Genomic DNA, 144,179 nt, shown 5'->3' on the forward strand with positions numbered 1-144,179 from the left:
AAACATGGAATGATGCAGTGAACACAGTGTAGGGTCATGTGTTAGTGGTGGGAACAGTCATATGGTTATTGTTCATGTGTCCAACAGCAGAGGGGAAGAAACTGTTCTTATGGCGAGAGGTTCTGGTGCGGATGGACCGGAGCCTCCTGCCTGAGGGGAGCAGGTCAAACAGACTGTGTCCAGGGTGAGAAGGGTCAGCTGAGATCCGAGCTGCACGCCCCAGTGTCCTGGAGGTGTGCAGGTCCTGCAGAGATGGGAGTCTGCAGCCAATCACCTTCTCAGGAGAGCGCACAACACGCTGCAGTCTCTGTTTGTCCCTGATAGTGGCTCCAGCGTACCACACGGTGATGGAGGAGGTGAGGATGGACTCGATGATTGCAGTGTAGAATTGCATCATCGTCCGTGTTGGCAGGTTGAATTTCTTCAGCTGCCTCAGGAAGTACATCCTCTGCTGGGCTTTCTTGATGACGGAGGTGATGGTGGGCTCCCACTTCAGGTCCTGGGTGATGGTGGTACCCAGGAAGCGGAATGAGTCCACAGAGGTGATGGGGGTGTCAGTCAGGATGATGGGGGGGAGTGGAGCTGTGTGCTTCCTGAAGTCCACAATAATCTCCACTGTCTTCTGGGCATTCAGCACCAGGTTGTTGTGGCTGCACCAGGACACCAGACGTTCAACCTCCCTCCTGTAGGCAGACTCGTCCCCGTCCGAGATGAGTCCGATAACGGTGGTGTCATCTGCAAACTTGATTAGCTTGACAGACTGGTGGGTGGAGGTGCAGCAGTTTGTGTACAGGGAGAAGAGTAGAGGAGAAAGAACACAGCCCTGAGGGGAGCCGGTGCTGATGGTCCGGGAGTCCGAGACATTCTTTCCCAGCCTCACATGCTGTTTCCTGTCCGTCAGGAAGTCAGTGATCCACCGGCAAAAACAAAAGAAAGAATGAAAAGAAAAACAAATGACAAGTTGGGGAAGAAGCTAACACAAAAAAGAAAAACAGAGGGAAAGAGGGACAGAGAGAAAAGACACTAAATCAGCTGCTGGGAAAAAAAGAAGAAAACGAGCAAAAAGAGAACAACAACCAAGATAAGCACAAGTTACAGTAAATAATAAATACTGAATGTTACTGAGCAGCACACAAGACCGATAATGCACAATATGCTTAGAGGCAGCAGCTAAGATAGTGTGTGTCTGTGAGTACCTGTGTGTGAGCGCGTTTGTATTCAAAAGGTCTCCATGTAATTATCTAATACAGCACCAGGGGCGATGTAACCACAGCTGACCATGCCAGAGAAGACCGAGCCCCCGTGCCCCCCACCCCCCGGAAAGGGCCCACCTGAGCCATGGGCCTAACCCTAACCATAACAATAACAAATATTCACAATGACTTAAAAAAATGAAGTAAATATGGGTTTTGTGTTTTGCGCATGTGCAGCGTATGCGCAGAAACAACGGGTAGGATGGTTTGTGAAGTAGGATGGATTCCCAGGACACCGGATGTGGATTGAATGAAAACACACAGACTAAATGCACACAGGAGGTGATCAGGGGAACTGGAAACATAAGGGGAAACAGCTGATTAGAAGGAACATAATGACACCACGGGGAAACAAACACCTTGAACATGGAACAACAGACCTCTTTAAATTAAAACAGGAAACAGGCTGTATCACAATTCAGGGTCCGTAGCCTTGAAGGCCGATTACGCCACAGCAACGCGACAAAGGCTGTCCCAACTTGAAGGCTGCTCCAAAAGCGGCCGACAAATGTGTCCCTTATTTCCCTCAATTTGAAGGATGGGTCGGTGTATGCTTCGTCCCAGGATTCATAGCGCATCGGTGGGTGTTGATATTTTTTCCGAAAAAAAAACAAACTGCCAGATGACTTAAGCTTTGAGTATTTTGGATCAGTAGCACTGATGTATTTGTTGCATCATGTTGCTGTAACTGTTTATATGCTTTATATATTCTGAGCTAAGTTGATCTATAGTGTTACATCATATTCTATAAGGATGTTATGTGTTTGTAGACTTTCTGCCCAGTTTGACCCATTTAGCAGAAGTCAGCCTGTTTAAGGCTCTGATATCTATTCTGTGTGACTTAAAGCAGTTATGACATGGTCTGATTTTCTCACCCAATAAAGGAATATTTCATATATCAGTCTACTCTTCATTCTATCAGACACAGTTTTCACAGCTCATACATTTTCTTTTTACACATATATGTAAGCATTGAGCCAAATTTAATAATGCCAACATATTAAACGAACAATATTTGTCTCTTATATATAATACATCTGTATATACACTGTCACAGATACTTGTCTTTGAGTGAAGATTTAAGGTGATAGAAAATATAAATAACTGCAACTTGAATCTTTGACACAGAGTTCAAGCTCACTGCTGTAATATATATATATATATATATATACATATATATCATAATAATCTGACAATACTATAATATTGGCCATATTATATTTACATTACCACAGTGAGATGATTTTAGTCTCATGAACAACATGAGCTAATTGTTATTTACTAGCTAATCTTAAATGACTGTTCAGCACAGACATGAAGCCCAACAATCATGTTTACAGTCCTGTGGTCTCAGCCTCAGATACTCAACTAATCAAAGTGATGTCATGACAAAAATGAATGACCAACAAAACATTTTTTTCTCCTTCATTTCTGTCAAACAAAGCTGTATGAAACATTTCTCACGGATAGTATCATGGTTGCTAGGCAACCTGAACAGCGCGACGAAGGATAGACCGTCCCATTTCACAAGCCTCTCACTTCCGCACTTCTCGTACTTATAGTACGCACCGTACGTAGTACGTGAACTGCGCGTACTCCGAAGCGTGCGGTCACTGGATTGGGACACAGCCGAGGAGGTATAAAACTAAGCACACTGACCAAGGGAAACACAGGACCTTTACATAATAAAACAGGAAACACAGACAAGACAATACCAGTTTAATAGACTTGGCACACATGATAAACTAGACAAGAACCCAAACACAGAAACCAAGAAGACAATGATAAATAATGGCTAACTTTAACCTCAACTAAAAGTTAAATAGGAATAACACATGAACTATAATCACAAATCTAACATAAGACGAATACAAAATACACTCAGAGCGCTGGGTCAGAAAACCAGCCAGTGACAGTGACTAACATGTTTTGGGCAGACGGACCAGCAAAGAAGAGATGCTGATGCTGGTCTTAAACACTGCCGCTTGTCCTGGATCACAATCAGGTGAGCATGGCAGGTGTGCTGACGAGGGCTCCGCCCAGAGGTGAAAGCACAGAGACATCATGGAAAAACACAGCCAACTCCCCCTGACCATGACACTTTTAATGCCCATTTATAGAAAGTCATTTCTTGAACTGCTGGTTCAGTGTTTTATTTATAAATACCTGCTCCAAAACCACGGAGGTCAGGCAGAGAGACACTCTGAAAATGAAGGACAAAAACATTATTATCCATCCTGAACGTGTTTTGTCATCTGAGTTCAGGAAGTTGTTCTCAGGTCACCGTTACCTTGAACCTCAGTGTAGAACAAACAGAAACTTCAGATCCTTCATTCCCTCAGCTGTTAGATTCCTGAACGCTGACAGGAGTCGTTTAGATGAATGTTTCTGTGATTCTTCATTTTCAGACATTTACCCTTCACATTCTGTTTATTTATTTCGAACATTTTTGTTCATTTTGATGTATTTATTTACTTTTTCCTTGACCTCATTGCTTGTTTATCTCTGCCTTGACGTGCAACAGTGCTCGTGATTATTGTTTAAAGACTGTAGGCTGTGTGAGTTTGACCATGTGAGCAGGTAGTGTGGGAAAGCTGCAAACAAACTTTGGAATTAATAAAATTATCTGAAGTGTGAATCTAATTTTAAAAATACAACTTATAAAAGCATGTTGCACTGTTTCTTTTTCAGTTTTTATTTTTTTAAATTATGCAAACAGTGAATTATTTTGTTGAGTTTGTTTGTTTCAGAGTCAGAGAGCCGTGTCTCTCTACAGTCAGAGGTTTTTGTACGGCGCCTCAATGAGTTTGTATCACTGTGGTACACGTTCGGTGGAGGAACCAGACTGGATGTTAACTGTAAGTACATTTCACTCATTTATGAAGCTAAATTATATATTTCTTAATGCTGATTTTATAGTCTTATAAAAATGCGTTATTTTATCTCATAATTATGCAATTTACTATCATAGTTTATCTTCTGCCTTCATTTTAAAATCTTCTTGAGCATTTTGTTTCACTGAAACTCAACATTTTAAAACTTTTTTTAGAATTTTATCTTCAAAAACAGTTCATAGACGGTACGTTTTTGTTTCAATGTTTTAACCTTTTGCTGAAGTATCTGCAAATAATTTCTGATCATTTTTGTCCAAAAACAGAAAATAAGTTTGTTTTTTCCTGTTTTATATACAAAATGGTTTAAATATAGAGGTTCAAAAAAATTTTGACAATTTATTTTCTGATTATTTTAATTCTAATTATAAAACTAAGTAATAGTTCACAGATTACAGACGAGAACATCAGAAGTCAAAGAAACACTTTAATATTTTTATCTTTGGTACTGAAACTCGTCTGTTGCCATGGTTCAGCAGTGAAGCCTGTCTGTTACCATGGTTACCAAGCTCAGAGAGGGAAGTGAAACATCTGGAGAGCAGTTTCACCCAAACTCCCAGTTTCTCTAACATCTATTCTCTCTCTCTCTGCAGTGGGTCGAGTCCCCCCCTCCCTGACCGTGCTGGCGCCCTCTAGTGAGGAGCTGCAGCAGGGGAAGGCTACAGTCATGTGTGTGGCCAACAAGGGCTTCCCCTCAGACTGGAGGCTGTCCTGGAAGGTGGATGGAAGAAGCAGCAGTGGAGAGGAGAGCAGGAGCCCCGGGGTGCTGCAGAATGACGGCCACTACAGCTGGAGCAGCACCCTGAGGCTCCCTGCAGACCAGTGGGAGAAGGTGGGCTCTGTGACCTGTGAGGCCACCCAGGGCTCCCACACTCCACTCTCAGAGACTCTGATGACAGACCAGTGTTCCTGAGCTGACTCACTGGGACTCTGATACTGGCTTTAGTCTGCAGCTTCTCTCAGTCTGCTCCCTCTGTGTCTGTATTGCTTTGATAGTTTTCATGTTTTCATGCTTGTGGCACTGTTGATGGTTTTAATACTTCAAATAAAAACTGAGGTCTTCAAATAGTGGTTTTCATGTGTTTCCATTCAGCTGCTCTTCTGTCTGATAATCATCCTTCAGGTTCAGCAGTGATGCTTCCATACACTGAAAATCTCTGCTTCAGTAACTTTGACTGAGAGAATCACATGTGCTGTATCACATCAGAGTGTAAATGTAAAAAAATGAAAACAACTAAAAAAAAAGAAAAGAAAAAGCAATAAGTTAAAAATAGAATCACAGCCAACAGCTGCTCCCTGTTATAAATAGTTTTAAAGTCTTTTGCAGCTGCATTATTTTCCATCATGTTGGATTTTGTGATGATCTTTGCTGTTGGGTGTAGAAGAAGTAGAAAACATGGTGACAGATTATTGTAACCTGCATGTGACCCGTGATGAGACCCGTCCTGGTTTTCTTCAAAGTCAGAATTGATAAAATAACCCAAAGAAAAACGAAACTTTCTTTATCAACATAGGAGACACTAAAAATGTCTCTTTCAGAACATCAGTGCAGGTTAAAAAGTGTAAATGTCAGAATAATTTATGTCACAAAGATGAAGTTAAAGACTTGATGAACTAAACTTTAAATCTTCAGATCAAATCATGTGAAATATTTCTGTGACCAAGAATGTAGCTGAGCAATCTACATACATACATATATCAGTACTGCAGTTTACTAAAATATTCTCATTTAATAACTACTTCCCAGTTTGAATATTTACAGGAGAGTTTCTTCATCACAGATCTGACTCACAGTATCAACTGTTTTGTGTTCCACATGTTCTTCTGTGCGAGCTCGTCAGGATGGACACAAGTCTGATGTTTTGAGTCAAACCCACATAAACATTACTGTGTGTGTGTGTGTGTGTGTGTGTGTGTGTGTGTGTGTGTGTGTGTGTGTGTGTGTGTGTGTGTGTGTGTGTGTGTCCTCAGTGAACTGTATCAGTCTCTGCAGTATCTTCCAGCTGCAGCAGTCACTTCAGTTCCTGTTCAGTCTGACTGAGGGAGGTTTTTGTACGACTGTTTTTCACTGTGTGAACACATACTGACTGTTGATCTCATGATAACTCTGACAGTAATAAACTGCTGCATCTTCAGCCTGGACTCCACTGATGGTCAGAGTGAAGTCAGAGTTTGATCCACTGCCTGTAAAACGAGCTGGAATCCCTGATACTCGAGTGCTAGCATAGGTAATGAGCAGTTTAGGAACTCCTCCATCTTTCTGTTGGTACCAGGCTAAAGTGTGGATGCTGAACAAAGCATAAACATCCTGACTGGTCGTACACTTGATGCTCACAGTTGCTCCCACAGCAGAGCTCACTGCTCCAGGCTGAGTCACTGTGATCTGTCCTCTGGACTCTGAGGACACAGAGACAAAAACATAAAGCAGCTTCATGGTTTTGTGGGCTTCATTTCAGAGGGACAGATGTTGATAGAGGAGAGGAGTTTGATTCTCTGGACTTTACCTGTGAAGCAGCAGCAGCAGAGGAGAGTCCAGATGAGGACGCAGATCAAAGTCATGTTTTTGATGAGGAGGATTTCTGTGGCTTCTGTTGTGATGAAGGACAGCTGTCAGTCATCCAGTGTTCAACTCTCAGGACTATAAACTCTCCCAGAGCACTGGAGCATGGTGCTGCTGATGCAAAGTGCCTCTCTATGGAAATGACTGCAACAGGGAGTGGGATCGATCTGATGATGCTGTTGATGATGTTCTCTGTAAATTATTTCAAAAAGAACATTCTTCCTCCTTCTATGAAAAATTCAATTCTTTTTATTTTGATCTGGTGGTGAATCAACTGATTTTATCATTAGTTAGAAAGATATTTCAGATTTTGTATAATTTTTTTTGAGTAAATGTATGATTGTAACCTCGTGTCTTAGGTTACAATCATACATAGTATTAGATTATTCTGTTATTATATGTTACCTTATATATGTAATCAAAGTAGTTGAATTAGAATACTGCTGTAGATCACATTATACCCTTTAATATAGAGTGTGTGAGCTGTATGTAGTGTAGTTCTCATTATACTTTTGAGTTAACAGAACATATTCACATATTAGTTCATTAGATAAATGTGCATCACTCTGTATCCTTGATCTGCTGGGAATGTGTTACACTGTTTTCTTGACATGCTTAATTGTTGAATCATGAAGAGAAGGTTGTAAGCAGGAGACTCTGTGTCTAAAGACAGGGGAGATAGATAGACCACATTCCACACCCCCACCTTACAGAAAGCAGAGAAACAACTGCCGAGGTCATAACTTAGGCGCTGTAACAGAGAAAAATGTGATGTTTTGGCTTTTACGACTAGCTGGGGGCCACTAGAGACTATAAAAAGCTGAGCAACCCGTCACCATTTTGAGACATGTGCCTGACCCTCTGGTAGCATCTCTCCCGTCCGGACGTTGTAATGCTCTGACTGTTGAATTGTATGGAAATAAATGATTGTTGATTGAGCATTTATACACCGAGTATTGTCCTTCCTTCAGCCCAAAGATTCAAAGAATTGGGAGAATTCAACAATAGGTATGTTTAATTAGGACATTTTCTGCAATCCTCTTAAAAAAACATCTCAGCTGAAGGAGAAGACAAGAAAATATTTCAAGAGCAAACCTGAGCCCTACATTGTAATATAATACTAAGTGTTGACCAGTCTGGACTGTGCAGGGTGCCAGTTCAAGCTCAGTGGGTGCGCAGACGACCACATGCCCCATGGGATTAGGGTATCGCTGTCATGGTACTGGGTCTGAGACCCAGTGTTTTGTGTATTTTAGTGCTATTTTGTTGTTTATTGTATTTTTTGGCCGTTTTCCCTGTTTTATTTTTGTTTTATTTTAATTTTGAGTCTTGTGTTCTTTGTTTGTTGTATTAGGTTCACTTCTCCTGTCCCGTCATTATGTTAATGTCAGTCAGCTGTTTCCCCATTTGTTCCCACTTCCCCATATCACCTCCTGTATACAATACAATACAATACAATTTTATTTATATAGCACATTAAAAAAAACACAGCTATGCCAAAGTGCTTCACAGAACGAGTTAGAGCAATAATAAATACAAAACACAAAATACAAAATACAAATAAAATATACTAACAGGCGGGTGACATAACTAACCAATAATACACCAGGCGTAGTAGGCACAACCCGAAAGGCTGAAGGTTAAAACATTATAAATATTAATAAAGCGAAAAAGATAACTTACAGTACACCAAAAATGCGGGTTCTAGGAGGCGGGGAAAGCAAAGCTAAACAAATTAGTTTTTAATCGAGATTTAAAAGATTGAATTGAATCAGACGCCCGAATAGCTAGAGGGAGGTTATTCCAGAGGTAGGGTGTGACAGCAGCGAATGCGCGGTCACCTCTGGTCTTGAGCCGAGATCTAGGTCGCACCAGGAGCATTTGGCCTGCTGATCTAAGCGCTCTCCCAGGGGTATAAAAGCTGAGGAGATCCGTAAGATAGCTGGGCGCGGTGTTACTTATGATTTTAAAAGTGAGCAATAAGATTTTAAAATCAATACAAAGTTTAATAGGGAGCCAGTGCAGGTCGGAAAGAACTGGAGTAATAGACTCAAAACTGCCAGTTCCAGTTAAAAGACGTGCAGCCGCATTTTGAACGAGCTGTAGTTTGTGAACAAGGGCAGAATGGAGACCAGTGTAAAGGGAATTACAGTAATCTAATCTTGATGTAACAAAGGCATGGATAAGTTTCTCCAGGTCCTTACGTGGTAAGTAGGGCTTGGCCTTAGAGATAAGACGTAGTTGATTGAAACTCGATTTAACTACAGAGGACACATGTTTGTCCAACTTGAAGGAACTGTCCAAGACAACACCCAGGTTCCTCACAGTGTCATAAAGGGAGTCAGCAAAGGGCCCAAAAATACCAATTAGTTCAGCCCGAGAGAAGGGAGTATCAAAGATTACAATTTCAGTCTTCTTATCATTTAGAATGAGGGAATTGCTCAGTTGCCAGATTTTAACTTCATTCATACAATCGGAGAAATGTTGCAACGACAACATGACATCCTCAGCTAGTTCAAAATAGATTTGAATGTCATCCGCATAAAAGTGGAAATATTGTATTTATCAAAGATTCGGCCCAAGGGTAACAAGTATAAAGAGAACAGCATGGGACCCAGCACAGACCCCTGGGGGACACCAGAGGTAACAGGAGCAATAGAGGAGGCATAGGTACCCATGGTGACAGAAAAGGACCTGTGTGTATTTTTTTCATACACTTGATTAATGAAAAAATTCTTGGCAAATGCCTTCGCTTTTGTCCGCCGTATGTATTTAAGTCGGTGTGTTTTCTGTATGTCTGTCATGGTCCTGAGTCTGACGACTCTGTGTTTTGTGTGTATTTATATTATTCTATGTTCTTTGTTTATTCTGTTATATCTTTTGTTAAGGTTTACCATTTGTTAGGGTTTTGTTCTGTGCCTGCCTGCTCCCACTTCTCCGTGTTCATTAGCGCTTCAGGTTTGTTTTCTTAGTTTTTTCCAGTTTAGGTTTTGTTTAGTTTCCTCCACTCCTCTGCCGTTTCTGTTTGTACCTCCACCTTCTCTATAAAAACTCCCCTGCATCTCAGCTGCCTGCATCTTGGGTCCTCATTAAATTCCACACGGCTCATCCCACGAGCCCTGACAATGTCATTGTCAGGTCGTCTGTTATACCCACCACAATTGTCACCATTGTCACAGTTCTCATAGTTTTTTCATAGTTTTCATTTTTGGTTCAGCCCTCAACCCAAATAAAGGCTCATTTTTTGCTGAAACCTACAACTCCTCTGTCATCATCTGCTTTTGGGTCCTGTATCAAAAAAGCACAGGCACATCCTGCCGTGACAGAACGATCTGACGCAAGATGGACCCAGTGGATGCTGTTCGTGAGGAGGGTGTCCCCGTCTCTGGAACCTGTGAGCATACATCTCTGGCACCTCGGATGTGTGGACAAAGCTTGTGGGAGTAAACACCATGGAGGTGATTCTTCACGGCAATCCCGAACTGCTGGAGATCCCGTCGGCTTCGGTGCTGATCTGCTATCTGGTCCGAGCCAAGGAGACGATCCAAGCCCGGGAGTTGCTGGATTACTCTGCCCACTGCGGCTGCAGCTGCCAGTGGACTGCACGCCTGCCGTTTCTGCTTCGTCTCCGCCAGCAGTCCCCGCGCTTGCTGGTTCGGCTTCGTCTCAGTTACGAATCCGTCGCCAGCAGCTCCACTATTCGTGACATTCAGCGTGCCTGACGCCTGCCAAGCCAATGCTATGCAGCTACGCAGAGTGTGTGTAGCCAAGCCACTGGGGGCTTTTCTGCCATGGCCTCACCGACGACACCGCTTTGTATGCAGTTCGCCACCACAGGCCTCCTGGTTGCCCCCAGAGTTACATCGGTATCAACTGTTAAGCTGTCGACCCCCACAACTATTTGATCATGGGCTATTGTGTTGCCGACCTCCGGGTCGTCCTCTGGAGTTTCATTGAAACTTCATTGATTATCATTCTTTTGATTTTTGGGCCATGTGCTTTTTGTATTGGATTGTCTTGGACTAAAGTGCTGTTAACATGTAAGCAGCACAGAATAAATAGTAAAGTCTGTTTTCCAAAAGACGCCTGCACATGTAAACAGGGCCTCAAAAGTGAAGGACATTTAAAAAATATTCAGAGGAAAGGTTCAATTTGTAAAACTTACTTTAGATTTTTAGAAAACTCACTCAGTTAAACACACTTTCAGTGATTCACAATGATGTACAATGCTGACCACAGCTCAGAATCATTCATCTCTGTTTTAACTTCACATTTGTATATGTTTTGTAGAATAACAGGACAACCTGTGACACTGGACAGACTTGAGTTTCATGCCCTGAACAGGTTTTGTGATGTAGTGTGTAATAACTGCTCCTTATCGTTTGTAACCTGTGTGTGGGAGTACACACAAAATAGATTTTTGATGCAGTTTGAAGTTTAGTGAATGTAGGTTAAAAGTACATTTTAATGTTTAGAGTAGTGCTGTTAGCGTTATTTTTGTTTAAATGACGTTGAAGCCACAACTACATTAACACTACAAATCTCTCTTAGCGAGTTAACGCAGATCGCCCCGTGCGTTGGCTGCACGGCGTCAACGCATTAGCGCAGTTAGATCGTTAACGTGTTAGTGGCGTGCAGCCCCATGCACAGAGAAGGGCTGCAGCCACTGGGGAGCGCCATATTGCGACCTCCACAGTAACAGGAAGCACGTGACCTCCATGCTAACCGGAAACACGTGATCTCTACAGTAGGCCGAAATGCGTTCCTGCATGGATCATCGTCTGTGGAAACCTTGCAAGTGGATTGTAAAGGTTGGGACAGAGTCTGTCATGTATAAATTTGCCGTTAATAATTATATAATTCTAGGAATCATCTAGTTTGCTTACACTGATTATGTTGGCACTTTGTTAGCGTTACAACAACGGTCAGACCCCCGAGGTATCTAAACTTGCAATGTGTGTACTTTTGACACCTCTGGTTAGCTTTTAGTGGTCAGTTTCAAACGTATTAGATTTTTGCTTGTTATTGAACAAATTCACTTCACTACTTTTCTCTCTCTGACATCAGTGCACATTGTTCCCTTTACTGCATATTGCACTTTATTTATGTCTCTCATTCCACCTGCATCAACATTGTAGCGTTTGTCACAAAGACAAACTTACATTCTGCTCTGTTTTTTATTGCCCAGATGTTAGTTAGCCTTTGCTAAATTGTCTGTTATATGTCAATAGATACGTATGTCACTAATAAAAGTGTCTGGTAAATTATGTTTTTGTAAAGAATTTTCTCCCAAATCTCTTACATGCTAACTGTAACGTGTTATTTCTGCTAAAACCTGAACTTAAATGTGTATATGGTGTTTATCTGTTTTTCTCTCTGTTTATTCTGCCTCCAAGCCAGAATTGCAGGGTTAGGGTTTTTTTGTCCTTGCTACATTTGGAGCGCTTAGGCCTAATAAAATATTGTTAAACCATCTGCTGTCTCTGCTCTGGGTTTCTGCGCCTGAGTTCAGTTCAGTACAGACCACTCGGTCCAGTGACAGTAACAGCATTGTTTATACTTCTTACTTCAAAATAAAAAGCTTACAGTTGCTATTAACATTAATGTATTACCCTGTAATCAATAATATTTTTATACATTTTATGCATTAACCCTCTGGGCTCTATCCTGGCCATTTGTGGCCACTTCACTTTTCTTTTGACTGCTACACTGCAGTGGACCAAAAGAATGGTGCAGGTTTGATCTTAATGTGGTTATGGCGTTAACGTCATTTTAACAAGATTAACGCTGACAGCACTATTTTAGATTTTTTCTAACTCTAAAATACACAATATATCACAGCCATAACCTTTTGGTTACTGAGGACCAAAACTGGATAAAAACTCTAAAATAAATGCAAATTACATTTTTGGAAAATTGTTTTATTGTGTTTCATTCATTTTTATTTCATAATTATAATAATAATATGTCATGAAATTATGATTTAAAGAATTCATATTGGTGAGTTTGTTTGTTTCAGAGTCAGAGAGCCGTGTCTCTCTACAGTCAGAGGTTTTTGTACGGCGCCTCAATGAGTTTGTATCACTGTGGTACACGTTCGGTGGAGGAACCAGACTGGATGTTGGAAGTAAGTCAAACTTAAACCGCTTTTACTTTAACAGATTTCTTTCTTGTAATTATCTTGACTTTTCTGTTCAGTGTGCCAGAAAAAAACTCAGTAAAATATTTTTTCCATCAATTTTCATGAAGAAACAAAGTTAGCTTCAGAATAAATGTTCAAATGAATATTAACAAATGATATAAAACATCAGAGTGGACTTGAGGATATTTTACATATACATACATCTGGTTAAGTCTAGAGAGCTTTTAGTTTTAATTCAGTCTGTTAGCGTCAGAGAGCCGTGTCTCTCTACAGTCAGAGGTTTTTGTACGGCGCCTCAATGAGTTTGTATCACTGTGGTGGATTTTTGGTGGAGGAACCAGACTGGATGTTGGAAGTAAGTTAATTAAACTGTGTTTATTATTAAATATTGTATCATTTTATTTAATAATTATTTGTTAGACTGTTTAGATGAGACAAAAGTATTTTTTTTATTTAAAATAATTGAGTTTTTGATGTTTGTCCTTTTTACTGGACTAATTCAGATGAGCTCTGCAAGTTTCTCTTGTTGAATCTACATTTCTGTCACAGTAAAATATATGTAGACAAGAGTAAACTTCATCATCTTATGATTAGTTTGTAAATTTCCACCACATCAGCTGCTGTTTGGATGAGTCAAAGTTTGCTTTCTGATGTTTTTATCGTGTCAGATGTTTCAGATTTAGTTTGAAATCATGTGAGCTGTTCAATAACATTTCAAATCTATATGAATGAGTAGCTGCTCTGTGCTTGTGTCCACTAATGTCTTCAGTCGTCCATGATTTAGACTTCTAATCATTTTAAAGCCAAACTTCTGCTGTAAATGTTTCCACATCTGCTTCTTTTATTTCCAGTGTAGTTTGAACATATTTCAGCTCAAACTGTGTGATGATTCTCTCTGTGCTGATATGCATGAGAGGTTTCTTAAAGGGAAGTGAAACAATGTGTGAGTGAATGACTGGTGGAGCAGAAAAAACACCTGACAGAAACTTCTTAACGGAGAAAATCAAATTGTGGTTCCTGTCCTCTAAGCTGATTGGTGTTTCCTAGGTGATACCCGCCCCGCCCTGAAGGTGCTGGGTCCCTCCAACAAGGAGCTGGAGCAGGGGAAGGCCACGCTCATGTGTGTGGCCAACAAGGGCTTCCCCTCAGACTGGAGTCTGTCCTGGAAGACGAGCGACAGCAGTGGCAGCAGCAGCATCAGAGGGGAGGAGAGCAGGACTCCTGGAGTGCTGCAGAATGACGGCCTCTACAGCTGGAGCAGCACCCTGACGCTCACTGCAGACCAGTGGGGGAAGGTGGGCTCTGTGACCTGTGAGGCCACCCAGGGCTCCCAGTCTCTGGTCTCAGAGATACTGAGGAGAGACCAGTGTTCCCAGTCCTGATGTCAATCACTGAGTCTTTCATGCTGTTTTTCTTCTGTCTCTTTGTTTCTTTGTGTTTGCAGATTTTTAAAAAAGCATCAAACAGTCATGTTTTCATCTCATAATGACAACAATCAGAGCAACAATCTCCTCTAGTTTCATCCTTTTGTGTCTGTTGTAAAGCTGATATTTCAAACTCTTAAAAGAATAAAAATGCAACGAGGAAACATGTTCTTTGACTCTGTGAGTTTGATCGATGCACATTTAAAAAAGAGAGATTTTGTAACATTTATTAAACCAGACCAAAATAAAAATGTCTACAGACACACCAAGTGTAATGTGCAGTCAACATGGTTAAATATATTCTTATACACACATTTAGTGTTTTCTATAAGATGTTGAGGTCCAACCATAGATTGTCTGTGTGCTCTTCATATTTTCTAGTCTCAAAGCTGTTTCTTGACCTGCATTTTATTCGGACAATATAGATAAAAAAATATCCTAATAATTGAAATTAAAGAGCAGGCTGTCATCTGTATGTTTAAACAGAGTCTATTTAAATGAAGATTTACTGAAGTTTGATTAATGAACTATATGTCAGTGAAACTCTGATGAAGCAACAGAGCAGAGAAGAGTCTAGAAGCTGGTGGTGGCAGAGATGAAGCAGGTGGAGACTTAGTTGAGGATAATTGTCCAGGATGAGGTGGAGATCAGGAGTCTGAGAGTTAAAGCACTCCTGTCCAGAAACAGGTGTGAACAAAGTACGTGTTCAGGATTATCAATTAATCTAATGATGTTTTCTAAGTGCTATGTATTGTATTTGGTCGTCTCTTAATTTGTAGCAATATACTCAATGTATATGCTTGTGTGTGTGTCCTCAGTGAACTGTATCAGTCTCTGCAGTAGCTGCATTTGAGTCCTTTCCTGCCTGCTCAGCAGTTTCATGACACCACTTGTTCTTTGACATAAATCATATAAAGTGTCCTTCAAGTCCTTAAGACTTTAAGACAGCTGAACATCTGTGCGTGAATTTGGATCAATGTGTTAGAGTTAAAAGAGTCAAAATTTGGTAAATAAAGCTTGAGAGAAACAACGACACTGTCATATTAGACTCTGTCATTATTTATTCACCAAGGGCTAATGGACTTACAACTCTTCAGTTTAATTTGAAACACGGCATGGAATAATTTACTTGATTGAAATGTGAAATTTTCGACCCATAACAGAGACACCATTAGTGAGGAGCTGCAGCAGGGGAAGGCTACAGTCATGTGTGTGGCCAACAAGGGCTTCCCCTCAGACTGGAGGCTGTCCTGGAAGGTAGATGGAAGAAGCAGCATCAGCTGGGAGGAGAGCAGGAGCCCCGGGGCGCTGCAGAATGACGGCCACTACAGCTGGAGCAGCACCCTGAGGCTCCCTGCAGACCAGTGTTGGGGAGTAACAGAATACATGTACGTATCTAAAATACAAAATATGAGTAACTGTAATCCGTTACAGTTACCGTTTAAAAGGTGACATTCAGAATACAGTTACTTTGTTGGAATAAAGGGTTTACACGTCAGTCTTTTCCTGTTTCATATGTTAGGCTGTGCCCTCTCTATTTTTGGTAATTCCAGGCGGGTAGAAACAGAAACAAAACACACATCAAGAGGCTGTAATTTCTGTGTCTCAATCTCACAGCCCATTTCACCTCTACTTGTGGCCCGCATAATGACGTGAAGAAATATTTATAAAAAAGACGATTACATGGTAATCATAAATATTTGTGTTTCTGTAGAACTTAAAGCAGGATAAATTAGTCATTGGTCTTTGGGTTTGAGAAAGTTGATTCGAGCTTTCATAATCCAAAGATAAAATATTTAATTGATTGCTTTCAATCGTTGCTCGATCCACTTCCACTGAAGCGATCAGAAACTCCAGACTGACGGCTGGTAGCAGAATAAATTAAGAGTTTGGGAGATTCTGAGTCACTGTTACTGAGTCGTTGTTGCTGTTTTTCTTGTGGTACAGCTCTTTGCTTATGTGCTGTAACATCCTTTGTTTTCTTGTTGCTTCTACTTCTCATATTAAAAAAACAAAACAATAAAAATTGTTCCATTTCATAAATACCAAAATCATAACAAATGCCTCTACATTCATCCCTTTGTGTGTATGATCTGTTCTAAAAAGAATAAAATTAGTAAACATGGTCTTTGAGTACTCGAGTTTAACAAATACACCTTAAAATAGAAACATTTAATAAGCCCAACCAAAATAAAAAAAACAAGAGTTATATAATTTGAAAAGATTGACTATATTGTTATTTCCACATTTAATATACTTTTAAAGAAATAGGAGCCAAGTTGATGGTATATATTTCCTCTTCATAATTTCTAGTCTTCATACAGTTATTTCACCTGTTTTTTATTACACACACACTCACACAGATGACATGACATCTTATATGTCATCTCCCCTTAAGTACGTCATGAGCTGTGTGCAGGCAGGATTGGTGGACCCAATGTGCAGATACAAAGAGGCAAAAACATGAACTCAAAACAGCTTTAATGCTGAACTTGAATGTAGGCAGGCAGAGAGAACACAACTCAGACCAAAGTAAACACAGGGCTCAAATACACAGAGGGAGCAATCAGGGAATGGGAGACAGGAGGGAAACACAGCTGGGACAAATCAGGGCAAACCAGACACATTAACATGAGACACAGACTTTCAAAGTAAAACAGGAAACATAACACAGAGACACAGACTTGACAAGGGGATACAGCTGACAGATGAGGCACAGCAACTAGGGAACACAGAGACAGAAACCAGAAGACTAGAAATGATAAATAATGGCAAAATCAAAGTTCATCAATAATGTAAAACTCAAAACTCTCGCAAAACAGTCTGCATTGGTCTCATTTTATCAGAAGCTTAATATTTGGTGTTATTTTCTATAAACCAGAGATATAGTAGTCATACATTTCTTTAATGGTTTATACCATAATTCATTGAACATTATTGTAGTGTCTTTACCTAAAATATAAAAATCTTAAAGTAACTGTTGTTCTGATTTGATGTGATAAAATTGAACATAAAAATATTTAAAATCAAATAACTGCAAATTGTTTAATTGAAGCTATTATTAAATGATGAAATAGTCTCTGAGCAGCTGCTGATTCAGATTTTCTTCTTCTCGGTTCCTCTTCAGCTGAGGGAGGTTTTTGTACAGTGTTGTTTCACTGTGTGAGTGGGTAGTTGTGATGCTGCTCACAGTGATAAACTCCTGTATCTTCAAACTGAACTCCACTGATGGTCAGAGTGAAGTCAGCTCCAGACTGATGGGAGGTAACATCATGAATCAGCAGTTTAGGAGCTTCCCCAGTTTTCTTTTATATACTGCGTGTTCATGTTGGTACAGTAGGGTTACTAGTAGTAGGTCACTCATGTTTTGTCTTGCTGTCTTTGGAATTTCCATTAGAAAGACTGTCTTTCATTTTGTCGAGATTCATTCATGGATATTGTAACAGAGTTTAAAATATTGAAATCATTTGGTGGTTGCTTTAAAGAACATGGAGAATATGGTAAAGTGTGTGTGTGTGTGTGTGTGTGTGTGTCCTCAGTGAACTGTATCAGTCTCTGCAGTATCTTCCAGCTGCAGCAGTCACTTCAGTTTCTGTTCAGTCTGACTGAGGGAGGTTTTTGTACGACTGTTTTTCACTGTGTCTCAGTGACTATAAACTCTCCCAGAGCACTGGAGCATGGTGCTGCTGATGCAAAGTGCCTCTCTATGGAAATGAACTGACTTTAACAGGGACTTGCTTCAATCAGCTCGCATGTTTTTTAATATATTTATCTTAAAGAATGGTTTTCACAATTAAATCCTCTGTCTGGACTCTTGGGGTAACGCTCGACTCTGCATACATTTAGGATTCTAATGCAAACCTCCAGTTTTCTGTCTTGTTATTCATTTCTATTCATTTATTTCTTCATTGTAATTCATTGCACACTTTTGTAAGCATTATGAGCAAGCACCAGCTTGTCTTGAAAGGTGCTACATAAATAAAATTTCACTTACTTTTGTCATGTTGTTGAATGATGGATCAGCTAGTTTGTCACAATACTCCACGTGTAACATGTTATATAGATAGCTTTGAAATGAGTAAGCAATATAGAAAAATTACAATAAAGGTTGTGTAATTTTACTAAAGAATGCTTCACATCAGCTGCCAGAATTACACAGGGAACACATTGAATGTTGAAAGTAAGTTTTTACCCTTTAAAATGATAAAAATAATGTGTTATATTTGCTTCAGTTGTTGGCTGTTGGGTGAGATTAAAAAGCATCCAAACTTTATTTTGTTGTTTTTCCTGATATCACAGGGAGGCTGACAGAAATTTATGTCTAAATTTGTTTTTGAACTTTTTACCTACTTGCTGTTGATAAACCAGTTCCTTCAATGATTTTTCTTTACATGATCTTCACAGTAAGTTGTGGAAAAACTAAATTTTACATGAATAAAAATTCTTCTGCATCATCTTCCTTGGTTTCAGATTAAGGTTAATTGTATAGTAAATATCTCTGTTTATGCAGAAAATTGTTTTAGTGAGTTGTGTTTGTAAACGAATTTTGGCCAACAAGGGCTTCCCCTCAGACTGGAGTCTGTCCTGGATCGTTGACGGCCGCAGATGCAGCAGCATTGATTGTGAAGTGAGCAGGAGCCCCGGGGTGCAGCAGACAGTCATGAGCTGATTCACTGGGGGCATGACGTTGTGTTGTTGTTGTTGTTGTTGTTGTTGTTTAAACTTTGCTACAGCTCTCAGTCTGCAGACTTTTTCAATCTCAGTCTGTTTATTCTTCATCTGTTTGTTGCCTGTTTTATGAACTTGTCTCAAGATTTTACAACAGTAAAGATTTTTCAACAGAACATGTCCTGTTATTTCTACTGTTTGTTATATATGTATATAAATACATTAACATGGATTTCAAAATAAAAAAAACATTTAACACATTTTATTAAACAACAGTTTTGATCTGGTTACAAACATACTGATTAATTGAAATAAATAAACCAGTTAAAAAAAAGAAAAAAAGACATAATGGATAAATCAACAGGCTAATTAGATTTACTGTGTTAACACAGTAAATCGTGTTTCTTTGTAAATAACTTGTATTCCTATGTATTATCTTGATAACAATGATAATGTTTGTAAATAAAAATATTATATTTATTAATCATTAATTTTCTCCCTTCATTTTTCACAGCTTATTAAAACTGATTATTTCAACATTTTAATGAATGAAGAAAATATTTTGTGTTTGTAACACTTCTGGAGTCGTTACAGTATACTAGGACCAGTTAGGTTCGACTACTAGAGCAGTAATGAGCGTAGCATGTAATAAAGACCACAGACCAGTAAATACGTTTAAATTGCCGGCTTATTATTTTGTGAAGACAGAGAACAGACAGTTATAGACACATTACATAAAACATTCAACATCACACATTTAAGAAAACAAGGTTTTTCTTTCCCCCCTTTTAGTTCAGTATGTTCTGTCAGTTCATCCTATTTATCTCAAAAACCTTTTATTTGGCTTTAGAAGGATGTTATTTTCAACCTAGGTTATTGTTTTATTTATTTCAAGTTCTAAGTTCAAGTTTATCCTTTGATCTATTTGCATTAACACTGTGTTATTTTAAATCAAGTTCAGTTCTTTAGGCCCAAGATTTAATTTAATCTTGGTCTAGGTTCACCTTTAAATTCTCAACCAGTTCTTATTTTGTTTTAACCCAACAAAATTATTTACATTTCCATTAACACCATTACAGCATTAAAATGTAAGGTTGACCAAAATAAATTACAAAAATAAATAAATAAATGTAAAACTGAAAACAATTCAGCAAAAGGCTGAATAAATCCCTTAAACAAACAAATAAACAAAAGAAAGTTGTCTTTGTGTCCTTTAACTATTAGTCCTGGAATTACTCCGAATGATTATCCAGTGCTTTGAAAAGTCCGCTGTTCTTTTGCAGAGGTGTATGGATTAATCCTACCAGTTTTATCAGCGAAAGAGCTCAACGTCCAGCAGGGGGCGTTTTCCTTTTTCCTGCTCGGTACAGTTCAATGGGTCCGTGGGTGGCTCGCCATCTTGTTTCTCGCTCAGCGGATCAAACTCCGATTCTAGCTCAGCATTTCCCGATCCAAACCTTAATGGCCTACCATAACAACAAAATAAAGTGCATAAACATTCGAAAATAACACACGGGTAGCCCTTAAATAACAGTAAAAGTCCGTTTTTTCCAGCTTATTTAGCCGTAAATGAGGTGATGCCAATATGGCGCGCTGAAACACCGTCAAAGGCCTTTGAACTGCAGCCTGTGTGTCGTTTAAGCACGAATCCACCGTTTTTAACATAAAACAACATAAATCTGCTACCTTGGCTCTCCATTTGCATGAAATGAGCAATATAATACAACAAAAATTTCTTGCATGAAATAAAAGACAATTTCTGAACTCACCAAGTCCCGTTCGGTTATGTTCACAACGTCACCAAGGCAAGGACAGGTCGGAAAAACAAAAATACATTCTCCAGAGTACAAAAATGGCTTTAAGTAGATTTTTGGCTTATTTTTACTATTTTTTCACTCATTTAAGCAGCAGCTCTGCAAGGACTGTCTGCATTTCTCCCTCTTGAGCATCAAAAGAAGGAACAACCCGATTGGGTGTGGCTAATCACAGGAGTCACGCTGCAGCGTGCCCTTTCACAATAAGAGTCTCAACACATATTTTAGCCATTTTACCTGAATTAACATAAAACACCATGAATTAGCAAGTTCTGTACCCTTTTAACATGTTTTTAAACACAAATGAAATCCTATACCATGAATTATATCATTGCTGATGTTTTTAATGAATTTTCTAACCATTATGATCTATTTATTGACTATTTATCACCTGTAATATATTTCTTATGACTGTTTTTACTAACAGGCTTTTATTTGTTGTTAGCTATGTTAACCAGGGTTACATGTTGTCAAAAAGGCCGTACCAGTATTGAGATACAACTAATAAACAGCATCAAAGTAAACAATGAAGTAATGTTGCAATTTGTACATTTTCAGACTGAATACAAACTATTTTCTGACTTTAATGAATATTTTTGATATCAGTATTAGCATTATTGCTATTTGATTGGGGATCAGCCATCTGAAAAGTGTTTGGAGACTCATTGTTTTTACAAGACTTTAAATATTTTTGACTTCATCAAAAAATAAAAAAAATAAAAACACTAATATTTATTTATTAGAAAACAAAAAGTCCTGGTTTAAATTGATATGATTATGAGATTTGGATATCATTGCATTTTGTGAAAGTTGCCTGAAAAGCTGTGTGTGTGTGTGTGTGTGTGTGTGTGTGTCCTCAGTGAACTGTATCAGTCTCTGCAGTATCTTCCAGCTGCAGCAGTCACTTCAGTTTCTGTTCGGTCTGACTGAGGGAGGTTTTTGTACGACTGTTTTTCACTGTGTGAACGAATACTGACTGTTAGCATAGAATTCACCCATACAGTAATAAACTGCTGCATCTTCAGCCTGGACTCCACTGATGGTCAGAGTGAAGTCAGAGTTTGATCCACTGCCTGTAAAACGAGCTGGAATCCCTGATTGTCGATTGCTAGCATAGTAAATGAGCAGTTTAGGAACTCCTCCATCTTTCTGTTGGTACCAGGATAAATAGTTGCCATTAACATCCTGACTGGTCGTACACTTGATGCTCACAGTTCCTCCCACAGCAGAGCTCACTGCTCCAGGCTGAGTCACTGTGATCTGTCCTCTGGACTCTGAGGACACAGAGACAAAAACATAAAGCAGCTTCATGGTTTTGTGGGCTTCATTTCAGAGGGACATATGTTGATAGAGGAGAGGAGTTTGATTCTCTGGACTTTACCTGTGAAGCAGCAGCAGAGGAGAGTCCAGATGAGGACGCAGATCAAAGTCATGTTTTTGATGAGGAGGATTTCTGTGGCTTCTGTTGTGATGAAGGACAGCTGTCAGTCATCCAGTGTTCAACTCTCAGGACTATAAACTCTCCCAGAGCACTGGAGCATGGTGCTGCTGATGCAAAGTGCCTCTCTATGGAAATCATCTGACCAAGTTTAGAGGCACAATGTGAAAAAGTAAAGGTCTGGACTTCACTACATGTTTTTACAACATTCTGTACGCCACGCAGATCCTGATGCGTTTGAAGAACTACTAATTGATTATTTTTAAAATAAGTTCAATGTCAATTTTAAAATATTGCTGTAGGACACCGTTCAGATGGCTGTGATCCAAAATTAAATATGGTTCAAACATCATGATACAACATGATTTCCTCCAGTACCATCCACCTCCAACATATATTACAGTTTCTCTCAGTCGCTTTGCTGCAGTTCTCACATCAGTGATGCTTTTCCCCAATCAAATTAGCCTTTCTCGTTGTTTTATACACACATACACACTGCTGTTGTTTCTACACTAATAAAGGGATTTGTTACTTCATTGATCCACAACTCACAGCTCACAACTGTCGTGATCGGGCTGTGTCCAGGCAGGAATTGGACCCAAACTCAAACTCACTGGAAACAGGACTGAACTCAAAATGGCAGCTTTTATTGCTGAACAGAAAACTCCACAAAACCTAAACTGGGAAGAATCTAACAAAACACACACAGCACGAGGAAGATCACGGCACTGTAGTAAACAATCAATCAATCAATCAATCTTTACATGAGCCAGGTGAGGAAACACTATCACAGGGAGCCGTCTGCACCGGGAGCCTCCAGGCTGGGCAAAGAAGCCCCCCAGCCAGGCTGAGAATGTGTCGATGATGTGAACAGAACACACATATAGTTTAATGAGTATTATTTTGCTTTTCTCCATTTCATCAGTTTTGTAAGTTTTGCTGAATGAGCCCTCATCTGGGACTCTCCTTAGCTCTTACTGGGACAGTGGCGCGGCTGCCCCTCTGTGGGTCTTCCTTGGTCTCTTGTGTTCTGGGGGCCTCTGGATGTCTGGAGTTTTGATCTCCTCCATACCTGCTTGATACCATAAAGGACAGGGCTGTGGCTCCCCACACTCCCTAGCAGATCATTACATGGAGAAACCTTTGGAATGCAAGCATGCTGATCCACACAGGTATGCACACAGGTGTACACATGGGTATTCACAGACGCGGACTACAGCTTTCTTGGCTGCTGCCTCAAAGCACACTGTGCGCTGTCTATCTTGCGTGCTGCACAATATCGTTTATTATTTAGTAACTATTGATATCTACGGCTAGCTAGTTTATTGTGATGGTGCTTTTTTTTTTTCTTATTATGTTGCTCTCTGTTGTTTGCTGTCTCCTCTGGTTTTTTTTCTCCATACAGGTGACCCAGGAGTTTTGTTTTTTCTGTTTGTTTGTTTTTTTTTTCTCTCTTCCCCCCCTTCTCACAGTCTCTTCTCCCCTTTGGTTTTCTTTCTTTCTCTCCCTCTCTTTCTTTCATTCTTTCTCCCTGTCATGTCTGTCCCGTTTGTAACTGAAAATAAAATAAATTCATAATTATAATAAAGGTCAATCAAATGGACCTATATGGCAAGGCCATGATGATCCACTTGGTAAGAAAAAAAAAATACAAAAAATACAAAAAAACATCAGACTTGATTTTTGTTTCTGAAAACAGTTTTAAACTTCTCATTAGCTGTCACAGTCCGGGTGAGCTGCTGGTAAATTTCCACCATGTTCTCCTGTGTCTGCCCCTGGGCAGAGCCGTCATCTCCTCACATGGAGCCAATCTGGAGCAACCTACTCAGGATATTCAAGACCAGCGTTGCCGTCTCTTCACTGCTAGTTTGCCAACTTACCCTCGGTGCTAACAGGCTACCATGCTTCATGCTCCTTGCCCAAGTCTATGCACTCGGCCATACTCACTGCAGTTTCATGCTCCGTCTCCTGGGAAGGATTTCAATATCACACCTGCTGCCCTCTTCCCACTGCTTCTCACAGGATCCCTTGGAGCTCAGGTCAGCTCATCTTAAATCTATTCAGCTCAGCTGGACCTTCACCTACTCCCCTCAAAGTACCACCAACTCCACCTGCAACATAAGCCATACTCCTCTTTAAAATTCAACCACACCTGGAGAAGTCTGTGAACCCACTAACCCCCTTTTCCTCTCTCCCTCTTGATCACCACGCCACCTTAGGCCACCACGCTACGTTTTCTTGTCAGGAATCCCACGTCAAGTATAACTCTGTGTTTTTGTGCCAAATAAAGATTTGTGTGAAGCAAACTCAACCGTCTCCACATGTGGTCCAGCACTTGAGTCCAGTTGCGTACAGGCCTTTGGCCCCTTGTGACATTAGGCCTACATTTTTTGCAGTACTCTTTCCAAAGTAGGTGAGGTTTTGAGAAAAATAACAAAACAAAAAAACCTGTTTTGATGTCTTAAAACGACGGTGAAAGTGTTTTATGAAGTGTCTTTTGCATAGATGAGTCTGTGTGGTGAAAAAGGCCTTACATATTTGGAGAGCTGCATTAAGAGTGGTGAGAATGACGTTCCTGATGTAAGACTTTCACCAAAGCAACTGAGAAAAGCAGTGATGGGGAAACATTTACTGGAGTTCATTTAAGTGTTCACGAATAAATGTCAGTGAAGTCGTTTGAAAACGTGTGTGTGTGTGAAACATGTCAAAAGTGAACCAAAGCAACACATGGTGATAAAACCCGAATTGAATGGTAATGTTTACCAGTTAGAAGCCTTCACAGTGAGAACAGCACAGAGCACAGTCTTCTCTACCTGGAAGGAATTTTCAAAGCTTCCTAAAACACCATTATTTGTAGACAGAATTCCAAAATAGAAATAAAAACTCATTAAAAAAACCCTGTATGTGTAGGCAGCGTCGTAACAATGGACATGTTCCTTCGGAAATTAAAAAAAAATATTATAGAAAAAAATGCTGGTACACTTTCCAGAACTTAATATTTTTGTGAAATTCAAAACATAACTACATGAATCTGAAGTGTTTTTGAAGCGTTTTAGGCTGAGAATTAGTTTCAGTGTTTAGAGCTGTGAAAAAATAAGTGTCAGGTTTCAAGAGATGTTTTCACATGTGAAAGCTGTAAAATCTACATTTTGAAATCAGATTCTTTAAATATTGTTGTAATGGGCTTTATTTGCTTTAATTACACTATTATAATATTATTAAATGATACAAACAGTGAATGATTTTGTTGAGTTTGTTTGTTTCAGAGTCAGAGAGCCGTGTCTCTCTACAGTCAGAGGTTTTTGTACGGCGCCTCAATGAGTTTGTATCACTGTGGTACACGTTCGGTGGAGGAACCAGACTGGATGTTGGAAGTAAGATAAAAACAAAGTTACTTCTATGTCCTTTTTCTCTTTAATGTAATTTTCTTTTCTTTAATTTCATTTAATATGAAAGGCTAGGAAACTTTTTGTGTAACTGATTAATTATTTTATTCATAAATTTTGTCCTAAGAAACAAAGTCAGCTTTGGAAATGACTATTCAGACACTCAGGAGAATTTCCAAAGAAAATCTGGGATGTTTCATAGTATTAATTATTATTTCTGGTTCTGATGATAAAGTTGTATTTTGAGGGCTTGTAGGTTTAGTTCAGTCTGTTAGAGTCAGAGAGCCGTGTCTCTCTACAGTCAGAGGTTTTTGTACGGCGCCTCAATGAGTTTGTATCACTGTGGTGGACTTTTGGTGGAGGAACCAGACTGGATGTTGGAAGTAAGTTAATTAAACTGTGTTTATTATTAAATATTGTATCATTTTATTTAATAATTATTTGTTAGACTGCTTAGATGAGACAAAAGTATTTTTTTTATTGAAAATAATTTAGTTTTTGATGTTTGTCCTTTTTACTGGACTAATTCAGATGAGCTCTGCGAGTTTCTCTTGTTTAATCTACATTTCTGTCACAGTAAAATATATGTAGACAAGAGTAAACTTCATCATCTTATGATTAGTTTGTAAATTTCCACCACATCAGCTGCTGTTTGGATGAGTCAAAGTTTGCTTTCTGATGTTTTTATTGTGTCAGATGTTTCAGATTTAGTTTGAAATCATGTGAGCTGTTCAATAACATTTCAAATCTACATGAATGAGTAGCTGCTCTGTGCTTGTGTCCACTCATTTCTTCAGTCGTCCATGATTTAGACTTCTAATCATTTTAAAGCCAAACTTCTGCTGTAAATGTTTCCACATCTGCTTCTTTTATTTCCAGTGTAGTTTGAACATATTTCAGCTCAAACTGTGTGATGATTCTCTCTGTGCTGATATGCATGAGAGGTTTCTTAAAGGGAAGTGAAACAATGTGTGAGTGAATGACTGGTGGAGCAGAAAAAACACCTGACAGAAACTTCTTAACGGAGAAAATCAAATTGTGGTTCCTGTCCTCTAAGCTGATTGGTGTTTCCTAGGTGATACCCGCCCCGCCCTGAAGGTGCTGGGTCCCTCCAACAAGGAGCTGGAGCAGGGGAAGGCCACGCTCATGTGTGTGGCCAACAAGGGCTTCCCCTCAGACTGGAGTCTGTCCTGGAAGACGAGCGACAGCAGTGGCAGCAGCAGCATCAGAGGGGAGGAGAGCAGGACTCCTGGAGTGCTGCAGAATGACGGCCTCTACAGCTGGAGCAGCACCCTGACGCTCACTGCAGACCAGTGGGGGAAGGTGGGCTCTGTGACCTGTGAGACCACCCAGGGCTCCCAGTCTCTGGTCTCAGAGATACTGAGGAGAGACCAGTGTTCCCAGTCCTGATGTCAATCACTGAGTCTTTGATGTTGATTTTCTTCTGTCTCTTTGTTCCTTTGTGTTTGCAGATTTAAAAAATAAACTCATTAAACAGTCATGTTTTCATCTCATAATGACAACAATCAGAGCAACAATCTCCTCTAGTTTCATCCTTTGGTGTCTGTTGTAAAGCTGATATTTCAAACTCTTAAAAGAATAAAAACGTACCGAGGAAACATGTTCTTTGACTCTGTGAGTTTAATAAATGCACATTAAAAAATAAAGATTTTGTAACATTTATTAAACCAGACCAAAAGAAAAAACGTCAACAGAACACATCAAGTGTAATGTGCAGTGAAAATGGTTAAATATATTTTTTAATCCACATATTAAATATTTCTCTATAAGCTGTTGAGGTCATGTCAACCATAGATTATCTGTGTGCTCTTCATAATTTCTACTCTCAAAGCTGCTTTATGATCTACATTTTAATCTGATCTAAAACCTAATAAGTAAAATTAAAGAGCAGGGTGTCATCTGTATGATTAAACAGAGATCATTTAAATCAAGTTTAAGTGAAGATTTACTGAAGTTTGATTAATGAACTATTTGACAGTGAAACTGTGATGAAGCACCAAAGCAGAGGTGAGTCTAGAAGCTGGTGGTGGCAGAGGTGAAGCAGGTGGAGACTTAGCTGAGGATCTCTAATTGTCAGGATGAGGTGGAGATCAGGAGTCTGAGAGTTAAAGCACACAAAACAGAGGCTGAGTAACTCACAGAAGGCAGCGAGACAATAACTGGACTCAAATAATGACGACAGAATTGAGCTCGACAGTGGACATGATGTTAAGAACAGACTAACAGAACAAACACAGGAATGCAGGCAGATGAGAGACTACAGGTCTGCTTTAATCAACTTATATAGAAGTTAATCTCTTCTGGTGTTCACAGCAAAATGAGAGAAACTCACTTCACTAAACCTCTTAACACAAGAAAAAGACCACGGTCTGTCAGGAGGACGCTTGCTGGTTTTACATCTGACAGAGACAGTCTGTCCTGGAACAAAAGACTGAGTCGGCACTTTTTCTCCCAGTTAATAATAAAGAATATCAGAGTTATTGAAGTTACAGCTTTCATGTTTCATGCTTCATGCACGACATTCACAGTGTTGGTTTTTGCCCAGTTTAGGTATTTGTGTCTTAGTCCTGTTTTTCCTTTGCTTTGTATTTTTCATGCAGTCTCAATGAACGCCTCGCTTTCTGGTAAATTCCATCCTGTTTCCACGTGTCTGATTTTGGGTCCTCTCACTCTCCGCTCCACACAATCTGCTGCTGCAGATCGTGACATTATTTGAATTATTCATTCTTTTTGTTAAAGTCTTTATTAGTTTCACTATTTGACTTGTCCAGGGTGTACCCTGCCTCTGACCTTAAGACAGCTGGAATAGGATGGGATGCATGTATAGTTTCATTATTATCATTATTGTCAGATCATCAGCATGTGATAATGTGGATATAACACCAAAATAGTAAAATGCCTTCTTATTTTGCATTTATTTATTACAGTTTTTTCATTTTTGATTTCAGACAACCAAACTGTACGATTAAGAAGAAAGCTGTGTTTCTTTACACTCAGAGGTTTTAGCTCAATCATGATGATACAAACTCTTTTCTTTCAGGATCCAGACTGGATGTCTGGAAATAAATCAATTTTAAATGAGTATTTTAAACAATACTTTGTCCTTCTGTTTTTGTTTTAGCATGCTAAGTATGTAAAAAAAGTCCTGTTTAGAAGCGGACATGTCACAGTGCTGGATCTGTGACCCAGTGTTTTGTCTGTGTTGTTAATTTATATTCTTTGATTACTTTTATTCATGGTTTTGGTTATCTTTTTTTCTTAAGTTCTTAGTGATCCTAGTTCTCCCTCCCTCAGTGTCCATCTCAAGCCTGTGTATAAGCTCTTGTCTCCATGTTTATTGTTCCCTCTGTTGCACAGGCAGTCATGTCTCCATGTCTCAGTGTCTAGTGTCTGTCTCTGTTTTTGTTCCCCCAGTCACAGTGTCTTTTCTGCATCTACATATTCGTCATGCTTCCTGTTTTCTTCTGATAGTCCTTGTCCTGTGTTCAGTTTTCAGTTTTGCTTCCCCTTGGTCTCCTTATGTGTGATTATTTCCATCTGTGCTCTCCTCCTGTGTGTCATTCCCTTGTGTGTTTCCTCTGCCTGTTGTCGTGTTGTCCCATGTGCTGTAAGTTTCTCCATGTTTCTGTCCATCATTCCTAGTTCCATGCTCCTTATTTCCTAGTGTTTCTGTCTCTAGTCCCGCAGAGTCTAGTTCTTATTTTCCATGTTCAAGTTTTGGTTTGTTTTTCGTAAATGTTTATTTTGTGCATTATTTCCCAACAAATAAAGCTTTAAATTTGTTTCCGTGTAAGAATCCTGAATCCAGGAACCTTCATGCTGCCTGCCATACAGCAAACATGACAGGACATTGAATAACAAACATTAGTATACACAGAGCCAGCCAGATGTAGAAGTGTGATGTGTCTCATGTGATGGTGTTTTAACCTGAGTGAGCACTTCATTTAATTATTCACGATATCCATATCCATTTCATCTTTCCAGGATATCAGTGTATTTAAACTTTTAGCGTCCGAGAGCCTGAAAGCTATAAATATTTTACTTTTTACCACTTTGCTTCAGTTTAGTTAATTTTATATCTAAATGTTTACAAATTGCATTTAATTCCTGTTTGAATCATGATATTAAAATGGGAAACAGAGACATTGTCCTGGTAATTTGATGTTTTTGTGTTTCTTTTTAAATTTTTAAATGGTTTTGTCCTGCCTTACCTCTGAGCTACTTTACTCAAATACTCCTGTACAGAAACATGTTATTAATATATGTTGTTTAATCCTGTCATGTCTGGCAGTTTATGCAATCTGAATTATGATCTGAATGCACTGTGGTGCCAAAAACATGTTGCAAGATCAGCTCTATAAGTTCTCTATGGTTCCTCTTGTTTCCTCTGCCTGTTGTCGTGTTGTCCAACAATGTGTCACCAACTGCTGCACCTGTAAGAAAAAACAAAGGGAACAAAAACATACAGCACCTGGAACACAAAGATATGAAAATGCACAGATACATAAATTAACAATCTTTTTGTGGTGTGTGTCATTGTCACAAAAGGTAGACAATAATGAGGGCAGGGAGGTGCAATAATGCCCTCCTGGGTGTCAGAGGCAGTGTCACGGTCTGGCTGGCAGACCGTGGGGATGAGGAAAGTAGGACCCAAAACGCAGGACTCTGCGATGCCACAGTGCACTTTATTTACAGTGAATAGACAGGTAAGTCCAACAATTAACTCAGAGATGTAATTTGCCAATGGTGCTCATCCCTTGCTCCCAGTGCGTCCCGTGCTGTAGCTCCCTTAGTTTGTGTGCTCCCCAACTCGCTTCTTCGCCCGACTTTCCTGGAGGAAGAAGGAAAAACCACAATAAGCCACACACGCTAGCCGACTATACCGGTCAAGAGTAATAATCCCACGTCGACTGTCGCCGCGAGTCCAGGTTAAATACCTCTTCCTAGCTGGGAGGGATGATCACCACCAGCTGGTCAGGTAATCAGCTGCAACAGCAAAGAGGGACTCCCGATGACGACAGTCGCCCGGACACGCCTCTTCCACGACGCACGCTTCCGTCAACAGCCCCGAGGACGGGGGGAGAGAGAGAGAGAAGCAGACACATACATACAAACGTGGACAGAACAGTAGACGACAGACCCCAAATAATAGTCATAATAATAATAATAACAACAATAATAATAACCACTGCTCACGGACCCCTGAGTAACCTCCAGAGCCGGGTCCGTGACAGTCAGACAGCGATAGATCCAGGAGATCCAGGAGGCCACAGCAGGAGAAGGAGGAAGGCCCCAGATGGGGCACCCAGAGGGTGAGAGTCTCAGAGAACCAGAGGCAACAGGCATCAGTCGGATGTCCTAGCACGAGCCGAGAACAGTGCCCAAGGACCACCTGGCACGACTTTGAAAAGTGGAATGAGAGGCAGAGTCTTCAGCTCAGAGAAGATCAGCTTCCAAGTTGAAGTCATGAATCACAATCACACACAAATCTGTGTTTATTGATACCAAATACAGTTACAATGCATTCATTGTATACTCTGATTACATTGTATAAAGAGTGAAATGCATGTTTATTACTGCTTCTATTAATAGTGTTGTTATGAGTGGTTATGATGCTGTTTAAGGTAAATCTGGAGGAAATCCATCAGTCTCTGCAGCAGTCAGCTCAGCTCTTATTCAGTCTGAGGTAAAATAATATTAAAATGTGTAAACACATCTGTGCTGAGATAACTCTGAACTCTAAACTTATTTGTTCTCTATCATGTAGGAACGTCTGTGAGCAGTAATGTGGTTTTTCTGTAGCTCCTTATTTATTCATGTTGCTTTAAAATTTAAGACTTAAGATTCAAACTAATAAAATCATTTAAAGATTTCAAAGTTATGCTCTGATAAAGCAATTAACAAAGTGGAGTCTAAGCAATGATGGGAAAGAGGAAACGAATGCTGGATTCAAAAGTTTACTATTTAAATTTCTACAGCAGCTAATTAATAAATACTTAATTTATCTACTGATGTTTTCTGTGTGTTCAAAGTATTTGGTGGTCTTTTAATTTACAGCAATACACTCAATGTTAATGCTGTGTGTGTGTGTGTGTGTGTGTGTGTGTGTGTGTGTGTGTGTGTGTGTGTGTGTGTGTGTGTGTGTGTGTGTGTGTCCTCAGTGAACTGTATCAGTCTCTGCAGTATCTTCCAGCTGCAGCAGTCACTTCAGTTTCTGTTCAGTCTGACTGAGGGAGGTTTTTGTACGACTGTTTTTCACTGTGTGAACACATCTTGACTGTTGATGTAGTGATAACTCTGACAGTAATAAACTGCTGCATCTTCAGCCTGGACTCCACTGATGGTCAGAGTGAAGTCAGAGTTTGATCCACTGCCTGTAAAACGAGCTGGAATCCCTGATACTCGAGTGCTAGCATAGTAAATGAGCAGTTTAGGAACTCCTCCATCTTTCTGTTGGTACCAGGCTAAACAGTTGTTGCCATAAACATTCTGACTGGTCGTACACTTGATGCTCACAGTTCCTCCCACAGCAGAGCTCACTGCTCCAGGCTGAGTCACTGTGATCTGTCCTCTGGACTCTGAGGACACAGAGACAAAAACATAAAGCAGCTTCATGGTTTTGTGGGCTTCATTTCAGAGGGACAGATGTTGATAGAGGAGAGGAGTTTGATTCTCTGGACTTTACCTGTGAAGCAGCAGCAGAGGAGAGTCCAGATGAGGACGCAGATCAAAGTCATGTTTTTGATGAGGAGGATTTCTGTGGCTTCTGTTGTGATGAAGGACAGCTGTCAGTCATCCAGTGTTCAACTCTCAGGACTATAAACTCTCCCAGAGCACTGGAGCATGGTGCTGCTGATGCAAAGTGCCTCTCTATGGAAATCATCTGACCAAGTTTAGAGGCACAATGTGAAAAAGTAAAGGTCTGGACTTCACTACATGTTTTTACAACATTCTGTACGCCATGCAGATCCTGATGGGTTTGAAGAACTACTAACTGATTATATTTAAAATAAGTTCAATGTCAATTTTAAAATATTGCTGTAGGACACCATTCAGATGGCTGTGATCCAAAATTAAATATGGTTCAAACATCATGATACAACATGATTTCCTCCAGTACCATCCACCTCAAACATATATTACAGTTTCTCTCAGTCGCTTTGCTGCAGTTCTCACATCAGTGATGCTTTTCCCCAATCAAATTAGCCTTTCTCGTTGTTTTATACACACATACACACTGCTGTTGTTTCTACACTAATAAAGGGATTTGTTACTTTGTTGATCCACAACTCACAGCTCACAACTGTCGTGATCGGGCTGTGTCCAGGCAGGAATTGGACCCAAACTCAAACTCACTGGAAACAGGACTGAACTCAAAATGGCAGCTTTTATTGCTGAACAGAAAACTCCACAAAACCTAAACTGGGAAGAATCTAACAAAACAAACACAGCACGAGGAAGATCACGGCACTGTAGTAATCAATCAATCTTTACATGAGCCGGGTGAGGAAACACTATCACAGGGAGCCGTCTGCACCGGGAGCCTCCAGGCTGGGCAAAGAAGCCCCCCAGCCAGGCTGAGAATGTGTCGATGATGTGAACAGAACACACATATAGTTTAATGAGTATTATTTTGCTTTTCTCCATTTCATCAGTTTTGTAAGGTTAAAAAAATACAAAAAAACATCAGACGTGATTTTTGTTTCTGAAAACAGTTTTAAACTTCTCATTAGCTGTCACAGTCCGGGTGAGCTGCTGGTAAATTTCCACCATGTTCTCCTGTGTCTGCCCCTGGGCAGAGCCGTCATCTCCTCACATGGAGCCAATCTGGAGCAACCTACTCAGGATATTCAAGACCAGCGTTGCCGTCTCTTCACTGCTAGTTTGCCAACTTACCCTCGGTGCTAACAGGCTACCATGCTTCATGCTCCTTGCCCAAGTCTATGCACTCGGCCATACTCACTGCAGTTTCATGCTCCGTCTCCTGGGAAGGGTTTCAATATCACACCTGCTGCCCTCTTCCCACTGCTTCTCACAGGATCACTTGGAGCTCAGGTCAGCCCCATTTCAACTATGTTCAGCTCACCTGGACCTTCACCTACTCCCCTCAAAGTACCACCAACTCCACCTGCAACATAAGCCATACTCCTCTTTAAAATTCAATCACACCTGGAGAAGTCTGAGAACCCACTAACCCCCTTTTCCTCTCTCCCTCTTGATCACCACGCCACCTTAGGCCACCACGCTACGTTTTCTTGTCAGGAATCCCACGTCAAGTATAACTCTGTGTTTTTGTGCCAAATAAAGATTTGTGTGAAGCAAACTCAACCGTCTCCACATGTGGTCCAGCACTTGAGTCCAGTTGCGTACAGGCCTTTGGCCCCTTGTGACATTAGGCCTACATTTTTTGCAGTACTCTTTCCAAAGTAGGTGAGGTTTTGAGAAAAATAACAAAACAAAAAAACCTGTTTTGATGTCTTAAAACGACGGTGAAAGTGTTTTATGAAGTGTCTTTTGCATAGATGAGTCTGTGTGGTGAAAAAGGCCTTACATATTTTGAGAGCTGCATTAAGAGTGGTGAGAATGACGTTCCTGATGTAAGACTTTCACCAAAGCAACTGAGAAAAGCAGTGATGGGGAAACATTTACTGGAGTTCATTTAAGTGTTCACGAATAAATGTCAGTGAAGTCGTTTGAAAACGTGTGTGTGTGTGTGAAACATGTCAAAAGTGAACCAAAGCAACACATGGTGATAAAACCCGAATTGAATGGTAATGTTTACCAGTTAGAAGCCTTCACAGTGAGAACAGCACAGAGCACCGTCTTCTCTACCTGGAAGGGATTTTCAAAACTTCCTAAAACACCATTATTTGTAGACAGAATTCCAAAATAGAAATAAAAACTCATTAAAAAAAACCCTGTATGTGTAGGCAGCGTCTTAACAATGGACATGTTCCTTCGGAAATTAAAAAAAAATTATAGAAAAAAATGCTGGTACACTTTCCAGAACTTAATATTTTTGTGAAATTCAAAACATAACTACATGAATCTGAAGTGTTTTTGAAGCATTTTAGGCTGAGAATTAGTTTCAGTGTTTAGAGCTGTGAAAAAATAAGTGCCAGGTTTCAAGAGATGTTTTCACATGTGAAAGCTGTAAAATCTACATTTTGAAATCAGATTCTTTAAATATTGTTGTAATGGGCTTTATTTGCTTTAATTACACTATTATAATATTAATAAATGATACAAACAGTGAATGATTTTGTTGAGTTTGTTTGTTTCAGAGTCAGAGAGCCGTGTCTCTCTACAGTCAGAGGTTTTTGTACGGCGCCTCAATGAGTTTGTATCACTGTGGTACACGTTCGGTGGAGGAACCAGACTGGATGTTGGAAGTAAGTCAAAAACAAAGTTACTTCTATGTCCTTTTTCTCTTCAATTCAATTTTCTTTTCTTTAATTTCATTTAATATGAAAGGCTAGGAAACTTTTTGTGTAACTGATTAATTATTTTATTCATAAATTTTGTCCTAAGAAACAAAGTCAGCTTTGGAAATGAATATTCAGACACTCGGGACAATTTCCAATGAAAATCTGGGATGTTTCATATTATTAATTATTATTTCTGGTTCTGATGATAAAGTTGTATTTTGAGGGCTTGTAGGTTTAGTTCAGTTTGACAGAGTCAGAGAGCCGTGTCTCTCTACAGTCAGAGGTTTTTGTACGGCGCCTCAATGAGTTTGTATCACTGTGGTGGACTTTTGGTGGAGGAACCAGACTGGATGTTGGAAGTAAGTTAATTAAACTGTGTTTATTATTAAATATGGTATCATTTTATTTAATAATTATTTGTTAGACTGCTTAGATGAGAGAAAAGTATTTTTTTTATTTAAAATAATTTAGTTTTTGATGTTTGTCCTTTTTACTGGACTAATTCAGATGAGCTCTGCGAGTTTCTCTTGTTTAATCTACATTTCTGTCACAGTAAAATGTAGACAAGAGTAAACTTCATCATCTTATGATTAGTTTGTAAATTTCCACCACATCAGCTGCTGTTTGGATGAGTCAAAGTTTGCTTTCTGATGTTTTTATTGTGTCAGATGTTTCAGATTTAGTTTGAAATCATGTGAGCTGTTCAATAACATTTCAAATCTACATGAATGAGTAGCTGCTCTGTGCTTGTGTCCACTAATGTCTTCAGTCGTCCATGATTTAGACTTCTAATCATTTTAAAGCCAAACTTCTGCTGTAAATGTTTCCACATCTGCTTCTTTTATTTCCAGTGTAGTTTGAACATATTTCAGCTCAAACTGTGTGATGATTCTCTCTGTGCTGATATGCATGAGAGGTTTCTTAAAGGGAAGTGAAACAATGTGTGAGTGAATGACTGGTGGAGCAGAAAAAACACCTGACAGAAACTTCTTAACGGAGAAAATCAAATTGTGGTTCCTGTCCTCTAAGCTGATTGGTGTTTCCTAGGTGATACCCGCCCCGCCCTGAAGGTGCTGGGTCCCTCCAACAAGGAGCTGGAGCAGGGGAAGGCCACGCTCATGTGTGTGGCCAACAAGGGCTTCCCCTCAGACTGGAGTCTGTCCTGGAAGACGAGCGACAGCAGTGGCAGCAGCAGCATCAGAGGGGAGGAGAGCAGGACTCCTGGAGTGCTGCAGAATGACGGCCTCTACAGCTGGAGCAGCACCCTGACGCTCACTGCAGACCAGTGGGGGAAGGTGGGCTCTGTGACCTGTGAGGCCACCCAGGGCTCCCAGTCTCTGGTCTCAGAGATACTGAGGAGAGACCAGTGTTCCCAGTCCTGATGTCAATCACTGAGTCTTTGATGTTGATTTTCTTCTGTCTCTTTGTTCCTTTGTGTTTGCAGATTTAAAAAATAAACTCATTAAACAGTCATGTTTTCATCTCATAATGACAACAATCAGAGCAACAATCTCCTCTAGTTTCATCCTTTGGTGTCTGTTGTAAAGCTGATATTTCAAACTCTTAAAAGAATAAAAACGTACCAAGAAAACATGTTCTTTGACTCTGTGAGTTTAATAAATGCACATTAAAAAATTAAGATTTTGTAATATTTGTAAAACAGACCAAAATAAAAATGTAAACAGACACATCAAGTGTAATGTGCAGTGAAAATGGTTAAATATATTTTTTAATCCACATATTAAATATTTCTCTATAAGATGTTGAGGTCATGTCAACCATAGATTATCTGTGTGCTCTTCATAATTTCTAGTCTCAAAGCTGTTTTATGATCTACATTTTAATCTGATCTAAAACCTAATAAGTAAATTAAAGAGCAGGGTGTCATCTGTATGTTTAAACAGAGATCATTTAAATCAAGTTCAAGTGAAGATTTACTGAAGTTTGATTAATGAACTATTTGACAGTGAAACTCTGATGAAGCACCAAAGCAGAGAAGAGTCTAGAAGCTGGTGGTGGCAGAGGTGAAGCAGGTGGAGACTTAGCTGAGGATCTCTAATTGTCAGGATGAGGTGGAGATCAGGAGTCTGAGAGTTAAAGCACACAAAACAGAGGCTGAGTAACTCACAGAAGGCAGCGAGACAATAACTGGACTCAAATAATGACGACAGAATTGAGCTCGACAGTGGACATGATGTTAAGAACAGACTAACAGAACAAACACAGGAATGCAGGCAGATGAGAGACTACAGGTCTGCTTTAATCAGCTTATATAGAAGTTAATCTCTTCTAGTGTTCACAGCAAAATGAGAGAAACTCACTTCACTAAACCTCTTAACACAAGACAAAGACCACGGTCTGTCAGGAGGATGATCACATCTTATTTTCAGTGGTTTCAGATTTAGGTAGGACTTTATATTAATGTCACACTTTTAAGCATTAGTAAGATATTATTTTAAAGAGAAACATTTTAGTTCTTTGTTCTGTCTACATCAATACTTTGGAAACTGACTAAATAACTTTAGGTTTTTACAACAGTAACAGTGATTCGTTTGTGCTGGAAATATCCAAATGAGGCTAAATCTTCACTGAACACATCCCCTACAAACACTGTTATAACAGCCTGCTTCATTTCTTTTTTCATGTTACTAACAACGTATTCAATAAGTTTATGAATGTTAAACTGTGAGTGCACACAAATGAAATTCCACAGTAAATATTAAAGTAATCGTTCCTCCCAGTCTTTTAGTTTGTTCTGCAGCTGTTGCTTCAGATCAGTTCCTCTTCAGCTGAGAGGTTTTTGTACGACAGATTTTCACTGTGTAAACAGAGTGTTTGTTTTTGAGCCTCAAATTTATGTTTAGATTATTTAAATTAAACTTTATTTTTTATGTTGAGCTGTATGATATTTATTGATTTTATTTTCATATATTTTAACATAAAGGTCTTATTTTACTGATAACTTAAAATTTAACAAATCATAGATGATATTATGGTGGTTCTAGTATGGAATGGAGGTCAAAGGTCACAATGAGTTTTCTCTATAATTATTCGACTTGTTGAACATGTCGACTGATTTTTACTTAATTTTTAGGGAAAAGAGAAAAAGAAACTATTTTTAGATTGGAAGCAAGTGTGTGTGTGTGTGTGTGTGTGTGTGTGTGTGTGTGTGTGTGTGTGTGTGTGTGTGTGTGTGTGTGTGTGTGTGTGTGTGTGTCCGTGTGTGTGTGTGTGTGTGTGTGTGTGTCCTCAGTGAACTGTATCAGTCTCTGCAGTATCTTCCAGCTGCAGCAGTCACTTCAGTTTCTGTTCAGTCTGACTGAGGGAGGTTTTTGTACGACTGTTTTTCACTGTGTGAACACATACTGACTGCTGATGTAGTGTTCACTCTGACAGTAATAAACTGCTGTATCTTCAGCCTGGACTCCACTGATGGTCAGAGTGAAGTCAGTGTTTGATCCACTGCCTGTAAAACGAGCTGGAATCCCTGATTGTCGAGTGCTAGACCAGTAAATGAGCAGTTTATGAACTCCTCCATCTTTCTGTTGGTACCAGGCTAAATAGTGATAGTTGCTCCAAACATAAACATCCTGACTGGTCGTACACTTGATGCTCACAGTTCCTCCCACAGCAGAGCTCACTGCTCCAGGCTGAGTCACTGTGATCTGTCCTCTGGACTCTGAGGACACAGAGACAAAAACATAAAGCAGCTTCATGGTTTTGTGGGCTTCATTTCAGAGGGACAGATGTTGATAGAGGAGAGGAGTTTGATTCTCTGGACTTTACCTGTGAAGCAGCAGCAGAGGAGAGTCCAGATGAGGACGCAGATCAAAGTCATGTTTTTGATGAGGAGGATTTCTGTGGCTTCTGTTGTGATGAAGGACAGCTGTCAGTCATCCAGTGTTCAACTCTCAGGACTATAAACTCTCCCAGAGCACTGGAGCATGGTGCTGCTGATGCAAAGTGCCTCTATGGAAATCATCTGACTGACTCCAGCAGAGACTTGGATCAGTCTGATTTCTATCAGTGGATCAATCACTTCATGATAATATTGACCAACAGTCTCCAATTAGACGCATTTGTGTTGAAATTGTTCCTTTGTGAATGTCTGTTATTTAAACCCACTTAATTTTTCTACAACATTATGGTTTTCATACCACTTTAAAGCGCCTTAAAGTTAAACATTTTCCACTTTATAGTTTTACAAAATGACAGAGAAAACTGAAGAAAACTATTTTCTGTCACGGGGTGCCGAGGCAGGCCGTGTGGATTAATAACGGACCCAAGATGCAGACTGCTTAAGTGGAGGGTGAGCTTTATTTACAACCGGAGAAGTACAACAATAAAGGGTGGCGAGAAACAGAACGGTAAAAAACTCTAAACTGGGAAAACTAAACTAAACACAAAACCAGAAGACGAGCGAGGGTACCTTGCAGGGAGAATGACCAGGAAGCCGGAGGAATAAACACAGAATGGCGGAGGGGAAATAACGCAGACGAACCAGCAACTACCATGACAGAAGACACAACTTAAATACACTCAGAGAAAACAGGGAGATTACACACAGGTGGGGAACACAGCTGGGAGTGATTATCGTGACAAGACTAGGGAGGCAAACTGAAAACACTCACATAAGACGCAGACCTTCACAATAAAACAGGAAACACATACACGCAATGACATAACACACCAACTTAACACAGACTGGGGGACACAGAACATAGGAACATGAACCATGAAACAGAAGAGTACAAACACCCAAGGTAACCAAAACCACAGAATACTAATAGGCTAAACATAAACACGGAGTCGCAGACTCCGGACCATGACATTTTCAGCAAATTGGATAAAATCAGTACTGTCACTATTATTAAATGAGATCATTTAATTTATGATCATTAGATCATTGAGGGTCACGCGATTATTTTTAAATTCATGACTCACTGTCTTCCTTAGATTTGATTGAACACAAGTTTGACATTTTATCGATTTCAGAGTCAGAGAGCTGATCAGTGAGTTTGTATCACTGTGGTGGACTTTTGGTGGAGCAACAGGCTGGAAGTGAACTGTTAGTAGATTTGAGTCACTCAAAGAACTAAATTCTGTACTTTTATTGATTCATTTTAAAACCCTGATGCTGCTGCTACATTTTGTTGAACTTTACTAATTATATATTCTGACTCTTGGATTTGTTACATTTTGTCTTCAGACAGAGTAATATCTTCTTCACTTCTTCTTTTGTCTCCCTGAAAATGTTTCAGTAGAACTTTTGTCTCTAAAGCAAATATTGTTGGAAGTTTTTCAATTTCAGAGATAATATATTTTACATTTTGTGCTCCCTTTGTCAAAGGTTTACTTTTGCATAGCAGAAATAAAAGCACTTAATCAGCATGTTGTCCGAGTTTAACTAATTTAATGAGTTTTCCTTTTTTTTAAATTTAATTTCTGTCATTGACGAGAGGCCCTCCAAGAACATAAATCTCCACCAAGGCAGCTCATTCTACTGGAAGTATTTACTTTGAAGGAAATAGTTTTGTATTTTTTTCTTTCTATATTTTGTTTTCTTGGCTTTTAAAATAAATACATTTTAAGAAGTTTGGAGTGCTGTAGAAGTCAGATAAGGGTAGAATGATGGATTTTTACACAAACATTGTATTATTCCTTTATATAGGAGCAGATTGTCAGGGGCATGGGAGAGTCTCGCCATGTTTGGTCATGACACTGCTCCCAGGCGGGGTCCTCTCCAGTTTTCCTTACAGCTGCACCTTTTCACAGTCAGAGGCATTTCATAGAGTGACAAGTTTTCTCCTCATTTTTACATCAGGGACATGAGCTCCATGTCAGGAACCAGTCACACGCAGATGACAGGGACAGAGAAGAATTTGATGTTTCAGACATGATCACCTGCACAAAGCCTGCACAACCTGATCCTAAGGCTACGTCCACACTAGCCCGGACAGATTTGAAAACAGCCTTTTCTTCTGAAAATGCTCCGCGTCCACACTAGCGTTTTCAGTCGTTTTCACAGAGTTGTGCGTCCACATTGAAAACGTTCCAGTCCTGCGCAAAAGCGAGTGAGAATTAAAGAATTTGAAGAAAAGCTATCTGGAGCATGTACAAACTGATATTAATCTTTTTTTAGTGCTGTCAAAATTGAGAGCAATCAAAACAAGTGCTGTATAATGCCCTCTGCTATCTTTGTTTAATTGGTCACATGACTGCATCATATGACTAAAATGCGTCATCGTTTTAGAAAGTCAACGTTTTAGAGTGTCCACACTGCGACGGGACAGCTCCGTTTTGAAATGTATGCGTTTTCGAGAGCGTTCTCAAAACTCTCAAAGCCGAAGTTTATAGTAGTGCAGAAGCGAGCTGAATGTGTGTTGTCGTTTCAACAATAACGATTCACAACTTTTCCTTGGTTGCATAACAGTGTACAAGGGGGGCTTTTTTTCCACTGTGCCAAAGTTTATTCAAATCAGTCAACAAGTGTGACCCAGCCTTTGTCCGTGTAGGCTTTAGAAATTTAGGGAAAAGGCTATCTTCAGGTTCTCAGGACATGCAAAAAGTCAGTTACATATCCATGCCATTAACATCTTTGCTCAAAAAGAGAATACTGTTGTCACAAACAAGGATGCAGTGGACTCGAGAGCAGACTCAATTGCTCGAACTATGTACAATTTATTTGAAGGAAAAAGGTACTTAAACAAGGCTGGGTCTAACAGAAACTATTCGCAGGAACTGAAGGAGACCAGAGGACGGGAAAACAGACGTGGAACACAAAGAGAACACGGGCGGGAACTTCTGCAAACACAGGAAAGAGGTTTTACTGATCTGGTAAACAATTAAAGGGCTGAGGTGAGTGGTACTAGTGGAGAGTCTTGTGCTTACTTGAAAACACCGACTATTAGGCAGAGGAGGGGTTGCCGTGGGAGCATCCCAGGGATGGCTGAGAATGTGGGGAAGCTGGTCCAGGTTCCAGGGTGTCCAGGGGAGAGGGATCCACCGTTGAAGTACGGGCTGGAGGGCAGGCTGAGGAGAAGGTGAGTGTGTAGTCCTAGGGTTCTAGGCAGACTGGAGAACGGAGTGGAAACAGAGCACGACGGGTGATGTATCTGGAGAACACAGGAGACGGAGAACACATTTACCCACGGTCCAGACAAACAGAGTCCAAACACAGTGGAGGCTAGTTTACCACTAGTGGTAGCAGGACGAACTGGCGAGGAGTGGCAGGCAGCGCTGGCTTGAAAACCCTCCAGATGGAGGCCCAGAAATTGGAAGCAGGTGATGAGCTGGCCAACTCCACCCCAGGGGACGGGCAACAGGAACCTGGACCACACCCGACCAGACACTCCCACGGCATATGACAACTGTAGCTTCACAGCTTTCTTCAGCTGTTGCCAGATAAAAGGAGGAAGCAAGTTATGGATTATTGAAGACTGTAGGCTCCATCAAATACTTAGCTTGGCAAGGTTTAGCTCTACGACTCAAGACTCAAGAAGTTTATTGTCATTTCGTATGGTGTTACCCGGGCTGAAACAAAATACTGTTTCTCACCAGCCTCTACAGTGCAATAAACAATACAGTTTAAAAAGAATACGTTTAAAAAAGAGCAGCAATAAATAATAAAAAAGGCAGTAATAAACTGCAACAATATAGATAGGGATAAATAACATAAAATCTAAATTCTAAAACAAACTCATTCAGGTAGGTAGCAGCAGTCCTTTCACAGAAGGTCATGTAGGTGTAGTTGTTGGTATAGTTTATTGGTGTCAATACATTGATATAAATGATTGAATAGAAAAAACAAATAAGCAGAGTTGCCATGTGGAATTTCTTCCATCTGGCAATAATTTCCTTTGGCATTAATAAAGTATTCTGATTCTGATTCTGAATACAGCAGCGGAGAGCCGACAGGCAAACATTCCGGTGGGCCTCTGGCATTTAAAACAAATCTATTTATTTATTTAGAGAAAAAGAAGAAGAAGGTTGAACTTTTTTGATGTCAATAAAAAAAGTTAATAAAGGCCGGCACATGGATGTGGAGAGAAATGCAGATTCAATCACAGGAAGTCAGGATAAAGTTCACTCAGAAGCTTTATTATGCAACACAATAATAAACAATGGCACTGGAGACGATTTCTTAGTGTGGGGATCACAAAAGTGAAGGTTTTGGCAGGTGGAGTGGGGGTCGCTCCAGTGGGAGTGATGTTGGCTGAGTGAGCTGGATGGATGAGTGTACTGAGCTCAACATGATTAATCCAGTGATGAAGAACAGTTGAAGGCAGGAGAGCAGACAGGTGATGAAATGTGAGTCTGTGAACATGAAGCAGCGTGAGCATGACCTGCGTACAGGTCGGTATGCAAACTGCTGATAATGTGACTGGTGGATCTGAGAAGCTCCTGAGAGCACAAGGAGAACAAGGAAAGGTAAACACAGCACGAGACGTAAAGGCAGCCTGTTACTAACATGTTTTGAGCAGACGGACCAGCAAAGAAGAGATGCTGATGCTGGTCTTAAACACTGCCGCTTGTCCTGGATCACAATCAGGTGAGCATGGCAGGTGTGCTGATGAGGGCTCCGCCCAGAGGTGGAAGCACAGAGACATCATGGAAAAACACAGCCAGCTCCCCCTGACCATGACACTTTTAATGCCCATTTATAGAAAGTCATTTCTTGAACTGCTGGTTCAGTGTTTTATTTATAAATACCTGCTCCAAAACCACGGAGGTCAGGCAGAGAGACACTCTGAAAATGAAGGACAAAAACATTATTATCCATCCTGAACGTGTTTTGTCATCTGAGTTCAGGAAGTTGTTCTCAGGTCACCGTTACCTTGAACCTCAGTGTAGAACAAACAGAAACTTCAAATCCTTCATTCCCTCAGCTGTTAGATTCCTGAACGCTGACAGGAGTCGTTTAGATGAATGTTTCTGTGATTCTTCATTTTCAGACATTTATCCTTCACATTCTGTTTATTTATTTCGAACATTTTTGTTCATTTTGATGCATTTATTTACTTTTTCCTTGACCTCATTGCTTGTTTATCTCTGCCTTGACGTGCAACAGTGCTCGTGATTATTGTTTAAAGACTGTAGGCTGTGTGAGTTTGACCATGTGAGCAGGTAGTGTGGGAAAGCTGCAAACAAACTTTGGAATTAATAAAATTATCTGAACTGTGAATCTAATTTTAAAAATGCAACTTATAAAAGCATGTTGCACTGTTTCTTTTTTATTTTTATAACATTATGCAAACAGTGAATGATTTTGTTGAGTTTGTTTGTTTCAGAGTCAGAGAGCCGTGTCTCTCTACAGTCAGAGGTTTTTGCACGGCGCCTCAATGAGTTTGTATCACTGTGGTACACGTTCGGTGGAGGAACCAGACTGGATGTTAACTGTAAGTACATTTCACTCATTTATGAAGCTCAAACTTGTATCATTAAGGTTCATTTCATTTCCTTCTACATAAATACTTCATGTTTCTCATAAATATAAAATCTAATATCAGTGTAAATTTTGAATTCAGACTAAAATCGTCTTGTGTATTTATTTTTACTGGAAATTAAACTTTCAAAAGTTTTTTTTTTTTCTTGAAGAAAAGTAGAAAATGTTTATATATTTTACATTCTCATAAAAGTTTTGTCTTCAACCTTTTGCTGCAAATAATGTGACATCCATCTAAAATTAATAGTTCTTAAAGATTTAACATTATTAACGACACATTAACAGTTTGCTGTCTGAGGGTTGCTGATTTTATGAATTTTAATGTGTGAGTAAGTACAGTTATCTTTATTGTTCCCTAATAGACCAAAAAAAGGTCTATGCTTTTTTCTGTTTTACATACAATTGTTTATGACAAGTTTATGAGAAAAATCTGACATGTTAATTTCTGTTTGTTTTCTAATTATAAAACTAATAAATAATACAAACATAATGCACATGAGTACATCAGAAGTCAAAGAAACGCTTTAATATTTTTATCTTTGGTACTGAAACTCGTCTGTTGCCATGGTTCAGCAGTGAAGCCTGTCTGTTACCATGGTTACCAATCTCAGATAGAGAAGTGAAACAGCTGAAGAGCAGTTTCAACTCCCAGTTTCTCTAACATCTCTCTCTCTGCAGTGGGCCGAGTCACCCCCTCCCTGACCGTGCTGGCGCCCTCTAGTGAGGAGCTGCAGCAGGGGAAGGCTACAGTCATGTGTGTGGCCAACAAGGGCTTCCCCTCAGACTGGAGGCTGTCCTGGAAGGTGGATGGAAGAAGCAGCAGTGGAGAGGAGAGCAGGAGCCCCGGGGCGCTGCAGAATGACAGCCACTACAGCTGGAGCAGCACCCTGAGGCTCCCTGCAGACCAGTGGGAGAAGGTGGGCTCTGTGACCTGTGAGGCCACCCAGGGCTCCCACACTCCACTCTCAGAGACTCTGATGACAGACCAGTGTTCCCAGTCCTGAGCTGACTCACTGGGACTCTGATACTGGCTTTAGTCTGCAGCTTCTCTCAGTCTGCTCTGATAGTTTTCATGTTTTCATGCTTGTGGCACTGTTGATGGTTTTAATACTTCAAATAAAAACTGAGGTCTTCAAATAGTGGTTTTCATGTGTTTCCATTCAGCTGCTCTTCTGTCTGATAATCATCCTTCAGGTTCAGCAGTGATGCTTCCATACACTGAAAATCTCTGCTTCAGTAACTTTGACTGAGAGAATCACATGTGCTGTATCACATCAGAGTGTAAATGTAAAAAAATGAAAACAACTAAAAAAAAGAAAAAGCAATAAGTTAAAAATAGAATCACAGCCAACAGCTGCTCCCTGTTATAAATAGTTTTAAAGTCTTTTGCAGCTGCATTATTTTCCATCATGTTGGACTTTGTGATGATCTTTGCTGTTGGGTGTAGAAGAAGTAGAAAACATGGTGACAGATTATTGTAACCTGCATGTGACCCATGATGAGACCCGTCCTGGTTTTCTTCAAAGTCAGAATTGATAAAATAACCCAAAGAAAAACTAAACTTTCTTTATCAACATAGGAGACACTAAAAATGTCTCTTTCAGAACATCAGTGCAGGTTAAAAAGTGTAAATGTCAGAATAATTTATGTCACAAAGATGAAGTTAAAGACTTGATGAACTAAACTTTAAATCTTCAGATCAAATCATGTGAAATATTTCTGTGATCAAGAATGTAGCTGAGCAATCTACATACATACATATATCAGTACTGCAGTTTACTAAAATATTCTCATTTAATAACTACTTCCCAGTTTGAATATTTACAGGAGAGTTTCTTCATCACAGATCTGACTCACAGTATCAACTGTTTTGTGTTTCACATGTTCTTCTGTGCGAGCTCGTCAGGATGGACACAAGTCTGATGATTTGAGTCAAACCCACATTAACATTACTGTGTGTGTGTGTGTGTGTGTGTGTGTGTGTGTGTGTGTGTGTGTGTGTGTGTGTGTGTGTGTGTGTGTGTGTGTGTGTCCTCAGTGAACTGTATCAGTCTCTGCAGTATCTTCCAGCTGCAGCAGTCACTTCAGTTCCTGTTCAGTCTGACTGAGGGAGGTTTTTGTACGACTGTTTTTCACTGTGTGAACACCCACTGACTGTTAGGATAGTGAAGACTCTGACAGTAATAAACTGCTGCATCTTCAGCCTGAACTCCACTGATGGTCAGAGTGAAGTCAGAGTTTGATCCACTGCCTGTAAAACGAGCTGGAATCCCTGATTGTCGATTGCTAGCAACATAAATGAGCAGTTTAGGAACTCCTCCATCTTTCTGTTGGTACCAGTGTAAATAGCTGTTGCTATAAACATTCTGACTGGTCGTACACTTGATGCTCACAGATGCTCCCACAGCAGAGCTCACTGCTCCAGGCTGAGTCACTGTGATCTGTCCTCTGGACTCTGAGGACACAGAGACAAAAACATAAAGCAGCTTCATGGTTTTGTGGGCTTCATTTCAGAGGGACAGATGTTGATAGAGGAGAGGAGTTTGATTCTCTGGACTTTACCTGTGAAGCAGCAGCAGAGGAGAGTCCAGATGAGGACGCAGATCAAAGTCATGTTTTTGATGAGGAGGATTTCTGTGGCTTCTGTTGTGATGAAGGACAGCTGTCAGTCATCCAGTGTTCAACTCTCAGGACTATAAACTCTCCCAGAGCACTGGAGCATGGTGCTGCTGATGCAAAGTGCCTCTCTATGGAAATCATCTGACTCTAACAGGGACTTGCTTCAATCAGCATGTTAAAGAATGGTTTTTACAATTAAATCCTCTGTCTGGACTCTTGGGGTAACTCTCGACTCTGCATACATTTAGGATTCTAATGCAAACCTCTATTTCTCTGTCTTCTTATTCATTTTTATTCATTTTTTTTCTTCATTGTAATTCATTGTACACTTTTGTAAGCATCATGGGAAAGCACCAGCTTACGTCATTGAACTTTTTCAGCCATACAGCCACAGCAGGTCCCTGATTTCTTGTGATCAGGGTCTGTTTACTCTACATCATAACAGGCTGAAAACTAAATGAGACAGAGCTTTTTCCACAGTGATCCCAGCCTCTGGAACTCTCTCCCTCTGAGTCTGAGATCTGTGGACGCGGTGGTCTCTTAAGAAACAACCAAATGTCATGTTATTAGACTTGACTTTAGTAAACTCTTTTCTTTAATGCTCTGTGATTTTCATATGAAGCACTTTGTGATGCTTGAAATGTGCTACATAAATAAAATTTCACTTACTTACTTTTGTCATATTGTTGAGTGATGGATCAGCCTGCTTGTCACAATACTGCACATGTTAACATTTTATACAGATAGGATTGAAATCGGGCAGCACTGTGGCACGGTGGGTAGCACTGTTGCTGCACAGCAAGAAGGTCCTGAGTTCAATTCCACCATCAGGCCGGGGTCTTTCTGTGTGGAGTTTGACATGCAACTTGTGGGGATAGGTTAATTGGATAATCCAAATTGTCACTAGGTGTGAACGTGAGTGCGAATGGTTGTCTGTCCCTGTGTGTTGGCCCTGCGACAGACTGGCGACCTGTCCAGGGTGTACCCCGCCTCTCGCCCTATGACAGCTGGGATAGGCTCCAGCACCCCCCGCGACCCTGAAAAGGATAAGCGGAAGTGAATGGATGGATGGATGGAGGATTGAAATCAGTAAACAGTATGGAAAGATAAAATAAAGGTTGTGTAATTTTACTAAAGAATGCTTCATATCAGCTGTCAGAATTACACAGGGAGTAAATCGACAGTGCTCGCCCCCTAATCATAAGTTCGGGGATTCAAATCCACCGAATGGCTACCCTGAGTTACCCCTGAGCAAAGTACCATCTCTACTCACTACTCCCCGGGTGCTGGATTGGCAGCTGCCCACTGCTTCACAACAACAACAATCTTTATTTATAGAGCACATTTAAAAACCAACGGCATGCCAAAGTGCTTAACATAGAACAAATTAACACAAGCATAATCAGAGTCATAAAAATAAAAGTGTAGAATTATGTTCACAGGAAAAAGCCACCAATAGAAAAAATATAACTATAGCACATAGCTATAGTACAATATAACTATGTCATCAACACACAATGGGATAAGACATACACAGCGCAAATAAAAAGCATGATAAGAAAATTAGTAAAATAAATCACTGCAGACAAGGCCAGCATTTAACCGGTAGAAAACGCAAGATTAAACAAATACGTTTTAAGCCGTGATTTAAAAGATTGAATAGAATCAGACGCCCAAATGCCAATCGGAAGGTTGTTCCACAACTCTGGTGCGGCCAGGGCAAACGCTCGATCACCTCTAGACTTCAGCCGAGATCTAGGCCGCACCAACAGAGACTGTGAGGATGATCTTAAAGCCCTAGCAGGAACATATAAGTTTAAGAGTTCCTTAAGATAGCTCGGTGCTGTGTTATTAGTGATTTTAAAAGTAAACAGCAGAATTTTAAATTGGATACGATATTTCACAGGCAACCAGTGCAAATCAGCTAGGACGGGAGTAATGTGGGAGAAAAAAATTAACATTTATTTTGATGTTTTTCCTGATATCACAAGGAGGCTGACAGAATTTTATGTGTAAATTTGTGTTTGAAATCTTTACCTACTTGCTGTTGATAAAACTGTTCCTTTACAGTAAGTTGTGGAAAGATTAATTTTACTTGAATAAAAATTCTTCTGCATCATGTTCCCCCATTTCAGATCAAGGTTAACTGTATAGAAAAAATCTGTTCATGAAGAAAATTGTTTTAGTGAGTTGTGTTTTTAAACGTATTTCCCAGTAATCCTTAAAATCATGAGTGAGTCAGATTTTTGTGAGTTTAACACTCTTTTGTCAAATGTTGCACTTTTTTCCTTCTGTATGTGGTTTGGACATATTTCACTGCTGTTATTTCTGTGCTGAGAGGTTTCTTAAAGGGAAGTGAAACAACGTGTGAGTGACTGTTGGAGCAGAAAAACATCTGACAGAAACTACCTGTTACCCGTTCTCTAAGCTAATTGGTGTCTCCTAGGTGATGTCCGTCCCACCCTGACGGTGCTCGCCCCTTCCAGTAAGGAGCTGGAGCAGGGGAATGCCACGCTCACATGTCTGGCCAACAAGGGCTTTCCCTCAGACTGGAGTCTGTCCTGGATCGTTGACGGCCGCAGATGCAGCGGCATTGGTTGGGAAGTGAGCAGGAGCCCCGGGGCGCTGCAGACAGACAGGCTCTACAGCTGGAGCAGCACCCTGATGCTGCCTGCAGACCAGTGGGAGAAGGTGGGCTCTGTGACCTGTGAGGCCACGAGGGGCTCCGATACTCCACTCTCAGAGACTCTGAGGAGAGACCAGTGTTCCCAGTCCTGAGCTGATTCACTGGGGGCATGATGCTGTTTTTTGTTATTGTTGTTGTTTTTTACACTTTGCTACAGCTCTCAGTCTGCAGTCTTTTTCAGTCTCAGTCTCTTTATTCTTAATCTGTTTGTTTCCTGTTTTATGAACTTGTCAAGATTTTACAGCAATAAAGATTTTTCACCTGAACATGTCCTGTTATTTCTGCTGTTTGTTATATATGTTTATAAATATATTAACATGGATTTCAACGTTTTCAACATACTTTATTAAATAACAGTTTTAATGTGGTTACAAACACACTGATTCATTGAAATAAATAAAACCACTTAAAGAAGAAAGAAAAATATATAAATACTGGAAAAGTCAACAGGCTGAAACGCAGTAAACCATGTTTGTTTGTAAATAATTTATATTCATATGTATCATGTTGATAACAACAATCATGATATTTGTAAATAAAAATATTATATTTATTAATCATGTAATTTTCCTGCACCTGTCATAGACGAGCACATGACGTCCAACAATGACCCAGTCCAAAGTTTAAATGTTAAATGTCACACTGACGTCCAGGTTGGGTCAGGGGTGGACGTCCAAGTGTCCATAGTGGACTGTGCCTGATACTAAAAATCAATAAGGTCTTGTTTATGCTCTTGAATCATTTTTGTATTGTTCTTCAAACTGAGTTAGAAAGGAAAACTCTAATAAAATGTGTTTATGTGTCCTCAGTGAACTGTATCAGTCTCTGCAGTATCTTCCAGCTGCAGCAGTCACTTCAGTTTCTGTTCAGTCTGACTGAGGGAGGTTTTTGTACGACTGTTTTTCACTGTGTGAACGGGAAGCTGTAATCCTGCTGACAGTAATAAACTCCTGCATCTTCAGCCTGAACTCCACTGATGGTCAAAGTGAAGTCAGTTCCAGACCGACTCCCACTGAAACGCTCAGAAACTCCAGAGTACCGACTGTTAACACTGTAAATGAGGAGTTTGGGAGATTCTCCAGATTTCTGAAGATACCACTGCAAATCATTGCTAACACTTGAACTGGCTTTACATCTGACAGAGACAGTCTGTCCAAGAACAACAGACTGAGCTGTAGGAGTCTGAGTCAGGATGATTTCTGCTGATGAACCTGAAAATATTAATGAGATGAGAAGAGTTATTGAGAAAAATCCATATTGGAGAAAATTTATTTGAATTTGAAGTGTGGAGTTGGCTGCATGCTGAAGTTTTCACAGAGAGTCTCACCCTGAACAAGGAGCCCCAGGGTGGCCAGCAGTAGAGTCAGTGACATCATCATTGTGCTGCTGGTGTGTGAGTGGCTCTGAAAGGCCTGGACAGCCACTGATCAACACTGGCCTCTTAACAGCTGTGAGCAGAGAGGCAGGACACATATGCAAACACACAGAGTCAGTCATCTTTCCTCATCATGTCATCCTCTGTCACGTTCATCCTTTAGTTAGTGCAGTGCTTTTTTGTTTTACTTTGTATTTTTATTTATTCAATTTGCATTTATTAATTAAAGATATTTCAGCACACAGGAACATGTATATTTACTTAAGTATCCAAATCTCCACAATGTTTTATCATTTTACGTTTAAAAGGTTAAACTTGACCAATTTTTCTTTTCCAATTTCTTCCATCATTTACTTTCAGAGAGTGTGTGATGACTCATGCTGTGGTAGCCATGAATATAAATAATTATATATTATTATACATATACATAAATGCATTAATTGTTACCTTTCTTGAAAATGTATCAGCCCTGATACTACAACCCCACACACCACTGCCAATCCATAACTAGTAAAGACGTAGTGTCGATCTGCAGGACCAGCACCCCAATACAGCAAGTCTGGATCAGCTCTCTGTTTAAAAAGTTCTCATCTCTGATCCTATCCTGACGTTTAACAAAACTAAATAGAAAAAGGTTATTTTGTCTGTTTTGCTCTTTTAAAGAAGACTCTTTCTTTAGTTAATCGATTTTGTGAGCCAAAGATTTCCCAGCTGTTGAATATTAAAAAGCTTTCTCATGCTGTCAGTGTCATATCAATAAATATAAAAAAGCCAAGATTTTACTGAAGAATGCAGAGGAAGATGTAGATCCTTTTCATAAATGAAGACTTAAACGACATCTATTATATTTGTTCTGAGTGATCACTAGTGTCATTAAACTTTTCAATCTTGAGTTGAGTGAGCTTTTCCAGGATGACAGGAGGAACTATGTGTCACGGCTGAGCAGCCGGTGTGTTTGTGGAGTGGACCCAAGTGCACCACAGAAGAAGAGAGAAGTTTAAACAAAAGGCGAGCCCTTTATTTGGCTGGAAAAAACCCCACAGGAATAAAAAACAAGGCAAAGCATACAGGGGGAGTAAACTAAAAGTACAAGCTAAACTGGGAAAAGCTAGACTATGTCAGCTATGACAAAGTGATATGAATATGATTAGTAGGAGCATGCAAGAAACTATGATGAGAAAACATGAACATGGCCTGAACAGAATGATGAAATACGTCCTTTTAACCTGACGTGATGTGGGGGACGGAAAACAGACCTAATACCCACAGGAGGTGATCAGGGAAAGTGGAAACACTTGGGAAAACAGCTGACTGGAATACACATAATGATGCCACAGGGAAACAAAACACCATGAACATGGAAATACTAGACTCTTCAAAGTAAAACAGGAAACATGGAGAGACATAGACATGATAACATATGATAGACTAACACAGAAAACAGGAAAAGACTCACAAACAAGGAGACTTGGGTGGTAACACAATTAGGCTAAACTTCAATTAAACCCTAACTAAGCATAACACCACAAGAACTTCATATATTTTAATATAACCAAGAAACCAAAAATACTAAATAAACTCAAAACACAGGGTCACAGACTCAGCCCCTGACACTAGGGATCAGTTAATGCTTTAATGAGGATGGAAATTATGTGAAATTATGTGTTTTACAATCATTAGAGCTTAATCTAAATGTCAAGGAGATTTTGGGCCGATGTGTTACAGAGCTCTCGTCTGCATGATTTGGGAGAAAGGGCCTCATCCCTCCAGTACAGTTCAAAGTCTTTGACAATCAGTGCCAAGGAGCACTGAAGATGTTCCTTTCAGTGGCAACTAGACACTAGTTTTAAAATGTATATATATATTCAGTTTATTGGAGGCAAATATGTCTTTATGTATTTTTCAGTATTTATGGTTTTATCACAATTAACCTACACTGTATATCACGTGAAAAATGAAAAACAAAAGATATTTGAGAGAATCAAAAAGGTCTCAGTTTATACTGACACATATTAAATCAAGTTTTAAATTCCATTTTAAATTGATGATTTCATTATTGATTGATTTGATATCATCAGAGGAAGAAGTCCCATTTTCAAAACTCATATATTCAAAAATAAAAATATATCTTCTTTAAATGTTTAGCACTGCAATAATTTCATTTTTTTAGATCAGTTGGTAAAACTGAAAAGGAAGGAGTGAATGATTTTGTTGAGTTTGTTTGTTTCAGAGTCAGAGAGCCGTGTCTCTCTACAGTCAGAGGTTTTTGTACGGCGCCTCAATGAGTTTGTATCACTGTGGTACACGTTCGGTGGAGGAACCAGACTGGAATTTGGAAGTAAGTTAAACTTAGAGCTTTTTTAAATATATTTTTTCATTCCTTTCATTTCCTTTAATATTCAGCATACTAGGGAACAAGCTATATTAACGAATCATTACTTCATGATTTCATAATATTTACTGGCCTATGAACAAAGTTTGCTTTTAAAACGCATATTCAAAAACTCATAACATTTTCTAATGAAAATCTGGGATGTTTCATAGTATTAATTATTATTTCTGGTTCTGATGATAAAGTTGTATTTTGAGGGCTTGTAGGTTTAGTTCAGTCTAACAGAGTCAGAGAGCCGTGTCTCTCTACAGTCAGAGGTTTTTGTACGGCGCCTCAATGAGTTTGTATCACTGTGGTGGACTTTTGGTGGAGGAACCAGACTGGATGTTGGAAGTAAGTTAATTAAACTGTGTTTATTATTAAATGTTTTATTATTTTCTTTTATAACTACTTGTTAGGCTGCTTAGATGAGAGAAAACTTTTTTTTTATTAAAATAATTTAGTGTTTGATGTTTGTCCTTTTTACTGGACTAATTCAGATGAGCTCTGCGAGTTTCTCTTGTTTAATCTACATTTCTGTCACAGTAAAATATATGTAGACAAGAGTAAACTTCATCATCTTATGATTAGTTTGTAAATTTCCACCACATCAGCTGCTGTTTGGATGAGTCAAAGTTTGCTTTCTGATGTTTTTATCATGTCAGATGTTTCAGATTTAGTTTGAAATCATGTGAGCTGTTCAATAACATTTCAAATCTGTATGAATGAGTAGCTGCTCTGTGCTTGTGTCCACTAATGTCTTCAGTCGTCCATGATTTAGACTTCTAATCATTTTAAAGCCAAACTTCTGCTGTAAATGTTTCCACATCTGCTTCTTTTATTTCCAGTGTAGTTTGAACATATTTCAGCTCAAACTGTGTGATGATTCTCTCTGTGCTGATATGCATGAGAGGTTTCTTAAAGGGAAGTGAAACAATGTGTGAGTGAATGACTGGTGGAGCAGAAAAAACACCTGACAGAAACTTCTTAACGGAGAAATTCAAATTGTGGTTCGTGTCCTCTAAGCTGATTGGTGTTTCCTAGGTGATACCCGCCCCGCCCTGAAGGTGCTGGGTCCCTCCAACAAGGAGCTGGAGCAGGGGAAGGCCACGCTCATGTGTGTGGCCAACAAGGGCTTCCCCTCAGACTGGAGTCTGTCCTGGAAGACGAGCGACAGCAGTGGCAGCAGCAGCATCAGAGGGGAGGAGAGCAGGACTCCTGGAGTGCTGCAGAATGACGGCCTCTACAGCTGGAGCAGCACCCTGACGCTCACTGCAGACCAGTGGGGGAAGGTGGGCTCTGTGACCTGTGAGGCCACCCAGGGCTCCCAGTCTCTGGTCTCAGAGATACTGAGGAGAGACCAGTGTTCCCAGTCCTGATGTCAATCACTGAGTCTTTCATGCTGTTTTTCTTCTGTCTCTTTGTTTCTTTGTGTTTCCAGATTTAAAAAATAAACTCATCAAACAGTCATGTTTCCATCTCATAATGACAACAATCAGAGCAACAATCTCCTCTAGTTTCATCCTTTTGTGTCTGTTGTAAAGCTGATATTTCAAACTCTTAAAAGAATAAAAATGTACCGAGAAAACATGTTCTTTGACTCTGTGAGTTTAATAAATGCACATTAAAAAATTAAGATTTTGTAATATTTGTAAAACCAGACCAAAATAAAAATGTAAACAGACACATCAAGTGTAATGTGCAGTGAAAATGGTTAAATATATTTTTTAATCCACATATTAAATATTTCTCTATAAGCTGTTGAGGTCATGTCAACCATAGATTATCTGTGTGCTCTTCATAATTTCTAGTCTCAAAGCTGTTTTATGATCTACATTTTAATCTGATCTAAAACCTAATAAGTAAAATTAAACAGCAGGGTGTCATCTGTATGTTTAAACAGAGATCATTAAAAAAAAGTATAATTGAAGACTTAATAAATTTTGATTAATGAACTATTTGGCAGTGAAACTCTGATGAAGCAACAAAGCAGAGAAGAGTCTAGAAGCTGGTGGTGGCAGAGGTGAAGCAGGTGGAGACTTAGCTGAGGATCTCTAATTGTCAGGATGAGGTGGAGATCAGGAGTCTGAGAGTTAAAGCACACAAAACAGAGGCTGAGTAACTCACAGAAGGCGGCGAGACAATAACTGGACTCAAATAATGACGACAGAATTGAGCTTGAAGTGGACATGATGTTAAGAACAGACTAACAGAACAAACACAGGAATGCAGGCAGATGAGAGACTACAGGTCTGCTTTAATCAACTTATATAGAAGTTAATCTCTTCTAGTGTTCACAGCAAAATGAGAGAAACTCACTTCACTAAACTTCTTAACACAAGACAAAGACCACGGTCTGTCAGGATGATGATCACATCTTATTTTCATTGGTTTCAGATTTAGGTAGGACTTTATATTAATGTCACACTTTTAAGCATTAGTAAGATATTATTTTAAAGAGAAACATTTTAGTTCTTTGTTCTGTCTACATTAATACTTTGGAAACTGACTAAATAACTTTAGGTTTTTACAACAGTAACAGTGATTCGTTTGTGCTGGAAATATCCAAATGAGGCTAAATCTTCACTGAACACATCCCCTACAAACACTGTTATAACAGCCTGCTTGATTTGTTAATCAGCAGAATATCAGAATATTATAGACACTAGTTGTGATGTGACTACAATGATTTTCTGGATTTGTGTGATGAAGGACTGCAGCTGAGCTCCACAGAAGCATCAGTTTAATATTTAACAGCTTACAAATAGAAAAGAGCTGCTCATCAGTGCAGAAACACTGACAACAGTATTTGTATTTCTAATGACAGCTTGTTATATTTTACAACTTGGATTAATATAAAAATCTTTAATGAGCAAAAACAACATTTTTTTTCTTTGTGGACCTTCCAGCTACGTCTTTTCATCTGAACTTGTTGTTATAAATGTAGAAACTAAGAATGAGTCAGACTGATGGGCTACAGAGAACATCAGTCATCTAAAAATAATGTTAATGTGTTGAACATCTGGAGCCAGTGTTGTGTCTGTATTCTGTGACTCATTAAACATTTATCTTTTTATTCGGGGACACCACTTCATTTCTTTTTCATGTTACTAACAACGTATTCAATAAGTTTATGAATGTTAAACTGTGAGTGCACACAAATGAACTTCCACAGTAAATATTAAAGTAATCGTTCCTCCCAGTCTTTTAGTTTGTTCTGCAGCTGTTGCTTCAGATCAGTTCCTCTTCAGCTGAGAGGTTTTTGTACGACAGATTTTCACTGTGTAAACAGAGTGTTTGTTTTTGAGCCTCAAATTTATGTTTAGATTATTTAAATTAAACTTTATTTTTTATGTTGAGCTGTATGATATTTATTGATTTTATTTTCATATATTTTAACATAAAGGTCTTATTTTACTGATAACTGTTCAAATTTAACAAATCATAGATGATATTATGGTGGTTCTAGTATGGAATGGAGGTCAAAGGTCACAATGAGTTTTCTCTATAACTATTCGACTTGTTGAACATGTTGACTGATTTTTACTTAATTTTTAGGGAAAAGAGAAAAAGAAACGATTTTTAGATTGGAAGCAAATGTGTGTGTGTGTGTGTGTGTGTGTGTGTGTGTGTGTGTGTGTGTGTGTGTGTGTGTGTGTGTGTGTGTGTGTGTGTGTGTCCTCAGTGTGTGTGTGTGTGTCCGTGTCCTCAGTGAACTGTATCAGTCTCTGCAGTATCTTCCAGCTGCAGCAGTCACTTCAGTTTCTGTTCAGTCTGACTGAGGGAGGTTTTTGTACGACTGTTTTTCACTGTGTGAACACATACTGACTGTTGATGCGGTGATAACTCTGACAGTAATAAACTGCTGCATCTTCAGCCTGGACTCCACTGATGGTCAGAGTGAAGTCAGAGTTTGATCCACTGCCTGTAAAACGAGCTGGAATCCCTGATTGTCGAGTAGTAGCATACTTAATGAGCAGTTTAGGAACTCCTCCATCTTTCTGTTGGTACCAGTGTAAATAGTTGCTATAAACATTCTGACTGGTCGTACACTTGATGCTCACAGATCCTCCCACAGCAGAGCTCACTGCTCCAGGCTGAGTCACTGTGATCTGTCCTCTGGACTCTGAGGACACAGAGACAAAAACATAAAGCAGCTTCATGGTTTTGTGGGCTTCATTTCAGAGGGACAGATGTTGATAGAGGAGAGGAGTTTGATTCTCTGGACTTTACCTGTGAAGCAGCAGCAGAGGAGAGTCCAGATGAGGACGCAGATCAAAGTCATGTTTTTGATGAGGAGGATTTCTGTGGCTTCTGTTGTGATGAAGGACAGCTGTCAGTCATCCAGTGTTCAACTCTCAGGACTATAAACTCTCCCAGAGCACTGGAGCATGGTGCTGCTGATGCAAAGTGCCTCTCTATGGAAATCATCTGACTGACTCCAGCAGAGACTTGGATCAGTCTGATGATTTCTATCAGTGGATCAATCACTTCATGATAATATTGACCAACAGTCTCCAATTAGACGCATTTGTGTTGAAATTGTTCCTTTCTGAATGTCTGTTATTTAAACCCACTTCATTTTTCTACAACATTATGGTTTTCATACCACTTTAAAGCGCCTTAAAGAAGTTAAACATTTTCCACTTTATAGTTTTACAAAATGACAGAGAAAACTGAAGAAAACTATTTTCAGGAAAATGGATAAAATCAGTACTGTCACTATTATTAAATGAGATCATTTAATTTATGATCATTAGATCATTGAGGGTCACGCGATTATTTTTAAATTCATGACTCACTGTCTTCCTTAGATTTGATTGAACACAAGTTTGACATTTTATCGATTTCAGAGTCAGAGAGCTGATCAGTGAGTTTGTATCACTGTGGTGGACTTTTGGTGGAGCAACAGGCTGGAAGTGAACTGTTAGTAGATTTGAGTCACTCAAAGAACTAAATTCTGTACTTTTATTGATTCATTTTAAAACCCTGATGCTGCTGCTACATTTTGTTGAACTTTACTAATTATATATTCTGACTCTTGGATGTGTTACATTTTGTCTTCAGACAGAGTAATATCTTCTTCACTTCTTCTTTTGTCTCCCTGAAAATGTTTCAGTAGAACTTTTGTCTCTAAAGCAAATATTGTTTGAAGTTTTTCAATTTCAGAGATAATATATTTTACATTTTGTGCTCCCTTTGTCAAAGGTTTACTTTTGCATAGCAGAAATAAAAGCACTTAATCAGCATGTTGTCCGAGTTTAACTAATTTAATGAGTTTTCTTTTTTTTTAATTTAATATCTGTCATTGACGAGAGGCCCTCCAAGAACATAAATCTCCACCAAGGCAGCTCATTCTACTGGCAGTATTTACTTTGAAGGAAATAGTTTTGTATTTTTTTCTTTCTATATTTTGTTTTCTTGGTTTTTAAAATAAATACATTTTAAGAAGTTTGGAGTGCTGTAGAAGTCAGATAAGGGTAGAATGATGGATTTTTACACAAACATTGTATTATTCCTTTATATAGGAGCAGATTGTCAGGGGCATGGGAGAGTCTCGCCATGTTTGGTCATGACACTGCTCCCAGGCGGGGTCCTCTCCAGTTTTCCTTACAGCCGCACCTTTTCACAGTCAGAGGCATTTCATAGAGTGACAAGTTTTCTCCTCATTTTTACATCAGGGACATGAGCTCCATGTCAGGAACCAGTCACACGCAGATGACAGGGACAGAGAAGAATTTGATGTTTCAGACATGATCACCTGCACAAAGTCTGCACAACCTGATCCTAAGGCTACGTCCACACTAGCCCGTATAGATTTGAAAACGGCCTTTTCTTCTGAAAATGCTCCGCGTCCACACTAGCGTTTTCAGTCGTTTTCACAGAGTTGTGCGTCCACATTGAAAACGTTCCAGTCCTGCGCAAAAGCGAGTGAGAATTAAAGAATTTGAAGAAAAGCTATCTGGAGCATGTACAAACTGATATTAATCTTTTTTTAGTGCTGTCAAAATTGAGAGCAATCAAAACAAGTGCTGTATAATGCCCTCTGCTATCTTTGTTTAATTGGTCACATGACTGCATCACATGACTAAAATGCGTCATCGTTTTAGAAAGTCGACGTTTTAGAGTGTCCACACTGCGACGGGACAGCTCCGTTTTGAAATGTATGCGTTTTCGAGAGCGTTCTCAAAACTCTCAAAGCCGAAGTTTATAGTAGTGCAGAAGCGAATGTGTGTTGTCGTTTCAACAATAACGATTCACAACTTTTCCTTGGTTGCATAACAGTGTACAAGGGGGGCTTATTTTCCACTGTGCCAAAGTTTATTCAAATCAGTCAACAAGTGTGACCCAGCCTTTGTCCGTGTAGGCTTTAGAAATTTAGGGAAAAGGCTATCTTCAGGTTCTCAGGACATGCAAAAAGTCAGTTACATATCCATGCCATTAACATCTTTGCTCAAAAGGAGAATACTGTTGTCACAAACAAGGATGCAGTGGACTCGAGAGCAGACTCAATTGCTCGAACTATGTACAATTTATTTGAAGGAAAAAGGTACTTAAACAAGGCTGGGTCTAACAGAAACTATTCGCAGGAACTGAAGGAGACCAGAGGACGGGAAAACAGACGTGGAACACAAAGAGAACACGGGCGGGAACTTCTGCAAACACAGGAAAGAGGTTTTACTGATCTGGTAAACAATTAAAGGGCTGAGGTGAGTGGTACTAGTGGAGAGTCTTGTGCTTACTTGAAAACACCGACTATTAGGCAGAGGAGGGGTTGCCGTGGGAGCATCCCAGGGATGGCTGAGAATGTGGGGAAGCTGGTCCAGGTTCCAGGGTGTCCAGGGGAGAGGGATCCACCGTTGAAGTACGGGCTGGAGGGCAGGCTGAGGAGAAGGTGAGTGTGTAGTCCTAGGGTTCTAGGCAGACTGGAGAACGGAGTGGAAACAGAGCACGACGGGTGATGTATCTGGAGAACACAGGAGACGGAGAACACATTTACCCACGGTCCAGACAAACAGAGTCCAAACACAGTGGAGGCCTAGTTTACCACTAGTGGTAGCAGGACGAACTGGCGAGGAGTGGCAGGCAGCGCTGGCTTGAAAACCCTCCAGATGGAGGCCCAGAAATTGGAAGCAGGTGATGAGCTGGCCAACTCCACCCCAGGGGACGGGCAACAGGAACCTGGACCACACCCGACCAGACACTCCCACGGCATATGACAACTGTAGCTTCACAGCTTTCTTCAGCTGTTGCCAGATAACAGGAGGAAGCAAGTTATGGATTATTGAAGACTGTAGGCTCCATCAAATACTTAGCTTGGCAAGGTTTAGCTCTACGACTCAAGACTCAAGAAGTTTATTGTCATTTCGTATGGTGTTACCCGGGCTGAAACAAAATACTGTTTCTCACCAGCCTCTACAGTGCAATAAACAATACAGTTTAAAAAGAATACGTTTAAAAAAGAGCAGCAATAAATAATAAAAAAGGCAGTAATAAACTGCAACAATATAGATAGGGATAAATAACATAAAATCTAAATTCTAAAACAAACTCATTCAGGTAGGTAGCAGCAGTCCTTTCACAGAAGGTCATGTAGGTGTAGTTGTTGGTATAGTTTATTGGTGTCAATACATTGATATAAATGATTGAATAGAAAAAACAAATAAGCAGAGTTGCCATGTGGAATTTCTTCCATCTGGCAATAATTTCCTTTGGCATTAATAAAGTATTCTGATTCTGATTCTGAATACAGCAGCGGAGAGCCGACAGGCAAACATTCCGGTGGGCCTCTGGCATTTAAAACAAACCTATTTATTTATTTAGAGAAAAAGAAGAAGAAGGTTGAACTTTTTTGATGTCAATAAAAAAAGTTAATAAAGGCCGGCACATGGATGTGGAGAGAAATGCAGATTCAATCACAGGAAGTCAGGATAAAGTTCACTCAGAAGCTTTATTATGCAACACAATAATGAACAATGGCACTGGAGACAATTTCTTAGTGTGGGGATCACAAAAGTGAAGGTTTTGGCAGGTGGAGTGGGGGTCGCTCCAGTGGGAGTGATGTTGGCTGAGTGAGCTGGATGGATGAGTGTACTGAGCTCAACATGATTAATCCAGTGATGAAGAACAGTTGAAGGCAGGAGAGCAGACAGGTGATGAAATGTGAGTCTGTGAACATGAAGCAGCGTGAGCATGACCTGCGTACAGGTCGGTATGCAAACTGCTGATAATGTGACTGGTGGATCTGAGAAGCTCCTGAGAGCACAAGGAGAACAAGGAAAGGTAAACACAGCACGAGACGTAAAGGCAGCCTGTTACTAACATGTTTTGAGCAGACGGACCAGCAAAGAAGAGATGCTGATGCTGGTCTTAAACACTGCCGCTTGTCCTGGATCACAATCAGGTGACAGAGACATCATGGAAAAACACAGCCAACTCCCCCTGACCATGACACTTTTAATGCCCATTTATAGAAAGTCATTTCTTGAACTGCTGGATCAGTGTTTTATTTATAAATACCTGCTCCAAAACCACGGAGGTCAGGCAGAGAGACACTCTGAAAATGAAGGACAAAAACATTATTATCCATCCTGAACTTGTTTTGTCATCTGAGTTCAGGAAGTTGTTCTCAGGTCACCGTTACCTTGAACCTCAGTGTAGAACAAACAGAAACTTCAGATCCTTCATTCCCTCAGCTGTTAGATTCCTGAACGCTGACAGGAGTCGTTTAGATGAATGTTTCTGTGATTGTTCATTTTCAGACATTTACCCTTCATATTCTGTTTATTTATTTTGAACATTTTTGTTCATTTTGATGCATTTATTTACTTTTTCCTTGACCTCATTGCTTGTTTATCTCTGCCTTGACGTGCAACAGTGCTCGTGATTATTGTTTAAAGACTGTAGGCTGTGTGAGTTTGACCATGTGAGCAGGTAGTGTGGGAAAGCTGCAAACAAACTTTGGAATTAATAAAATTATCTGAACTGTGAATCTAATTTTAAAAATGCAATTTATAAAAGCATGTTGCACTGTTTCTTTTTTATATTTATAACATTATGCAAACAGTGAATGATTTTGTTGAGTTTGTTTGTCTCAGAGTCAGAGAGCCGTGTCTCTCTACAGTCAGAGGTTTTTGTACGGCGCCTCAATGAGTTTGTATCACTGTGGTACACGTTCGGTGGAGGAACCAGACTGGATGTTAACTGTAAGTACATTTGACTCATTTATGAAGCTCAAACTTGTATCATTAAGGTTCATTTCATTTCCTTCTACATAAATACTTCATGTTTCTCATAAATATAAAATCTAATATCAGTGTAAATTTTGAATTCAGACTAAAATCGTCTTGTGCATTTATTTTCACTGGAAATTAAACTTTCAAAAGTTTTTTTTTCTTGAAGAAAAGTAGAAAACGTTTATATATTTTACATTCTCATAAAAGTTTTGTCTTCAACCTTTTGCTGCAAATAATGTGACATCCATCTAAAATCAATAGTTCTTAAAGATTTAACATTATTAACGACACATTAACAGTTTGATGTCTGAGGGTTGCTGATTTTATGAATTTTAATGTGTGAGTAAGTACAGTTATCTTTATTGTTCCAAATAGAGCAAAAAAAGCTCTATGCTTTTTTCTGTTTTACATACAATTGTTTATGACAAGTTTATGAGAAAAATCTGACATGTTAATTTCTTTTTTTTTTTTCTAATTATAAAACTAATAAATAATACAAACATAACACACATGAGTACATCAGAAGTCAAAGAAACGCTTTAATATTTTTATCTTTGGTACTGAAACTCGTCTGTTGCCATGGTTCAGCAGTGAAGCCTGTCTGTTACCATGGTTACCAATCTCAGATAGAGAAGTGAAACAGCTGAAGAGCAGTTTCAACTCCCAGTTTCTCTAACATCTCTCTCTCTCTGCAGTGGGCCGAGTCCCCCCCTCCCTGACCGTGCTGGCGCCCTCTAGTGAGGAGCTGCAGCAGGGGAAGGCTACAGTCATGTGTGTGGCCAACAAGGGCTTCCCCTCAGACTGGAGGCTGTCCTGGAAGGTGGATGGAAGAAGCAGCAGTGGAGAGGAGATCAGGAGCCCCGGGGCGCTGCAGAATGACAGCCACTACAGCTGGAGCAGCACCCTGAGGCTCCCTGCAGACCAGTGGGAGAAGGTGGGCTCTGTGACCTGTGAGGCCACCCAGGGCTCCCACACTCCACTCTCAGAGACTCTGATGACAGACCAGTGTTCCCAGTCCTGAGCTGACTCACTGGGACTCTGATACTGGCTTTAGTCTGCAGCTTCTCTCAGTCTGCTCCCTCTGTGTCTGTATTGCTTTGATAGTTTTCATGTTTTCATGCTTGTGGCACTGTTGATGGTTTTAATACTTCAAATAAAAACTGAGGTCTTCAAATAGTGGTTTTCATGTGTTTCCATTCAGCTGCTCTTCTGTCTGATAATCATCCTTCAGGTTCAGCAGTGATGCTTCCATACACTGAAAATCTCTGCTTCAGTAACTTTGACTGAGAGAATCACATGTGCTGTATCACATCAGAGTGTAAATGTAAAAAAATGAAAACAACTAAAAAAAAGAAAACAAAAGCTATAAGTAAAATAGAATAACAGCCAACAGCTGCTCCCTGTTATAAATAGTTTTAAAGTCTTTTGCAGCTGCATTATTTTCCATCATGTTGGACTTTGTGATGATCTTTGCTGTTGGGTGTAGAAGAAGTAGAAAACATGGTGACAGATTATTGTAACCTGCATGTGACCCATGATGAGACCCGTCCTGGTTTTCTTCAAAGTCAGAATTGATAAAATAACCCAAAGAAAAACTAAACTTTCTTTATCAACATAGGAGACACTAAAAATGTCTCTTTCAGAACATCAGTGCAGGTTAAAAAGTGTAAATGTCAGAATAATTTATGTCACAAAGATGAAGTTAAAGACTTGATGAACTAAACTTTAAATCTTCAGATCAAATCATGTGAAATATTTCTGTGACCAAGAATGTAGCTGAGCAATCTACATACATACATATATCAGTACTGCAGTTTACTAAAATATTCTCATTTAATAACTACTTCCCAGTTTGAATATTTACAGGAGAGTTTCTTCATCACAGATCTGACTCACAGTATCAACTGTTTTGTGTTTCACATGTTCTTCTGTGCGAGCTCGTCAGGATGGACACAAGTCTGATGTTTTGAGTCAAACCCACATAAACATTACTGTGTGTGTGTGTGTGTGTGTGTGTGTGTGTGTCCTCAGTGAACTGTATCAGTCTCTGCAGTATCTTCCAGCTGCAGCAGTCACTTCAGTTTCTGTTCAGTCTGACTGAGGGAGGTTTTTGTACGACTGTTTTTCACTGTGTGAACACCCACTGACTGTTCAGCCAGTGAGCACTCTGACAGTAATAAACTGCTGCATCTTCAGCCTGGACTCCACTGATGGTCAGAGTGAAGTCAGAGTTTGATCCACTGCCTGTAAAACGAGCTGGAATCCCTGATTCTAGAGTGCTAACATACTTAATGAGCAGTTTAGGAACTCCTCCATCTTTCTGTTGGTACCAGGCTAAACGGTTGGAGTTATAAACATTCTGACTGGTCCGACACTTGATGCTCACAGATCCTCCCACAGCAGAGCTCACTGCTCCAGGCTGAGTCACTGTGATCTGTCCTCTGGACTCTGAGGATACAGAGACAAAAACATAAAGCAGCTTCATGGTTTTGTGGGCTTCATTTCAGAGGGACAGATGTTGATAGAGGAGAGGAGTTTGATTCTCTGGACTTTACCTGTGAAGCAGCAGCAGAGGAGAGTCCAGATGAGGACGCAGATCAAAGTCATGTTTTTGATGAGGAGGATTTCTGTGGCTTCTGTTGTGATGAAGGACAGCTGTCAGTCATCCAGTGTTCAACTCTCAGGACTATAAACTCTCCCAGAGCACTGGAGCATGGTGCTGCTGATGCAAAGTGCCTCTCTATGGAAATCATCTGACTGACTCACACAGGGAGTTGGGTGGATCTGATGATGTTGTTTTCCAACATATTTGGAGTTTTAGTGGATCAAAATCTTGTCTCTGGCATTGATACACAGATAACAGATTAAAAAACCTAACCCTAAGATGCAGTATAAGGATCTATTTTTTAGCTGCGGGGAGCTTTATTTCTTCACAGGTTTAGGAGCTGTAGAAATAATAGATTGTTTATTAGGTATTGAGGTTATAGGGAATGCAGTTTATTAGTGGGTGTCGTAGTAGGATTTTGTTGTAGGATGTAGGAATACAAAATAGAAAATAGTCCTGGAAGGGAAACAAAGAACTGGGGTGCAGGGCAGTGGGGCATTTAACCCCCACCCCCAGGACAGTAGCAAGAGTTACTGAGGGTGAGGGGCAGACAATGGTCAATGGACATTACCTTAAAAGGAGATGGGGGTCAGGGTGGCACACCTGGCCAGTGTACCAGTGTTTTATAATGCAATGCAATACAACTTTATTTGTATAGCACGTTTAAAAGACCAGCGGTACACCAAAGTGCTTTACAATAAAAACAGGAAAATTAAGATATGATTAAATAAAAGACTATTAACAAAGTACCACATATGTCATCAGGTTAAGGGCACTAATTATACAGCAATAAAAGGGGATATAAGAACAAAGTTACTAAGAACAGATATAGCTAAAAGATAAAGTACATAAATAAGAAATTGAACCAAATATAAAACAGGGATGCTAACGAGATGGAAAAGCTTTGTTGAATAAATGAGTTTTTAAACGGGATTTAAAAGATAAAACGGAGTCTGACGCACGGATAGCGAAAGGAAGGTTGTTCCACAGATTCGGTGCAACCAGGGCAAAAGCACGGTCACCCCTAGATTTAAGTCTAGATCTAGGCTGGAGGAGTAATTGGGCTGAAGACCCGAGGGCTCGTCCAGGGACATATAGACTAAGAAGATCGACAAGATAACGAGGGGCTAAATTATTTATAATTTTAAAGGTGAGCAACAATATTTTAAATTCAATGCGATATTTTATGGATAACCAGTGCAACTCAATAAGAACTGGGGTGATAGAGGCGTGCTTTCTAGTGCCAGTCAGGAGGCGAGCCGCAGCATTCTGGACAAGCTGAAGTCTGTGAAGGAGAGCGGAGTGAAGACCAAAGTAGAGGGAGTTACAGTAATCCAATCTAGAAGTCACAAAAGCATGAATGAGCTTTACAAGATCTTTATGAGGGACATAGTGCTTAGCCTTAGCAATAAGGTGCAGTTGGTAAAAGCTAGATTTGATTACTGAAGACACTTGTTTGTTGAATTTGAAAGAGCTATCCAGCAGGACACCTAGGTCACTAACTGAGTCAGAGAAAGACGTGGCAAAGGAACCAAAGGCATGAGCTGATAGGCCCCAAGGGATATGGTTGCCAAGCACCACAATCGCCTTTTTCTTTTCATTCAGGATAAGGGAATTGTCACGAGAGGGGCGTGGCCATGATTTTTGTTTGAGGCACCATGTTTCTGGGCCAAACAAAGCGCTAACGAAAGAGGAGCGAAAGCACTCGGATAACACCAGCTATGGTTTGTACTTGCTGTGAGGTCGTTGTAATGTTAGATCGCACGACCGGCAAGGGAATAAGCTTGAAAATGGTTTATCTTTTCATTCTTTCCCCACCTGGAAGCAACATGAGGCAGCTCATGTATCAGATGTTACCAAAAGAAGGCGTCTAGCCTGGATAGCAGCTGTGAGATGAGCTGATATGCAGTTCTCTTCCATCTCCAAATATCCGTAGGTGTGCTCCAGACATTTTCATTCCGGTAAGTTCTAAATATGTTCATATTGTTTTTCTTGTGACATTACCAATTAGTTTGATGTGTCACATGGCCCTCTTCCTATTGAAAAAACAAAAGTTGTATCCAAGATGGCCGACTTCTAAATGGCCACCATGGTCACCACCCATCTTGAGGAGTTTGCCCCCTCACATATACTAATGTGCCACAAACAGGACTTTAATATCACCAACCATTCCCATGTTATTACGGTGTATCCATATAAATGGCCCACCCTCTACTTTATCATAAATGTAACAAAGTGTTTAGAAAGTTAGCACATACATGTAATTTTTCTTTTTTTTTATGTGTACATCTATAGAACGCTGCATGTTATATTCTAAATCTTCCTGTTCTCTTTCAGAAACCCATCCATCCATCCATCCATCTTCATCCGCTTTATCCGGGGCCGGGTCGCGGGGGCAGCAGCCTAAGCAAAGAGGCCCAGACCTCCCTCTCCCCCAGCCACCTCCTCCAGCTTATCCGGGGGAATACCAAGGCGTTCCCAGGCCAGCCGAGAGATATAATCTCTCCAGCGTGTCCTGGGTCTGCCCCGGGGCCTCCTCCCGGTGGGACATGCCTGGAACACCTCACCCAGGAGGTGCCCAGGGGGCATCCTTGTCAGATGCCCGAACCACCTCAGCTGGCTCCTTTTGATGTGGAGCAGCAGCTGCTCTACTCTGAGCCCCTCCCGGATGGCCGAACTTCTCACCCTATCTCTAAGGGAGAGGCCAGCCACCCTTCGGAGGAAGCTCATTTCTGCCGCTTGTATCCGCGATCTCGTTCTTTCGGTCACTACCCACAGCTCGTGGCCATAGGTGAGGGTAGGGACGTAGATCGACCGGTAAATTGAGAGCTTCGCTTTTACACTCAGCTCCCTCTTCACCACGACGGACCGCTGCAGGCGGGTTTTCAGAAACCCGCCTGCAGAAAATGAACCTAAAGCATGTAATGCAAGGATGTAATCACTTTCAAGATGGAGAAAGCATAAAGTTTGACTTTAAGTGACAATCATGGACACCTAATATGATAAGGAGATTCTGCAGGTCATTAATCAATGTATAAAACTATAATAAAATCTATTTTTAGTGACACAGGACTCAAACACGGAAGCAAGATGTATAATTAGAATTATTTATAATAAATATGAATAAATCATTGGAATTTCTTTAACCATAAAGAATAAACAAATCCTTCAGGACAATGTCTATCAATGCACTGAACTCACTATGTTATCAATCTAACAGCCTCCACATGTTCTCACTTTAATTTCCCCCTCATGAATGAATTTATGCTTGCACTAATTCGAATGTTTGGGGGAAAATCAAACGCATTTTACTCGCAGTACTCGAGCTGACTTACCTTTGAATGACGACATACTCACAAATCTTGTACCCAATCTTTGGTGATTTAGATGTGTCCTTCCAGAGATTTATAATTGCGAAACTGGTTCACCTTGTACACGCTGACTCCACAGACAAGGTACGAAAATATATCAAGCTACGTCAATAGCGATTGGTCTTCAGGGTTTCTACTCCACAGCCGTATTTCATACTGGTCCACATTTCCAATGCACGCTATTTTCTGCAAGTACCGTCTCTTTGCATCTGTAAAATACGTAAAAAAGACGTAAAATACGTCCCCACATGACTCTGTTTACGCTGAGCAATTATTGTGAGTGCGCACGCACTGCGACACATATGACTATGAAAGTCGGAAGAGGAAGTATTTTCTTGCAAGTTACACATCCAAATGATATAGTTTCTTTTTCCTGTTAATGATAAACTATCAATTTTCCACAAATTACTAAAATATCAATATTTTAATAAGTGAATCTATTCTAGAACATAAATAACTGGTATCAGAGGAATGGATATTTCAATATTGATCCGCACACCAATAGTAAAAATTGCACAGTCTGACCTTTCTTTCAGAACATTTCTGGGAGGTTTGCTCCTGGAAAGTCTTGAATGTTTTCACTCAGAAACACAACTTCTGATATTTTACTTGTTAGATTATGTTAAGAAACACCGCAATGATCCAGATCATCAGACAACCCAAACTTCTGTGTTTATTGAGCTGCTCACACTTGCTGGTGATACAAAATGCATTTGAATAAAAGCATTGGGCAGCTACTTACTTTCTCAATTCCTTTAGAAGTGTCACGGTTAGGTGGTCCTCACCGATTACCTTGCCATTTTTTGGGGGTGTTTGTGTGTACTGCGTCGTGTTCTCCTCTCCATCTTGTGCATGTGTTTTGCTGCGGAGACATGTACCTCCGGAAGCGGTGGCACGGCATGGCAGCTGACCGGAGGGGAGGGTCCGGAGCTGGAAGCGTCGCACCTGTACGTAATTATTTCGCCGGCTACAACTGATCTGAAGCAGCCCTATTTAACGGTGCAGTCGAGTCACAACCAACGCTGGAACGTTGAACTAAACCGGGATTCAGAGATCGGAGGAGGAGCCGGCACAAGGAGCGGTTTTGGATTATTACAGCACTGTCACAGATTGGAGAAGTCGAGGAGCGGTTTTGGATTATTACAGCACTGTCACTGAGGGGAGAAGTCATAGGAGCGGTTTTGGATAATTACTGCACTGCTCTTTCTGGATTACAGACTCGAACTATTGACTCACCTTTTCACTGTGAATAAATTCACTGTCACTCTGCAAGAAGTCTCGCACCTGAGTCCTTTACTTCCATTTCACCATGACAAGAAGTGTCACGATCGGGGGAAACGCGCGAATTAAACACAGTAATTCGGCGTGCCAGTGTGGTGTGCTGGCTAGACCGAAACGCGGCGAAGGCTAGCGATGTGTTGGAACAGGCACGCAGGCACGCAGTTACTCTAGTAACGATCAGTGCACGCAGCTTCGGAACCGACGTTACAGATGGAGAGCGAGCGGAGCCGGGATGAGAAAAAGAGTCAAGAGGGAAAACACTCACAGTGGCTGAAGCAGGCGGAGACTGACGTCGGCAAGGATTCGGAGCTCCTGACATGAAGAGAACGATGTCTGAGCGGCAAACAAGTGGGTGGTGTCTCTCTTTTAAAACCGCCTTGATCAGCTGATCACTTCCTGACAAGAAGCAGTAATTGTATACATAATGTTTAACAAACTGATGCATTTTGGTTTAATTTGTGTTAAGAAATAATGACAAAATGTCACTGTTAGCTTACAGTATTTTTCAGGCTATAAGGCGCACTTAAAATCCTTAAATTTTCTCAAAAATCGACAGTGCGCCTTATAATCCGGTGCACCTTATGTATGAATTCTGGTTGTGCTTATTTACACGGCGCTCAAAAATGTTTTACTATGACTTTGGTAAGCTACGAAGCCGCACTGCTTGATGGATTGTCGGAGCATTACGGCTACTGTAGTCAGGAGCAGTGTTGGTCAAGTTACTTGAAAAAAGTAATCAGTAACTAATTACTGATTACTCCCCCCCAAAAGTAATCCCGTTACTTTACTGATTACTTATTTTCAAAAGTAATTAATTACTTAGTTACTTAGTTACTTAGTTACTTTTTAAAAACACGATTTACAACCTGAAGAGGTGATAAAGTGATAGATCTTTCAGCCCAATTCTACTTTTTCTACATAATCCATCATACAAAATGTAATCAAATGGAAAAGTCTCTTTTTTTAACTTGTTTTATCAGTTTTAATCTTTTAACTTTATGCATCAAGCAAAACATTTAATTATATGCAACATTCTCTGACTTGAATAAATTAGTTTAACATTTAAACCTATTTTCTACACATTCCAGCACATAAAATAAAATATTTTTTGTGTTTTCACTCACTCTTTCAAACAGATGCAAGTAAAACACAGCAGAAAATAAATAAAGTCAAAGACTCAGCGGTCCTTTTGCTCTATTTTCACCTGTAAAGCAGGAGCAGGTTAGGCGGAGGGTTACCCTGGTGCAGGTGTGCTGCGGTCAGTTGAAGAATCCGCGCGAGTGTCTCTGTCAGTTTCCCATCACGTCGTAGCTACTCGGTGCTTGCTCGGAAGTTTAGGGGTTTTTTTCGCTGTAAAAAGAAGTTTTCTTCCCACGCACGATGGACGCTAATGTTTTTGTCACTTTTTATGGAATCAAACTCAAAGTAAGGTCAGTACTTCCACACTTTAAACGCTGCACGCTCATACTCTCTCCCGCACTCAATATATTATCCATTGTTGATCTGCACACAGCTGCTGTCACCAACGTCGCACTTGCTTACGTCACTGTCATGAGACATTCTCGCAAAAAAAATCACGGTTTTAGTAACGCAGCGTTCCTACGGGAAAGTAACGGTAATCTAATTACCGATTTTGCAATAGTAATCCCTTACTTTACTCGTTACTTGAAAAAAGTAATCAGATTACAGTAACGCGTTACAAGTAACGCGTTACTGCCCATCTCTGGTCAGGAGCCATGTCGAGTAATCTGGTTACAAACTCTGGCTACAAACTCTGGTTACAAACGAACACTGCGGCATCAGTGAGAGTTTAAACTGTCTAAATTCTTTCATCTTCAATAAAATGGTCAACTTTGCTGCTTTACCAGGTGTAACAACTAATTTTAACATAACATAAACACAGTGAAGCTGAAGGATGAACGCTAACTTTTTTCCACTGAATAAAAGTTAACACGAGGGTTCCTGAAGGTTAGGGACAAATACAATTGCATGGCAGGATGCTGTAAATGGACCTAACTTCAGAACAACTGAGATAATCCATCCACAATACGAGGTTAGTCCTTAATATACTGCAACAACATGGGAATAGAGCAGCTGCGAGAGCATTCAGCATTAATGAGTCAATGGTACGGATGTGAAGTAAGCAAGAAGAATGAGGTAAGTAAAGTTTAACTCATCTGACTGTTTTATTTCGCTTAATGCGCCTTATAATTCGGTGCACCTTATGGTCCGAAAAATAGGGTAATTCAATATCTAATTTAAGAACAATTTATTTTTTATGTACTGATACATGAAAATTTGCAACTGCAAGACATAATACTTTTTTTGTTGTGACTGTCTGTGCATGAAGTGTGTTGGACAAACAGTGAATTATTTTGTTGAGTTTGTTTGTTTCAGAGTCAGAGAGCCGTGTCTCTCCACAGTCAGAGGTTTTTGTACGGCGGCTCAATGAGTTTGTATCACTGTGGTTCACGTTCGGTGGAGGAACCAGACTGGAATTTGGAAGTAAGTTAAAAATAAAGCTGATTTATTCATTTTTTCTTTTAATTTTTATTCCTTAATTGAAAATGTTGAATGTTAATGTTTAGCTTTCTTACTAATATTTTTGCTCCAAAAGTCATATTTGGAAATTTATATGTGAAAGGTTATTACAGTGAATAATTGAGAGTGGGGTAGTTCACAGTATGAATGATTATTTCTAGTTTCCATGTAAAGTTTTATTTTGAGGGCTTGTAGATTTAGTTCAGTCTGACAGAGTCAGAGAGCCGTGTCTCTCTACAGTCAGAGGTTTTTGTACGGCGGCTCAATGAGTTTGTATCACTGTGGTACACGTTCGGTGGAGGAACCAGACTGGAATTTGGAAGTAAGTTCATTAAACTGCTTTTATTATGAAATTTGAAAAAGGTGGATCTTAAAATTAGTCTTAGAGAGCTTGAAAGATTAATTTTTAATTTTTTATGACAATTTTAACATTTGTTATTCTGCTGTTATATGATGGAAGGTGACTCAGAGCAGATGGTTTTTTTGTCTACATTTCTGTCACAGAGAAATGAAATTTTTATCTGGAACCAATATTAAACTTCATTATCCATCGATTAGTTTCTAAACTTTCCAAATAATAACTCTTATTTGAAAAGGGGATTAGAAAATGTGTAAAATCCAAAGTGTTATTGTGTCAGATGGGCCTTTGAATCGAAAATGCTTAATGATTGATATCTAATCGTCTATGATTCAGACTTTACATGGTTTTAAAGAAAAACTTGTTTCCACATCTGCTTTTATTTCCAGTGTAGTTTGAACATATTTCAGCTCAAACTGTGTGATGATTCTCTCTGTGCTGATATGCATGAGAGGTTTCTTAAAGGGAAGTGAAACAATGTGTGAGTGAATGACTGGTGGAGCAGAAAAAACACCTGACAGAAACTTCTTAACGGAGACAAACAACTTGTGGTTCCTGTCCTCTAATCTGATTGGTGTTTCCTAGATGACACCCGCCCCGCCCTGAAGGTGCTGGGTCCCTCCAGTGAGGAGCTGAAACAGGGGAAGGCTACAGTCATGTGTCTGGCCAACAAGGGCTTCCCCTCAGACTGGACTCTGTCCTGGAAGGTGGATGGAAGAAGCAGCAGTGACGGGGAGGAGAGCAGGAGCCCTGGTGTGCTGCAGAATGACGGCCTCTACAGCTGGAGCAGCACCCTGAGGCTCCCTGCAGACCGCTGGATGAAGGTGGGCTCTGTGACCTGTGAGGCCACCAAGGACTCCCAACCTCTGGTCTCAAAGATACTGAGCAGAGATCAGTGTTCACATTTGTGACCTGACTCACTGAGACTCTGCTGCTGCCCTCAGTCTGTTCTCTCTCTGTCTCTGTTTCACTCTGATTTCAAATCTCATGTTTTACTGCTTGTAGTATTGCTAATGATTAAAAAAAACAAACAATAAAAAATCTTCAAATGGTGATTTTCATGTGTTTCAATTTAACTGTTGTTCTGTCTGAAAACCATCCTGAGGTTTCAGTAAGGATGTTTCCGCAGATCAGCACATCTGTCTCTGACACACATTTATGACACTCACATGTGCTGTTTCACTTTACATCAAATTCTTGTTAATTTGGTTATTTATAAAAAGTGACGAATAACAGAGAACAATGAATTGCATCCACCAGCTTCACCCAGGTATGAGTAATTTCTTTGTTGTAGTTTCCATCATGTATGACTGTGACGGCTTCCTCTGTTGGGTTTAACAGAAACAGTAAAAGATCAGAATGAGTTTCTGTAACCTGTATTTGACTAGTGATGACACAGTTCCTCGCTTTCTTCAGTCAAATCAAGACTTTGGAAAAGATGAAATAAAAAAGGAGATATAAACAGACTCTCACTAATTTACAGAGTCACCAGTGAGTGGCTCTGAAAGGCCTGGACAGCCACTGATCAGCACTGGCCTCTTAACAGCTGTGAGCAGAGAGGCAGGACACATATGCAAACACACAGAGTCAGTCAGCTGCAGCTGTTTACAGCTCAGAGCTGAGAACATCACAATATTTACATTATTTACAACTTGATATTTTGATTAGATTAACCAATGAGCTCAAGGATTAAGATGAGAGATAAAGATGAAGTCGACTAATTCATCTAATTGTATTTTTTATGTGATTGACCTTTGACCTTTGAATTTGTGCATTTATTTTAAACAATGTCAAATGTGAAGTAAGTGTTTGTGTTTTTATCTTTAGTACTGAAACCTTCTGTTGCCATGGTTCAGCAGTGATGCCTGTCTGTTGCCATAGTTACTGAGCTCAGAGTGGGAAATGAAAGATCAGCAGAGTTGAAACTTCTACTGAAATCCACAGCTGGCAGTCCTTCTCTGAGCAGTGGTTGGAGCTGCAGCAGGTGAAGGTCATGCTCGTGTCTGACCAACAAGGTCTTCTCCTCAGACTGGAGTCTGTCCTGGAAGATAGCCGTAGCATCAATGCTAACTTCTAAAGTGTTTCTGTTTGAGTGCAGCTGTTGGTCAGAGTGAAGTCAACCTCACACTGATGCCCACTGAAATGATCAGAAACTCCAGACTGTTTGTTTGATACATGAAGACATTAATATATTAATAATTAAAAAACTACTTCCACTGTAACCTCGTGTGGTCTAAGTCATCACTGAAGAGTAAAGCTAACCCTAACTTTTCATCTTAACCCTAACACTTTTTCAGAATCTGTGATTTTTAGCAGTCAGTGAACAAAAAGAATGAACACAAATGACAAATATTAAAATATAATGCTGAGACCATCAAACATCAACTCACATCTATAAATCATTTATATAAAGGTTATGAACAGAATTGGTGAAAAGGTTCAGCCTATCAGGAATGAGTCTGCAGTAATGTGAGGAAAACTCTGAGCAGCCCATCAACAGGCCTGATAGCTCATACTTCCAGCTTCTTCCCCACAGGACACTCCAGGGGACGCAGTCAAATATCTGCAAGTCCACTGAACTGAACTGCTGGGCAAACTCTCCATTCACCCTCGAGTGTCTTCAAAAGTGTAAAGAGCTGATCCTGTGATCCACAAACAGGACTAAGCACCTATTCTTCCTCATGGATCCAAACTTTGACTAACTTTGTGAGAACCCTGCTGTAGATGTTTTAGAGAGACTGAAGAGTGTGACCACCTTAAAAGATCCTTTGTCTGTATTTATTTGTTTTTATATTTTATTAAAGGAGAAATATGACTGATTCTAAGAAATTCTATTAATGAAGTCAAACTTACTAATGACCAGATGTTAGTAGTTTAATTTAAACCTTGTGTGTGTGTGTGTGTGTGTGTATGTGTGTGTGTGTGTGTGTGTGTGTGTGTGTGTGTGTGTGTGTGTGTGTGTCCTCAGTGAACTGTATCAGTCTCTGCAGTATCTTCCAGCTGCAGCAGTCACTTCAGTTTCTGTTCAGTCTGACTGAGGGAGGTTTTTGTACGACTGTTTTTCACTGTGTGAACACATCTTGACTGTTCAGCCAGTGATAACTCTGACAGTAATAAACTGCTGCATCTTCAGCCTGGACTCCACTGATGGTCAGAGTGAAGTCAGAGTTTGATCCACTGCCTGTAAAACGAGCTGGAATCCCTGATTCTCGAGTGCTAGCAGAGTGAATGAGACGTTTAGGAACTCCTCCATCTTTCTGTTGGTACCAGGCTAAACGCTGATAGTTGCTATAAACATAAACATTCTGACTGGTCCTACACTTGATGCTCACAGATGCTCCCACAGCAGAGCTCACTGCTCCAGGCTGAGTCACTGTGATCTGTCCTCTGGACTCTGAGGACACAGAGACAAAAACATAAAGCAGCTTCATGGTTTTGTGGGCTTCATTTCAGAGGGACAGATGTTGATAGAGGAGAGGAGTTTGATTCTCTGGACTTTACCTGTGAAGCAGCAGCAGAGGAGAGTCCAGATGAGGACGCAGATCAAAGTCATGTTTTTGATGAGGAGGATTTCTGTGGCTTCTGTTGTGATGAAGGACAGCTGTCAGTCATCCAGTGTTCAACTCTCAGGACTATAAACTCTCCCAGAGCACTGGAGCATGGTGCTGCTGATGCAAAGTGCCTCTCTATGGAAATATTCACAGTGACTCCAGCATGACTTCATAAGCAGTCATCACATTGTGAATTCACAGGTGTCATTTCAATCGGCCAACATGTTTCAAGAAAAATGTAAAATAGTATAATTATAATTTTTTGATCTGGGATGCACTTTCGAGGTCCAAGTATTTTTGTTTTTAGTCTGTTATTTATTCATTCGGGATCTCTAAGTGTTCTCCTTAACTACAAACTGCTGCAGCAGATTAAAAACAGAATTAAACATTCATTCAGCTACTGCTATAAAAGTCATGATGAATGATATCTTCGGGGCATTGAAACTTTTGGTGTGACTTTCTCCTGGACTGACTCCAACATGCTGTTGTCAGGGTTCCTGGGTCGTTGACCCAGCATTTTCAGTTTGTTTCATGTCTGGTTTATTCTCTGTTTTCACTCCCTGTTCTTTGTGCCAGCCTTTCCCTGTGTGTTACTTCAATTATGTTCAGCTGTTCACTCACCAGTCTCCAATCAGTCATTATTCAGCCAGTGTGTTTAAGTCCTCAGTTTCTACTCACTTACTGTCTTGTCATTGATATTGTCACTGCTGTCTACTCTGCATGTTTGCCTTTCAGTTCAGTTCAGTCCAGTCAGCCAGTCTTCTTCCCTGTTCTGCTCGTGCGTTCATCCTGCCATTGCAATAAACTCCCTTAATCCTCACCACGAGTGCTGCGTTTGCATCCCCTCTTCTTCACATCCACACAGCAACCCCTGACAGCTGTTTAGTAACAGATCAATCACATTAATATAATCAATCACATTAATATAATCAAGATCACAAAGTCGGTTGTCTAACTTTCTGATTGTATTTGAATTGAAAAGGTGTGTAGGTTTTACCCACAAGGATTTTTTCGCCAGACACTCAAAAGTAATTGAACAACTGTCTACTACAACCCATTTCATGGACATATAAGACTTGTTTCCTCATTATTCAAAGATAAGTTAAAAAGATGAAGTATTTTCAGTTCAAAGTTAGCATAAGGTTCAGGAAATCGTTAATCAGCTAATATACTAAACTTTAAAAACCACCCAAGACTTTCACAGGCAAAGAAATAGGATATTCTTCCATTTTTAAGTCACCTTCTTTCACCTCAACAGAGCATGCATTCCTGTTATTAAATACTAAACTGAATGAAGAGAGACCCACAAACAAGCAGAAACTGAATTTGGATTCAGTAAAGGCCTAGTGGAGAATTATGTAGTTGAGTTTGTTTGTTTCAGAGTCAGAGAGCCGTGTCTCTCTACAGTTTTGTTTCAAAATAGCTGATAACTATTCACTGATAGCTGCTAACATCTGCAAACAAATATAATTCTATAAAGTTGTTCTATATAGTGTGTAACTGTTAATATAGAGGGTTATTAAATTTATTGCTAATGAAATTGTAACCCAGTGTTAAAAACAGGATTAAAAGCATAAATATTGATACTCTTTTGATTAAAATACTCATTACACAATGGGAATAAATATTGATAAAAAGCAATTAAATATAATAAATGCTGATAAAAAGCATGTAAACATAAGTTTAATCAATATGTGGATAAATGGTGTGGAGGCAGGACTGACCCTCCCCCAATCTGTGTGCGCTGCTCGGACACCTGTGTGTGCCTTCATGTACCAATCAGCTACGCTAGAGATACAGATGGAAGGAGAAAGAAGCTATCTGGATAGTAAAAGCCTTTTTGGTGAAAGTACTTGGAGAGTATTAGTGAATTCTGAAGGCCATGCAAGCACTGTGAAGCCCTGTATAGCATTTGCTGCTTCACATTGGGCCTGTCTCAATATGCGTACTTGTAAGGGTCTGAACAGAGTTTCATCATGTTATTGTTGCACTATTATGTTCCGCCACATGTTGTTATTACATGGGTTGATTAAGGTAAACATTAGGCTGACATCTGGGGCCAGAGCTGAAACTCTTCTGGGCCAGCACAGGACCACCATTGTATCTGCAGCTGGCCTTGTGCTGGCCCATGTGTGGGCCACGTCTGGCAAACCTGATCTGGGCCACCAAAGGGCCGTCATACTTTGCGGTATGTGGGCCATGTGTAAGCACATTGTGTGGGCCAGATCAGGGCCATAACAATTTTACTGTGTGGGTAATAGTTTATGTTACACTTCTTTTGCCCCGGATCACATTTTATTCACTACTGTTGTGTTTCTACCTCATTGTAAATAAAGTCATTGTCCACACCACAGCTCGGAGTCTGTTTTGGGTTCACTCCACGCTCTGGCGACAGCCCTGACACTTGATTAGATGTCATGGCTTTGTTCCACTGCGGTTATCAAAGGTCATGACTAAGATTCATCTTGGTATCTGTTACTGGCCCACGTTTGTTCTTTAGTTAATTATATATTTGCAAGTTGAAAACAACATGCATGAGATAGCAGTGGGACACATATTTGTGTTGAAGGGCTTTATTTTGTGTGTGTGTCCTCAGTGAACTGTATCAGTCTCTGCAGTATCTTCCAGCTGCAGCAGTCACTTCAGTTTCTGTTCAGTCTGACTGAGGGAGGTTTTTGTACGACTGTTTTTCACTGTGTGAACACATACTGGCTGTTAATGTAGTGCTGACTCTGACAGTAATAAACTGCTGCATCTTCAGCCTGGACTCCACTGATGGTCAGAGTGAAGTCAGAGTTTGATCCACTGCCTGTAAAACGAGCTGGAATCCCTGATACTCAACTGCTAGCAGAGTGAATGAGCAGTTTGGGAACTCCTCCATCTTTCTGTTGGTACCAGTGTAAACGGTGATTGTTGTTCCAAACATAAACATCCTGACTGGTCCTACACTTGATGTTCACAGATCCTCCCACAGCAGAGCTCACTGCTCCAGGCTGAGTCACTGTGATCTGTCCTCTGGACTCTGAGGACACAGAGACAAAAACATAAAGCAGCTTCATGGTTTTGTGGGCTTCATTTCAGAGGGACAGATGTTGATAGAGGAGAGGAGTTTGATTCTCTGGACTTTACCTGTGAAGCAGCAGCAGAGGAGAGTCCAGCTGTCAGGACAGCTGTCAGTCATCCAGTGTTCAAGGTTCAAGGTTCAAGGTTCTTTATTATTTGTCACATGCATAGTTATACAAGTATAACACACAGTGAAATGTATATATATATATATATATATATAGCGCAGCTGGATAGCGTAGTGGTTAGACTACACGCCTTTGGAACAGAGGATCGCAAGTTCGATTCCTGCCTGGGGCGTCTGTATCCAGTAAGGGTCCTAAGGCTAGACCCCCTATGCTAAGCAAGCCTACCGCAGACATGAGCGAGACAGATAAATATGAAGGCATGCCGGCTCGGACGTCGCCCGGATCAACAAGGTCCGCGTCAGGTGTTGAGGAACCAGGGCACCCTGACGAAAAGTGGGCTACTGGAACAAGAAGGCATCGGTGGGCAAGAGACGAAAACAGGGCGTTGTTGGAATGCTACTATGCAAGTAACCCCGGCGGAAGGGGCTACATGAATAGGATGAGGGACCTATGGATTCTTCGATACCCAACATCCACAATGACGGCGAAACAACTAGTAGCTCAGTGTTCCAACATTCGAAAGAAGGGACTGCTCTCACAGCTAGAGATTGACGAGGTACAACACAAATGCTACGGCAAGGAGGAGTCAGGACGCCAGGTCAGGGGGGAGATATCATCACCCCCACCCGAGATTGGGTACATAGCCCCAAGTGCGATAGGAGAAGGATCGTTGAGTGCGAGAGGAACTGACCTGAAAAATAGGATCATGGCCAAGCTTGAAACCTGGATCCCGCGTAGCCGGTTACCAAGATTACGTGAAGTTCCCTCAGAAGGTCTGCTAGATGATGTTAATGCAGCACTACGGGCAATACCTACAACCACGATTACCGACACTAACAAGCTGATCTACAATACGGCAACAGTGATCAGTGAGATGCTTGGCTACAAGTTGAACAGCGACAAGGGGCAGTACCATCCATGGAGAAGGAGGCTAGAGGGCAAGATCAAAGTAGCACGGAGGGAGGTTAGCCAACTAACGGAGTTGCAGAAAGGTGCGACAAATAAGGTGTCTAAGAAATACAGCAAGCTGTCCATACCTGAGGCCTTGGAAACTGCCAAGCAAAGACTCACAGCCTTGGCCAGCCGCTTGAGGAGGTACACCAGAGAGATAGAAGGCAGGAGAATAAACCAGCTGTTCTCCACAGAACCAGCAAAGGTGTACTCTCAGTGGCAAGGGAACAATAAGAGAACAGCACCACCAAGGCTGGAGACGGAGCAATACTGGAAGAGCATATGGGAGAAGGATGCAACCCATAACGGCAATGCTCAGTGGCTAGAGGATCTGAGGGCTGACCACAGCGACCTCCCTGAACAGGGTCCAGTAACCATCACAGTGGCAGATATCCAAGAAAGGGTCTCCAGTATGAAGAGTTGGACAGCACCAGGGCCCGACATGGTTCACGCCTACTGGCTGAAGAAGCTGACTGCACTCCACGAGCGTCTGGCAGCACAAATGAACCAGCTGCTAGTTAATGAGAGACACCCGGAATGGCTAACTGAAGGCCGGACGGTCCTGATCCCCAAGGACCCCAAGAAGGGACCGGTCCCCTCCAACTACCGACCAATAACCTGCCTCAGTACTACATGGAAGCTCCTGTCAGGCATCATATCGGCTAAGATGAACAGGCACATGGGTCAATACATGAGCGGGACACAGAAAGGAATTGGCAAGAATACCAGAGGCGCAAAACACCAGCTACTGGTAGACAGAACAATCAGCCGAGACTGCAAGACCAGACTGACCAACCTGTGCACTGCCTGGATTGATTACAAGAAGGCCTATGACTCAATGCCCCACAGCTGGATACTGGAATGCCTAGAATTGTACAAGATCAATGGGACCCTAAGAGCCTTCATCAGGAACTCAATGGGGATGTGGCGTACAACAGTAGAGGCCAACTCCAAGCCCATAGCACAAGTCACCATCAAGTGCGGGATCTACCAAGGAGATGCTCTGTCCCCACTGCTGTTCTGCATAGGCCTGAACCCCCTCAGTGAGATCATTAACAAGACTGGCTACGGATACCGACTACAGAACGGAGCAGTTGTCAGCCACCTCCTGTACATGGATGACATCAAGCTGTATGCCAAGAGTGAACGAGACATCGATTCACTGATCCACACTACCAGGCTATACAGCAATGACATTGGAATGTCGTTCGGACTGGAGAAGTGTAGTCGGATGGTAACAAAGAGAGGGAAGGTAGTCAGAACTGAGGGGATTGAACTACCAGAAGGCAACATTGCAGACATAGAGGACAGTTACAAGTACTTGGGGATCCCACAGGCGAATGGGAACCATGAAGAGGCCGCTAGAAAAGCTGCAACCACCAAGTACCTGCAGAGGGTCAGGCAAGTCCTGAGGAGTCAGCTGAATGGTAAGAACAAGATCCGGGCCATCAACACGTACGCCCTGCCCGTGATCAGGTACCCTGCTGGGGTAATAGGCTGGCCAAAGGAGGAGATAGAAGCCACTGACATAAAGACAAGAAAGCTCCTTACCATGCATGGAGGGTTTCACCCCAAATCCAGCACCCTGAGGCTGTACGCTAAGCGGAAGGAAGGGGGCCGGGGACTGGTGAGTGTCAGCACCACAGTCCAGGATGAGACAACGAACATCCAAGAATACATTAGGAAGATGGCCCCAACTGACCGAGTGCTCAGTGAATACCTCAGGCAGCAGAAACCCAAGAAAGAGGAGGGAGACGAGGAACCATCATGGAAGGACAGGCCCCTTGTACCACCGGCAGATAGAGGAGGTGGCTGATATCCAGAAATCCTACCAGTGGCTGGACAAAGCTGGACTGAAAGACAGCACAGAGGCACTAATCATGGCAGCACAAGAACAAGCTCTGAGCACAAGATCCATAGAGGCTGGGGTCTATCACACCAGGCAAGACCCCAGGTGCAGGCTGTGTAAAGATGCCCCAGAGACAATCCAGCACATAACAGCAGGGTGCAAGATGCTAGCAGGCAAGGCATACATGGAACGCCATAACCAAGTGGCCGGCATAGTGTACAGGAACATCTGTGCCGAGTATAACCTGGAAGTCCCAAGGTCAAAATGGGAGATGCCCCCAAGGGTGGTGGAGAATGACCGAGCTAAGATCCTGTGGGACTTCCAGATACAGACGGACAAAATGGTGGTGGCTAACCAACCGGACATAGTGGTGGTAGACAAACAGAAGAAGATGGCCGTAGTGATCGATGTAGCGGTTCCGAATGACAGCAATATCAGGAAGAAGGAACACGAGAAGCTGGAGAAATACCAAGGGCTCAGAGAAGAGCTCGAGAGGATGTGGAGGGTGAAGGTAACGGTGGTCCCCGTGGTAATCGGAGCACTAGGTGCGGTGACTCCCAAGCTAGGCGAGTGGCTCCAGCAGATCCCAGGAACAACATCGGAGATCTCTGTCCAGAAGAGCGCAGTCCTGGGAACAGCTAAGATACTGCGCAGGACCCTCAAGCTCCCAGGCCTCTGGTAGAGGACCCGAGCTTGAAGGATAAACCGCCCGCAGGGGCGTGCTGGGTGTTTTTTTATATATATATATATATATATATATATATATATACACATATAGTATATACACTGGGTGAATGTGCAGTGGTAGCAGCAAGCAGGTGAATTCTGTACATTAATATGAATAGATATCTGACTATTTTACAGGATAGACAATATAAACATATTTGAATTGAAATGTACATTGTGCCTTGGTTTAGTGTCTGGAAGAGTCCTGTCTCAGTCAATTATAGATGATGTGAGAGGGCGGGTGTGTGTGTTTAGGGCACGGATGGCTTGGGGATAGAAGCTCCTCTTGAGTCTCTCTGTCCTTGCCCGGAAGATGCAGAACCTTCTACCAGATTGCAGAAGTTGGAACAGTTTGTTGCCAGGATGGGACGGGTCCTTCAGTATCTGCGCTGCTCTAGTCCGGCATCTCCTGGTGTAGGTGTCCTGAAGCGGGGGAGAGCAATCCTGCAGCAGCGTTCTGCTGTACGGATCACTCTCTGGAGAGCTTTTTGGTCCTTCACACAGCTGTTCCCGAACCACGATGTCATGTTCTGTGTGAGGATGCTCTCCACAGCGCCTGTATAGAAAATCCTGAGGATCTTTGGAGAGACCCTGAACTTCCTCAGTTGTCGTAGGTGATACAGGCGCTGCCTAGCCTTTTTGGTCTGGACCTGAATGTGGGCAGACCATGTCAGGTCTGAGGAGATGTGGACACCAAGATACTTGAAGGACTGCACCCTCTCCACTGGAGCTCCATTGATGATAATGGGCTTGTAGTCTCTGTGCTGACCCCTTCTGAAATCCACCACCAGCTCCTTGGTCTTGCTGACGTTCAGCTGGAGGTGGTTGTCCTGGCACCACGATGCCAGATTCTTCACTTCATCCATGTAGGCCGCCTCATCGTTGTTGGAGATGGCACCCAACACCACTGTGTCGTCAGCAAACTTCACAATGGTGTTGGAGCCATGGGTGGCCACACAGTCCGAAGTGTAGAGGGAGTAGAGCAGTGGCGAGAGGACACATCCCTGAGGTGCTCCTGTGTTGATGGTGATGCTGTTGGAGAAGCACCTGCCCACCCTCACCACCTGAGTTCTGCCAGTGAGGAAGTCCAACACCCATGCACACAGACGGCTGTTAAGTCCCAGATCCCTCAGCTTTGTGAACAGTCTGCAGGGCACTATTGTGTTAAACGCTGAACTGTAATCAACAAACAGCATTCGCACATAGTTACCCTGTTTCTTGTCCACGTGGCTGAGAGTGGTGTGTAGGACGTGGGTGATGGCATCCTCTGTGGATCTGTTGGATCTGTAGGCGAACTGCAGCGGATCTGTGGTGTCTGGGATGGAGGAGGAGATGATGTTCTTCAGCAGCCTCTCAAACACCTTCATTACTACCGAGGTCAGTGCAACTGGCCGGTAATCGTTCAGGGATGAGGGTTTGCTGTTCTTGGGCACAGGGATGATGGTGGATCTTTTGAAGCATGTGGGGACCACAGACTTCGCCAGGGACTCGTTGAAGATGTAAGTGAACACACCTGCTAGCTGGTCAGCACAGCAGCGCAGCAGACGGCCGGTGATGCCGTCTGGCCCCGCCGCTTTCCTTGTGTTCACTCTCCTCAGTGCCGCTCGGACGTCATGCTCCGCGATGCTGGTCACCGGTCTCTCGCTGATGACGTCACTGTCCTCGGTAGTCAGGCGGTAGATAGCATTAGCCGCCTGGCTAACCTCGAAACGGGCGTAGAACCGATTCAGCTCGTTGGTGAATGCAGAGTCGGCGTTGATCGGCGCAGTGTCCCTGGCTTTGTAGTCCGTAATGGTGCGTAGTCCGTGCCACATACTCCGTGTGTCGCCCTGGTGGAAGTGGGACTCCACACGTTCCCGGTACCTGCGTTTGGCATCTCTCACCGCGCGCCGCACGCCGTATGAGGCCGCTTTGTAGGCGCTCATATCGCCAGTGGCGAGACCCGCGTTGTAGGAGGCGGTCCTGGCGTTTACTGCAGTGTGGATCGATCTGTCCATCCACGGTTTCTGGTTTGGGAATGTGGTGACTCTCGCAGTGGGGATAATCTCCTCCGCTAGCATATTGACGAAGCATACTGCTACTTCCGTAAACTCGTTGATGTCGACTGCGCATGCTCTGAACATGTCCCAATCTACGTCGTTGAGTGCGTCCTGTAGCGTAGCTTCTGATTGGGCAGTCCACCGTTTTACTTCCTTCGTGGTCACGTCTTCCCTCCGTATGCTTTGTTTATACTGGGGAATGAGGAAGATGGCGTTGTGGTCAGACTTCCCAAAAGCCGGGTGTGAGACAGCTTTGTAGCCCTGCTTGTATGGCGTGTAGCAGTGATCCAAAATCCAATCCCCTCTCGTTGGACACGAGACATGCTGGTAAAAGTTTGGCATGACTTGTCTGAGGTTCGCTTTGTTAAAGTCTCCTGCTACAATGAGGGCTGCACCCGGGTCCTTGTTTTGAAGCGAGCTCAGCACATCATGTAATTCGGACAAAGCCATACCTGTGTCCGCTTGGGGTGGGATGTAGACCGCCGTGGCGATGACTGAGGTGAACTCACGGGGCAGATAGAAAGGGCGGCACTTAATGCTCAGGAACTCCAGATGTGGCGAGCAGCCGCTGGAGAGAGTAGAAATGCTCCTGGCATCACACCACTTTCTGTTTACCATGAAACACACTCCTCCACCTTTGGTTTTGTTCGACTCTGCCGTTCTGTCCGCGCGGAGCACAAAGAATGAATCCGACGGAGTTACGGCCTGGTCCGGCACGGTGGGGGACAGCCATGTCTCCGTGAAGCACAGAATGTTGCAGTCCCTCATGTCACGTTGGAAGGTGACCCTTGCTCTTAGGTCGTCGAGCTTGTTCTCCATGGATTGTACATTGGCCAGTAGGATACTGGGCAGTGGTGCGCGATGCGCCTGCTGTCTCAGTCTGTTCCTAATACCAGCGCGTTTTCCCCGGCGCTTCTTTGTTCTGCGCCTCGGATGAGCGGCCCGTCCTTTGTTGTTCTCCGCGCCGCGTAGAATCTCTGGCGGCCAGGAAGGGTCAGGTTTAAAAGTGTCCGAGATTAGATGTGCAACCTTGGCACCGATGTTTACAAGTGATCCGCTGTCGTATACTATAAGACTAGAGGATTTTGGGATGTAAACCAGAGCAAAAAATAAGTAAAAAACAAGAAAAGTGGATAGTCGGAGCGGAGCGGTCAGGAAGGCGTCTGGACGTGGCCGCGCCATCTTCAACTCTCAGGACTATAAACTCTCCCAGAGCACTGGAGCATGGTGCTGCTGATGCAAAGTGCCTCTCTATGGAAATGAACTGACTGACTTGGATCAGTCTGACGATGCTGTTTATCAGGAATGATTCAATCCATCATAGTATTGAGCAGATATATCAGTTTGTTCTTCAGAATATTCTTATTCCAAAATATTTTCTATTATTTAAATGTTTTGTTTTATGGTTCATTGATGGATTCACATGTTTATCATAATATTTAGTAAGGATATATCTCGATTAATTAAAAATATGAATTAACGAGGTCACAGGTTCATCCTGTAGAGTAGCTGAGCTTAGTCTCAGAGAGTGAGGAGCTCAGACATGTGGAGGTACAGTCACTGCTCTTTGCTTCAAAGGACTTCTTATAAAACACAAACAGACACAATCAGTATCTTTTAAACGAGGCTGTTATCTCTGACAGCAATACCTATAACACCTCTTTCTGTAGCTATGATCACAACCATGTGACATGTAACAGCGGGGCAGATCAAGCATCGTTGTTCACTGCTGTTGATGTTTTTTTAATCACGAATTACAAACAATTACACAACTGAATTCCAGCTTTATTCAAATGAATAAAATTAAGTAATAAAACCCATCATGATAGAATCTCTGTTATCAACACGGACACTTTAAGTTCAAGAACATGTACCTGGATAAAAGCTGCTGTTGGAGGTAAAATCCTCAGACTGAACTTGGGACCTTCACATTTCTAATTCTTACAGAATTTAATGAGCAGAAACAAACAACTGATTGTTTAGAATTTATGATTGTTCAGCACTTTTCTGCACCTTACTGAGTGCTTACATTTGAGTCTTTCTTGCTTCTCTGTATACAAATCTGTACATCTGTGTCCATAACAGAGAGAGCCAAAATGGGTATGTTTGATTTGCCTTCTGTGGCGGAGGTGTGGTCCTTGGCTCATCTGCAGGGGAGGAGTGGTACAGTGAGCTCAAGGGGGCGGTACCGGGAGGCAGGTGAGCCACAGGTGGTGGCGACTGACTGATGACGCTGTCTCTTTCTGTTTCTCTATATAGTGAAGACAGAGTCGAGCGGGGACGGGGAGAGCTGGACTGGAACAGACTGTGTTCCTTGAGTTCATAACTGTCAGTAAAACGCAATAATAGTGAGCACAATCATCGTGTGTGTTGTGTACTTTTACACCTTTCTAACAATCCTATTTATGTGAAGTTGGGATAAGGTTCCAAGAAACTTAAAACCTCTGTGAAGTGTGAGTGAGGTCAAAGGTCATGAAGCTCAAGTGTCAGCATTATAAGTTAGCTTTTTAGGAGTTTCACCATTTTTCTGTTGGTAACAGAACACGTCATTACCTTCATCTACCCCATGATTGGTTGTAAATCTGAGGGTGATGGAGACCAATAAACTTCTTTTGATGAAATAATACACACTATGTTTGTTGACTCCAGAAACACCAACAGTGACATCTGGAGGAGGTTCCCCACATGTTTTGTTTTTTGTTTTTTTGATTTTTTTTGTAATGTGGGTTACACGTGTGGCATGCCACTATACTGTGGAGAACAACAGTCACTTATGGGGAAAAACGCTCGTCCCAAACGAGTTTAAAGGCATTTGAGTCTCAAAAAGTGGTTTTAGTGTCAGGGTTACAGTTAGGTTATAGTTAGGCATTCACTTTTGATGGTTAAGGTTATAGTAAGCAGTTAGGAAAAGCATTATGTCAATTAGATATCCTCACTAAGATATGAAAACCAGTGTATTTCTTTGAGTGTGTGTACTCAGTCAACTGTATCAGTCTCTGCACTTGAGAGAGGTTTTTGTATGATGGCTTTTCACTGTGTGAACACATTCTGACTGTTAGGATAGTGATAACTCTTACAGTAATAAACTGCTGCATCTTCAGCCTGGACTCCACTGATGGTCAGAGTGAAGTCAGAGTTTGATCCACTGCCTGTAAAATGAGCTGGAATCCCTGATTGTCGAGTGCTAGCATAGTAAATGAGCAGTTTAGGAACTCCTCCATCTTTCTGTTGGTACCAGGCTAAAAGATGGTAGTTGCTCCAAACACGAACATCCTGACTGGTCCTACACTTGATGCTCACAGTTGCTCCCACAGCAGAGCTCACTGCTCCAGGCTGAGTCACTGTATATTGTCCTCTGGACTCTGAGGACACAGAGACAAAAACATAAAGCAGCTTCATGGTTTTGTGGGCTTCATTTCAGAGGGACAGATGTTGATAGAGGAGAGGAGTTTGAGTCTCTGGACTTTACCTGTGAAGCAGCAGCAGAGGAGAGTCCAGATGAGGACGCAGATCAAAGTCATGTTTTTGATGAGGAGGATTTCTGTGGCTTCTGTTGTGATGAAGGACAGCTGTCAGTCATCCAGTGTTCAACTCTCAGGACTATAAACTCTCCCAGAGCACTGGAGCATGGTGCTGCTGATGCAAAGTGCCTCTCTATGGAAATCATGGAAATGCCCTTGTCCATTATAAAAGGTTTACTCTGTGTTCAAGAATCAGTGATTTGGTATTCCTGTCTGCTTTAATTTCATCTTTTTTCCTCTTTCTCTTTTTAATTAATCCATTGAGTTATTCATAAACTCAACAATTTGTGTTTTGTTGATTATTTTTAAAAGCATTTTTTTAAAGTTTTACATTGTGCATCTTATGCTGAGCAAGCTTTGGTTGTGAGTATTGGGCAGGCTATTCTGTGACGTACTTAAAATCTGGTAATACAGTTGGTAAATATTTGCACGAAGAAAAGTCATCATTTCTTCATCGTGCTCTGTACTACACTATAAAGATTACAGCATAAAAACATAAGCAGCACATCGTCAGAACTTATACTGAATCTTTGCACCAGACCATGTGTGTTACTCATGGCCATTGATCAGTGTCTGTTGATTAATGGTCATGAGAATTTGCATATTAATGATCAAGGAACTGACCTCCCAGCCCATTGTTCCTTCAGTGGGCTGGTTTCAGTCATTATGCAAATGCACTGTTTCTAAGGTTGGAGAAACCTGCAGTCAGCTGAGACTGAAGAAGTCACCTGGATGAGTGACGAAACGTTTCTCCCCCTGAAAACGCTGCGTCCAGATGAACAGAATCAACCTTGTGGGTTTTACTTACCTGGATGATTGAGCGTGCATCAAGACACCATGTGTGTTAGTGCCCAATTATGAATAATATTACTCAGATATTGATCAGTGACAAACACAAAAGGCTACAGTTTCAAATATTTTAGACTCTCTGACTGGTGAGAGTAAAATGCTGAACATTTGTCTCAATGCTAGATAGAAAGCACTCAGGCATAGGATTTAGTGTTTATATGAATGTCTGTGAATGAGGCATGTTTTATGAAGAGCTTTGTCTATGTTTATATGTCTGCTTGGGTCTTAGACTCCATCTCACCGCCCCCCCACACACACCCATCTGGGGCTCTCCCCAGCTTGTTTCTAGGAGGGAGGTGGCTGTCCCTCCAGTGGTCCTGCTTGGGCTCTTGTGCTCTGAGTGGAATCTAGATGTCTGGGTCCTGGATGTCCTCCATGCTTGCTTCATGTCCTGGGGGGCAGTGCTATGGCTCCCCACAATTACTATTAGATAGTTACATGGAGAAACCTTTTGAAAACAAGCGCACTCACGCACACAGGTGTGCACAGACACTCACCGTCTTCCTTGGATGCTGCCTCTAAGCATATCGTCTGCTGTCGGTCTTTTGTGCTGCTCAGTAGCATTCAGTCTTTATTATTTACTCTTACTTATGCTTATCTAGGTTGTTGCTGTGGTCTCTCTACTGTGTTGTTCTCTTTTTGCTTGTTTTCTTCTTTTTCTTCCAGCAGGTGATCTCATGGGTTTTCATTGTCTTTTCTCACTGTCCCTCTTCCCCTCTGTTTTTCTTTCCCTCTCCTTTTCTTAAACTTCTCTTATCTGTCTTTGTCTTTACGATCCCCCGGTTATATCTGTTCCAATTCTAATCATTTAAAAAAAATAAAAAATAAAAAATAATGAAGATCAATCAAGTGGACCAGTATGGCACTGATTCACTTGAGAAAATAAATCTGTTGAGAATTTTTCTTGGCCTTCAGACAATGATTCTGATTGCTTCAGTGCCGAACGGGACAGGACAAAAAAAATGTGATCGTCCAAAAGCTCATGGATTGAACTGTATTTAAACTAACATTGTATGATGGTATTTGAAGAAGTCACATCAGCTGAGTCATGGCTGCTGTGCAAACAGTGAATTATTTAGTTGAGTTTGTTTGTTTCAGAGTCAGAGAGCCGTGTCTCTCTACAGTCAGAGGTTTTTGTACGGCGCCTCAATGAGTTTGTATCACTGTGGTGGACTTTTGGTGGAGGAACCAGACTGGATGTTGGACGTAAGTTTATTCTGGTTTACTATCAAATACTGTCTTTTTATTAAAGTGCATTTAACAATTTCTCTTCTGATTTTAAGAGAAAAGCACGTAGCTTTACAATAAGTTTGATGCTGGAATTTTTTATCATCCTCTTGTGTCGTGGAGGATAATTCAGATCTGCTCTGTCAAAATATTATGTCTACATTTCAGTAAAATTTAACTGAAAAAAAAATCTAACAATAATATACAGAAGAAGAACTTTCAAGTATTGTTTGAAATTACTTTGGGTTTATGTGAATTTTAAAAATTGTTTTAGATATACATGAAGTGGATTTTGTGTCGCTGAATTAATTTATTCTATTTATTTGTTTCCAGTTAATATTAATGTGAGTCATGTACAATATTGATGATTTTAAACTTGTTTTGCAGATGTTTCCACATCTGCTTCTTTTATTTCCAGTGTAGTTTGAACATATTTCAGCTCAAACTGTGTGATGATTCTCTCTGTGCTGATATGCATGAGAGGTTTCTTAAAGGGAAGTGAAACAATGTGTGAGTGAATGACTGGTGGAGCAGAAAAAACACCTGACAGAAACTTCTTAACGGAGAAAATCAGCTCTTACAGTAAAGGTGTCCCACTGTCTGTGGTTTGATTGACAGCTGTGTGCTCCCTGTGCTCTAAGCTGATTGGTGTCTCCTAGGTGATACCCGTCCCGTCCTGACAGTGTTGCCCCCCTCCAGTGAGGAGCTACAGCAGGGGACTGCAACAATCACATGTCTGGCCAACAAGGGCTTCCCCTCAGACTGGAGTCTGTCCTGGAAGGTGGATGGCAGTGGCAGCATCAGCTGGGAGGAGAGCAGGAGCCCCGTGGTGCTGCAGAACGACGGCCTCTACAGCTGGAGCAGCACCCTGAGGCTCCCTGCAGACCGCTGGATGAAGGTGGGCTCTGTGACCTGTGAGGCCACCCAGGGCTGCCAGGCTCTGGTCTCAGAGCCACTGAGGAGAGACCAGTGTTCCCAGTCCTGACCTGAATCAACCTGATACTGGTTTAATGCTCTCATTCTCAACTCTGTAACTGTCTCTCCATCTTTCTTTTTTAAGAACAAATAAAGACTAAAACTGTTATTTTCTTTCTCATAATGACAACATTCATGTTTTAGGTAATAAAGATGTTTTGCAAAGTGAATTTTGGTTGAATCAGACATTTAATTTTATTCAAATCTACAAACCTGCACTTGATGAATATATTTTTTTTCATTTACAAGAATTTAGACCAACTCTGCACTCCAACATGATGTCTTTATTTTACACTGGTAAAATAAAACACAGGCTGAACGAACCATTAAGGAGATCTGCATTTTGGCAAAATGAATTTTAAAATTGTTCAGGTTATATTTATGTTTATTTAAATGTGTGTGGTAGGTTGTTGTTGGTGTTGCTCACCTGTACCAGACAGACTGGTTCATGAAGCAATGCTGGGACCTGGTTACCACGGAAACAGTCTCACCAGACTACAAAGCAAGTCTAAAGAAGAAAGAGTCTTTAGTGTCTCTAATGAGCTGTTTGTTCTGAGGAGAACTCACAGACAGGAGAGTCAACGAATGCAAGGAGTGCTTAGAAAGAATCTGAAGAACAAAGTTTTAATTTCACTGACGAACACGGAGAAGATTAAATGAATGGTGACATGAACAAATACTCAAAAAATGAAAAAAACACCTTCAGTTCAATAACAGTTTTTTCACTCATGTTCATGTTTGATGATATGTGTGTTGGTATAACTTTAATGTGGTAATATGCTTTTGTTTGTATGATTTGGCACCCTCTTGTGGCCACAGTTGGTACTTGGGAAGTTGTTATGCCCAGCTTGTTTGCTACAAGTGCTCAGTGGAGATGAAACCTTTGCCCACGCATGCCTGTAAGTTTTCATTACATACTATAACCTTAACTATCTGATTTGTGATGCATGTGTAATGTGCATATACTGAATTACTATTTCATCTGTGTGGTCATTACTCATTTGCAGTGTTGGGTAAGTTACTTTAAATTAGTAACTTAGTTACATTACTAGTTACTTCTATCAAAAGTAACTCAGTTACTTCAAGTTACTCGTTACTTTCAGAGTAACTAGTTACTAGGGAAAGTAACTTTGGTTTTACTCAGAATTCTCTTGTTAATGTGTTCCTTCCATAACTGGATACCCAGCAAGATTGCCAGTCTTCTAGCTTGCTTACTTGCCACAAGTGCACTGTGCCACCTATCAATAGAAAGGAAAAAATAATGTGCACGTTTCCACGAGAGAAATCCCACGCCTGATTCTATCCTAGCCTGCTTTTTACATCCAACACAAAAACTGCAGTCGTGATGCTTTCGATTGTACTCAGAACTCGGAAATTCTGCCTTCTGAATAGGAAGATGTACATGTAGGTAACACCAGACTGCAGATGAGCTGCATACAGGGCTGGACTGGGACAAAAAAATCGTCCCGGGCATTTTGACTAGAGACCGGCCCACCATTATAGGTTAAATCATAAAGCCTTTGAATGAAAATAAACACTGTTGTGACAGTGATGTACACTGTTCTGATGGTATATATGTATCAATCTATCAATTGTTTGTTGCAAGACTCAGATAATTATTTTTTTTAAAAGTGAGACATTTTAAATGAGAATAAGAAAGTATTTCCTTGTGCCCCCCTTTCCCTGTTAATGCCCTACATCATAGGTGTCAAACTCTGGCCCGCGGGCCAAATTTGGCCCGCAGCCTAATTACATTTGGCCCGCAAAGCCATACCAAATTACTATTAGAGCTGGCCTACTGGTATTATACAGCTAATATATATATATAGTTAAGTGTGCCTATGCCAAAAGGCACACTTATTACTATTGCTCGGATTTATTATTATTATTAAGTGTGCCTATGCCAAAAGGCACACTTATTACTATTGCTCGGATTTATTAAGTGTGCCTATGCGAAGGCACACTTATTACTATTGCTCGGATTTATTATTAAGTGTGCCTATGCGAAGGCACACTTATTACTATTGCTCGGATTTATTATTGTGTGGATGCTTTAAGCATCCACACTATTGAGTTCCTGTTTCTCTTTATTCTTTATTATTATTGTGTGGATGCTTTAAGCATCCACACTATTGAGTTCCTGTTTCTCTTTATTCTTTATTATTATTGTGTGGATGCTTTAAGCATCCACACTATTGAGTTCCTGTTTCTCTTTATTCTTTATTGTGTGGATGCTTTAAGCATCCACACTATTGAGTTCCTGTTTCTCTTTATTCTTTATTATTATTATTATTATTATTATTCTAGTTGCTTCCGTACACTTTTCGCCGTTAAACTACTTCCACAATTTTCAGCCGATTTTCACCGTTCAAATTTTAAACTATTCAGCTATTTTTGCTCTTTCCTGCTACGATTTTTGCTATTTTTAACTATTATACTTTTTAAAATATTCCACTTTTTTCCTTTAATTTGTCCCATTGAAATGAATGGGAAACTTCAGCAATTCTGCTAAAATTTGCTTGTTTTTGAAACTTAACTACTTCCTCATATTTTCACCTAGAACAACCATTCAAATTTTAAAATGTTCACAAATTATTGGGCTATTCAGGTATGATTCAGCTTTTTCAAATCTTCTACTGTTTTACTTTTATGCCTCTTAAAGTTTTGAGTTGCAAAATTGTGATTTTTCACAAAATACATGTGTTGTTATGGTTGCTATGCTCTTGGCTTCCAGTGTGTCACTGAAGGTTTTGCAGTCTTCTCTTCATGTCCGAACAACTGTTTGCTACTTGCTCAATTTTCACTCAACTTCCACAAATTATACATCAAAACGTAGGTATTTTTGCTGGCTTTCAGGAAATGTCACTATCATTGTTGTGGGATTTATAGAATTTTCGCAAATCTCCTCAGACCAACACAATGTCAGAAAACTCTCCATATAAAGTGAATGGAGAGCTTGTTCAAAATCACCGCTGGATTTCTGTAATGAGAGGCATATTCGAATCGTCATATCTCCTTAACGAAGCAAAGTTAAGACATGAGGCTTGTCCCCGAATATCTTCAGACACCCCTGACGCTCACAATTCAAGAATTTCTTTCTCACCTATTACCGTTCTGAAATGAGTTGGACTTGTTTGAGGGTAGGAAATTCGTCCTTCGCTCAGATTTCTTCAGATTTCAAACTGTGGAAATGAACCACTTTTTTCTCTCGTCATAACTTTTTGTTGGATTTCCACAGAGACCTGAAAATTTCCATGATTGTTCACCAAAGCCTGCTCTCTCTTACGGTGAAAGAATGATATCGATACTCCAAATAGATTTCGAGTTAGAAAGCGTTGTTTGAGGGCAAGTCAAGGCAGTTTTTGCTTCGCTCTACTCAGTTATGGTGCATTACAAGTCAAATATCTTTAATAATTCATATTTTAATGATAAATTGTAAACACTGGAAGATTCCCCCATCTCTTCTGAACAAAACGGTGTAAGAATGACCGCTCTAGCCCCTACAGTTAGGAAATTATGGTCATTTGTTTGAGGGGAGTCCTCACTATGAGAAATAGACTGCAATAATCCTGTGCCTCTCTGTGCTGCGTGTGTAAAAAGATGCACCTGTTTTGGCGGGAAAACGTAAACAGCCACTCTGATTGGTGGATTTAAATTCGGCAGCTCTCTCCCTCTGTGTGTGTGTGTGTGTGTGTGTGTGTGTGTGTGTGTGTGTGTGTGTGTGTTTAGTGGGAGAGAGAGGACCCTGCCCTTATTTGGCAGCATGTCATTGAAGGATTTAAATTGAATATAGTTAGACTGGTTGACTGAATTGGATCTTGTGTGTGTGTCTCTCTGTGCATGTGTGTTTCCTCATGTGTACATATTTGTAATTGTGTGGCTGTCATAAATTTTTTTTCAGATTTTTGTCATTTAACAAGTATATTTGAGGGACCCTCAGCATGTTCAGCATTTTTTCAGCTGTCCATTTTGCTTTTCCAATTTTTCTGTGTAACTTATTACTATTGTGCTAAATCATACTATTTCTGCTATTTTATAAGATTTGTGCTTAATATACTATTTCTGCTTTTATAGGATTTGTGCTTAATATAGTATTTCTGCTTTTTATAAGATTTGTGCTTAATATAGTATTTCTGCTAAATGTAGTATTTATGCTTAATCATATTATTTCTGCTTTTCATAGGATTTGTGCTTAATATAGTATTTCTGCTAAATTTAGTATTTCTGATTAATTATAGTTTTTCTACTAAATCATAGTACAGTATTTCTGCTTTTTATGGGATTTGTGCTAAAACAAAGTATTTCTACTAAATGTAGTATTTATGCTTAATCATACCATTTCTGCTTTTTATAGGATTTGTGCTTAATATAGTATTTCTGCTAAATTATAGTATTTCTGCCAAATTATAATATTTGTGCTAAAACATAGTCTTAATTTAAAATTACAATATTCATAGTTCATCACAGTGTCTCTGGTAAATCACAATATTTCTGCTCTGTTGTACTATTTTTCTAAATCATAGTGTTTCTGTAATGTTTAAGTATTTTTGGCTAAATATATTCTTTCTGTTATCTTATACTATTTCTCCTAAATTCTTGTATTTTTGAGAAGTTATCATGTTTCTGGTAAGTTACAATATTTCTGCTAAATTCTGCTATGCTATTGTATCTCTGCCAAGTATTATGTTTCCTCTAAGATATTGCAGTTCTGCTAAGTTATTCCATTTTAGCAAACTTCTTTTGCTTCTGCAAAGTTTTTACAATTTCTGCAACTTTTCAGCTTTTTCAGCTACTTTTTGCATACAGCTTCAGCTTTAAGCATCCACACTGCATTTTCGCAGGAAATGCAAATTTTTCTAGTTATTATTATTATTATTATTCTAGTTGCTTCCGTACACTTTTCGCCGTTAAACTACTTCCACAATTTTCAGCCGATTTTCACCGTTCAAATTTTAAACTATTCAGCTATTTTTGCTCTTTCCTGCTACGATTTTTGCTATTTTTAACTATTATACTTTTTAAAATATTCCACTTTTTTCCTTTAATTTGTCCCATTGAAATGAATGGGAAACTTCAGCAATTCTGCTAAAATTTGCTTGTTTTTGAAACTTAACTACTTCCTCATATTTTCACCTAGAACAACCATTCAAATTTTAAAATGTTCACAAATTATTGGGCTATTCAGGTATGATTCAGCTTTTTCAAATCTTCTACTGTTTTACTTTTATGCCTCTTAAAGTTTTGAGTTGCAAAATTGTGATTTTTCACAAAATACATGTGTTGTTATGGTTGCTATGCTCTTGGCTTCCAGTGTGTCACTGAAGGTTTTGCAGTCTTCTCTTCATGTCCGAACAACTGTTTGCTACTTGCTCAATTTTCACTCAACTTCCACAAATTATACATCAAAACGTAGGTATTTTTGCTGGCTTTCAGGAAATGTCACTATCATTGTTGTGGGATTTATAGAATTTTCGCAAATCTCCTCAGACCAACACAATGTCAGAAAACTCTCCATATAAAGTGAATGGAGAGCTTGTTCAAAATCACCGCTGGATTTCTGTAATGAGAGGCATATTCGAATCGTCATATCTCCTTAACGAAGCAAAGTTAAGACATGAGGCTTGTCCCCGAATATCTTCAGACACCCCTGACGCTCACAATTCAAGAATTTCTTTCTCACCTATTACCGTTCTGAAATGAGTTGGACTTGTTTGAGGGTAGGAAATTCGTCCTTCGCTCAGATTTCTTCAGATTTCAAACTGTGGAAATGAACCACTTTTTTCTCTCGTCATAACTTTTTGTTGGATTTCCACAGAGACCTGAAAATTTCCATGATTGTTCACCAAAGCCTGCTCTCTCTTACGGTGAAAGAATGATATCGATACTCCAAATAGATTTCGAGTTAGAAAGCGTTGTTTGAGGGCAAGTCAAGGCAGTTTTTGCTTCGCTCTACTCAGTTATGGTGCATTACAAGTCAAATATCTTTAATAATTCATATTTTAATGATAAATTGTAAACACTGGAAGATTCCCCCATCTCTTCTGAACAAAACGGTGTAAGAATGACCGCTCTAGCCCCTACAGTTAGGAAATTATGGTCATTTGTTTGAGGGGAGTCCTCACTATGAGAAATAGACTGCAATAATCCTGTGCCTCTCTGTGCTGCGTGTGTAAAAAGATGCACCTGTTTTGGCGGGAAAACGTAAACAGCCACTCTGATTGGTGGATTTAAATTCGGCAGCTCTCTCCCTCTGTGTGTGTGTGTGTGTGTGTGTGTGTGTGTGTGTGTGTGTTTAGTGGGAGAGAGAGGACCCTGCCCTTATTTGGCAGCATGTCATTGAAGGATTTAAATTGAATATAGTTAGACTGGTTGACTGAATTGGATCTTGTGTGTGTGTCTCTCTGTGCATGTGTGTTTCCTCATGTGTACATATTTGTAATTGTGTGGCTGTCATAAATTTTTTTTCAGATTTTTGTCATTTAACAAGTATATTTGAGGGACCCTCAGCATGTTCAGCATTTTTTCAGCTGTCCATTTTGCTTTTCCAATTTTTCTGTGTAACTTATTACTATTGTGCTAAATCATACTATTTCTGCTATTTTATAAGATTTGTGCTTAATATACTATTTCTGCTTTTATAGGATTTGTGCTTAATATAGTATTTCTGCTTTTTATAAGATTTGTGCTTAATATAGTATTTCTGCTAAATGTAGTATTTATGCTTAATCATATTATTTCTGCTTTTCATAGGATTTGTGCTTAATATAGTATTTCTGCTAAATTTAGTATTTCTGATTAATTATAGTTTTTCTACTAAATCATAGTACAGTATTTCTGCTTTTTATGGGATTTGTGCTAAAACAAAGTATTTCTACTAAATGTAGTATTTATGCTTAATCATACCATTTCTGCTTTTTATAGGATTTGTGCTTAATATAGTATTTCTGCTAAATTATAGTATTTCTGCCAAATTATAATATTTGTGCTAAAACATAGTCTTAATTTAAAATTACAATATTCATAGTTCATCACAGTGTCTCTGGTAAATCACAATATTTCTGCTCTGTTGTACTATTTTTCTAAATCATAGTGTTTCTGTAATGTTTAAGTATTTTTGGCTAAATATATTCTTTCTGTTATCTTATACTATTTCTCCTAAATTCTTGTATTTTTGAGAAGTTATCATGTTTCTGGTAAGTTACAATATTTCTGCTAAATTCTGCTATGCTATTGTATCTCTGCCAAGTATTATGTTTCCTCTAAGATATTGCAGTTCTGCTAAGTTATTCCATTTTAGCAAACTTCTTTTGCTTCTGCAAAGTTTTTACAATTTCTGCAACTTTTCAGCTTTTTCAGCTACTTTTTGCATACAGCTTCAGCTTTAAGCATCCACACTGCATTTTCGCAGGAAATGCAAATTTTTCTAGTTATTATTATTATTCTAGTTGCTTCCGTACACTTTTCGCCGTTAAACTACTTCCACAATTTTCAGCCGATTTTCACCGTTCAAATTTTAAACTATTCTGCTATTTTTGCTCTTTCCTGCTACGATTTTTGCTATTTTTAACTATTATACTTTTTAAAATATTAAGCTTTTTTCCTTTAATTTGTCCCATTGAAATGAATGGGAAACTTCTGCAATTCTGCTAAAATTTGCTTGTTTTTGAAACTTAACTACTTCCTCATATTTTCACCTAGAACAACCATTCAAACTTTAAAATGTTCACAAATTATTGGGCTATTCAGGTATGATTCAGCTTTTTCAAATCTTCTACTGTTTTACTTTTATGCCTCTTAAAGTTTTGAGTTGCAAAATTGTGATTTTTCACAAAATACATGCGTTGTTATGGTTGCTATGCTCTTGGCTTCCAGTGTGTCACTGAAGGTTTTGCAGTCTTCTCTTCATGTCGGAACAACTGTTTGCTACTTGCTCAATTTTCACTCAACTTCCACAAATTATACATCAAAACGTAGGTATTTTTGCTGGCTTTCAGAAAATGTCACCATCATTGTTGTGGGATTTATAGAATTTTTGCAAATCTCCTCAGACTAACACAAGGTCAGAAAACTCTCCATATAAAGTGAATGGAGAGCTTGTTCAAAATCACCGCTGGATTTCTGTAATGAGAGGCATATTCGAATCGTCATATCTCCTTAACGAAGCAAAGTTAAGACATGAGGCTTGTCCCCGAATATCTTCAGACACCCCTGACGCTCACAATTCAAGAATTTCTTTCTCACCTATTACCGTTCTGAAATGAGTTGGACTTGTTTGAGGGTAGGAAATTCGTCCTTCGCTCAGATTTCTTCAGATTTCAAACTGTGGAAATGAACCACTTTTTTCTCTCGTCATAACTTTTTGTTGGATTTCCACAGAGACCTGAAAATTTCCATGATTGTTCACCAAAGCCTGCTGTCTCTTACGGTGAAAGAATGATATCGATACTCCAAATAGATTTCGAGTTACAAAGCGTTGTTTGAGGGCAAGTCAAGGCAGTTTTTGCTTCGCTCTACTCAGTTATGGTGCATTAGAAGTCACATATCTTTAATAATTCATATTTTAATGATAAATTGTAAACACTGGAAGATTCCCCCATCTCTTCTGAACAAAACGGTGTAAGAATGACCGCTCTAGCCCCTACGGTTTAGAAATTATGGTCATTTGTTTGAGGGGAGTCCTCACTATGAGAAACAGGCTGCAATAATCCTGTGCCTCTCTCTGCTGCGTGTGTAAAAAGATGCACCTGTTTTGGCGGGAAAAAGTACACAGGCTCTCTGATTGGTGGATTCAAATTCAGCAGCTCCCAGGCTGACCTAGAAACTTACTTCTCTCTCCCTGTGCATTTTTTTGCTGATTTTTTCATTTAACAAGTATATTTGAGGGACCCTCAGCATGTTCAGCATTTTTTCAGCTGTCCATTTTGCTTTTCCAATTTTTCTGTTTAACTTATTACTATTGTGCTAAATCATACTATTTCTGCTATTTTATAAGATTTGTGCCTAATATAGTATTTCTGCTAAATTACAGTATTTCTGCTTTTTATACTATTTGTGCTAAAACATAGTATTTCTACTAAATGTAGTATTTATGCTTAATCATAGTATTTCTATATATTTCTATATATTTCTGCCAGGTCCCCAGGCAGCCAATCCTCTGTGAGGACTTAGACATTCAAATTTTCAAATCAGGGCCTGCACGGTTTCCCAGCCAATCATATATGTGTCCTGAGGCATTCAAATTTGCATATTGGGGCCTTCATGGCTTCTAAGCCAGCCAATCATATCTGAGGCCAAGGAATTCAAATCCACAAATCAGGGCCTGCACAGCTTCCCAGCCAGCCAATCATGTATGTGGGCTCCAGGTATTCAAATTTGCATATTGGGGAATTCGTGGCTTCTAAGTCAACAAGTCATCCATGTCATATATCTCTAAAAATTCATATTTTAATGATAAATTGTCAACACTTGAAGATTCCCCCATCTCTTCTGAACAAAACGGTGTAAGAATGACCGCTCTAGCCCCTATGGTTAGGAAATTATGGTCATTTGTTTGAGGGGAATCCTCACTATGTGAAATAAACTGAAAGAAGCAGGTCTATGTCTCTGTGCTGCGTGTGTAAAAAGATGCACCTGTTTTGGCGGGAAAACGTAAACAGCCTCTCTGATTGGTGGATTCAAATTCAGCAGCTCCCAGGCTGACCTAGAAACTTAGTCCTCTCTCCCTGTGTGTGTGTGTGTGTGTGTGTGTGTGTGTGTGTGTGTGTGTGTGTGTGTGTGTGTTTAGTGGGAGAGAGAGGACCCTGCCCTTATTTGGCAGCATGTCATTGTAGGATTTAAATTGAACATAGTTAGACTGGTTGACTGGATTAGAGCCTGTGTTTGTGTGTCCCTCTGTGCATTTGTGTTTCAATAAGTTATTACTATTCTGCTAAATCATAGTATTTCTGGTACTTTTCGGTACTTGTGCTAAATACAGTATTTCTGCTAAATCATACTATTTCTGCTTTTCATAGGATTTATGCCTAATATAGTATTTCTGCTAAATTATAGTATTTCTGCTTTTTATAGGATTTGTGCCTAACATAGTATTTCTGCTAAATTATAGTATTTCTGCTTTTTATAGGATTTGTGCCTAACATAGTATTTCTGCTAAATTATAGTATTTCTGCTTTTTATACTATTTGTTCTAAATTATAGTATTCCTGCTTTTTATAGGATTTGTGCTTAATATAGTATTTCTGCTAAATTATAGTTTTTCTTCTTTTTATAGTATTTGTGCTAAAACATAGTATTTCTACTAAATGTAGTATTTATGCTTAATAATAGTATTTCTATATATTTCTGCCAGGTCCCCAGGCAGCCAATCCTCTGTGAGGACTGAGACATTCAAATTTTCAAATCAGGGCCTGCACAGTTTCCCAGCCAATCAAATAAGTGTCCTGAGGCATTCAAATTTGCATATTGGGGCCTTCGTGGCTTCTAAGCCAGCCAATCATATCTGAGGGCTGAGGAATTCAAATCCACAAATCAGGGCCTGCACGGCTTCCCAGCCAGCCAATCACATATGTGGTCTCAGGCATTCAAATTTGCATATTGGGGAATTCGTGGCTTCTAAGTCAACAAGTCATCCATGTCATATATCTCTAAAAATTCATATTTTAATATTAAATTGTCAACACTTGAAGATTCCCCCATCTCTTCTGAACAAAACGGTGTAAGAATGACCGTTCTAGCCCCTACGGTTAGGAAATTACGGTCATTTGTTTGAGGGGAGTCGTCACTATGAGAAATAGACTGCAAAAATCCTGTGTCTCTCTGTGCTGCTGCGTGTGTAAACAGATGCACCTGTTTTGGTGGGGAAAAGTGCACAGCCTCTCTGATTGGTGGATTCAAATTCACCAGCTCCCAGGCTGACCTAGAAACTTACTTCTCTCTCCCTGTGTGTGTGTGTGTGTGTGTGTGTGTGTGTGTGTGTGTGTGTGTGTGTGTGTGTGTGTGTGTGTGTGTGTTGTGTGTGTGTGTGACAGAGAGAGACAGAGAGAGAAAGCCTTTTAATGGGATGATCCCATTGTAAGATTCAAATTCAATATATTTAGACTGGTTGACTGAATTGGATCTTGTGTGTGTGTCTCTCTGTGCATGTGTGTTTCCTCATGTGTACATATTTGTAATTGTGTGGCAGTCATAAATTTTTTTGCTGATTTTTGTCATTTAACAAGTATATTTGAGGGAACCTCAGCATGTTCAGCATTTTTTCAGCTGTCCATTTTGCTTTTCCAATTTTTCTGTTTAACTTATTACTATTGTGCTAAATCACACTATTTCTGCTATTTTATAAGATTTGTGCTTAATATACTATTTCTGCTTTTATAGGATTTGTGCTTAATATAGTATTTCTGCTTTTTATAAGATTTGTGCTTAATATAGTATTTCTGCTAAATGTAGTATTTATGCTTAATCATACTATTTCTGCTTTTCATAGGATTTGTGCTTAATATAGTATTTCTGCTAAATTTAGTATTTCTGATTAATTATAGTCTTTCTACTAAATCATAGTACAGTATTTCTGCTTTTTATAAGATTTGTGCTTAATATAGTATTTCTGCTAAATGTAGTATTTATGCTTAATCATACCATTTCTGCTTTTTATAGGATTTGTGCTTAATATAGTATTTCTGCTAAATTATAGTATTTCTGCCAAATTATAATATTTGTGCTAAAACATAGTCTTAATTTAAAATTACAATATTCATAGTTCATCACAGTGTCTCTGGTAAATCACAATATTTCTGCTCTGTTGTACTATTTTTCTAAATCATAGTGTTTCTGTAATGTTTAAGTATTTTTGGCTAAATATATTCTTTCTGTTATCTTATACTATTTCTCCTAAATTCTTGTATTTTTGAGAAGTTATCATGTTTCTGGTAAGTTACAATATTTCTGCTAAATTCTGCTATGCTATTGTATTTCTGCCAAGTATTATGTTTCCTCTAAGATATTGCAGTTCTGCTAAGTTATTCCATTTTAGCAAACTTCTTTTGCTTCTGCAAAGTTTTTACAATTTCTGCAACTTTTCAGCTTTTTCAGCTACTTTTTGCATACAGCTTCAGCTTTAAGCATCCACACTGCATTTTCGCAGGAAATGCAAATTTTTCTAGTTATTATTATTATTATTATTCTAGTTGCTTCCGTACACTTTTCGCCGTTAAACTACTTCCACAATTTTCAGCCGATTTTCACCGTTCAAATTTTAAACTATTCTGCTATTTTTGCTCTTTCCTGCTACGATTTTTGCTATTTTTAACTATTATACTTTTTAAAATATTAAGCTTTTTTCCTTTAATTTGTCCCATTGAAATGAATGGGAAACTTCTGCAATTCTGCTAAAATTTGCTTGTTTTTGAAACTTAACTACTTCCTCATATTTTCACCTAGAACAACCATTCAAATTTTAAAATGTTCACAAATTATTGGGCTATTCAGGTATGATTCAGCTTTTTCAAATCTTCTACTGTTTTACTTTTATGCCTCTTAAAGTTTTGAGTTGCAAAATTGTGATTTTTCACAAAATACATGCGTTGTTATGGTTGCTATGCTCTTGGCTTCCAGTGTGTCACTGAAGGTTTTGCAATTTTCACTTCATGTCCGAACAACTTCTTGCTACTTGCTCAATTTTCACTCAACTTCCACAAATTATACATCAAAACGTAGGTATTTTTGCTGGCTTTCAGAAAATGTCACTATCATTGTTGTGGGATTTATAGAATTTTTGCAAATCTCCTCAGACCAACACAAGGTCTCAAAACTCTCCATATAAAGTCAATGGAGAGCTTGTTCAAAATCATCGCTGGATTTCTGTAATGAGAGGCATATTCGAATCGTCATATCTCCTTAACGAAGCGACTTTAAGACATGAGGCTTGTCTCCGAATATCTTCAGACACCCCTGACGCTCACAATTCAAGAATTTCTTTCTCACCTATTACCGTTCTGAAATGAGTTGGACTTGTTTGAGGGTAGGAAATTCGTCCTTCGCTCAGATTTCTTCAGATTTCAAACTGTGGAAATGAACCACTTTTTTCTCTCGTCATAACTTTTGGTTGGATTTCCACAGAGACCTGAAAATTTCCATGATTGTTCACCAAAGCCTGCTGTCTCTTACGGTGAAAGAATGATATCGATACTCCAAATAGATTTCAAGTCACAAAGCGTTGTTTGAGGGCAAGTCAAGGCAGTTTTTGCTTCGCTCTACTCAGTTATGGTGCATTAGAAGTCAAATATCTTTAATAATTCATATTTTAATGATAAATTGTAAACACTGGAAGATTCCCCCATCTCTTCTGAACAAAACGGTGTAAGAATGACCGCTCTAGCCCCTACGGTTTGGAAATTATGGTCATTTGTTTGAGGGGAGTCCTCACTATGAGAAATAGGCTGCAATAATCCTGTGCCTCTCTGTGCTGCGTGTGTAAAAAGAGGCACATGTTTTGGCGGGAAAAAGTACACAGGCTCTCTGATTGGTGGATTCAAATTCAGCAGCTCCCAGGCTGACCTAGAAACTTACTTCTCTCTCCCTGTGCATTTTTTTGCTGATTTTTTCATTTAACAAGTATATTTGAGGGACCCTCAGCATGTTCAGCATTTTTTCAGCTGTCCATTTTGCTTTTCCAATTTTTCTGTTTAACTTATTACTATTGTGCTAAATAATACTATTTCTGCTATTTTATAAGATTTGTGCCTAATATAGTATTTCTGCTAAATTACAATATTTCTGCTTTTTATACTATTTGTGCTAAAACATAGTATTTCTACTAAATGTAGTATTTATGCTTAATCATCCTATTTCTGCTTTTTATAGGATTTGTGCTTAATATAGTATTTCTGCTTTTAATAGGATTTGTGCTTAATATAGTATTTCTGCTTTTTATAGAATTTGTGCTTAATATAGTATTTCTGCTTTTTATAGGATTTGTGCTTAATATAGTATTTCTGCTAAATTATAGTATTTCTGCTTTTTATAGTATTTGTGCTAAAACATAGTATTTCTACTAAATGTAGTATTTATGCTTAATCATAGTATTTCTATATATTTCTGCCAGGTCCCCAGGCAGCCAATCCTCTGTGAGGACTTAGACATTCAAATTTTCAAATCAGGGCCTGCACGGTTTCCCAGCCAATCATATATGTGTCCTGAGGCATTCAAATTTGCATATTGAGGCCTTCATGGCTTCTAAGCCAGCCAATCATATCTGAGGGCTGAGGAATTCAAATCCACAAATCAGGGCCTGCACGGCTTCCCAGGCAGCCAATCATATATGTGGCCTCAGGCATTCAAATTTGCATATTGGGGGAATTCGTGGCTTCTAAGTCAACAAGTCATCCATGTCGTATATCTCTAAAAATTCACATTTTAATGATAAATTGTTAACACTGGAAGATTCCCCCATCTCTTCTGAACAAAACGGTGTAAGAATGACCGCTCTAGCCCCTATGGTTTGGAAATTATGGTCATTTGTTTGAGGGGAGTCCTCACTATGAGAAATAGGCTGCAATAATCCTGTGCCTCTCTCTGCTGCGTGTGTAAAAAGATGCACCTGTTTTGGCGGGAAAAAGTACACAGGCTCTCTGATTGGTGGATTCAAATTCAGCAGCTCCCAGGCTGACCTAGAAACTTACTTCTCTCTCCCTGTGCATTTTTATGCTGATTTTTTCATTTAACAAGTATATTTGAGGGACCCTCAGCATGTTCAGCATTTTTTCAGCTGTCCATTTTGCTTTTCCAATTTTTCTGTTTAACTTATTACTATTGTGCTAAATCATACTGTTTCTGCTATTTCATAAGATTTGTGCTTAATATAGTATTTCTGCTTTTAATAGGATTTGTGCTTAATATAGTATTTCTGCTTTTTATAGAATTTGTGCTTAATATAGTATTTCTGCTTTTTATATGTTTTGTGCTTAATATGGTATTTCTGCTAAATTATAGTATTTCTGCTTTTTATAGGATTTGTGCTAAAACATAGTATTTCTACTAAATGTAGTATTTATGCTTAATCATACTATTTCTGCTTTTTATAGAATTTGTGCTTAATATAGTATTTCTGCTTTTTATAGGATTTGTGCTTAATATAGTATTTCTGCTAAATTATAGTATTTCTGCTTTTTATAGTATTTGTGCTAAAACATAGTATTTCTACTAAATGTAGTATTTATGCTTAATCATAGTATTTCTATATATTTCTGCCAGGTCCCCAGGCAGCCAATCCTCTGTGAGGACTGAGAAATTCAAATTTTCAAATCAGGGCCTGCACGGCTTCCCAGCCAATCATATATGTGTCCTGAGGCATTCAAATTTGCATATTGGGGCCTTCATGGCTTCTAAGCCAGCCAATCATATCTGAGGGCTGAGGAATTCAAATCCACAAATCAGGGCCTGCACAGCTTCCCAGCCAGCCAATCATGTATGTGGGCTCCAGGTATTCAAATTTGCATATTGGGGAATTCGTGGCTTCTAAGTCAACAAGTCATCCATGTCATATATCTCTAAAAATTCATATTTTAATGATAAATTGTCAACACTTGAAGATTCCCCCATCTCTTCTGAACAAAACGGTGTAAGAATGACCGCTCTAGCCCCTATGGTTAGGAAATTATGGTCATTTGTTTGAGGGGAATCCTCACTATGTGAAATAAACTGAAAGAAGCAGGTCTATGTCTCTGTGCTGCGTGTGTAAAAAGATGCACCTGTTTTGGCGGGAAAACGTAAACAGCCTCTCTGATTGGTGGATTCAAATTCAGCAGCTCCCAGGCTGACCTAGAAACTTAGTCCTCTCTCCCTGTGTGTGTGTGTGTGTGTGTGTGTGTGTGTGTGTGTGTGTGTGTGTGTGTGTGTGTGTGTGTGTGTGTGTTTAGTGGGAGAGAGAGGACCCTGCCCTTATTTGGCAGCATGTCATTGTAGGATTTAAATTGAATATAGTTAGACTGGTTGACTGAATTGGATCTTGTGTGTGTGTCTCTCTGTGCATGTGTGTTTCCTCATGTGTACATATTTGTAATTGTGTGGCTGTCATAAATTTTTTTTCAGATTTTTGTCATTTAACAAGTATATTTGAGGGACCCTCAGCATGTTCAGCATTTTTTCAGCTGTCCATTTTGCTTTTCCAATTTTTCTGTTTAACTTATTACTATTGTGCTAAATCATACTATTTCTGCTATTTTATAAGATTTGTGCTTAATATACTATTTCTGCTTTTATAGGATTTGTGCTTAATATAGTATTTCTGCTTTTTATAAGATTTGTGCTTAATATAGTATTTCTGCTAAATGTAGTATTTATGCTTAATCATATTATTTCTGCTTTTCATAGGATTTGTGCTTAATATAGTATTTCTGCTAAATTTAGTATTTCTGATTAATTAGTTTTTCTACTAAATCATAGTACAGTATTTCTGCTTTTTATGGGATTTGTGCTAAAACAAAGTATTTCTACTAAATGTAGTATTTATGCTTAATCATACCATTTCTGCTTTTTATAGGATTTGTGCTTAATATAGTATTTCTGCTAAATTATAGTATTTCTGCCAAATTATAATATTTGTGCTAAAACATAGTCTTAATTTAAAATTACAATATTCATAGTTCATCACAGTGTCTCTGGTAAATCACAATATTTCTGCTCTGTTGTACTATTTTTCTAAATCATAGTGTTTCTGTAATGTTTAAGTATTTTTGGCTAAATATATTCTTTCTGTTATCTTATACTATTTCTCCTAAATTCTTGTATTTTTGAGAAGTTATCATGTTTCTGGTAAGTTACAATATTTCTGCTAAATTCTGCTATGCTATTGTATCTCTGCCAAGTATTATGTTTCCTCTAAGATATTGCAGTTCTGCTAAGTTATTCCATTTTAGCAAACTTCTTTTGCTTCTGCAAAGTTTTTACAATTTCTGCAACTTTTCAGCTTTTTCAGCTACTTTTTGCATACAGCTTCAGCTTTAAAGCATCCACACTGCATTTTCGCAGGAAATGCAAATTTTTCTAGTTATTATTATTATTATTCTAGTTGCTTCCGTACACTTTTTGGCACTTAACTACTTCCACAATTTTCAGCCGATTTTCACCGTTCAAATTTTAAACTATTCTGCTATTTCTGCTAATTTACGCTACGATTTTTGCTATTTTTAACTATTATACTTTTTAAAATATTCCACTTTTTTCCTTTAATTTGTCCCATTGAAATGAATGGGAAACTTCTGCAATTCTGCTAAAATTTGCTTGTTTTTGAAACTTAACTACTTCCTCATATTTTCACCTAGAACAACCATTCAAACTTTAAAATGTTCATAAATTATTGGGCTATTCAGGTATGATTCAGCTTTTTGAAATCTTTTACTGTTTTACTTTTATGCCTCTTAAAGTTTTGAGTTGCAAAATTGTGATTTTTCACAAAATACATGCGTTGTTATGGTTGCTATGCTCTTGGCTTCCAGTGTGCCACTGAAGGTTTTGCAATTTTCACTTCATGTCCGAACAACTTCTTGCTACTTGCTCAATTTTCACTCAACTTCCACAAATTATACATCAAAACGTAGGTATTTTTGCTGGCTTTCAGAAAATGTCACTATCATTGTTGTGGGATTTATAGAATTTTTGCAAATCTCCTCAGACCAACACAAGGTCTCAAAACTCTCCATATAAAGTCAATGGAGAGCTTGTTCAAAATCATCGCTGGATTTCTGTAATGAGAGGCATATTCGAATCGTCATATCTCCTTAACGAAGCGACTTTAAGACATGAGGCTTGTCCCCGAATATCTTCAGACACCCCTGACGCTCACAATTCAAGAATTTCTTTCTCACCTATTACCGTTCTGAAATGAGTTGGACTTGTTTGAGGGTAGGAAATTCGTCCTTCGCTCAGATTTCTTCAGATTTAAAACTCTGGAAATGAACCACTTTTTTCTCTCGTCATAACTTTTTTTTGGATTTCCACAGAGACCTGAAAATTTCCATGACTGTTCACCAAAGCCTGCTGTCTCTTACGGTGAAAGAATGATATCGATACTCCAAATAGATTTCGAGTTACAAAGCGTTGTTTGAGGGCAAGTCAAGGCAGTTTTTGCTTCGCTCTACTCAGTTATGGTGCATTAGAAGTCAAATATCTTTAATAATTCATATTTTAATGATAAATTGTAAACACTGGAAGGTTCCCCCATCTCTTCTGAACAAAACGGTGTAAGAATGACCGCTCTAGCCCCTACGGTTTGGAAATTATGGTCATTTGTTTGAGGGGAGTCCTCACTATGAGAAATAGGCTGCAATAATCCTGTGCATCTCTGTGCTGCGTGTGTAAAAAGAGGCACATGTTTTGGCGGGAAAAAGTACACAGGCTCTCTGATTGGTGGATTCAAATTCAGCAGCTCCCAGGCTGACCTAGAAACTTACTTCTCTCTCCCTGTGCATTTTTTTGCTGATTTTTTCATTTAACAAGTATATTTGAGGGACCCTCAGCATGTTCAGCATTTTTTCAGCTGTCCATTTTGCTTTTCCAATTTTTCTGTTTAACTGATTACTATTGTGCTAAATCATACTATTTCTGCTATTTTATAAGATTTGTGCCTAATATAGTATTTCTGCTAAATTACAGTATTTCTGCTTTTTATACTATTTGTGCTAAAACATAGTATTTCTACTAAATGTAGTATTTATGCTTAATCATACTATTTCTGCTTTTTATGGGATTTGTGCCTAATATAGTATTTCTGCTTTTTATAGGATTTTTGCTCAAACATAATATTTCTACTAAATGTAGTGTTTATGCTTAATCATCCTATTTCTGCTTTTTATAGGATTTGTGCTTAATATAGTATTTCTGCTAAATTATAGTATTTCTGCTTTTTATAGTATTTGTGCTAAAACATAGTATTTCTACTAAATGTAGTATTTATGCTTAATAATAGTATTTCTATATATTTCTGCCAGGTCCCCAGGCAGCCAATCCTCTGTGAGGACTGAGACATTCAAATTTTCAAATCAGGGCCTGCACAGTTTCCCAGCCAATCAAATAAGTGTCCTGAGGCATTCAAATTTGCATATTGGGGCCTTCGTGGCTTCTAAGCCAGCCAATCATATCTGAGGGCTGAGGAATTCAAATCCACAAATCAGGGCCTGCACGGCTTCCCAGCCAGCCAATCACATATGTGGTCTCAGGCATTCAAATTTGCATATTGGGGAATTCGTGGCTTCTAAGTCAATAAGTCATCCATGTCATATATCTCTAAAAATTCATATTTTAATATTAAATTGTCAACACTTGAAGATTCCCCCATCTCTTCTGAACAAAACGGTGTAAGAATGACCGTTCTAGCCCCTACGGTTAGGAAATTACGGTCATTTGTTTGAGGGGAGTCGTCACTATGAGAAATAGACTGCAATAATCCTGTGTCTCTCTGTGCTGCTGCGTGTGTAAACAGATGCACCTGTTTTGGTGGGGAAAAGTGCACAGCCTCTCTGATTGGTGGATTCAAATTCACCAGCTCCCAGGCTGACCTAGAAACTTACTTCTCTCTCCCTGTGTGTGTGTGTGTGTGTGTGTGTGTGTGTGTGTGTGTGTGTGTGTGACAGAGAGAGAGAGAGAGAGAGAGAGAAAGCCTTTTAATGGGATGATCCCATTGTAAGATTCAAATTCAATATATTTAGACTGGTTGACTGAATTGGATCTTGTGTGTGGGTCTCTCTGTGCATGTGTGTTTCCTCATGTGTACATATTTGTAATTGTGTGGCAGTCATAAATTTTTTTGCTGATTTTTGTCATTTAACAAGTATATTTGAGGGAACCTCAGCATGTTCAGCATTTTTTCAGCTGTCCATTTTGCTTTTCCAATTTTTCTGTTTAACTTATTACTATTGTGCTAAATCACACTATTTCTGCTATTTTATAAGATTTGTGCTTAATATACTATTTCTGCTTTTATAGGATTTGTGCTTAATATAGTATTTCTGCTTTTTATAAGATTTGTGCTTAATATAGTATTTCTGCTAAATGTAGTATTTATGCTTAATCATACTATTTCTGCTTTTCATAGGATTTGTGCTTAATATAGTATTTCTGCTAAATTTAGTATTTCTGATTAATTATAGTCTTTCTACTAAATCATAGTACAGTATTTCTGCTTTTTATGGGATTTGTGCTAAAACAAAGTATTTCTACTAAATGTAGTATTTATGCTTAATCATACCATTTCTGCTTTTTATAGGATTTGTGCTTAATATAGTATTTCTGCTAAATTATAGTATTTCTGCTTTTTATAGTATTTGTGCTAAAACATAGTATTTCTACTAAATGTAGTATTTATGCTTAATCATAGTATTTCTATATATTTCTATATATTTCTGCCAGGTCCCCAGGCAGCCAATCCTCTGTGAGGACTTAGACATTCAAATTTTCAAATCAGGGCCTGCACGGTTTCCCAGCCAATCATATATGTGTCCTGAGGCATTCAAATTTGCATATTGGGGCCTTCATGGCTTCTAAGCCAGCCAATCATATCTGAGGGCTGAGGAATTCAAATCCACAAATCAGGGCCTGCACAGCTTCCCAGCCAGCCAATCATGTATGTGGGCTCCAGGTATTCAAATTTGCATATTGGGGAATTCGTGGCTTCTAAGTCAACAAGTCATCCATGTCATATATCTCTAAAAATTCATATTTTAATGATAAATTGTCAACATTTGAAGATTCCCCCATCTCTTCTGAACAAAACGGTGTAAGAATGACCGCTCTAGCCGCTATGGTTAGGAAATTATGGTCATTTGTTTGAGGGGAATCCTCACTATGTGAAATAAACTGAAAGAAGCAGGTCTATGTCTCTGTGCTGCGTGTGTAAAAAGATGCACCTGTTTTGGCGGGAAAACGTAAACAGCCTCTCTGATTGGTGGATTCAAATTCAGCAGTTCCCAGGCTGACCTAGAAACTTAGTCCTCTCTCCCTGTGTGTGTGTGTGTGTGTGTGTTTAGTGGGAGAGAGAGGACCCTGCCCTTATTTGGCAGCATGTCATTGTAGGATTTAAATTGAACATAGTTAGACTGGTTGACTGGATTAGAGCCTGTGTTTGTGTGTCCCTCTGTGCATTTGTGTTTCAATAAGTTATTACTATTCTGCTAAATCATAGTATTTCTGCTTTTCATAGGATTTATGCCTAATATAGTATTTCTGCTAAATTATAGTATTTCTGCTTTTTATAGGATTTGTGCCTAACATAGTATTTCTGCTAAATTATAGTATTTCTGCTTTTTATAGGATTTGTGCCTAACATAGTATTTCTGCTAAATTATAGTATTTCTGCTTTTTATACTATTTGTTCTAAATTATAGTATTTCTGCTTTTTATAGGATTTGTGCTTAATATAGTATTTCTGCTAAATTATAGTTTTTCTTCTTTTTATAGTATTTGTGCTAAAACATAGTATTTCTACTAAATGTAGTATTTATGCTTAATAATAGTATTTCTATATATTTCTGCCAGGTCCCCAGGCAGCCAATCCTCTGTGAGGACTGAGACATTCAAATTTTCAAATCAGGGCCTGCACAGTTTCCCAGCCAATCAAATAAGTGTCCTGAGGCATTCAAATTTGCATATTGGGGCCTTCGTGGCTTCTAAGCCAGCCAATCATATCTGAGGGCTGAGGAATTCAAATCCACAAATCAGGGCCTGCACGGCTTCCCAGCCAGCCAATCACATATGTGGTCTCAGGCATTCAAATTTGCATATTGGGGAATTCGTGGCTTCTAAGTCAACAAGTCATCCATGTCATATATCTCTAAAAATTCATATTTTAATATTAAATTGTCAACACTTGAAGATTCCCCCACCTCTTCTGAACAAAACGGTGTAAGAATGACCGTTCTAGCCCCTACGGTTAGGAAATTACGGTCATTTGTTTGAGGGAGTCGTCACTATGAGAAATAGACTGCAAAAATCCTGTGTCTCTCTGTGCTGCTGCGTGTGTAAACAGATGCACCTGTTTTGGTGGGGAAAAGTGCACAGGCTCTCTGATTGGTGGATTCAAATTCAGCAGTTCCCAGGCTGACCTAGAAACTTAGTCCTCTCTCCCTGTGTGTGTGTGTGTGTGTGTGTGTGTGTGTGTGTGTGTGTGTCTGTGACAGAGAGAGAGAGAGAGAGAGAGAGAGAGAGAGAGAGGCTTTTAATGGGATGATCTCATTCTAAGATTTAAATTCAATATATTTAGACTGGTTGACTGAATTGGATCTTGTGTGTGGGTCTCTATGTGCATGTGTGTTTCCTCATGTGTACATATTTGTGATTGTGTGGCTGTAATAAATTTTTTTGCAGATTTTTGTCATTTAACAAGTATATTTGAGGGACCCTCAGCATGTTCAGCATTTTTTCAGCTGTCCATTTTGCTTTTCCAATTTTTCTGTTTAACTTATTACTATTGTGCTAAATCATAGCATTTCTGCTATTTTATAAGATTTGTGCTTAATATACTATTTCTGCTAAATGTAGTATTTATGCTTAATCATACTATTTCTGCTTTTCATAGGATTTGTGCTTAATATAGTATTTCTGCTAAATTTAGTATTTCTGATTAATTATAGTTTTTCTACTAAATCATAGTACAGTATTTCTGCTTTTTATGGGATTTGTGCTAAAACAAAGTATTTCTACTAAATGTAGTATTTATGCTTAATCATACCATTTCTGCTTTTTATAGGATTTGTGCTTAATATAGTATTTCTGCTAAATTATAGTATTTCTGCCAAATTATAATATTTGTGCTAAAACAAAGTCTTAATTTAAAATTACAATATTCATAGTTCATCACAGTGTCTCTGGTAAATCACAATATTTCTGCTCTGTTGTACTATTTTTCTAAATCATAGTGTTTCTGTAATGTTTAAGTATTTTTGGCTAAATATATTCTTTCTGTTATCTTATACTATTTCTCCTAAATTCTTGTATTTTTGAGAAGTTATCATGTTTCTGGTAAGTTACAATATTTCTGCTAAATTCTGCTATGCTATTGTATTTCTGCCAAGTATTATGTTTCCTCTAAGATATTGCAGTTCTGCTAAGTTATTCCATTTTAGCAAACTTCTTTTGCTTCTGCAAAGTTTTTACAATTTCTGCAACTTTTCAGCTTTTTCAGCTACTTTTTGCATACAGCTTCAGCTTTAAGCATCCACACTGCATTTTCGCAGGAAATGCAAATTTTTCTAGTTGTGTGGATGCTTTAAGCATCCACACTATTGAGTTCCTGTTTCTCTTTATTCTTTATTCTACTTTATTATTCCAGTTGCTTCCGTACACTTTTTGGCACTTAACTACTTCCACAATTTTCAGCCGATTTTCACCGTTCAAATTTTAAACTATTCTGCTATTTCTGCTAATGATCGCTATGACTTTTGCTATTTTTTGCTATTATACTTTTTAAAATATTCCACTTTTTTCCTTTAATTTGTCCCATTGAAATGAATGGGAAACTTCCAAAATTCTGCTAAATTTTGCTTGTTTTTGAAACTTAACTACTTCCTCATACTTTCACCTAGAACAACCATTCAAACTTTAAAATGTTCACAAATTATTGGGCTATTCATGTATGATTCAGCTTTTTCAAATCTTTTACCATTTTGCTTTTATGCCTCTTAAAGTTTTGAGTTGCACAATTGTGATTTTTCACAAAATACATGCGTTGTTATGGTTGCTATGCTCTTGGCTTCCAGTGTGTCACTGAAGGTTTTGCAATTTTCACTTCATGTCCGAACAACTTCTTGCTACTTGCTCAATTTTCACTCAACTTCCACAAATTATACATCAAAACGTAGGTATTTTTGCTGGCTTTCAGAAAATGTCACTATCATTGTTGTGGGATTTATAGAATTTTGGCAAATCGCCTCAGACCAACACAAGGTCAGAAAACTCTCCATACAAAGTCAATGGAGAGTTTGTTCAAAATCATCGCTGGATTTCCGTAATGAGAGGCATATTCGAATCGTCATATCTCCTTAACGAAGCGACTTTAAGACATGAGGCTTGTCCCGGTATATCTTCAGACACTCCTGACGCTCACAATTCAAGAATTTCTTTCTCACCTATTACCGTTCTGAAATGAGTTGGACTTGTTTGAGGGTAGGAAATTCGTCCTTCGCTCAGATTTCTTCAGATTTCAAACTCTGGAAATGAACCACTTTTTTCTCTCGTCATAACTTTTTGTTGGATTTCCACAGAGACCTGAAAATTTCCATGATTGTTCACCAAAGCCTACTGTCTCTTACGGTGTAAGAATGATATCGATACTCCAAATAGATTTAGAGTTACAAAGCGTTGTTTGAGGGCAAGTCAAGGCAGTTTTTGCTTCGCTCTACTCAGTTATGGTGCATTACAAGTCAAATATCTTTAATAATTCATATTTTAATGATAAATTGTTAACACTGGAAGATTCCCCCATCTCTTCTGAACAAAACGGTGTAAGAATGACCGCTCTAGCCCCTACGGTTAGGAAATTATGGTCATTTGTTTGAGGGGAGTCCTCACTATGAGAAATAGGCTGCAATAATCCTGTGCCTCTCTGTGCTGCGTGTGTAAAAAGATGCACCTGTTTTGGCGGGAAAATGTAAACAGCCACTCTGATTGGTGGATTTAAATTCGGCAGCTCTCTCCCTCTGTGTCTGTCTGTGTGTGTGTGTGTGTGTGTGTGTGTGTGTGTGTGTGTGTGTGTGTGTGTGTGTGTGTGTGTTTAGTGGGAGAGAGAGGACCCTGCCCTTATTTGGCAGCATGTCATTGTAGGATTTAAATTGAATATAGTTAGACTGGTTGACTGGATTAGAGCCTGTGTTTGTGTGTCCCTCTGTGCATTTGTGTTTCAATATGCCTCCATATTTGTAATTTTGTAAGTTATTACTATTCTGCTAAATCATAGTATTTCTGGTACTTTTCGGTACTTGTGCTAAATACAGTATTTCTGCTAAATCATACTATTTCTGCTTTTCATAAGATTTGTGCCTAATATAGTATTTCTGCTAAAATATAGTATTTATTCTTTTTATAGGATTTGTGCCTAATATAGTATTTCTGCTTTTTATAGGATTTGTACCTAATATAGTATTTCTGCTTTTTATAGGATTTGTGCTTAATATAGTATTTCTGCTAAATTATACTATTTATGCTTTTTATAGTATTTGTGCTAAAACATAGTATTTCTACTAAATGTAGTATTTATGCTTAATCATAGTATTTCTATATATATATCTGCCAGGTCCCCAGGCAGCCAATCCTCTGTGAGGACTTAGACATTCAAATTTTCAAATCAGGGCCTGCACGGCTTCCCAGCCAATCATATATGTGTCCTGAGGCATTCAAATTTGCATATTGGGGCCTTCATGGCTTCTAAGCCAGCCAATCATATCAGAGCTGAGGAATTCAAATCCACAAATCAGGGCCTGCACAGCTTCCCAGCCAGCCAATCATATATGTGGTCTCAGCCATTCAAATTTGCATATTGGGGAATTCGTGGCTTCTAAGTCAACAAGTCATCCATGTCATATATCTCTAAAAATTCATATTTTAATGATAAATTGTCAACACTTGAAGATTCCCCCATCTCTTCTGAACAAAACGGTGTAAGAATGACCCTTCTAGCCCCTACAGTTAGGAAATTATGGTCATTTGTTTGAGGGGAGTCGTCACTATGAGAAATAGACTGCAATAATCCTGTGCCTCTCTGTGCTGCGTGTGTAAAAAGGATGCACCTGTTTTGGCGGGAAAACGTAAACAGCCAGTCTGATTGGTGGATTTAAATTCGGCAGCTCTCTCCCTCTGTGTCTGTCTGTGTGTGTGTGTGTGTGTGTGTGTGTGTGTGTGTGTGTGTGTGTGTGTGTGTTTAGTGGGAGAGAGAGGACCCTGCCCTTATTTGGCAGCATGTCATTGTAGGATTTAAATTGAATATAGTTAGACTGGTTGACTGAATTGGATCTTGTGTGTGTGTCTCTCTGTGCATGTGTGTTTCCTCATGTGTACATATTTGTAATTGTGTGGCTGTCATAAATTTTTTTTCAGATTTTTGTCATTTAACAAGTATATTTGAGGGACCCTCAGCATGTTCAGCATTTTTTCAGCTGTCCATTTTGCTTTTCCAATTTTTCTGTTTAACTTATTACTATTGTGCTAAATCATACTATTTCTGCTATTTTATAAGATTTGTGCTTAATATACTATTTCTGCTTTTATAGGATTTGTGCTTAATATAGTATTTCTGCTTTTTATAAGATTTGTGCTTAATATAGTATTTCTGCTAAATGTAGTATTTCTGATTAATTATAGTTTTTCTACTAAATCATAGTACAGTATTTCTGCTTTTTATGGGATTTGTGCTAAAACAAAGTATTTCTACTAAATGTAGTATTTATGCTTAATCATACCATTTCTGCTTTTTATAGGATTTGTGCTTAATATAGTATTTCTGCTAAATTATAGTATTTCTGCCAAATTATAATATTTGTGCTAAAACATAGTCTTAATTTAAAATTACAATATTCATAGTTCATCACAGTGTCTCTGGTAAATCACAATATTTCTGCTCTGTTGTACTATTTTTCTAAATCATAGTGTTTCTGTAATGTTTAAGTATTTTTGGCTAAATATATTCTTTCTGTTATCTTATACTATTTCTCCTAAATTCTTGTATTTTTGAGAAGTTATCATGTTTCTTGTAAGTTACAATATTTCTGCTAAATTCTGCTATGCTATTGTATCTCTGCCAAGTATTATGTTTCCTCTAAGATATTGCAGTTCTGCTAAGTTATTCCATTTTAGCAAACTTCTTTTGCTTCTGCAAAGTTTTTACAATTTCTGCAACTTTTCAGCTTTTTCAGCTACTTTTTGCATACAGCTTCAGCTTTAAAGCATCCACACTGCATTTTCGCAGGAAATGCAAATTTTTCTAGTTGTGTGGATGCTTTAAGCATCCACACTATTGAGTTCCTGTTTCTCTTTATTCTTTATACTTTATTATTCCAGTTGCTTCCGTACACTTTTTGGCACTTAACTACTTCCACAATTTTCAGCCGATTTTCACCGTTCAAATTTTAAACTATTCTGCTATTTCTGCTAATGATCGCTATGATTTTTGCTATTTTTTGCTATTATACTTTTTAAAATATTCCACTTTTTTCCTTTAATTTGTCCCATTGAAATGAATGGGAAACTTCCAAAATTCTGCTAAATTTTGCTTGTTTTTGAAACTTAACTACTTCCTCATATTTTCACCTAGAACAACCATTCAAACTTTAAAATGTTCACAAATTATTGGGCTATTGATGTATGATTCAGCTTTTTCAAATCTTTTACCATTTTACTTTTATGCCTCTTAAAGTTTTCAGTTGCACAATTGTGATTTTTCACAAAATACATGCGTTGTTATGGTTGCTATGCTCTTGGCTTCCAGTGTGTCACTGAAGGTTTTGCAGTCTTCTCTTCATGTCCGAACAACTGTTTGCTACTTGCTCAATTTTCACTCAACTTCCACAAATTATACATCAAAACGTAGGTATTTTTGCTGGCTTTCAGGAAATGTCACTATCATTGTTGTGGGATTTATAGAATTTTCGCAAATCTCCTCAGACCAACACAATGTCAGAAAACTCTCCATATAAAGTGAATGGAGAGCTTGTTCAAAATCACCGCTGGATTTCTGTAATGAGAGGCATATTCGAATCGTCATATCTCCTTAACGAAGCAAAGTTAAGACATGAGGCTTGTCCCCGAATATCTTCAGACACTCCTGACGCTCACAATTCAAGAATTTCTTTCTCACCTATTACCGTTCTGAAATGAGTTGGACTTGTTTGAGGGTAGGAAATTCGTCCTTCGCTCAGATTTCTTCAGATTTCAAACTGTGGAAATGAACCACTTTTTTCTCTCGTCATAACTTTTTGTTGGATTTCCACAGACACCTGAAAATTTCCATGATTGTTCACCAAAACCTGCTGTCTCTTACGGTGAAAGAATGATATCGATACTCCAAATAGATTTAGAGTTAGAAAGCGTTGTTTGAGGGCAAGTCAAGGCAGTTTTTGCTTCGCTCTGCTCAGTTATGGTGCATTAGAAGTCTAATATCTTTAATAATTCATATTTTAATGATAAATTGTTAACACTGGAAGATTCCCCCATCTCTTCTGAACAAAACGGTGTAAGAATGACCGCTCTAGCCCCTACGGTTAGGAAATTATGGTCATTTGTTTGAGGGGAGTCCTCACTATGAGAAATAGGCTGCAATAATCCTGTGCCTCTCTGTCCTGCGTGTGTAAAAAGATGCACCTGTTTTGGCGGGAAAACGTAAACAGCCACTCTGATTGGTGGATTTAAATTCGGCAGCTCTCTCCCTCTGTGTGTGTGTGTGTGTGTGTGTGTGTGTGTGTGTGTGTGTGTGTGTGTGTGTTTAGTGGGAGAGAGAGGACCCTGCCCTTATTTGGCAGCATGTCATTGTAGGATTTAAATTGAATATAGTTAGACTGGTTGACTGGATTAGAGCCTGTGTTTGTGTGTCCCTCTGTGCATTTGTGTTTCAATAAGTTATTACTATTCTGCTAAATCATAGTATTTCTGGTACTTTTCGGTACTTGTGCTAAATACAGTATTTCTGCTAAATCATACTATTTCTGCTTTTCATAGGATTTATGCCTAATATAGTATTTCTGCTAAATTATAGTATTTCTGCTTTTTATAGGATTTGTGCCTAACATAGTATTTCTGCTAAATTATAGTATTTCTGCTTTTTATAGGATTTGTGCTTAACATAGTATTTCTGCTAAATTATAGTATTTCTGCTTTTTATACTATTTGTTCTAAATTATAGTATTTCTGCTTTTTATAGGATTTGTGCTTAATATAGTATTTCTGCTAAATTATAGTTTTTCTTCTTTTTATAATATTTGTGCTAAAACATAGTATTTCTACTAAATGTAGTATTTATGCTTAATAATAGTATTTCTATATATTTCTGCCAGGTCCCCAGGCAGCCAATCCTCTGTGAGGACTGAGACATTCAAATTTTCAAATCAGGGCCTGCACAGTTTCCCAGCCAATCAAATAAGTGTCCTGAGGCATTCAAATTTGCATATTGGGGCCTTCATGGCTTCTAAGCCAGCCAATCATATCTGAGGGCTGAGGAATTCAAATCCACAAATCAGGGCCTGCACGGCTTCCCAGCCAGCCAATCACATATGTGGTCTCAGGCATTCAAATTTGCATATTGGGGAATTCGTGGCTTCTAAGTCAACAAGTCATCCATGTCATATATCTCTAAAAATTCATATTTTAATATTAAATTGTCAACACTTGAAGATTCCCCCATCTCTTCTGAACAAAACGGTGTAAGAATGACCGTTCTAGCCCCTACGGTTAGGAAATTACGGTCATTTGTTTGAGGGGAGTCGTCACTATGAGAAATAGACTGCAAAAATCCTGTGTCTCTCTGTGCTGCTGCGTGTGTAAACAGATGCACCTGTTTTGGTGGGGAAAAGTGCACAGCCTCTCTGATTGGTGGATTCAAATTCACCAGCTCCCAGGCTGACCTAGAAACTTACTTCTCTCTCCCTGTGTGTGTGTGTGTGTGTGTGTGTGACAGAGAGAGAGAGAGAGAGAGAGAGAGAGAGAGAGAGAGAGAGAGAAAGGCTTTTAATGGGATGATCTCATTCTAAGATTTAAATTCAATATATTTAGACTGGTTGACTGAATTGGATCTTGTGTGTGGGTCTCTCTGTGCATGTGTGTTTCCTCATGTGTACATATTTGTGATTGTGTGGCTGTAATAAATTTTTTTGCAGATTTTTGTCATTTAACAAGTATATTTGAGGGACCCTCAGCATGTTCAGCATTTTTTCAGCTGTCCATTTTGCTTTTCCAATTTTTCTGTTTAACTTATTACTATTGTGCTAAATCATACTATTTCTGCTATTTTATAAGATTTGTGCTTAATATACTATTTCTGCTTTTATAGGATTTGTGCTTAATATAGTATTTCTGCTAAATGTAGTATTTATGCTTAATCATACTATTTCTGCTTTTCATAGTATTTGTGCTTAATATAGTATTTCTGCTAAATTTAGTATTTCTGATTAATTATAGTTTTTCTACTAAATCATAGTACAGTATTTCTGCTTTTTATGGGATTTGTGCTAAAACAAAGTATTTCTACTAAATGTAGTATTTGTGCTTAATCATACCATTTCTGCTTTTTATAGGATTTGTGCTTAATATAGTATTTCTGCTAAATTATAGTATTTCTGCCAAATTATAATATTTGTGCTAAAACATAGTCTCAATTTAAAATTACAATATTCATAGTTCATCACAGTGTCTCTGGTAAATCACAATATTTCTGCTCTGTTGTACTATTTTTCTAAATCATAGTGTTTCTGTAATGTTTAAGTATTTTTGGCAAAATATATTCTTTCTGTTATCTTATACTATTTCTCCTAAATTCTTGTATTTTTGAGAAGTTGTCATGTTTCTGGTAAGTTACAATATTTCTGCTAAATTCTGCTATGCTATTGTATTTCTGCCAAGTATTATGTTTCCTCTAAGATATTGCAGTTCTGCTAAGTTATTCCATTTTAGCAAACTTCTTTTGCTTCTGCAAAGTTTTTACAATTTCTGCAACTTTTCAGCTTTTTCAGCTACTTTTTGCATACAGCTTCAGCTTTAAGCATCCACACTGCATTTTCGCAGGAAATGCAAATTTTTCTAGTTATTATTCTAGTTGCTTCCGTACACTTTTTGGCACTTAACTACTTCCACAATTTTCAGCCGATTTTCACCGTTCAAATTTTAAACTATTCTGCTATTTCTGCTAATGTGCGCTATGACTTTTGGTATTTTTTGCTATTATACTTTTTAAAATATTAAGCTTTTTTCCTTTAATTTGTCCCATTGAAATGAATGGGAAACTTTTGCAATTCTGCTAAAATTTGCTTGTTTTTGAAACTTAACTACTTCCTCATATTTTCACCTAGAACAACCATTCAAATTTTAAAATGTTCACAAATTATTGGGCTATTCAGGTATGATTCAGCTTTTTCAAATCTTCTACTGTTTTACTTTTATGCCTCTTAAAGTTTTGAGTTGCAAAATTGTGATTTTTCACAAAATACATGCGTTGTTATGGTTGCTATGCTCTTGGCTTCCAGTGTGTCACTGAAGGTTTTGCAGTCTTCTCTTCATGTCCGAACAACTGTTTGCTACTTGCTCAATTTTCACTCAACTTCCACAAATTATACATCAAAACGTAGGTATTTTTGCTGGCTTTCAGGAAATGTCACTATCATTGTTGTGGGATTTATAGAATTTTCGCAAATCTCCTCAGACCAACACAATGTCAGAAAACTCTCCATATAAAGTCAATGGAGAGCTTGTTCAAAATCACCGCTGGATTTCTGTAATGAGAGGCATATTCGAATCGTCATATCTCCTTAACGAAGCAAAGTTAAGACATGAGGCTTGTCCCCGAATATCTTCAGACACTTCTGACGCTCACAATTCAAGAATTTCTTTCTCACCTATTACCGTTCTGAAATGAGTTGGACTTGTTTGAGGGTAGGAAATTCGTCCTTCGCTCAGATTTCTTCAGATTTCAAACTGTGGAAATGAACCACTTTTTTCTCTCGTCATAACTTTTTGTTGGATTTCCACAGAGACCTGAAAATTTCCATGATTGTTCACCAAAGCCTGCTATCTCTTACGGTGAAAGAATGATATCGATACTCCAAATAGATTTCAAGTCACAAAGCGTTGTTTGAGGGCAAGTCAAGGCAGTTTTTGCTTCACTCTACTCAGTTATGGTGCATTAGAAGTCAAATATCTTTAATAATTCATATTTTAATGATAAATTGTAAACACTGGAAGATTCCCCCATCTCTTCTGAACAAAACGGTGTAAGAATGACCGCTCTAGCCCCTACGGTTTGGAAATTATGGTCATTTGTTTGAGGGGAGTCCTCACTATGAGAAATAGGCTGCAATAATCCTGTGCCTCTCTCTGCTGCGTGTGTAAAAAGAGGCACATGTTTTGGCGGGAAAAAGTACACAGGCTCTCTGATTGGTGGATTCAAATTCAGCAGCTCCCAGGCTGACCTAGAAACTTACTTCTCTCTCCCTGTGCATTTTTTTGCTGATTTTTTCATTTAACAAGTATATTTGAGGGACCCTCAGCATGTTCAGCATTTTTTCAGCTGTCCATTTTGCTTTTCCAATTTTTCTGTTTAACTTATTACTATTGTGCTAAATAATACTATTTCTGCTATTTTATAAGATTTGTGCCTAATATAGTATTTCTGCTAAATTACAATATTTCTGCTTTTTATACTATTTGTGCTAAAACATAGTATTTCTACTAAATGTAGTATTTATGCTTAATCATACTATTTCTGCTTTTTATGGGATTTGTGCCTAATATAGTATTTCTGCTTTTTATAGGATTTTTGCTCAAACATAGTATTTCTGCTAAATGTAGTGTTTATGCTTAATCATCCTATTTCTGCTTTTTATAAGATTTGTGCTTAATATAGTATTTCTGCTAAATTATAGTATTTCTGCTTTTTATAGTATTTGTGCTAAAACATAGTATTTCTACTAAATGTAGTATTTATGCTTAATCATAGTATTTCTATATATTTCTGCCAGGTCCCCAGGCAGCCAATCCTCTGTGAGGACTGAGACATTCAAATTTTCAAATCAGGGCCTGCACAGCTTCCCAGCCAGCCAATCATGTATGTGGGCTCCAGGTATTCAAATTTGCATATTGGGGAATTCGTGGCTTCTAAGTCAACAAGTCATCCATGTCATATATCTCTAAAAATTCATATTTTAATGATAAATTGTCAACACTTGAAGATTCCCCCATCTCTTCTGAACAAAACGGTGTAAGAATGACCGCTCTAGCCCCTATGGTTAGGAAATTATGGTCATTTGTTTGAGGGGAATCCTCACTATGTGAAATAAACGGAAAGAAGCAGGTCTATGTCTCTGTGCTGCGTGTGTAAAAAGATGCACCTGTTTTGGCGGGAAAACGTAAACAGCCTCTCTGATTGGTGGATTCAAATTCAGCAGCTCCCAGGCTGACCTAGAAACTTAGTCCTCTCTCCCTGTGTGTGTGTGTGTGTGTGTGTGTGTGTGTGTGTGTGTGTGTGTGTGTGTGTGTGTGTGTGTGTTTAGTGGGAGAGAGAGGACCCTGCCCTTATTTGACAGCATGTCATTATAGGATTTAAATTGAACATAGTTAAACTGGTTGACTGGATTAGAGCCTGTGTTTGTGTGTCCCTCTGTGCATTTGTGTTTCAATAAGTTATTACTATTCTGCTAAATCATAGTATTTCTGGTACTTTTCGGTACTTGTGCTAAATACAGTATTTCTGCTAAATCATACCATTTCTTCTTTTTATAGGATTTGTGCTTAATATAGTATTTCTGCTAAATTATAGTATTTCTGCCAAATTATAATATTTGTGCTAAAACATAGTCTCAATTTAAAATTACAATATTCATAGTTCATCACAGTCTCTCTGGTAAATCACAATATTTCTGCTCTGTTGTACTATTTTTCTAAATCATAGTGTTTCTGTAATGTTTAAGTATTTTTGGCTAAATATATTCTTTCTGTTATCTTATACTATTTCTCCTAAATTCTTGTATTTTTGAGAAGTTACCATGTTTCTGGTAAGTTACAATATTTCTGCTAAATTCTGCTATGCTATTGTATTTCTGCCAAGTATTATGTTTCCTCTAAGATATTGCAGTTCTGCTAAGTTATTCCATTTTAGCAAACTTCTTTTGCTTCTGCAAAGTTTTTACAATTTCTGCAACTTTTCAGCTTTTTCAGCTACTTTTTGCATACAGCTTCAGCTTTAAGCATCCACACTGCATTTTCGCAGGAAATGCAAATTTTTCTAGTTATTATTATTATTATTATTCTTTTTCCGCCTGAAATTTTGGACCGTAACTTGCCCCACAGTTTTGAGACAAGGTTCACATATGATATATCATTGTGTGCGGCTGGAGCTGGAATGAGTTGCTATGACTTTTGGTGGTTATTACTTCTATAGTTTTTTAAATATTAATATTTTAGTGAAAATTTTCCCACGCTTATGTGCCGCACAGTTTTGACACAAGGGTTACATATTTTACATCATTTTGTGCGGCTGGGTCTGGACTACTATGCTATGACTTTTGGTGTTCATAACTTTTATAGTTTTGTAAATATTTACATTTTAGTGCAAATTTGCCTTAAAACTCAAAATCCCACAATGCAAAGCACGCCTCTACCGAGTGAAACAATGGCGGCCACCATTTCGTTTAATATATTGCTCTTATTCGTGTTTCTAGGTCACAAAGTAAACTGTTAAGATATTTTCAGGTGAGAATGTAGGTGTGTAATCGTCAAATATCTGCTCGTTTTGTCAAAACATCCCATATTAGCAAGAGATTTCTCACGATGTTGCTGCTAGCCGCGGCTAGCTAGCGAACGTAGTTTGACCGGAAGTATGGCGTCCCGCTTGCCCTTCACAATAAGAGCATTATAGCGGATTATAATGGGGGACGCTTTTATTTTGTATAACTACCGGAAGTAGTTCCTGTGTACTGACGGTTGCTTAACCTCGCACTAATGCTATTTAGTTGCATAGTGTGAGCAGTTTGAAGTGTATTATATATTTCTGATCTTTATATTTGATTATGTTAACTATGTTGTATTATGTTTATATTTGAGTATTTGACTTGTCTATTCTCTTTATTTAGTGTTATAAGAGATGCTAAGCACTAACTTTAAAATGGATATTACCAACTCACAACTGAACCGCGTCCATGCTTACTGATGTTACTGATTCATTTTAGTAATTGACTAAGATGAAGCATTAGCTTTTCAGCTGCAGTTTGCTGGTAATCCTGCTATGTTAGTTTTGTGTCATACTCATTCCTGAGACTGTGGAATTTTGTAAAAACATGATTATTTTTGCTTAATGTGTTTTTTTTATATATATGTTGTTGTATTTTACTATGTTGATAATCACGCAGTGTTTACTGTGATGTGCTAAGGGCCAGCAGCAGAGTTGGAGTGGTGTTTGCCCCAGCATCTGAATAAACGGAACAGTCCGAGCCACAAATTGAACGCCTGGTTGAATTGAACTACCTGGGGCCAGGTAGGGCATTAACAGGGAGAGGGGGACACAAAGATATACTTTTCTTTCTTACTCTCATATAAAATATTTAGCTTTTATTAAATAGTGATCTGAATCTTACAACCAAAGTTTGTATAATAATACACAAGATTGGCTGTAGACTATGTTAATCATTCAGAACACTGTGTAAAAATAACAAAAAACAAAAAGTGAATGCAAAAGTGCATAAATATTTATTTTACGTGTTTGATGTGTGTGGCAGGGCGTGGTCTGCAGTGCCGCTGCAGGGGAGGTGGACCCACCTCAGGGGCATCTGCAATCACGCCTCTCAGGTGTAAAGTCTGTGCTCTCTCTGCTTTTTGTTTTTTTGTATGTGTCGGGCTGTGAGAGGAAAAGCTACAGCCAGCTGTTTGGGTACAGCAACTATGTGTGAAAAGTGGTCCATAACGTAATGCTTCACAGCGTGTTCATGCAAACATTGTCGGGTCTGCTTATGAACCTCTGCGCACAGCGTCTACAAATCGGGGCTGTACGAAGTCACCTCATCTTTACACAAAACTGTAAGCTGTCATCTGTGAGGTGCAAGCGGTGTTTGGGTTTTATCATAGTTCATGGTGGAGAATGGCTGCTCTGCTGAGTTTTGCTCTCTGTAGCTGTTTGAATGGCAAACTACACTCATTGGCGGCGGCATAGGCACACTTAAAATTTCTTCAGAAATTTTCGCTTTCTAGTTTAGTATTAAGCTTTGCTTGTTCCATATTCAGTTTTTCAGCAAAACTTGTTTGAGTCCATAAGAAAAGATTCATTCTTCTATCTGGAGGAAGATTTTTTTTTTCAATAAATATTAACGTTAGCCCGCGACTTGTTCCAGTTTTGAATTTTGGCCCACTGTGTGTTTGAGTTTGACACCCCTGCCGTACATGGACCCCTGGCAACACTTTGCTAGACCCGCCCCTGCACAGTTACCAGCTGTCAGCTACCTAAAAAAGGATCCTGGTGTTATTTGTCTCTCAGAAACAGTTCATAACTTCCCTTCAACTCATTCATGTCACCTAAAAGGTAAACCTGTTTGTCCATCACAGCTCTGATGATTCAGTAAGGACATCTCCTGGTTTCATCTTCATGTTTCCCTCTCACCACATATTCAAACCGATATCATGGCCAGCAGGTTTACAGCTGTGGCTCCAGCAAACATCAGCTGATACTAGAAATTAATATTAAATAAATTCTAACAACAGCTGATCAAGCTTAAACGTGCTGCTGTTGTTTACCGCGACATCCGCTGGTTTCCTCTTTCTGGCGCAAAGTGGGCGATAAATAAACAAGAGAGAAAAGCCGATCAGCTGATCATTGATCAGTTTCATGATTGAAGTAGAAACAGGAGAGGGAGGGGAGAGAATGAGAGGACAAGAGGCAGCTGTGCAGCGTAAACACAGAATAACTCCAGCTTTGTGTCTTTTTCATTGTAGCTGAATTACGGGACAAACTGTTCCTTTTCACCTCAATACGAAATGCGTAATATTTTCTCTGAATACCAGACGATTCCGTTTTTTACGGGACGGTTGGCAACTCTAATAATTAACCTTATGAACAAAATAAAGTTCAACATCAGTAACATAGCACCACCCAGCTGTATAGAAACTCCGTCATGCTAGCTAGCACGCAGTACGAAAAAGTCAGCATAACGAAAATAAACTCCACCTAAACTTGGTTCATATCTGACCCAGAGAGACTGCAGGTTATAACTTCTTACCTGAAGTTCAGTTCACACTTGGACCAGCGGCCGCTTCGGGTCTCTCCTCTTGCCTCCCTTTTCCTTCATCCACCTGCTGGTTTCCACCACTTGCTAATGTTACTGAATCTGTGGAAGCTCCGCAATAGCCACCACACGAAGTAACGAATAACGAGCCTATCTAAATCCCAGTAACGAGTAACGCGTTCCCGGTTTTGGCATAATAACTAGTTACCGTGCTCGTTACCACAATAATAACGTAGTTACTGTAACGCGTTACTTAATAACGCGTTAGTCCCAACACTGCTTATTTGTAAAGCTACTTGTGTGCTAGCGACTGTATATTAGCATGTGTTTGCTAACTTGCTATGATCAATAATGCTAGTTAACTGAAGGTGATGTTTATGTTTAATTTAGGCAACCTTAAGATTTATGTTTTTTGCTGGTTGCCATGAAAACTAAGTTTCAATTAGTACATTATGTATGTTCAGTGAATGAGAAGGTAATTATCTGTTTTGTGTTTATTTAGTTTTACAAAAGAAAAGAGAAAGGAGAGAAATGAAAATGGATAAGGGATACCATGTATAAGAAGCCTCAGTAACATGGCCTGTAAACTGGAGATGCAGATCGAAGTAAAGAAGAATCTCAGTTCAAAGCATTCTCTTCTTCTCATTCTGTTCACTGTCTGTCAAACTGGATAAGCTAAATCACGCCCACATCTAGTGAGGACAGAACAATATGTTTACACTTAAATTCACAGGTGTGTTGTTTTTATTTTGAGCCTCACTGATCAGGAACACTTTCAGATTTTTGGATTCAGATTATTTTATCTTGATATAGATTCAGTGGATTTGTTCCACTTCTAAGGTCAAAGGTCATGAACAAGACTTATCCTGGTATCTGTTAATGGCCCACGTTTGTTCTTTAGTTAAATATATATTTGAAAGTTGAACACAACATGCATGCGATAGCAGTAGGACACAAATTTGTGATGAATCACTTTATTTTGTGTGTGTGTGTGTGTGTGTCCTCAGTGAACTGTATCAGTCTCTACAGTATCTTCCAGTTGCAGCAGTCACTTCAGTTTCTGTTCAGTCTGACTGAGGGAGGTTTTTGTACGACTGTTTTTCACTGTGTGAACACAAGCTGACTGTTAGGAAAGTGAAAACTCTGACAGTAATAAACTGCTGCATCTTCAGCCTGGACTCCACTGATGGTCAGAGTGAAGTCTTTGTGTGATCCACTGCCTGTAAAACGAGCTGGAATCCCTGAATATCGAGTGCTAGCAAAGTAAACGAGCAGTTTAGGAACTCCTCCATCTTTCTGTTGGTACCAGGCTAAAAGATGGTTGTTGTTCCAAACACCAACATTCTGACTGGTCCTACAGTTGATGCTCACAGATCCTCCCACAGCAGAGCTCACTGCTCCAGGCTGAGTCACTGTGATCTGTCCTCTGGACTCTGAGGACACAGAGACAAAAACATAAAGCAGCTTCATGGTTTTGTGGGCTTTATTTCAGAGGGACAGATGTTGATAGAGGAGAGGAGTTTGATTCTCTGGACTTTACCTGTGAAGCAGCAGCAGAGGAGAGTCCAGATGAGGACGCAGATCAAAGTCATGTTTTTGATGAGGAGGATTTCTGTGGCTTCTGTTGTGATGAAGGACAGCTGTCAGTCATCCAGTGTTCAACTCTCAGGACTATAAACTCTCCCAGAGCACTGGAGCATGGTGCTGCTGATGCAAAGTGCCTCTCTATGGAAATCATCTGACTGACTCCAGCACGACTCGTTTAAAAAGTTTTTCACAGCATATTTGGAATGTGACTCAACTGAACACTGTAGATTCATAGACAGGTAACAAATAAAGAAAAACTCGACCCCTACAATGAAGTGATGTGAAAGCTGTGTAAATTTGAGCAGATGTGTTAGAGCTCACGTTTATCCTCCAGTATCATCACCATCATTGACACCGAATGTGGGGACATAATCAAAATCGTAATTATAATACTTTTAAATAAAAGAAACCTGGAGAATCCGTCAACAGGTCTTTGGACCATGGCAGTGTTGAAGAGCAAAAAAGAGAAAATCTAAAAACCTGAGAAAGAAAAGATGGAAATTTGATCATTTGACTGATTTGGACTTAAAGTTTCTATTTGAAGTATTTGCTAAATTGTGCAGATAATTATGACTCACTGACTTTTGCTGAGTTCATTTAGTGTTAGATTTTTTTTCTTACAGAAATATGATTTTTGATAATGATCGATATTTAGAAATTGAGATTTATTTGAGCTGGTATGAAGCAGAAGTCAAAGGTCATAAATGATTTGTTTGAAAAAAAAAAGATATATTTCCAACTTTTTTTTCCTTTAGCATTAATGACATTTTCATTGTGTGTGTGTGTGTGTGTGTGTGTGTGTGTGTGTGTGTGTCCTCAGTGAACTGTATCAGTCTCTGCAGTATCTTCCAGCTGCAGCAGTCACTTCAGTTTCTGTTCAGTCTGACTGAGGGAGGTTTTTGTACGACTGTTTTTCACTGTGTGAACACAAGCTGACTGTTAGGATAGTGACCACTCTGACAGTAATAAACTGCTGCATCTTCAGCCTGGACTCCACTGATGGTCAGAGTGAAGTCAGAGTTTGATCCACTGCCTGTGAAACGAGCTGGAATCCCTGATACTCGACTGCTAATATAGTAAATGAGCAGTTTAGGAACTCCTCCATCTTTCTGTTGGTACCAGGATAACCAATTACTATAAATATTCTGACTGGTCGTACACTTGATGCTCACAAATCCTCCCACAGCAGAGCTCACTGCTCCAGGCTGAGTCACTGTGATCTGTCCTCTGGACTCTGAGGACACAGAGACAAAAACATAAAGCAGCTTCATGGTTTTGTGGGCTTCATTTCAGAGGGACAGATGTTGATAGAGGAGAGGAGTTTGATTCTCTGGACTTTACCTGTGAAGCAGCAGCAGAGGAGAGTCCAGATGAGGACGCAGATCAAAGTCATGTTTTTGATGAGGAGGATTTCTGTGGCTTCTGTTGTGATGAAGGACAGCTGTCAGTCATCCAGTGTTCAACTCTCAGGACTATAAACTCTCCCAGAGCACTGGAGCATGGTGCTGCTGATGCAAAGTGCCTCTCTATGGAAATCATCTGACTGAATACAACAGCTACTTATCTCAAATAGTTGATGCTGTTTATCAGTTAATCAGTTTTTCACAATGTCCACTGTAATTTGTTTCAAAAGAACGATTGTTAGGTTTTGTATTGTTCATTGTCATTTATGCTTAGAAATATTTACTCATATATGCTTAGAAGTATATAATCATTTGTAGATTGAAAGAATGTCTCATCCTAGGAGGTCTGTAACAACTCTGTGTAGCATGAAGAGGGGGGTGCGTTCACTCCTCTACAGAGTGTTCTGGCATAGATCACACACCTCCTAGGAGAGGTCGTATCTTCTCTTGCTGATATATGGTTTAGCAAACACACGTATATCTGTTTAAGTATAACAGCCTTTTGTTCAGATGGACCGCTAGACTCCTGGCACCAGCTTTGGGGAAGTCTTCACAGGGTCACATCTTGACCTCACACAAACCACACACACACACACACACACACACACACACACACACGGTACTCTTTGTGTTTATGTAGACGTCATATGTTAATGAACCTATGCATATTCATGTAACCTCAATAAAAGAGCAGTGTTACGGGAGAACGGACGAGAGCAACTGGGGTCAAGCGAAGGAACGGCGTTTGTCCGGTTCTCTCCCGTGCACGAGAAACATGAAGAACTTTGCCTACTTCGTGTCTTGCTTGCTGTGTAATTATATTGTCCTCAACATTCCAGCGAATAGGTTCAAGCTACAAACCTATCAATGATTTTCTTGGAAAGGAGATTTCCTCACCCCAATCCAAGTGTTGGCCAATCAGGACTGTGCAGGGTGCCAGTTTAGCGCAGTGGGTGAGCAGGTGACCACATGCCACATGGGAGGGGGCAGCAGCCTGGATCTGAGTCTAACCTGTGGCCCTTTACTGTGTGGTTTCCCACTTTCCTGTCTGTCTTCACTGTTTTACTATCCAATGATGGGAAAAATGCCAAAAATTCCAAAAAAAAACATGCTAACTATAGACAGTGTTGTCTGAAGATAAAAGCACACACATTTGTCCTTGTAAGACACAATCTGAGTTTGTTCACATATAAAAAAGAAAAGAAATACTGTACTTATCTACTCACAAACACATGAACATAGTTTCTGAGAATCTTCACCCTGAAAGAAGTTAGAAAATGACCTGTCAACAAATTAAAGTGCTGTTCACGTGTAAAAAATAGGCCAGAATAAATAGAAAAGTCAATGTTTTTCAAACTACACCTGTGCATGCAAACATGGCCTCAAAAGTGAAAGACATTTCAAAAAAATCAAAGAAAAGGAACAATTTGTAAAAGTTATTTTAGAGTTTTGAAAAACTCACTCAGTACAAAAAACCTTGCAGTGATTCACATTGATGCACGATGCTGACCACAGGGTGGAAAAGTTAAACATGACCACAGCGCAGATATCACTTGTTAAAATGTTTTGTAGAATAACAGGACAAACTGTGAGACTGGAAAGACTCGACTTTCATGTCCTGAACATGTTATTATCTGTTTTGTGATGTAGTGTGTAATGCTCAGCAGTATTATCATTTTAACTGGTTCTGTGCATGATCTAAAGCAGTCTTTCTCAAACTGTGGTACACATACCACAAGTGGTACTTGGGCTCTCTATGGTGGTACGCGGGAAATCTCCATATTTTTATTAAGATTAAATAATATACCATTGTGGAGGTATGCAAAGACGACACGAGCGTTCCCGGGGCTCTTCTGGGAGCCAGAGTCAACCAGAAAACGTCTCCCCGAGCATGAGTCCTCTATGAAGTGCAGCCTTTCCTTATCGCCAGCGGTCATGGCCGCTACAGAGCACAGGCGGGCTCATTTCCCTGGGCCATAAAACTGCAAAGGCGGCACAGCGCTGTCACGCTGATGGTAAAAACACAACCTTTTTCCATGACACCGCAATCCCAGCCACTATCGACGAGTTGGAGGCCCACAGGAGAATCGGTGGGGGTGCAGGAGAGTCGGAATTATCGTCTGGATGCCAAAGCTCCTGGTAGCCAGGAGAATGTGATCCACTTCTGTCTGCAAGTGACTGGTAATCCTTTGCACCCAGCAGCGGGGAGTTGTCAAGGCCAGCTCAAGGAAGACGTGAGTGAAGAGGAATCTGCCGTCATCCAATCCTAGCAAGGACAGCGTGCTCTCCATGAGCTCAAGAGCGGTACCATCACCCAGGCCAGAGAGAGAGAGGAGTTTCTCAGCCCGCTCTTCATCGGAGGGGGAGTAGTGCTGCAGCAGCAGCGCCTTCAGAGCGGTGTATTTCCCTTTGATAGGAGGGGATCTCGGAGGAGGGTCATCACAAAACAGTAGGCAAAACTGACGTGAATACAGTGCTTTATTTACAGTGCCTAGTTTAATTACAATGCAGGAACTATAAAGGCTACGAACTGTGAACTATGAAACGTGAAACTCAGACAGTGTGCTATGACTAGATGCAAGAGTTTAAGTACAGATCCTGGGGAGGGGAAAAGGGGCGGAGGCCTGGGTGGAGTTACACAGAGTCACTATAATGAGAAGAGACAGCCAGTCAGTGGCAGTATAGTGAATCACAGCCATTTGATTAAACTATGATGGTTATGGCTTATGCATTGCAGGGGCAGGCGTTGCGCAAGGAGGGTGTCCAGGGGGTCCGGGTGAGGAGTGGTGGGGAGAGAGTCTGGAATATACTTGGAGCAACGGCCCTGGCAGGGAGGCTGATGAAGGGCCACGATGAAGGGAGTGCAACCTGATAGCAGAAACCCAGTGTCCAGACAGAGATGCATCTCTCCTGTTTGTAAAGCGTGACAGCCAGGCAGGTACTAAGACAGAGAGAAAACACTGAGTAGAAATGCAGATGTTAGGGAAAGTCTCAAGAGCTTTGCGGCCTAGAACTAACGTGGGTTAGCTGAAGATCTGGCAGAGGTCTGTTGTGAGTGCTGGTCTTAAATGCTGGTGACTTGATTGCAGTCAGGTTTGAAGGCTGATGGGAGTCTCCGCCTGAAGGTGGAGCCCAGCAGAGTGGAAAAACCCCGCACTCACCCGGACCATGACAGTTAAAACGTAAGATAAGATAAGATACCTTTATTAGTCCCACAAGGAGAAATTTCATGTTAAGGCTGCCGACCTATTGCACGCAATGGCAGCGCCATCTTACCCTCTGACCATCAGAGGTGGGACCAAGTCATTGTTTTGCAAGTCTCAAGTAAGTCTCAAGTCTTTATCCTCAAGTCTCAAGTCAAGTCTCAAGTAATGTCAGGCAAGTCAGAGTCGAGTCTCAAGTCACTGGTGTAAAAGTCCGAGTCAAGTCACAAGTCTGAAATTTTGAATTTCAAGTCCTTTCGAGTCTTTTAAAAAAAAACGAAAAAAATTATGTTGCAGTTATGCTAAATGTAAATATTAGACCATGTAATTTTTAAATCTGTGTTTTTCTCAACACATGACAAAATAGTGAACTTAGAAAATATACACAAATTGTGAAATTGCACCTCTTTAAAATGCAGCTCAATTAAACCTAGCTCCAAGAATAATTTTCACCGACAGTTCTGAGATAAGCTGCATGTTATTCTTGGATGCGGTTGTAGGACCGGCTTTAAAATCGCATGACAAAAATATCATACATAAATAAATGATTATTTTTTTTAAATATCATTTAAAAAAAAAAACTGCATCACCAACGTAGCCTGGAAAACATTTGCTAGTTAGATGAAGTCAGCTATCTCATCTTAGCATATTTATATGCATATTAATAATCATACGGTTCTTGGAGTGAGTGCACACACTCATGAAGTTTAGTAACTTCAGGTCACTGCAACAAGCCCAGGTACAGTTTACCGACGGATGGGTGCAGGACCTTGAAATGCACAGTGTAGAAAGTAAAGACCATCGTACGTATCATAAGTTTACCAGTCTCACAAATCGTCGTCATAAATACAGATTTGTTAACCGTTTATTAATAGGACCTTTGAGCTCAACGGTAATTAATTAGCAGTGGAAATAATTTCTGGTAGCATTACAGAAATGTAGCAGTGACAATAATATTGGATGCTTTAATCGTACTGGGCAATTAGTGATACAAAACAACTGTTTTATCCTGTGACTAAAAGTATATGTTTTTGTCAGTGTACCATAATAACAGAAGCGAAACGCAATATTGTGTCAGGACAATTCACTATTTATGCACAATAAACAAAGAAGCGACAATTTCTGTTCAGCGCCAGACTTGCTTGTAACCTATATCACCAATTATGTTAAGAAAAATGACGCATTAACTACAACAGCAGACTGACCTTCGTGTAAATGCTTGGAGCAGACTAACCTGTGAGCTGGAGGGTTCTGGGACGTTATATTTGATCTTTGAATGGCTGCAATCCAGGCCATCCGTCGCGTCTTTGTTACTTCGGAAACATGGCTCGAACAATTTCTCTTCAACGACGTAATCCGATAACAACCGATCTCTTTACCCGTCGGCTTCTCGTGGCTGTCATGCGACCGGCTATTGCAGTTAATAATACAACAGCTTCTTGGCATTTTTTTGGGTTTCTTTTTATCGCTGTGTAACTGAGTTCAATTGAAAGCCTGCGTGCGCTAGTACCGCTTGCCACGAGCTCCCAGAATCCTTTGCGGTTCTACCCGTGAATGACGTCACATTTTCAATCTCTATATAATATGCATGTTAAATTTTATATTTGGGGTAAAATGTCAAGTCTTTTCAAGTAAACCGGTTCAAGTCCAATTCAAGTCCCAGGTCATTGGTGTAAAAGTCCAAGTCAAGTCACAAGTCTTAGAACATTTTTTCAAGTCAAGTCTAAAGTCATAAAATTAATGACTCGAGTCTGACTCGAGTCCAAGTCATGTGACTCGAGTCCACACCTCTGCTGACCATACATACATTACCCAAAAACATCACATGGGGAAGACAGGTCAGAGAGGTATAACATGGAAAATGCACCACATGAGGAAAGATAAGGAGAAAAAAATAACTCCCCCCAGACTGAGCTCCAACAGGGAGATCAGTTTGAGAACAGAAAAAAACACCTCTGCACATGAAAAAACTCTTAATACACCAAAGAAACACATGACAAGCAACAGGGGAGGGTAAAGGGGGAGAGACAGCCAGTGTAGACAGTACATCCGGGCCTGCAGCCTTTGCGCTGGTCTCCTTGATCCACCGTCAGCATCGGAAGGGAATAAGCGTCGAAGGCGTTTGGAGGGGGGATGAGTGCACATCTGCATGTGTACATATGTCTGTGTCTGTATGTGTGTGCGTGTCCAGAGTTCAGCTGAGACAGTGTCCTTCGCCCTGCCAGGCTAAGTAAACAGTCTTCCAGCCAACCCAGGTGATCTTGCATGGAATGGGAAGAACAGTCTAAACCAGCGGTCCCCAACCCCTGGGCCTCGGACCGGTACCGGTCCGTGAGTCATTTGGTACCGGACCGCGAGAGTTGAGGCTCAGGTGTGAAATATATGGTTTTCAGGGTTTTTATCGGTTTTCAGCGTTATTTTGTTATCGTTTTTATCGTTAACTCGGTTTTCCTGGGTGTGTTATGAATAAATCTTCTTTTTTTCGGTACCGGTACTAGTTTTATTTTGTTGTATTTATCCGCGACACCTTAAAGGCCGGTCCGTGAAAATAATGTCGGGCATAAACCGGTCCATGGCGCAAAAAAGGTTGGGCACCGCTGGTCTAAACACAGTCGTTATCAGGGTGTTGTTGTTCAGCTCCAGGCTTGAGGGGGTTTGAACAGCCGGTTCCGCTTTCTTAATTCTTCGATAAGTCAGGGCCAAGCCAGCTACGATCAGCAAGGACCCTGTTATCATGGTTCCGAATAGGTAGATATCTTCAGCACTCAGGCTCACCCGAGCCCAGACTTCTCATTGAGAAAAGGGTGTCAATTGCATTCAGAGACCAGATTGATCAAATCCATAATTCCTCTTTTAGGTTTTAGACAACAGACATGTTAAAAACACAACAGCCTCAAAAAAATGCAGAATAGTTTGGATCCAGAAGCAGGGTTCATACGTCATCACTTAAAGATTGGATATCCTAAATCCAATCGAGAATCTGTGGCAAGATCTGAAAACTGCTGTTCACAAACGCTGTCCATCTAATCTGACTGAGCTGGAGCTGTTTTACAAAGAAGAATGGGCAAAGATTTCAGTCTGTAGATGTGCAAAGCTGGTAGAGACAGACCCTAAAAGACTGGCAGCTGGAACTGCAGCAAAAGGTGGTTCTACAAAGTATTGACTCAGGGGGCTGAATAATTACGCACACCCCACTTTGCAGTTATTTATTCGTAAAAAATGTTTTGAATCATGTATGATTTTCGTTCCACTTCTCACGTGTGCACCACTTTGTGTTGGTCTTTCACGTGGAATTCCAATAAAATTGATTCATGTTTGTGGCTGTAATGTGACAAAATGTGGAAAACTTCGAATACTTTTGCAAGCCACTGTAAATAGGCCTATACTGCTGTACTTTAATGTCGGTCATAAGGGTGGTACTTCAAGAGACATATGTTATGAGGTGGTCCTCACTGTGAAAAGTTTGAGAACCACTGATCTAAAGACACTGAGTGTTTGTGAGAACACGTAAAACTGTTTTGATGTATTTGTGCAGTTTGAGGTTTTGTGAATGTAGATTGAAAATTCAATTTAATGTTTAGAGTTTTGAGAAAGAAGGTGGAAGTGTCGTGGTCCGGAGTCTGTGGACTCCATGTTTATGTTTTAGGTTAATTAATATTCTGTGGTTTTGTTTATTGTGGGTTATTTGTGATTGTTCAGAGTTTAATGTTCTCTGTTCCTCGATTGTGTTTTGCTTAGTATTTTTGGTTCTATGGTAATGTTTTCAGGTTACATCCTCCCAGTCTCGTCTAATTAGAATCAACTCTTCCTCCTGTCTGTCATTTCCTTGTTTCCTTGTGTGTGTATTAGTGTGTGTTTACCTCTTTGCTCTTTGTTGGAGCATCTGCGTCTCACTGGTGTTTCATCCGCATCTCGTTTCCTGCTGGCCATCCCCTGTGTTGTCTCAGTCTCCTCACGTTTCAGGTTTGGTTTGTAGTTTTCCCAAAGTTTTGTTCACGCCATACCCGTTCCTGTTATGTGCTTCACTTACGTTAAATAAAACTCACTCCCTGAATCTGAGTCTGCGTTTGGGTCCTTCCAATAAAACCTGCAGCTGTGACAGGGAGCTTTGTAGTGATGTATCTTAACAACTATAAAATGTAAATTCTCAAATTATATTTTTGGAACTTTATTTTATTGTGTTTATTTTATTTTAATTTTAAAATTATACTATTAATATGTTATAAAGCTATGATGAAAACAATTCATATTGTTGAGTTTGTTTGTTTCAGAGTCAGAGAGCCGTGTCTCTCTACAGTCAGAGGTTTTTGTACGGCGCCTCAATGAGTTTGTATCACTGTGGTGGACTTTTGGTGGAGGAACCAGACTGGATGTTGGAAGTAAGTCGAACTTAAACCTCTTTTATTTTATCAGATTTCTTTCTTGTGGTTATCTTGACTTTTCTGTTCAGTGTGCCAGAAAACAAAAATCATTAAAATAGTTTTTAGATCAATTTTCATGAAGACACAAAGTTAGCTTCAGAATAAATGTTAAAATCAATATTAACAAATAATATAAAACATCAGAGTGGACTTGAGGATTATTGAGATATATATATGTCTGGTTAACTCTTGAGAGCTTTTGGTTTTAATTTAGTCTGTTAGAGTCAGAGAGCCGTGTCTCTCTACAGTCAGAGGTTTTTGTGCAGCGGCTCAGTGAGTTTGTATCACTGTGGTGGACTTTTGGTGGAGGAACCAGACTGAATGTTGGAAGTAAGATTATAATGTTTTTAAAGAAACTACATCGAGGTGTAAATGTTAGCTTTATAACAATGAAGTATTCATGTAGAGGTAATATTATAACCATTGTACACTGGAGGCTGACTCCATCAGCTTTAATTAGATTTTATGTCGACATTTCTGACATAAAGACGATGCATTGTGTAAATAATATAAACTGTCATCAGCCTGTGATTATTTTCTAGTTTGAAATCACAGTCACTGTTTCTAAGATGAATTAAATGTAACTGTCCTCAAGTTAAACAGAGTGAAGATAAAGATTTCTGGTCTTTTACTTAGTCAGTAAAAATGTAGAATTTGCTTAGAAATCATAAAAGCACTACAATAAATGACTGAAACTCACATGAGGTAAGTAGAAAACTTGTGTATTATACAGAACGGAGGTTTTTGAAGCTGAACATCTTGTATAATTGTTGCCATATCTGCTTCTTTTATTGCCAGAAGTTAAAGATGGGCATTTGACAGTGTGCAGCACGTCTGGTGTTTCTGTTGTAGCAGATATCATTTCAAATGTCATTAAAATCATGTAAGCAGTAAAAGAAATTAATCCACATCATTCAAGTAGTGCTATTAAGTTTCTTATCTCCAACAAGTGATGTGTTATAGATAACTGATGAATTTGAAGCTAAAATAGTTTTGTAAATGTTTCCACATCTGCTTCTTTTATTTCCAGTGTAGTTTGAACATATTTCAGCTCAAACTGTGTGATGATTCTCTCTGTGCTGATATGCATGAGAGGTTTCTTAAAGGGAAGTGAAACAATGTGTGAGTGAATGACTGGTGGAGCAGAAAAAACACCTGACAGAAACTTCTTAACGGAGAAAATCAAATTGTGGTTCCTGTCCTCTAAGCTGATTGGTGTTTCCTAGGTGATGCCCGCCCCGCCCTGAAGGTGCTGGGTCCCTCCAGTGAGGAGCTGAAACAGGGGAAGGCCACGCTCATGTGTGTGGCCAACAAGGGCTTCCCCTCAGACTGGAGTCTGTCCTGGAAGGTGGATGGCAGTGGCAGCATCAGCTGGGAGGAGAGCAGGAGCCCCGTGGTGCAGGAGAACGACGGCCTCTACAGCTGGAGCAGCACCCTGAGGCTCCCTGCAGACCACTGGATGAAGGTGGGCTCTGTGACCTGTGAGGCCACCCAGGGCTCCCACACTCTGGTCTCAGAGCCACTGATGAGAGACCAGTGTCCCCAGTCCTGAACTATATGTGACTTTTATGCTGGTCTTACTTTCACACTGCATTCTGTAGCTTTTTTTCCAATTTCTTCTCTCATTTTTCATTGCTTTGTTTAAAGTTTAAAGTTTGTTTAAAGTTTTAAAGAATAAAAAAAATCTACATTGAATAAGAATTGAGTGTTTGTCTTACTTTGTGGTGATGTCAATATTAAACTCTAAATAATGATTTGCAGGATTCTTATTGGAAACCAGTGTGCTATCTGTAGAAAGTCAATATGAGTCAGTAGAATTAAGTCACTTTGAATACATGAAGTTAAGCGAAGTTTATGTTAAAGAGTGTTAAGGTTCAAAAATTGAGGAAGGAGAGTACAAACAACCAGGTCCAGAAGATCTTGGTCAAACAAATGATTTTAATGAATACACGCGTGGGAAGAATAATCTGTACGCAGACAAGAATTAATCTTCGACTTAATCAAAGCATACACAGATTTTTATACCATCAGGGTTTGAATTACTGACGCCCCTTCATACGTCACAGACAGAATATATACACACGTCAAATCAAAACCACAATGACTTTTTACACAGTTTAAAGGAACGTTGTCTTCTATCTTCATGGCCGGTACTTCCTGTCACTGCCGGATGCTCTCTTGTCATCTTGACACCTCAGCAGCAGTTCTGCGACAAACTGCTCTTTTTGCAACCCCAAGCAAAACATGATTAAACTTCCACCTATAAATGATTCTCTCTAACTGAGTGTGTGTGTGTGTGTGTGTGTGTGTGTGTGTGTGTGTGTGTGTGTGTGTGTGTGTGTGTGTGTGTGTGTGTGTGTGTGTGTTGTTCTCTCAATTCACCCGTTGCACTTCTGACCTTTTACCAGACCAGAGGCTCATCCTTATGTGTAATAACCTAACTGAAACTACATGTACTATGTTGAATAAATGTTTTAATCAAGAACCTCTACTAAGAGCTTAGTAAAAGAATATAAAAGTATAACAGACAATTTGAATAACCTAGTAATTCAAATAGCCTCGTCTAACCTGCTCCTCAGAATAACTTTCGGTTTCAGTCCTGCAAACTCTCTGCAACTTCCTGTCAACTGCAACTTAGTCTTTCTTGAAAGACACACACTGTTTAAACCTCTGAATACAATATCAATGCTGCAGATTCTATTATTAATGCAATAGTAATGATGATGATTATTTGACAATAGCAGTAAAATAATTTCCCTGCTCCACAAGAGTAAGTGCGAAGGGGAATTGATAAGAACTTAGAGATTATGATTTTATTACTGAGAATATTGAGCGACACCGCCGTTATTCATGCAAAGTCATTGCATGCTGTTTAATGAATGTTTCAGCATGTTGTAGCTTGTTATATAAAGCAATTTGAGTTCTCAGGTGGAGTAGAAAAGCACAATATAAGAATGAGTCAAATGATCAGTGTTGAGGTATCTTAAAGTATTCTATTATGCAGAGTACTTTTTTAAAGTAATGCAGTACATTATTTTGGTGTTTTTCTGTAAAATCACCTGAAACACACCATCTCATAACTATCATTTAACAATAAGAACTTATAGGCTACAGTCCCTCACGCCAATATAAATCCCTATCCTAATGAGGACACACATACAGTGGCTTGCAAAAGTATTCGGCCCCCTTGAACTGTCCCACATTTTGTCACATTACAGCCACAAACATGGATCAATTTTATTGGAATTGCAAGACAAAGTTATCAGACTAGTATTGAACAGCAAAAAAGAAAAAAATCTACAAACCTGAGAAAATTGGACTTAAAGTTTCTATTGGAAGTATTTTTATAAGTTATGGAGACAATTGTGACTCACTGATTTTGGTGATTTATTGTGTTTTTTTCTCTTTCTTTAAGAAATGTTTTCATAATGAGCAATATTCAGGAATTGGTTCACATGTATTTGAGCCGCTATGAATCAGAGGTCAAAGGTCAAAATTTGATTGACTGAGATACAGATAGACTTCCAATAACAACAATAACATTTTCACTCTATCACTGTGTGTGTGTGTGTGTGTGTGTGTGTGTCCTCAGTGAACTGTATCAGTCTCTGCAGTATCTTCCAGCTGCAGCAGTCACTTCAGTTTCTGTTCAGTCTGACTGAGGGAGGTTTTTGTACGACTGTTTTTCACTGTGTGAACACCCACAGACTGTTCAGCCAGTGCCAACTCTGACAGTAATAAACTGCTGCATCTTCAGCCTGGACTCCACTGATGGTCAGAGTGAAGTCAGAGTTTGATCCACTGCCTGTAAAACGAGCTGGAATCCCTGATTGCCGAGTGCTAGCAAGGTAAATGAGCAGTTTAGGAACTCCTCCATCTTTCTGTTGGTACCAGTGTAAATAGTGATGTGGGCTGCTGTAGTAAACATTCTGACTGGTCCTACACTTGATGCTCACAGATCCTCCCACAGCAGAGCTCACTGCTCCAGGCTGAGTCACTGTGATCTGTCCTCTGGACTCTGAGGACACAGAGACAAAAACATAAAGCAGCTTCATGGTTTTGTGGGCTTCATTTCAGAGGGACAGATGTTGATAGAGGAGAGGAGTTTGATTCTCTGGACTTTACCTGTGAAGCAGCAGCAGAGGAGAGTCCAGATGAGGACGCAGATCAAAGTCATGTTTTTGATGAGGAGGATTTCTGTGGCTTCTGTTGTGATGAAGGACAGCTGTCAGTCATCCAGTGTTCAACTCTCAGGACTATAAACTCTCCCAGAGCACTGGAGCATGGTGCTGCTGATGCAAAGTGCCTCTCTATGGAAATCATCTGACTGACAGAAACATGCAAGTTAGAATAGAAAGCCTTTTTTTGTCACTATAAAGTTGTACAAAGAGATACAGAGAAAATGAGACCAAGACACAACGTTGCAGGGGGAGAAGTGACAGAAACAAATTACATTAGATTAATATTTCAAACATGACAAAATGCTGATCTTACAGCAGCAAAATGATTGTATCTCTACAGTTTAAACATTTCTTATGCACAGAGTGGATAGTCAAAAAAATTGAATCATCACAAATACATTATATGGGGTGGCTGTAGCTCAGGTGGCAGAGCAGGTCAGCCACTAATCAGAAGGTTGGTGGTTCGATCCCAGGCTGCTTCCTGGCTGCCAAATATCCTTGGGCAAGATACTAACCCCATGTTTGACTACTGGTGGTGGTCAGAGGGCCCGGTGGCGCCAGTGTCCGGCAGCCTCGCGTCTGTCAGTGCGCCCCAGGGCGGCTGTGGCTACAATGTAGCTGCCATCACCAGTGTGTGAATGACTGAATGTA

General features: G+C 39.6%; 14 gene segments (V, D, J or C); 5 read left to right on the plus strand and 9 right to left on the minus strand.

The window, feature by feature from the left end:
- Positions 1-6,209: 6,209 nt before the first annotated feature.
- LOC308384477 (Ig kappa chain V region K-25-like) lies at positions 6,210-6,703 on the minus strand. The segment is given in 2 exons: positions 6,649-6,703; positions 6,210-6,541 (listed from the first exon to the last, which is right to left on the minus strand).
- Positions 6,704-21,706: 15,003 nt separating this feature from the next.
- Positions 21,707-22,185, minus strand: LOC308384478 (Ig kappa chain V region 120-like). The segment is given in 2 exons: positions 22,134-22,185; positions 21,707-22,026 (listed from the first exon to the last, which is right to left on the minus strand).
- Positions 22,186-31,852: 9,667 nt separating this feature from the next.
- LOC308384479 (Ig kappa chain V region K-25-like) lies at positions 31,853-32,334 on the minus strand. The segment is given in 2 exons: positions 32,283-32,334; positions 31,853-32,175 (listed from the first exon to the last, which is right to left on the minus strand).
- Positions 32,335-38,372: 6,038 nt separating this feature from the next.
- Positions 38,373-38,863, minus strand: LOC308384480 (Ig kappa chain V region 120-like). The segment is given in 2 exons: positions 38,812-38,863; positions 38,373-38,704 (listed from the first exon to the last, which is right to left on the minus strand).
- A 5,252-nt stretch (positions 38,864-44,115) lies between these two features.
- Positions 44,116-46,031, plus strand: LOC308385029 (Ig kappa-b4 chain C region-like). The segment is given in 2 exons: positions 44,116-44,423; positions 45,149-46,031.
- Positions 46,032-46,602: 571 nt separating this feature from the next.
- On the minus strand, positions 46,603-47,084 carry LOC308384481 (Ig kappa chain V region K-25-like). The segment is given in 2 exons: positions 47,033-47,084; positions 46,603-46,925 (listed from the first exon to the last, which is right to left on the minus strand).
- Positions 47,085-48,766: 1,682 nt separating this feature from the next.
- LOC308384482 (Ig kappa-b4 chain C region-like) lies at positions 48,767-49,867 on the plus strand. The segment is given in 2 exons: positions 48,767-48,866; positions 49,536-49,867.
- Positions 49,868-54,457: 4,590 nt separating this feature from the next.
- LOC308384483 (Ig kappa-b4 chain C region-like) lies at positions 54,458-54,900 on the plus strand. The segment is given in 2 exons: positions 54,458-54,461; positions 54,566-54,900.
- A 2,427-nt stretch (positions 54,901-57,327) lies between these two features.
- Positions 57,328-57,806, minus strand: LOC308384485 (Ig kappa chain V region K-25-like). The segment is given in 2 exons: positions 57,755-57,806; positions 57,328-57,647 (listed from the first exon to the last, which is right to left on the minus strand).
- Positions 57,807-64,882: 7,076 nt separating this feature from the next.
- LOC308384486 (Ig kappa chain V region BS-5-like) lies at positions 64,883-65,364 on the minus strand. The segment is given in 2 exons: positions 65,313-65,364; positions 64,883-65,205 (listed from the first exon to the last, which is right to left on the minus strand).
- A 10,611-nt stretch (positions 65,365-75,975) lies between these two features.
- LOC308384487 (Ig kappa chain V region K-25-like) lies at positions 75,976-76,466 on the minus strand. The segment is given in 2 exons: positions 76,415-76,466; positions 75,976-76,307 (listed from the first exon to the last, which is right to left on the minus strand).
- Positions 76,467-87,316: 10,850 nt separating this feature from the next.
- Positions 87,317-91,802, plus strand: LOC308384488 (Ig kappa-b4 chain C region-like). The segment is given in 2 exons: positions 87,317-87,419; positions 91,477-91,802.
- A 48,663-nt stretch (positions 91,803-140,465) lies between these two features.
- On the plus strand, positions 140,466-140,899 carry LOC308384489 (Ig kappa-b4 chain C region-like). The segment is given in 2 exons: positions 140,466-140,469; positions 140,574-140,899.
- Positions 140,900-143,033: 2,134 nt separating this feature from the next.
- Positions 143,034-143,524, minus strand: LOC308384490 (Ig kappa chain V region K-25-like). The segment is given in 2 exons: positions 143,473-143,524; positions 143,034-143,365 (listed from the first exon to the last, which is right to left on the minus strand).
- Positions 143,525-144,179: the final 655 nt, after the last annotated feature.

The sequence above is a fragment of the Rhamphochromis sp. 'chilingali' genome (assembly GCF_963969265.1).
Source record: "Rhamphochromis sp. 'chilingali' genome assembly, chromosome: 17".
Taxonomy (NCBI): domain Eukaryota; kingdom Metazoa; phylum Chordata; class Actinopteri; order Cichliformes; family Cichlidae; genus Rhamphochromis; species Rhamphochromis sp. 'chilingali'.